This window comes from Mercurialis annua, linkage group LG8 (genome assembly GCF_937616625.2).
Source record: "Mercurialis annua linkage group LG8, ddMerAnnu1.2, whole genome shotgun sequence".
Classification (NCBI taxonomy): Eukaryota; Viridiplantae; Streptophyta; class Magnoliopsida; order Malpighiales; family Euphorbiaceae; genus Mercurialis; species Mercurialis annua.
Genome location: NC_065577.1, coordinates 6,456,086 through 6,579,740, shown reverse-complemented (window position 1 = coordinate 6,579,740; position 123,655 = coordinate 6,456,086). Strand labels below are relative to the sequence as shown.

The following is a 123,655-nucleotide window of genomic DNA, read 5'->3' as shown; positions in this document are numbered from 1 at the left end:
ATAAAAGAAATAAATGCATAGTTAAAACATGAAAAAAAGAGCTAATTGAAAGAGATTATGAAAATAAATGAAATCACATATAAATTTATCATTTAGTTGAGGAGTAAGGCACTAATTTAATATGCATATCAAGGATAAGAACTCAATTAATTGACCTTTAGATTGAAATGATAAAAATTATGGACTACTAAATACTGCTTCTAAATTACTAAGTATCGCCCTCAATTCACATTTAAACACGAATACACTTATATTAATTTTTTTTCATCAAAAATACACTTATATTATTTTTAAGTATATACATTAATTTTTTATCAAAACAATACACTTATATTATTTTTAAATACAAATATATTAATTTTTTTATTGAAAAATACACTTATAAATTACAAATTATAAGCTATTTTGTTTAATTTTTAAAAAATTGTTCAATTTCATAAAATTTAATTTCAAACTTTTTTTTAATTTCAAAACACAATCATTTAATTTTTTTTAAAACGTTTGATTTCAAAATATTTTTTTTAATTTCAAAAAAAAATCAGTTAGTATCAAAAGTGTTTTTTGTTTAATTTCAAAATAAAATTCAAAAAATATTTTTTTTTGAAAAATTATGGGACTTCCTCAGAAACCCCCCCCCCCTTTCCTCAAAAAGCGTCTCCCCCTTGGAGAGACGTTTTTCGAGAAAGTCTTTTAATTTATTTTTTAGTTTTTTTATTAAAAGGATCAGGAGGTTAAGAAGAGGACAATAGTAGGGGTGAGCATTAAACGGTCAAAACCGAATAACCCAACCGAACCGAAACAAATTAATCAAACCGAAATATAATTTGAAAATATGGTTCGGTTACGGTCCGAATTTTTAAAATTTTGACTATTCGGTTCGGTTTACGGTTTTTACAAAAAAATAACCGTAATAACCGAACCGACCGTATTTAAAAATTACGCTGTTTTAAACTTTCATATACTCACATTTATATGTTAAACTTGTCTAATTTTATAGTTTTATAATAAAAAACGATAAATATAGATTTAATTTAAAGCACATGTACTCTTTAGGTTAAATTTTTCCATTTTTTTTATTTATTTTTTAAAAAACTATTTTTTTTTCTTTCTAAAAACCATACAAAAAATATTACGGATTTCGACCGAACCGAACCGAACCGAACATATTTTGGTTTGGTTAATACGGTTTTGATATAATTTGGTTAATACGGTTCGGTGACCGAAATTTTTAAAAAACCGAACGGTTTTGAATTTTTGGGCACGACCGTTGCTCACCCCTAGACAATAGCCAAAAATTTAGGAACAATATCTAATAACACCCTAAAAACGTTAATTCATGAAATTGAAGGGTCTAATTACTTAAAAACACCCCATGTTAAAATTTCTTTTCGTTTATACCCCGATATAGGAAAATTTGCAATTGTACCCTATTTCGGGTTTTTTTTCCACCTCTACCCAAACTAAAGGTACAATTGACGATTTAAATAATTTAAGGATAAAAACATTAATAACAACTAAATAGAAGGATTTTACCATAAATAAAAAAATATATGGTAAAATCCTTTTATTTAATTGTTATTAATGTTTTTATCTTCAATTATTTAAATCGTCAATTGTACCCTTATTTGGGGAGAGGTGAAAACGAAAAACTCAAAATAGGGTATAATTAAAAAAATTATAAATCGGGGTATACATAAAAAAAAGAGTTCAACGTGGGGTTGTTTTAAGTAATTAGGCCAAAATTGAATTATACTAAAATTTAATTATACCAAATCAAAGTCTTTGTCCAAAATCTGAATGTCTAACCCACTCTATGAACGTTAACCTTATTGAAATTTTTGAGTGGGTTTAGTAATAAGATTTGTTTATTTACGGGCATTACTTGTTATAAGATTTGTTTATTTATAGACATTACTTGTTATAGGATTTGTTTATTTATAGACATTACTTGTTATAGGATTTGTTTATTTATAGGCATTATTTGTAATAGGATTTGTTTATTTATTGGCATTACTGTTAATTTTAGTAATAGGATTTTAAATTGAGATCACTTGATTTTAAATGGAAAATTAAGGAATTAAAAAAGGTGGGGCCATTATAGACATTACTTGTTTTTCTTTTTTTTAACAAATAGGCATATTTATTTATCTTTAAAAATAAACATTACTCAATTGCAACTGCAGAAAAAAATATAAATATTATTATTCTATAAAAATTTAAAATTTTAGATTGATAAAACAAAAATATTAAAATGAGTAAAAATTATATTATTAAACTAATTTATTTTAAAAGTTTAATGTGAGCGAGTACACTTTCCACGTTATATAGGTATTTCCATACTTGTTTGTATTAATAATATTGAAATGTTTTCATTTAATTATCAAATGTCACAATCAATTTAAATATAAATCTAAACAAGAAAAACAAAACAAAGTTATTTAAATGAGCAAAATTCTTTCATTTAGATTTTTTGATATTGCTACCTATTTAGGATTTGAAATTGAGTTTTTCAGAAAATTAACTAAAATTAACCTGTTTTTGTGATAGGTGGTTTTAGACGGTGTTTGATAAATTGAAGATCAAATGTTGAAAATTTAAACACTGAATTTTAATAGCTGAATTTGTTAATTATTGAAAATTTTAATTGTTGATGTCATAATCCATTTGATAACTTTTATTACTTAAAAAAATTGAGTTTCTCATATAATACAAAAATAAATTATTTTATAATATATTTATTAAAATATATATTAATTCTATGGTTATTATATCTTATATTTAAATATAAGTGTAAGGATATAAAGCCAAATAATTTTATTATAGGATGTAAAGATAATAAAAAGACATTCTATTGATTTTTATAATAAAATAAATGTCTAGAAGTCATTTTCTTCAAAAGTAATAATCAATTTTTTAGTAAAAAATTTAAGTCAAATGTTTTGATTTATTATTTTAAGTGGTATTAACTTATTTGATTAAGTTAAAATTAAATTAAATTAAATTATGTTACCAAACATTATTTAATGAAAATAAATGCTGAAAAAATTAATTTTAAATTATTAAATTGGTTATCAAACACCACTCAATTTCATTTTAGTTACATTCAATGGCGAGATAGGAGTAGGGGAATGTATCAGTTCGGTCGGTTCAAATGGGATCGAGCAAAATCGACCAACCGAAATGTGAAAAATTTCCATACTGAACTGGACTTTTAGTTTGAAAAAAAATGAATCATGCCAAATTTAAAAGTTCGATTTGGTACGATTCAGTTTGTTAAAACCATTTTTTTTAGTTTTTTAATTTTTTATACTAAAATTAATTCATTATATAATTAAGGTCTAATAAATTTCCACATATTTATTGTATAAAATTTATTAATTTATATATCAACAAAAACTAAGAAATAAAGACCAAAAAATATATATTTAAATATATTTTTTTTTAAATCATAATTTTTTTATATTGCACTTCGATATTTTGATTTTTTAATTTTCAAAATTTCTAAACCGAACCAAAACCAAACACCAAACTTTTTTTAAATAGAAATCAAATCAACATGTTTCATCAAATAACTGAACCAAATAACGAATTTCGGTTCAATTTTTTAATTTGATTTGGTTCTTGCACATCCATTGATAGGAGGGACATGAGAGGCTTTGGCCTTCCAACTTCTACAAATTATCTAAATAACATAAAACTATAATGCGTATTGATTATTGCGTCTAAACTCTTTTAACTTTCAAATATTTTTCGAATGTAATACTGCAATTTAGCCTTTTTTAATATGGCAATTCTGACTCCGTTGCTGGCTACACTAATTGAATAATAATTGGTATTTATATGCTCCAAAAATTCAGTCTCACATAAATAAAAAGTTTACTGCAGAAATCTCCCGAGCCTACTTATGCAACTAATTTCGGGAACTTATTGTATTTGGGTGGCAAATAACTGGAAAATGGGTGGTTGTGAGCTGATATATTAAGATGTAAATATATGACTCATTTAAATTTTATATTCTTACCATTCAATTTTAATCCACTCATTTATTAACTTTTCTAGATTATGCAATTTCTAATTTACTAGTATTAAAAGAATTCATTTATTTTTATTCAATGAAAATAATGTATAAAATGAATATTAAATAATTTTGTTCGTCGTTCGGACAATATGGAAGCGTAGAACCTCGCAAAAGCTGTCAAAGAATCCTTGGCGTATTTTCTTAGTTCTTAATTTCCTTGTGCTGTTAGTGTGTGTCTGTAATTTATATATGTTTTACATTCTATCTTAAATAATATATATCTTCAGTTAAAAAAACTATTCAATTATTTATGATCCATTCATAAAAAAAAATTATGATCCATGTACTAATAAGTTACAAGGATTTTGACTTGTTTAATATTTATTTAATAAATAGTTGACTTTTAGTTTATATAAGTGATAAATCACGGAAGCACCGAGTTCCGAAATATCTGAGAAACATAGGGAAAACAGAGGTCAAAAGGAACACCGGTGGGTAACACCAATCGTTTGCTCCGACACTCAAGTCAGTTTGGTTAGGGAAAGAAGAAGGAAAGAAAGAAAAAGCCGATATGCGGGCTATGAGTTGTGCCTCGATCATCTTTTGGTATATCTCAGATAGTTTCTGTCAGGAAACTAGCTATTTGTTATATTTCGGTAAACATGTCTGGGATATGTAGGTTTCTCGTTTGACTTAGCGACATTACATGTCTATGAGGTTGCTTCGTCCTTATGGTGTGTTACCATTATATTATCAATATGGATATTCATGGATAAATAGATACATAGAATATCAAATGAAGTATGATATATAAAACACAATTCTCTTAACATGGAAATATAACGAATTATGGTTGATATCAATGGGAATGGCTCCCCTCAAGTCCATAATCCCCTCCATTTTCCTCAAGTCTATTTAGATGGATGACACATAAGTAAAATAATAAAAACAATATCAAACTAAATTAAAATTTGCTTATATGTCATTAATGGACTTGAGGAAAATGGAGGGATTATGAACTTGAGGGGAGCCACTCCCGATATTAAGTATGTCAGCATCATACGGAACAATCCATTGAGTTTTAGTTATGTAAGTTAAAAAAATCAAAAAGAAAATAGTAATTTTTTGAAACACATGGAGAAAATAATATTCCGGACCTAAACATATACTAGTAATAGTAATTATCTCTTATTATTAATAATATAATTTGTAAAAGAGTTAGGCGGGATAAATGGTTTCACGAGTCAACCTGTAATACAACCTATTTATCTCATGTCATAAACGGATTGACACATTTACGTCACGAACCCGCTAAGTTTCAACATGGATTCGCCAATTTACGTATTAGGCGAATCTTGTTATAATGTCATGATCCATTTTGGCACCCCTAGCGGCAGGATAGCGTTGTACGACAGTTAGAATTGAATGGGTGGATTTTATGGTTTATGGGTTGGGTTTGATTTTAAATTTTAGAGTTTTTAAAGATGGCATGGCTAATGACGTGGACGGTGAATGTGTAAATTTTATTTTATTTTATTTATTTTTAGACGCCACATCGGTAATATTTAACAATGTAAACGACTTTTTAACAATGAAAAGTTTACTAGCCTTCAAATCAAAATTCAAGAATTCTACTAATCGAAACAAAATTTAGACATCTTATAATAAAAATAATATCATCAAAGACCGTGGTTAGTCCAGGCGGAGGTGCGACAGGTGTTACTCAAAGCAAACTTCTTAACGGTGGAATGAGCTTTTTGCAATTGAGTAATGCTATTTAACTTAACAAATTTAACTCACCATATTGTACCATTTCGTGGCAACAAACGAGTGGATCAATTTAAAATGTCAAAAATGCACTAGCATAGCTTATTTAATAGGATTAACTACTAAATTATACAAAAAAAGGGTTAATTCCTAAAAAAATCACGAACTTTACACGAAATTTCATTTTAATCATGACCTTTAAAAGTCGCCATTTAAAGGCACGAACTTTCATTTTGTTTCAAATCTATCATTTCAGTGTATTTTTGTTGACTAAATTATTCAATAAACCATTAATGAAAAACTCAAATTATAAATCGACATTAAATCTTATTATATTTTAGTTAGAGTATATATGATTAGGAATTTTTGGTTCGATAAAATATACCGGATTTTACTTTGGCGATAGATTTGAAACAAAATGAAAGTTCGTGCCTTTAAATGACAACTTTTAAAGTTCATGATTAAAATGAAACTTCGTGTAAAGTTCGTGATTTTTTTAGAAATTAACCCTACAAAAAACCTCAATTAATTTTAAAAAATGCATTATGAAACCAACAATTTCATATCAAAAAAAAGGTATCAGTAATACATATGCAATATAAAACAGAAAGCAAACAAAAAAAATAATGAATGAAACTTTTTAGATGCCGAAAAAAAAAAATTAAAAGCTATTTGTATCACTTTTCCTAATTAATAATAAAAAAGTTAGGATAAATATTTTCTTTTTAAAAAAATAATAGTATAATTTTCTACCTTGGTAAAAAAGTTAAAAAATTACTTTACTCTTTTAATATATTTTTTTAACTATAAGACCTATCAAAGGAAACGTTGTAGAGGTTGAAGTTATCAAGGGTGTTCTCAAGTCTTATGAGGAGACATCTGGGCAGATAATTAACCTCCATAAATCAAATATTATGCAAATGTTAGTTCTGATGTGGCGTCTAGGTTATGTAATCCGCTTAGGGTGAATCTTGTTACAAACCAAGACAATTACTTTGGTTTACCCTCTTTGATTGGTAGAAAGAAGAAGGTTAGCTTTGTTAAGGAAAGAGTTTGCAGAAGCTTCAGATGTGGAGGAGTAAAGGTATCTCTAAAGCTGGTAAGAGGATTTTGGTGAAGTTTGTCGTACAAGCAGTCCCTATTTTTGTCATGAATATTTTCTTGATCCCCCTTGATTTTTGTGAGGAGCTTGAAAGAATGTTGAACTTCTTCTGGTGGGGTACGAAGAAGGATAGTAGTAAGGTTATAAAGTGGATTCGATGGGACAAGCAATGTGTTACTATAAACTATGGAGGGGTGAGTTTTAAGAAATTGAGAGAGTTTAATTTGGCCATGTTAGAAAAGCAAGTTTGGAGGTTTATGAACAATCCCGAAGCTTTAGTCTCGCGTGTTTTCAAAGCTCGGTATTTTCCTAAAACGTCATTTCTTGAAGCGAAGATTGGGAAAAATCCTAGTTATGTGTGGCGTAGTCTTGTTAAAGAAGGGCTGCAGGAGGCGGATTGGAGATGGGACTCAAACTTATATCTGGAGGGATGCATGGCTACCAGATTCTCGCACTGGAATGCTAATAACTCTGGTTGCTAGTGGTCTGGAAAATTCAGTGGTTAACCAACTTATGATCCCAGGTACGAGAGAATGAGATATTGGGCTTCTGAGTGATATGTTCTCTGAAGACGATAGGGACTTAATCCACAAAGTTCCTTTGTCTGCAACGGAGGTGGATGATATGTGGTGCTGGCAAGGGGATAAACGAGGACATTACACCGTTAAAAGTGCATATAGAGTATCTAGAGGTGAGGAATATGAGGATAGCTCCAAGTAGTGGAAGACCATCTGGAAGTTGAAATTACCAGCAAAGGCTCAAAGTTTCTTATGGAGAGCGTGTCACAATATAGTACCTACGACAGAGAGGTTGATACTAAGTTTGTCCATGTTGATGCAATGTGCAAAGTCTTTAATTCAGCTACTGAATCTCTTATGCACATAATATTTTGGTGTCCTTTAGCTCAGAGCTGCTGGAATCGGGTAAGTTTATCAATTCCTACCCTTGTTAATGAGTCTTTTATAGATTGGTTGAACTTGTGTGTTGAGAAGTTATCTAATGAAGATTGTATGTTGACCTCTGTTGTGTGCTGGGTTTTTTTTTGATATAACAGAAACTCTGTAGTTTAAACTAATAAGAGTTGGGCAACTATTGAGCTTGTGAATGCCGCTGGAGCTTATTTTGCTAGTTGGAGGTTAGCAAAAACCCCTGCCTATTACCCCACTGAGTTTGATTTTGTTGTTAATATGGGGGATGTAGTTTGCTGTGAACCTGAGAATGGTTGGTTAAAATTAAATGTGGATGCAGCTACTTTAGCGACATCAAAAGGTGTGTTTTCGGTTGGGTGATGCGTGGATCAGCTGGCCAGACTTACGCAGCTTGTTCTAAAGCTGTGAATGGAGGTTTTGCTGCTCGAGAGGCTGAAGCAATAGCTGTCAGGGAAGCTCTCAGTTGGATTAGAAGGTTTGGGAAGATTCAAGTTATAGTAGAAACTAACTACCTTGAGGTTTTCTATGCCTTGGTTAATAATCGGAAGTATGCCTCAAGCATTGAATTTGTGTTTGATGATACTATTTGTTGCTCAAAGTACTTTCAGTAAGTACATTTTCGATTTGTTAGACGATCTGCGAACGGTACAACTCACTCTCTAGCGAGGGCTGCTCGTTCTTTTTCAGGTTTTGTAGTCTAGACCTTACCATTTCCAGATTTCCTTTGTAATGCTCTTTTTGAATGATTAATAAAGATGTGTTTGATCTTCAAAAAAAAATATTATAATTATATTTTTTTTTTATTATTTTACTCTAAGCATCAACCACCTGTCAGTTCTCTCTCTCTCTCTCTCTCTCTCTCTCCCTCTCCATTTTTTTCTTCATTTTTTCTCTATTTTTGTTCTCTTCTTCTTCGTCGATCCTTCATCGCTCCGCCGTTCTTTCATATTTAATTTTAGCAATTTTTTCCTTAACTCGTGTACTACGGTTTATTTTAACTTTTAGATTTAAATAAATCTTTCTTGAATATTTTCAGTTTCATATCTAAAAATCTTCATAAAAATTATTTTATGATTACAAAAATGATTTTCTGCCGAAAATAGCGTCTAATTATCACATTAATAGAACTCCATTATCATATCATAAAACTGTAAAGAAAAACAACCTTTTTATAAAAAAACAATGCTTGATTATCACATCAGTATCATAACATCATACGATTATGATAATAGTATGATAAAGTAATGATAATAATATGATATAGTAATAATAATAGCATGATAATGTTATGATAATAGTACGATAAAGTTATGATAAAGTATATTTTGATGCCGAGATGATAATGTTATGATACCTACATAATAACAAAGTAGAATCATAACTGATGGATATGGGATAACGATACCGGAAGTAACCAAAAACTAGATTAAATCCTATAAAGATATGGGTGGTTCAACTATATCAGAAGTATATGAGACAGAACATAGTCCTACTCAAACAAGGATAGACGCCTCTTACCAGATGTAGTGTACGAGACGCACAGTACTAGACACTCCATATCAAACGTATCAGATCATATCAGATTCCATGAATTTAGGGATAACACAAGGATGTAGAGTTCGAATAAAATACTCACCCAAGTGATTGATCCAACGACAACAAAAAAAATACCTATATAAAGAAGAGCCTTATTTGAGTATAAACCTATTTCATTCTTTTCATATAAAATCATCATTATTCGTATACCGAAATTTGACTTATGTATCAGAGTGTATTCGGATCAAACAAGTCCGAATTATTCTGAAGGTCAAAGAGACTGGATCCAGCATCACCGTGACCATCAATAATCATTTCAAAATTAAAAGTACAAACATAAACATGAAAAAACATGAATTTTTTAAAACCTTTTCATTTTTAGATAAAAAATGCAAATATTTTCATTTTTTTTAGATAAATACGGAAACAGCCCTTTAATAATATTTGCTCGATTCATTTTTATGACATTTTTTTAAATCATTTAAAATATGCAAAGCATATTCCAATCCAAACAATTTAATTTTTCATAATTAGAGATGTCCATGTCCACACAATTTTCTTTTAAATAAAATTAAAATTGAGCTGCTTGCCGACTCAGCTCCACCAATAACCAGGTCATCTCATCTGAGATATGTTACCATAGCCACACAGACCACATCACCATCAACAGCTAGGGATTTACATTCGATTCAAACTGAACCAAATCAAACCAACTTTTTGTCTTTTCAAATTCGAACTAAATTGATTTATAAGAATAACCAAACTGAACCAATTCACTTCAGTTGGTTTTCGGTTCGATTTGCACAATTCGGAAACTTTATCACGAAAACGAACCAAACCGTAAAAATGAACTTTTATATAATTTCAAACCGAACTGAAACTAGTTAGTTCGGTTTAGTTAATAGATTCCAATTCCGTTTGCATAATCTGAGATATGTTACCATAGCCACACAGACCACATCACTATCAACAGCTCGGGATTTAATTCGATTCAAACTGAACCAAATCAAACCAACTTTTTGTTTTTTCAAATTCGAACTAAATTGATTTATAAGAATAACCAAACTGAACCAATTCACTTCAGTTGGTTTTCGGTTCGATTTGTACAATTCGGAAACTTTATCACGAAAACGAAACAAACCGTAAAAATGAACTTTTATATAATTTCAAACCGAACTGAAACTAGTTAGTTCGGTTTAGTTAATAGATTCCAATTCCGTTTGCATACCCCTAGTAACAGCCACATCTCAACCATAACAGAAAATAACGAACCACGAGTAGCAAATAGAGTTATGGTTTGGCTTGACATGGTTAGAACCATGTAATACACCTCATTCATCTTAGTATCACAAATCAAAAACAATTTTGTATTTGAATTTCACTGAAAAACCATTGTGTTTCCTTTAACAAATAATAATAATAAAAATCATTGTTAAACAAATTTTGCTGATCTACAACAATGAAGAGAGAACATAAGGGCAAGGAAAAGGATCACAAAATCACAAAACTTTAAACAAAAAACAAAGAGAAAAAATATAGGAGTTTAGAGTTCAAAATCATGACATAATGATACACATAAAAATTAAAATACAAAAACTGAACCTGCTGCATTGGGTGCTAGTTGACATAAGTTGATGTACCAGTTGAGCAGCCCAAGTATTTGAAGAAGTAAGCATTGCCTAAGAAAAGTAATCATCAAAAACCGCATAGATCTACAGCCCGAGTTTTGAAAGAAGCTGACGCCATCTTGGAGTCTCTTCATCAAAGATGTAGGTTAAAGGAGAAACTAGAACCCCACTGCCTCCAATCTGCATCAACAGCCAGCCATGTACATTAACTAATTTACTAGAGGCTGCACACAAACTAAATAAAATAGTAAGCATTTTCAGAAGGAGCTTAAACTCAATCCTTTGTATTGGTCAGAACTGAAATATGAAATTCTTATTGAGAATATGAGAGAATGATGAAAATAAAGAATTTTCAGCAAAACAAGAAATGTGCAAATAAATAAATAATAATAATTTCAGTCTCCACTTACTATACTACAAAGTCCTACTAATAACCTATTATCTACCTGAGCCCCAAAATAGAAATATTTTTTTGTAACAGCCATTAAAACTTCTGCAATTAATGGATAACTTACTGCTCTCAACTGCTGTACAGACTTGTACAATGCCTTTTTCGGGACACATATGACTATGGCATAGTAATCTGGTGTAACCTTTCCATCACGTTTACTAAAAACTGGACTTACAGTAGGGCCCTGCATGTGACCAGAGAAAAAAAAACATATTAGAACCTGAAATTAAAATTACCTAGGGAAATGTCTAGCAGTAAAATTGTCACGACTCTTGGCCAGACTAACAGGTCCATGACCACGGGAACCACAGATATCTTATTAACTTGAAGTTAGAAGGTGAACATTAATCGAAGATAATAGTTTTTGTGCTGCACTGCTTGTAAAATGTTCCATGTCATGGTCATTGCATACGAGAATTAAGTTAGCTTTTATCTTCACTCTCACCTGCAAGCCAGACAACGATGGCTGGCTTAGAACACGCTCAGCCACTTCTTCTGCACTACTTCCTCGCATATTTGCAGTCACCTGACATTAAAATCTTATCACCACAGATACAGGAAAGCAAAGTATAGATAGGAGGGAGCATGAAATTAAAAATACAGTACACACCGTGAACTGACCAACTGCCCTTAAATGTGCCTCCAACCTTTCAAGAATTTCATGTACCGTGTCCAACGCACCTTTCCGCTGCATCAAGGATTTCTTGCTTGCAATAAGAACAGCCTGAAGAATAGCGCAAGATAAGATTAACCATTTTGCATTACTTGAAGATGAAAGATCACAATGCATGCTTGATGAAGTGGTCTTTGCAGTTTGGTAGCTTACCTGGCTCTCAAGTACAACCCCACCTTTGATTTCTTTAAGATTGTTTTCTCGCAAAGTTGTTCCACTACTCACAAGGTCCAAAATAGCATCAGCTATTCCCATCTAATAAAAAATATTTCCAAATATATTAGAGAGCAAAAATATTATAGTAGCTGAAAGTATGAAACTCATCCTACAGCTACTAAGCTTATCTCTCCTGCTGTACTTCTTTGTTTCTGACCTGACATCTTTGAAAACAATGGTCATGCCCGATACTTCATGAGCTATATTTAAGTTATTTGTATTTAAGGGACAAAAACTTGTAATAATGCCCATAGCCAAAACAACTTGATTATAAAAGCTTTGACTTAAATGATGTCATAATGTCACAGTATTAGATTTATGCTATGCATGTTGTGCTTTTGGTCAACGGAATTCCAGTCAGACAGAAAATAGATCGCAAAAAATCAGAATTTAAGCCATCATACTGTCTGACACGTCATTTAGAATCTGAATGGAATAAATAGAATGGGATTGAAAAACCAGATGCTATAGCCTGTAAAATAAACAATACTAGTTTTAAATTTTTGCGGCCTTTCATCATATGCTGAATTATTATTCTGTGTTGAAGTGGGAAATCCCACATTGTTTGTGTGTGTGAATGGACTTGTGTTTATATATTAGTTGGGCAACTCCACTTAACACCAATTGGTTTTAAAATGGAATCTAACATGGTATCAGAGCCTTATTCACACAATTTGAATTTGGCCCGGCCCACGTAAGATTTGCGTGAGGGGGATTTTGTTGCTTGGCCCGGACACGCTATGCGTGAGGGGAAGTGTTGAAGTGGAAAATCCCACATTGTTTGTGTGTGTGAATGGACTTGTGTTTATATATTAGTTGGACAACTCCACTTAACACCAATTTGTTTTAAAATGGAATCTAACATTCTGCAATACTGATGAGCCCCAAAACCAGCTATACGATTCATGTCAAATAAAATTATATCTGTTCAGTCCTACAGTAGAGAGTTGTGTCTCACCGCAGGAGCAGCTTCCAATGCCCCATCAGCAGTTGAAAATATCACGTGCTCCAAACCATTTTCTTTCATAAATTTAGGACCCAGCTGTGCACAAAAGTAAGAAATATTAATGCGAAATTGTGCAAAGAAAAGCTAGCAAAAGAGAACATAAGAAAATTGAAAAATTAGGAATAAATTCAACACATATCATACATAAGTGAAGCCTGTCGCAACTCGTAGGGGCCTTTCAGCAGTCCATTGAGGCATTTGTGCTAGCTCCCTCAGTGAATTTACATTTTCAAAGATGCCATATTTAGGAATCTGAAATATAAGATCAATGTGTCAAAATTATTACCAGTTAGTCATATGCCAATCAGGCTTTTAGCTAACTACAAGTGCAAAATGGAAAAGGGCTTACTGCAATTGATAAATGGCAATCTCCATACTCAAGAGCATCATGAACAAAGATGAGATCTTCATCCCCCTGACGTAAAGTTAAATCAAACAATATCCAATATGAACACTCCGCATTTGCGCCAAGCATAGAAACATGATCAGGAAAAAAAATGCAAAAGAGAGTAACATACTGAGATATAGAAGAATAATGGAATCACATTGCATACAAAGACAAGGACCACAAGGTTAATTAGCATAACCTTGTGGCAGAAAAACTTTACCCTCAAATATTAACCATCAGCAAATCAAACTTCTCATCAAATAAATCAGAGGAAAACTGTGAAATTTAAGTCCAGCAACTGAAAAAGCTCCAAATAAAAATACTGAGGCACATGCCCCGCATTTAAAAAGAAAACTAACCACTAATTCTAATTTTCTAATTATTTTGAGGATACCCAGTTCATATTGCCCACTGCAGTATCCTAAAGCAGGCATACACATTTTGTAAGAATTACTCACATGCCTTTTCTATTATATTTAATCAACATCACCAGTGGCTATACTGAAAATATCCTACATGTGGTTGGGGATTCACTGAAAGGAAGGCCTTATGAAAACAAAAACAATAGTTTAGCTATCTACAATTTAATTGGAGAAAACTAATCAAATACAGCCAGACTCCATGACCAGTCAAAAAGTAGGCACACAACTAATGCCTTTCAAATCATTATCAAGTTTGAAATTAACATATCGAAAAGGATAGGCATCAACCAAAAGCATAAAGTATAGAATGCTGATGCATTGAAAGATGAAATGATTATAAAGAATATATAATTGGCTCTTCGTCTAGAGTATTATTATCCTGGCTAGGCATGTATCATGAGAATCATTAAACCTCCAACAGAAAAATAAATGAGTAATAGTGCTTCTTACCTGCCCATATTCACTAACTGTATCCAACCCCACAATTCCAAGGTCCAAATCGCCTGATAACAATTTCCGTACAATGTCTTTGGGTCGCTGGAACCATACTTCTAAGTTGGAGAGCTGTAGAACAATTAATTCTGGTGAAAAGTAAATATGTATTTATGGATGAATTACAATATAGCATAAACTGAAAATTTAATATTTATGTTAATTAATGTTATATGACCATACATGTACAACAAAATCAAAGACAAATATGACACCTGCATCTGGGAACATCGAAATTAAATTTAATAGAACAGTTCCATTTTGTAACAATTTTGTTACTACTCTGAAAACTAGAAGAAAAAGTTACCAAGAACATATTACCAGGGCTGAAGCATGTTTACTTAAAGCTTCATAGCTAAAAAGCAATCCAATTTAACCATCAGTCATTAAGACAAACTTTGATAATTCACTTCCTCAGTTGTTTCTCAAAAAACAAATGCACTAAACTTTACATGATCTAACAACAAAACAATACTAGAAATGGTAGAATTGGAAGGAAACAGAAGAGCAATATATTCCTCAATACTTTATTTTTCAACTTTATGAACATTGAACAAGTCTTCACCAAAACTAGTCTATTGCTACTTATTTAATTTAAAAGACTGGATAAAAAAACATAAGAATCACAATCAAATAAGGTTAAACCATGGAAAACTTTCTTTTTAATTCCGAACTCAAAAATGCATTCTCCCACCAATAATCTAGTTCACTCACAAGTGCATTTAAAGTCTAAAACACACACCAAATGTTCCAAAATCTCAGAATTCAGTAAAGATTCAGAAATATAAGCACAGCATAGCCTCTACCTATTACTCATATCAATAAATTTCGACAATTATCGCATAATTTTACCTGCGGAATTTCTGCCACATATTGCCTTGGATTAACTTGCTTGACAGACAATTGACAATCCTGAACAGCCAATCAGACAACATAATTATGAATTAAAAACTTCTCCATTTAATAAACAATTCACTCAGTTTGACCTAACAATTAACAATAAAAATAATAAAAGGCGCAAACATTTAAATTTTAAATTTATTTAACCTTGAGGAGATCAAGAGTATCAGAAGCCATGCGACCTTTACTAGGCAAGCCGAGACGAATCTCATTCCTCTCCGAAACTTTACTATCAATCGTTCCATTAACGACCGACACGTGCGATTGCTGCGACAAACAGCACGTGATTGACTGGTTCTGATACTGTTTAAGAGGTTGAATTGCAGGTTTTAGCGTGATTATGCGAAATGAGGGAGAGGTGGGGAATAGTGAAGAAGATGAGGAAGTGAAGGGAGAAGGGCATTGTTGGAATTTTGGCTGTTGTAGAATGGAAATTGACATGATTGGCTGTTTTAAGTTTTAGTTTGGAAAATTGGAAAGATACGCCGCCGTGAGTGGAAGTGGAGAGTGGGAGACGCACTTGAGAAAGAAGAAGAAGATAGTGGTGAAGTGGTGCCGTTTTGATTCTGTTTTTATTGTAAGGGGTTGTGTCTATGAGTACATTCTAGGACCTTGATCTTGGTCGTTCATTTTTATATTTTTTAGACCATCACCACTTTAAAAAAAATAGCCGATTTTTTAATTTTAATTAAAGTCATTTTCTCAAATTAAAAACGGAAAATATCCAAATATATTTTTTATATTATTTAAATTTATCTTTTTATATTGAAAATTCAAATATAAATGTCATTTAAAAAATGTCTCACTTCAATTTAATAGCTATCATTGAAATTAAAAATTAAAAAACTGACTAAAATTGACGAATTTAAAATTTGAACCATAGAAAAAACAAGTCAAAAAAATAAAATATTTTCCAATTATTAAACGATATTTTTGGCCATCATTTGGGAAAATTTAGAATTCCATTTCTAAAATTAAAGGTACTTAACGATAGTTAATAAATTAAAATAAATAGCGTGAGATAGTATAAATTTTAAATTTATTCTATAATTTTAACATTAATTAAGATAAATGAAGTTTAATTCGAATGATCAGACGTTTTAATATATTTTTCAGAGATAATGGATTTGAATCCGACATCTACAGTATAGATTATTTTTAGCTCTAACACTTAATCCCGCTATCCCCGTAAACCAATCTCAATTAAAAAAATCAACTAATTTATAATACAAATTTTATATTTTAATTTAAAACACTATTAATTGATTCCATAAAAATTCAAATGAGTATTTAAAAAGTAAAAAAAAATCAATTAAAACTGAATATTATGGGCTGGGCTAAGATCCACTTAGCCCAACTTCCTTTACTACCGTCGTCTTCTTGTCCCCTAACCTTAAAACCCTGAAACACTAAAACCTCCATTATCCTCCCGCTTGCAGCCTTCTTCCACTTAGGAAGTTGCCACCTGCTTTTTTTATTTTTTTGAAAAAGATCCAATCTTTCCCATTAACAGAAATTAAAAGAAGTCTCAGCTCAGATGGGTTCAATTAAAAACAAAAATAAAAACGACAGTAAAAAGAAAGTGAACAGTCTAGAGAATCTTCCCAAGAAAGAAGAAGAATTGGAAATCGATTCTGACGAATTTGACTCTGACTACGAGGTAAAAAGTTTCCCGACTTGAGTAAAATTTCGCTTATCTTATGTGAACTTCACCTGTTTTTCGATTCCGAACAAATGCAATTACTAGTAAAATTTAATGAATTGCATATGCACAGCTAAAAAAATTGATGATGTTTACTGCAGTTTAGTGTGTTATTATGTCTTTTTTTAGCATTTTTCATAAGATAAGTGTTGATAATTCTTGCCTGTCACAAGCATTGGTTAATTTTTTTTATATGAATACCTATTGCAGGGCTCTATTGACACAGACATAAGTGAAAGTATTGAAGGTTTAGAATCTGGTGAGAGTGAAGGCTCAGGAAATGATAACAGTGAAGGCTCGGAAGGGTCGGCTTCTGATAGAAGCGAAGGTTCTGAATCTGATGAAAGTGAAGGTGAGGAAGCGGCTGAAGAGAGCGATTCTTCTGAGGATGAGGTATATTGTCTCTCTCTCTCTCTCACTGTTTTTGTTTCTTTTTTTGGTTTGAAGAAAGTTTTAAGTCTTTTTTCCCCTCTAATAATGAACAATTTATGGAATTTCTGCAATTCTGTCGATGATTGCTGTTTTACTAGGTGGCGCCTCGAAATACAATAGGTGATGTTCCTCTGAAGTGGTATGAGGATGAGAAACATATAGGATATGACATTTCTGGAAAGAAGATAACCAAAAAAGAAAGGCAAGATAAACTGGAGTCGTTTCTTGAAAGTGCTGATGACTCGGCAAATTGGTGAGTTCTCAACTTGTACTGAATATCTTGTGTTGTGCTCAACATAATGATCTTATTCACCTCTTGACTTTAAGCTTGAACTAATTTAGGGATTTATATTATCCTCTCCCTCTAGTATAGAGCCTCTCCCCTCCCAATTTTGATATTTGTACTTGCTCTGTTTATTGTCTCTTCTTGCTGTTTGACTTGATCAAATTTTGCTAGCTACTGCAAACGGAATGCGTACATTTGAAATCTGTATTGTTCAATGATAGATTTCAACCTTTTATGGGGCTTCTACTTTTATTTTCTTTTTGTTAATATGTGGTACAAGATTTATGACGAGTACAACATATTAATATCAACCATTTCTTCTTTCATGTAAAAGTGTTGCTTTACTCATTATTTTTCTTTTATAATTGATTTCATTTAGGCGCAAGATTTATGATGAATACAACGATGAGATGGTAGAGTTAACACGAGGAGAAATCAAAATGATCCGTAAATTGGTCAAAGGAAAGGCTCCGCATGTTGACTTTGATCCATATCCGGTTTGTAGTTCTCATACATTCTCCTTTTACTACTTTTATTTGCTTTTTCAGTTCTGATATCGTACTATGTTGATAAAGTGTATTATTTTTTTGTTTAAAAGTTTGCATTCTTTGTGTGTATAGACTTATAGCGATTGGTTTGAATGGGACTCTAAGCATCCAATTTCAAATGCTCCAGAACCCAAGAGGCGGTTTACTCCCTCAAAATGGGAAGCTAAAATGGTGAGTCGTTTCTTGTCATTAGACAGGTTTCTTATTCCTTATTGAGGCTGCCATTGTTTCTGAACAAGTATTTCTTCTGACTCGTGCTTGGAGTCTGTTGATGTAAATTTTAATGTTGTACTTTGCATGGTTATCTTTGTTTTCAATTTTTATATGTAGGTTGTCAAGTATGTGAGGGCAATTCGCAAAGGTTTAATAAAGTTTGACAAGCCAAAAGAAGAACCACGTTTCCGCCTGTTGTGGGGGGATGATTCTGGCACAGCAGAAAAGACTAGCCATTTGTCTTACATTCCTGCACCAAAGCCAAAATTGCCAGGTGAAGATTCAGCCCCATCTTCTGATTCATTTTTTCACAATTTTCTATATCGTGAATCTTAAAGGAAGTATGTTCCAGGCCATGAGGAGTCATATAATCCTTCTCTAGAATACATACCGACACAAGAAGAGATTAACTCTTATCAACTGATGGATGAGGAAGATCGACCTAAATTTATACCTGAACGGTGATTTATAATCTCTGGTCATTGTTTTGTTCTGTTTCTCATTTTATTGGTGAATATTGCATCTTTAAACAATTTAATATGATTAGGTTTACATCGTTAAGAAGCATCCCGACATATGAGAATGCTGTGAATGAATGTTTTGAGCGTTGTTTGGATCTATACTTGTGCCCTAGAGTGCGTAAGAATCGGGTAAGTTTTTAACACCCATTGGAGACCCTTTTTTATTGATTTACTCTTAATGAGTCTATTGCTATTTTGGTGACTAAACTGATCCGTTGTGATTAACTTCTTAGAAAGTTAATAATGTATTTCCTTTTGATATTTCAGATCAATATTGATCCCGAGTCTTTGAAACCTAAGCTACCGAGTAGAAAAGACCTTAAGCCTTATCCATTTGCTTGCTACATTGAATATAAAGGTCATATGGGTGCAGTTATGTCAGTTTCTATTGAAGCTTCAGGACAATGGATGGCATCAGGTTTGGATGCTCTTTTTAAAAAAAAAAAATTATGATTAAAAATTCATTTCTTGGACTCGGTTCTCACGGTCTAATATTTTCTGTAAAGGTTCAACTGATGGAACTGTGCGTGTTTGGGAGGTTGAGACTGGTAGATGTCTTAAAATCTGGGAGCTTGGTGAGACAGTCCAGTGTGTAACATGGAATCCTATGCATGAACTTCCTGTTTTGGGAGTCGCTGTGTAAGATGGTGCAGTTTTTGCTAGTTCAATGTTTTCTCTGTGTGTGACATTCTCTAATATGTGCTTCCCATGTTATCCATGCAAATGGATGAAAAACAATGCAGGGGACAAGATGTAGTTCTTTTAAATACTGGATTGGGGAATGATGAAGTGCAGAAAAAAGTGAAGGAACTTCTTCATGTTGGCACACCTATAGCTCCTGATGATTCTGGTCAGTAGTAAACGCTAGTTTCAGTGGGTGGTGGAGATGTATTTATCTTTCTATATGCTGACAACATATTCTATATGCATAGGTAAGGCACTCTCTGATTTGAGTTGGCTTCAAGATGCAAAGCATGGAGGAATAAGGATACGGCATATTAAGGTAATTTTTTTTTTCTAACTCATTTTCATTTCAATTTCCTACTTATGGTATAGGATCTCTTCTGAAAGCAATTTTCAAAACTTTTAATCACTTGCTATCTTGCAGACTGTATCTTCAGTAGAATGGCATCGCAAGGGAGACTATTTCTGTACTTTGATGCCAGCTGATATCCTTCTTTTACTGAGTAGTACTTCGTTTTGAAAAATGTTAACATGCATGATACGATTGATGTTGCTAATTCTTTTTGTGAATCTTTTTTCCTGTTTGTTTTTGTCTCTATTATTTTTTTTGATAATTGTTTTTGTCTCTATTATTATTTTGGCGTTTGTGATTTATTGCTTTATTGGTTAGAAAGATTAGCTCCATGATTGCAAAATGGCTGCTGTTTTATATGGTACTTCAGTGGCTTTTTTTGTGTGCGCCTTGTAGATGTCCGTTTTTCTACTAATCAGGGGATTCCCTTTAATCCTTTCATAGTTAAGTTTTTCCTGCAAGATCCCCAGATAAGTATGAGTAAAAAATGCTACTTAGATAGCCCCTCGGCAGGACATGAGACTAAAAATTACTGTTTTTCCTTGAAGATCACAATGTGCACAGAAGGGAAATTATGTTACATGGCCTTACTTAGTGATGCCTTTTAAATCAATGATATCTTGTTAGAATAGGCACGCAATAATCATGTTACTGTGTGTATATTTTAAAATGTCCATAACCTATACATGATATGTGCTTATAGAGACAGTTTTGCAATCCAAAGTGTTAAGGGTGCTTTACTTAATTCAACAGTTATCTCAAATTTAATTATGAAAGACATGTCTTTTGCATATATGCTTGTATGAACTTTATTTTTCCCATATGTATATCTATAGTGTTTCCTTCACTTGTTAATTACGCGAATCAAAAGCAGTTCTTATACACCAACTCTCTAAGAAGCTCACACAAAAGCTTCCATTTAAGTTGCATGGACTTCCAGTGGCGTCAGTTTTTCATCCTACACGTTCAGTTATCTTTGTTGCAACAAAGAAGAATATTCGTGTTTTTGATTTATTGAAGCAGAAGTTTATTAAGAAGCTTGAGACTGGACTTCGTGAAGTTTCCTCCATTGCAGTTCACCCTGCTGGTTTGTCTCCCCTTACCTTATATTGAATTTTACAGCTGCTATATCTATTCCTTGTTTTCCGTTTGACATTTATTTGAGGCTGGCCTTCTATGCAGGTGATAACATAATTGTGGGAAGCAGGGATGGGAAATTATGTTGGTTTGATATGGACCTTTCATCTAAGCCATATAAAGTTCTCAAGTATGTCAGATAATTCTTTTAGCATGCATGGAAGCGTGAATTATATTAAACCAGTACTTTTGCCCTGAATGAACTTTCTGTCAATATCTTTTGAACCAGTACCAAGTAACCTATACCTTTGATTTGAGGAAACAACTTGCAATTGTGCAAAATCTATCAAATAGAATGACTTGTTCACCTAATGGAATTAGGATAAGCATTTTATGAGGGATAATTACAAGCTTTGGAACAGTGAAATGTATAAATTCAAAAATTGTATGCATGTGTGCTCATTTTTAGTCTGCCATTCATTTGTTTTGTCATCTGATATAATTTTTTGTCTTTAAACGGTGCTAGGTATTTATTGTTTCCATAATGTGATTCTGTAATTTCTCAGGTGTCATCCGAAGGATATAACAAATGTTGCATTCCATCGCACATACCCGCTATTTGCATCAAGCTCTGATGATTGCACTGCATATGTTTTTCATGGCATGGTTTACTCTGATCTTAATCAGAACCCTCTTATTGTTCCATTGGAAATTCTTCACGGACATTCAAGTTCAAATGGCAGAGGTGAGTCTTCTGTAAGCTATGTGATAATGTACATGCACCAATATAAATTTCAAAATAATGTTGAATTTGAGGTAACACTCTGGTTTCTCATGGGAGTCGATCATCTCTGGGGAAGCTGCTAATCTTCTTTATTCTCCTCTTATTTTGGGGAAAAAGATTGAAGGCTTTGAAAAATAAATTTAGCTTTTGACAAACGGCATGAGATGAGTTGATTCCTATTGATCGACCCATGTTCCAGCAATTTCACATATTATCCATCTATATGTTGCACTGAAATGAAAATCATTGAAATGTCAGACACAGCATCTATTACGAAAATAGGTTATAACTTATAACTATTAAGTTTTGGAGTTTTAGAAGTGTTTTCGGAAATGGAAACAAAACTCCAAAACCTAGGACTCGATGAAAAGAAAATACTATAAACAGATATGTATGGACTGGACAAACTTTCGTCAGTCACATACCTCTGTGTTTTCATGTTGTTATTCTCAGGCAAAGGATCCTGTTTGGCTAATATTGTATTGAACCATTACCCAACAATGCTCTCTTATGCATATATTGTTCTGGGGTGGGTTTTTTTAGCAGTGTCTGGGTTAGCTTTATGTTATCTGTTGGTACCTAGCAAACTGAGTAGAGTGGTGCCTATGTTAAGTTGCTGTTATTTGACCTTCATTCATGTAAGTTTGTGCTTTATGGTCTTGTATGTTTATGCTAAATTCATTCACATCTCATTTCAGGAATATTGGATTGTAAATTTCATCCCCGACAACCCTGGTTATTCACTGCTGGTGCTGATTCATTGATCAAACTTTATTGCCATTAGGTTGAACATTAAAAGAACAAAAAAGAAATTTATTCCGTATCATTGAACTGTGTTGCGCCACTTGTTGCACGAGGTTGAAGGATTCCAGCAACAATGGAAGATTGTAAGTTGTAACATAGAAACAAAGCTCAAACAATTTTGGATACTCGAGTCCTTTATACTGATTGTGTTGCTAAGAGTTAAATTTTGACAGGCCTCGAGATGATTCTTTTACAATGTTTATCTATTTATTTACAATTATTTTATTGTCTTTTATTTTACCCGTTGTGAATCTTGTGATGCATCTTGCTGCAGGATTATTCATATCTTTTCTTACCATGGTCTAAACCATTTTCTATGTTTCAAATCTTATTTTATGTTCTCAGTACTGATTGTTCAGCTAAAAGCTGGAAAGTTTTCATGCAATGAAAAAGCATTTACCAGCCTAATTGATAAAATTTAATTTTTTTCTACACATTATTTAATATTAATTTACTTCTTACTCAATTAATTTTAATAAAAACATTTTTTCTGAAATAATATTAACTAAAAAAAATAAAAGATCAATTAGAGAGAAAAGTTTTGATGAAAAAGAGAGAATAGTAATACAATAAATATTTCTCATGAAATAATGTTACATCAAAATTTTAGCACAGAAGCAATAATGCAGAATTTAGCTATACATTCCACTAATATTTCCTCTAAACTGAATTATCATCATTCATCAATTGCATTGAAGCTAAACTCATCTGTACATACTGTATAAAATACAACTTATAAGGACTAGGCGAGTCTCTTCACTGTCATTCTCATTATTCAAGGATGTAACTAGGTAAATTAAACAAGTGGCAAGGAAGTTACAGAAGTTGGACTGCAGCGATGTCTGGAATTTTCTCTCGTAATTTTTGCGTGAGAGCTACTCGAACAGTCATAACCCCTGCTGCTGGACCTGTGATTCTAATTTTCACAATTGGCTCTTCGATTGCCACTAGTTCAAGAGATCCACCAGCTGCCCCGACAAGATATGGCCTAATTTCTTCAAGAACCTGACATGAGTAAAAAAAATGTAGACTAAACTTAGTGGAGGAGCATAATAGCTACAATTCAGACAGTTTTTACTTTGATATTTTTTGCTCATGTAAAGCAAACCGTTGCACTTTTTACCCTATTTAAAAAAACAAAATCATCACTGATCATTGTAGTATCGAGGTTCAGATTCAGACTGAACGCTAACAAGTAAAACACTTAGGTACATCTCTCATTAATACACCCCTTTGTGTATTCTAATTTCACCAGTTTCAAAAAAATTAAACCAAAGGGAAACTGTTACGAGTATATTCGTTCAACAATATCATGTTGTCTCATGAGATGATGAATAAAGAAGACAGTAGAAATAAATCAAATACGAAGAGTTAGTATCTGAGTATAAATCATTTTCAAAACTGCCAAGCCTGCAGCTGCAATTTTCAGAAGCTGACACAGAGAAACCTAAAGAATACCTGGTAGGCGAATCAACTATATAGAGAGAAAATTGAAGGATTAAAAGAAACAAGGCACTCTAGACACGCCATGGAGAACCACTAGATAAAACAGGAACCAAATATGGAACCCCTCTCTAGAAAGAACATCCTCTAAAACTGATTGAAAATTCTTCAAGAAGATAAAGATCAATTTTCTACGAAAATAAAAACACATTACTAGAACCAAAACTTAAGTTTCATTGTAGTGTTGTTATAGAATGACAGGAAGCCCATTTGGTCACCGTGTTAAAAAAAAATACCATTTTTCGTTTTTTCTACATAAAACTAACCTTAGTGCTTCTACTCCAATATGTCCTCTATGTATTGTTTGCTTCAAATAGACATGACACTGGACAAACACTATCCTTCCAAATAGCAGGAACTTAAAACAACATATGGCATGCGTATCTTATATTTATATGCTGAAGACATTAAACTCTTATACAAGCCAGCAATGTGCTTACCTTTTCTATATTTTCTTCATTCAGCTCAAGCCCAGTTTCTTTATCAGTAACCGGCTCCACCGCAACTATTTCAGGGATCTTCTCCATCAAACGACGCTCAATACCCATCTTCATCGTCATAACTGAACTCGGACAAGACCCACATGCTCCTTGCAGCTTCAACCGCACAACATTTCCATCAATCTCATGCAATACCACATTCCCTCCATCTGCTATAAGATATGGTCTAACTTCATCCAACACAGTCTCAACGTTCTCCGCAGTTAACGGCAATTCAAGTGCCGAATCGGGTGTAGCAACAGCCTTCACAACTGCACACATACAACACGATAATCTATGTTATCAATGAATAACGTAAATTTTAACCACAAAAACTGAAAAGATAGATTCTTTTTTAAATTTGGCCATTTGGGTAGTCTAATAAAAGAGGAAAAATTATATAACACAATTATTGCCCCCATGTTATTCGTGCAATTAGCCATGTGAAATATTTCAATTATAAAAAAAATAAATACTAATCATTAAAAAAATTTCTTGAATTGCTGTAAATATGACACGGCGGCTCTAAGCTAACGAAATAAAAAAGAAATACACAAACCTAGCCTCCTCCGTGTAAATCCGGGCGGCTGAATCCTAACAGAACGGCAAGGGATACGCCGCAAGTGACGGCCGCCGCGCGGATTGAGAGAGATTCTGGAGCTAAAGGAGCTGGAAGAAGGAGCAGAAGAATCTAGGGATTGGTGGTGGAGCTTACTAGAGCAATAGTAAGCTGGATTAATCACAACAGAAGCAGATTGCATCTCTTTTCTGATTTGTTTATTAGACCAAAAAATCAAAAGAGAGAACGAGACAGAGATCGAGTTGATTAATGAATCAATTAAACTAAAATTAGGTTAATTGAATTTTATAGCAGATGAATTTGTCGTAGAGGTGGGCGCCGTCTTAATTTATCGGATTTTAGTTTTGTTCTTCTAATGGATGCTGTATTGTGGTGGATGGATACTTGGTAACAGAAGAGGGAAGGGAAATTTGTTGACGCACGTGGATTGTTGTTGTGGATGGTAATAATATAAATAAATAAAATCAATTAAAACTGAAAATTAATAAATACATTTGAAAATCGAAAAAATATGAATTACGATAAAAGAATGAACAAAGCATCAACTTTTTTTAATAGAGAGATATACAAGATGAATATTATTATACTTACAACATTTGATATACACTATTGGTTATAAATAAGTGCAAATTTGTATATGCCATTCACGCCATCCACGCCATTTTTACGTTGAATGTTCGTCTTATAAAACTTGCCATCTTGGTAAAACAATGACGCAACTGCCGCTTTTAATACTTGTAGCCTTCTCCGAACACACCTTTTCATAAATCTTTATAATTTTTAATAAACTTTTACCTTCATGCCTTCATAGGGGTTGAACCCAAAACCTTTTAGTCTTGTACCTCACTTCTACCCAGTTGAGTTAGGAGGTTATTGATAAGAAAAGATCAATTCACATAAACTTTCTTTAAAAAGTGCATATTTTTCTCCTTTTGATGGCGTGGCATCCTCTGAAGATTCTCCCGGTGTAAAATCTGCTTTCATAGGCCGTTTTTCGCTATGAGGAGGAAATCGAAGAAGACAACCACCGTTTAGAGCAAGAAAATCTATGATTTGAAGTTACAACTGATTGATGAGGTTCTGGAGAAGGAAGATAGAAAAGAGGAGATTGCATAAGAAGCTTATGAATCGATTTTAGAGTTGAATAAACTAATAAATATGGCGATTGGAAGAAGCAGATAGTAGTAGATTAATTGTATCAACTAATGATTCCCAAAGGGTAATAGATGAAACATAGAAGATGATGAGTCCAAATGTCAAGCCTGACATGAAGGAAATTGAATCTAGGGTTCATCTAGAAGAAAGGGGTGAAAGAAAAATCGATAAAAAGGGTATTCCAAAAGTAGGTAGTGAGAACAAAGACTGCATGTTGTTTTTTGCAAGTAATAAAACGATTAAGAATTAAGCAAAATTTCGGTATCAACCACCATCGATAAGCAATGGGAGTTTAACTCATCTGAAGTTAGTGGAGAAAAGGAGAAAATAAAAATATGCTTTGATATGTACAGCCATGACTTGAACCAAGATTCTTTAAATTTCAGGGTTTTGTAATGAATAGATGGAGTATATGTGGGCTGAAGGAAGTCATTCAGATTGACCAGAAAATGTTCTTATTATGGTTTCAGAGTGATGAGAGGAAGATGAAGGCCATGTATGATGGTCCCATTTTCTTCGAAATAAGACTTACGATCTTGAAGGAATGACTAAAGAGAACGAGATTCGAGGTGGATGAGTTTATTAAAATTCCTAAGTGTGTCTAGTTTTCTAGCCTTCCATGGAAATTCTAAACAACTTTAATGCTGGAAAAGATGAATATTTTATGTGGAAGATTTATATATACGGATCAATACACCAATAATTTATCAAGACTGTCATATGATAGGATTCTAGTGAAAATGAAGGTGTTTAGAGAATTCACACAATAAATTACTTTAAAAGATGAAAAAGGAGTACCATCAACTATCTATATCTATATCTATATATTATATAATTTAGAGGACCAACGAAACTCTCTCATTGATTCTCACCAAATAGAGCATTCTTATTAGTTCTCACCATTTTTAAACTACTTATTTTAATTTTGTTTTAATCTATTTTGTAGTTTCCAACTTTATTAAAATACTTATTTTTTTTTTACTGTTTTTAAAAAGTCTTCATATCTTTAATATTTAAACTTATTTTAATTCTTGCACATTATCTTCTTTATTCTAGCTATGATTACTACATTTGCAGTATTCAACTTTATTAAAAAACTTTTTTTATTTTTATTGTTTTTAAAGAGTCTTCAACAAACTACTTATCTTTAATATTTAAACTTATTTAATTTTACTCATTATCTTCTTTATTCTAGCTAGGATTACTACGATTGCAGTATTTGTATTTATTCAAAACATCTAACTTTATCAATATACAAACTCTCTTTCGGTTTGTGCTTTATATAATTTCAAACTTTTTCAATTTGCTTACTACTAATTTCCCTAAGCAAGTAAATGGTTGGAATTAGGTTAATTATTTGTTTTTAACAGCACGAAGAAATTGCACATTATCTTCTTTATTCTAGCTATGATTACTACATTTGCAGTATTCAACTTTATTAAAATACTTTTTTTATTTTTATTGTTTTTAAAAAGTCTTCAACAAACTACTTATCTTTAATATTTAAATTTATTTAATTTTACTCATTATCTTCTTTATTCTAGCTAGGATTACTACGATTGCAGTATTTGTATTTATTCAAAACATCTAACTTTATCAATATACAAACTCTCTTTCGGTTTGTGCTTTATATAATTTCAAACTTTTTCAATTTGCTTACTACTAATTTCCCTAAGCAAGTAAATGGTTGGAATTAGGTTGATTATTTGTTTTTAACAGCACGAAGAAACTGTTTATTCTAAGAGTTCAACGACCTTCTATTATGGCATGGGGAAACTCTTAATTTTGAGAGTTCGGCGAAGCAAATGAATCGTTAATTGTGTGAAAATTCTAACTCAAAACATCACTGAATTTATTATAGTAAGATTATTATTTGATTATTCATTTACATTTTATTGATAATATTTTGGTATTTGTATAAATATTCGGTGCAAATTTTATTATCAAATCTATAAAGTTCATGGTGATTTTTTTTCTTCATTTTTGCTTTTTTGCAGTACAGAGACAATGGATTAACAACATGCTCTTGGTATTTGTAACCTTCTTTATTTGATTTTGTAATATTTAAAAATTTATATCATTATTATTTTAATTAAACTGACCACTATTATGGTATCAATTGATTTGTTGTTATTTAATACTACTATTTTGAGTTGTCTAGATTTTGCTTATTTAAATTCAATAGACTCAGAGGATTTAAACCGATAAATTGATCTATGAGTTTTAATCTTTATTTGTTTTAATATATAATATTAGTTTTGAGACACACTTAACTATCAGAATAATAATTTTGTTTGTCCTTTTATTAGGTAAACTGCAAATACAGTATATCAAAATTGTGGAAAACTCTAGCATTATATTTTTAACATGTCATTAGAATTATATGCTACAATTCCATATTTAAAAGCACATAGTTTATAATTAAAATTAAGCTTGGTTATGAGTTATAGAGTCTGTTAAAAAAGATCAATTATAGAGAAGACAAACATGTTTAAAAAGTATCAAGAATACTATTTCTCCCTTTTAATATGTCATTCATCTTTTTTACGAACATTTAAATTCTATCTTACAATTTAAAATTCAAAAAGCTTACCTTTTATAATGAATATTGAATTTTGTTATCAATTATAGAGAAGGCAGATAATTCACGGTTCATAACAAGAAGAAATTGCAATAAATTACTAAGAAATACAAAAGGTAATATCCAAACATTCAAAAAATATTTTTCTGTAGAAGGGAATAATAAAAATATATATTATAATCTCTTAAACTTATAAAAATAAGAGTTATTTGAACTATTCTAAGTTAGAAATTAAGTTCAAGAGATTATATTATATATTTTTGTCAGTTTTATGGATTATATAAAACTTTATTTATTTGTACCAAAGTATATCTACAATACTGTTATTACTACTATTCAGCAAATTATAATCAATATCATCTATAACATTTAAATTTAAAATAACCTATAAAATAATAAAATATTTTGTTTAGATAAAATAACTATAAAATAATAAAATATTTTGTTTATATAAAATAACTATAAAATATTTTTTATATAATTATAAAAATATAATAATATTATATTTATTGAGCGCAATTGTAGAATATTCAACTAATCTATATCTATATTAATTATTTAATTGAATGGAATAACGGAACCCTCTCATTGATTCCAAAAAAAAGCATTTTTATAAGTTTCTACTTTCACAGAACTACCTATTTAACAAAATTAAAATAATTCATATAATTTTAGGATAATTGTTAACTTCAGAAGTAGTATTAAAGACTATATATGATTAGTATTTTTATTAACGTGAAACCACTCAATATTATTAGCTATATGTATTTTAGAAAAATTAATAATCTGAAGTTGGTTAATTTTGTTTGAGTGTCCTTATACTTTCACTTATTATCGGTTCTGTAAAAAAAATGATGAAATTGTAATAACAGAATACCTAGAGTACTAATAATTCAATTTATCATATACTTCGTGTATGGTTACTCAATATTCTGAAAAACATACTATGTAAAAAGAAAGCAAGTAATCAATACAATTTGAAATTATGTATAATATAAATATAATTACGATTTAGTTTTTACTTTTAAAATAAATATTAGTATTTATTAATTATCTAATTAAAAATGAGAGATAATTATTATTATTCCTGTGAAATTCCGTCTGAAATACTGCTTCTTGCATAAATTTAAAAAAAAATGACTATTTCCTTTTTTGTATTTGAGTTTTTTTTTAAACTAAAATCCCCCTTCATAAGGGAGATGTCGTTTGTTAAAATTCATGAAGAGGGTAGTATTTTGAACGAAACCTTATTGGAGTAAAAGTAATTAATCCTAAAATTAATTGCCATTTTTAATGATCTATATTATTTATAATATGAAAACTCCAAATAAGATCTAATATATTATTTTTAAAATTTTAACAAAATAAATCTATAACAAAAAAATGTTTTAAAAATAATATTAAATTGATTCGCGCAATTGCGCGGGTCATACGACTAGTATCTACTATATATATATAAAGCAGGACATTTTTTCCAAATGATTGACACTTGGCACTCCCACATTCACTCTCATATTTTCTCTTTTAAATTTTTATAACATTTTTTTAATTGGTATGGTGAAATTAATGAAAATACATTAATTGGTTCTTAATCTAATTTGGTAACATTCCCTTTTAAATTGCTATGGTAAAATTAATGCATTGATTGCCTGGTAATATTTTCTTTTAAAACTCTTATAACGTTAAATCATTACCTTTCTTTCCATTTTATATTAACTTATGTTGATTTATTAATTTTATTCCTAAATTGCTAACCTAATATAAAAATGAATAATTGTTGACATTTTTAAGATTTGTTTACATTTTCTAAACTAATTCATTAAAAATCAAGTATATACTTTTTCAAAAAATCAGTTGACACATATAGTTAAGGTCTAATGCCTTAAAAACCCCGACCTTTTAGCCCCTTTTCAATTCTACTCTGACGTTAAAAATTTGTCAATTTTACCCTATTTTGCATTTTTGTGTTTCAATTGTACCCTGAAATATTAAATTAACGTCTTTTTCATTTGCAAAAAATTTAAAAACATTCTCCATGTCTAGCATATATGAATTGTATGTTTTTAAAATTTATTTAAATTTAGTTAAATTAATTAAGAATTTAAACTAATATTAATTTATTATGGTTTTTAGTTAGTTTTTAAAAGTAAAGGACTTATTTGTACTTTTTTGAATAAAAAAGAATTTAATTTCATCTTTAGACTTAGTTAATTGAATGATTTCATCATTTAAGTAAAAAAATTAATAAAAATTAAAAAATTGGGGTACAATTGAAAACGAAAAATTTAAAAGTGGGTAAAATTGACAACGTCAGGATGAAATTGAAAAAAAAGTCTAAAGGTGAGGGGTTTTTGAGTGATTAAGCCTACAGTTAATGCTAATAGTATGCTTTATAATCAGGGCTTTAAAAATGAATGAAAAAAAAAACGTAAATGGAAGGTTTACTTATTCACTCTCCATTTTTTTTCTTTAATTCTTATAAACTTAAAAAAACAACTTCCATTTACACATATCCAAAGCTAATCTACTATATATATGGAAGGTCTTATAATTTTTTTGTTCTTCCAAATTAATTAATAGTATTAGAAAATATCATGACTTAAAAAAAGAATGAAAAAAAAAACATAAATGGAAGGTTTAAATTTTTTTAGTCTCCTAATTTATTTTTAGTATATTTTATAATCATGGCTTAAAAAAATAGTCTACATAATAAAAAAATCGGTAACTCTTACCAACATTTGATGATTTTTTTTGTTTTAATTATAAACTTTTAAAAAACACCAATTGACACATATCCAATTAATACTAATAGTATGTTTTGTAACCATGGCTTAGAAAATGAATGGGAAAAAAACGTAAATATGTTTTATAATCATAGCTTAAAAAATGGTCTACATAATAAATTTTTTGGTAACTCATACCAACATTTAATAAAAAATTTATTTTTAAATATTTCAGTTTCTTATCAAAATCCATAACATGAAATTTCCTTATTTAAATAACTTTCATTAAACATACCAATGAAAAAGAAGGTTATATGCTATTCATTTCAACCATCCAACAAAAATTAATAAATATTTTAAATTAATTACAATGACTAATTGTTTATATGGTAATCTTCAAAAATTCAAACCGTTTCCTTTTCGTTAGAATTGGTAATAAATTATATTGAAAACTTAAAGAAAAAATTACTATGTCATTAATGTTAAAATTCTTTTGCTTTTCCTATATTAATCACTATTATATATATTCACATCTTTATTTTTCTTCACTACTTCTTAGGTGAGTTTTAAGTTTTAACATTTCAATTCTTTACTATAAAATATTAGATTATTATAAACATCATGTTTTAAATTTTGCAGGTTCAATTTTTGATGAAATAAAAAGGTATTTATCTTGAATATTTCCATTTTCGTTAATCTATATGGATTTATAGAAATATTGTTTTAGATGTAGAATTTAAAAGTTTTTAAAGAGTTTGATATCCTAAAATTCAATAAGTTTTCGTGCGAAATTGTTTGAGATTTGTATACTGTTATTTAGTGATTGTAATTGCATCGTAATATATGTTAGTTTATTGATATTTGAAAACTATCATTATGTGTCAATATTGATTCAGGTGGTCCTCCTCCTAGAAGTGGAAAAATCACTTAAACCTCCAATCCGATTAAAACAATTGGATATATTATAGTGAAATCTTCTTAGAAAAGTGAAGAAGTTTGGCTCTAATCATTGGTATTTTTTAAAATTTTATCAATTTTTAATGAAACAAATAAGATATCTTAGATTATCATTGTTTTATTTCATTGAATCTATAAAATTTTGTTTGCTAATTAATGAAATTATGTTTGAAAAAGAAGGAAAATTAAAATCTTTGTAAAGAAGTCTAATGAAATATTAATGAAGAAAAAAATATAAATTATCATTGTTTTAATAGATATTGGCGAAACGATTATAAATAACTTTTTTTAATAAAAATCGTGCAACGCACGGGACTAAAACTAGTATATATATAAAGCAGGATGTTTTTTTTCCATAATTTGACAAATTGACACTTGGCATATGTTTCCATTCGTTTAAAAGAATACTAATTCAATTCTTTTGATATTTTTAATTTGCAATTAACTCTCACACTTTCTAACATCTAATGATTTAATAACATTAATTCTCATTAATCTATAATTATAACTGAAAATTAAATATTTACAAAAAAAATCTTCTTAATCTTTTCATTTATGATCTACTGCCTAAGTAATTCCTTAAACTTTTCATTTATGTCACACATTACAAATAATTTCGTCATTTTATTCATTTTAATTAATTTTTTAATTTAATATTTAACATTACCTTATTAGCTTAACCAAAAAATTGATTATATAATTTGGCAATTGCTATTATTTTCGATTAATTCTTTTTGACTCTTCTCCTACCATTTTCTTTCATGCACTTGGCAATCTCACCAAATAACTCCTTCTTAATTATCTCATTGTAAATGCAATATTTATGATACTCTTTGTATTGTTTTCTTCCGTTACTTTTCATTATTTTTCTTCTATATACATATAGTCTTTTATATTCATTAACAAATTCAAAAAATTTATTGGTCAATTCATTAGATTTGCATGAAAATTTCTCTGCTTTTCACTATTTTTCATAAAAGAAAGAGACATTCTTTAACCATATTTCATAATATATTTTGTTTTCTGGTGGCTAACTATTTTTTATTATTTGTATGATCTTTTTATCGTTAATGTTCAACAGCTTCAATGAAGACAATGGTTATTGCTGCGAGTTTTTTTATATGAACACCTCCATTTTACAAGGTAAACAAGCCATTTTATTTTTATCGTCAAAGATATATAAATGGTTGTAACCTAGTTATGTAGATAATTATTCATTCTTACGCATCTTCAATGCCTATATGAATCAAAATTGTAGTTATGTAACATATTTATCATAGGTAATCAAATGATGAATTCGTTTTTAATTCGTTTTTAACATATTTCCACACTTAACACACAGTGCTTCGTACGATTCGGAATTCGTTTCCGATCGATTCCGACGTGCTCGATCTTGATTCCGACATGCCCCTATCTCATTTTAACACAATTTCAACTCTAAATCCATCAAAAACGATAATAGAAACGCGATTATAATTCGTTTAATTCGTTAAAACGAATTGACCCTTATTTATTAATTCTCGAAACAAAAACGTCAAGCTCACCTCGATTTGAAGCTTAACGATGATAGAAAATCGAATTCTGAACAAATCGATATAAAAAACTCTCGATTTGGACGAGAAACGGCGAAACGGTGACGGATCGTAATCGATCGTCGAAACCTTTCTTCGTCTCTCTGTTTCATCTCTTTCTCTCTGGAATGATCTGATTCCTTTCTTTCTTTTACATATATGTTGGCTAATTAGCCATTTTGATCCCTCATTTCTTTAACTTAAACTATTTCTCTTTTAAACTTTAATAATTAATCAAATGGTTAAATCATCCTTTTAACTCGATTACTTACGTATTATTTATAATTATATAAATAATACTAAGCCAAAATTATTATTTTTCATCAATAATCTTTTAATTCTATTCTCGAGACTTAATTGGCTAATTTGCACTTTAGTCCTTGAACTTTCTAAAAATTACAATTTAGCCCAAAACGCATCCGCGTCCAAATTTTAAAAGGTCTCCGATTGACCCGAAACTTTTACCACAGATATTATAAAACATTTCGCGGACCTTGGCGAAATAATTTCCATTTTGGAATTTACGTGGCTAAATTACCACTTTAGTCCCTGAATTCTAATTTGGGACTTTTCTTGATATTTTTCCTTTTTAATTTAATTTCCAACATTAGAATTGAAATATGATATTAAATTCCATATAATTACTTTCCCAAGTCCGACCTACTTGATTTTATTTATTAAATTTCTCGGAAATTCTTCCGATATCGCCACCCCGGCCACTAAAAACTAGACACGTGGTCAAATCAGATAATTAAATATTTTGGGGTATTACAAAAAAGCCACTAAAAATTGCCGATGTTGTTTTTGATAAGAAAGGAAAGGTGGTGCCCTCAATTAACACGTTTTAAAAGTCGAGTTATTTTTGAAAACGTGTAACGGTGGTAATTTTATATGAATTACCCCTTTTGTAAAAATGAATTGAGTTATGGTGTATTTGCAATATTTTTATGGTATTTTTACGTGATAATATATTTATGGTGTATCTATATTTGTCTGGTGTATTTGCAGTTTTTTATGGTACACACTATAAAAAAACACTATAACAACACTATATATACATTACATATACACTTTAGATACACTATTAAAACACTATAGTTATACTAAAAAAATATATACTATAAAAACACCACAGTTACACTAAAAAATACGATTAATAAAACACTAGAAAAAATCTCCATGAAATAATTTAAAAAAAAATAGCATAAATCAGTAAAAAGTAAAAAAATATATATTAAAAATTGAAAAAGTGTATTTTTGATAAAAAAAAGGTACAATCTGTAAATATGTTTGAAAACAATGTGAAGCTGAAGATAAAATATAAAATACTGTATTTTTTTTTTATCTTTTTTATATTTACATTTAAATCTTTTTTAAAAAATCAACTTTAGCTTAATTGTAATAACTATATTTTAATTTTTAACAAATAGATTTATTTAAGAAGAAAATTCCTTTGTTTTTCCTCTTCCTTTCATTAGTGGCCTGATTTTTCCTTCTTTTTTTAAATAGAAAGACACCTTATAAATATTAGGCTACTATTTTTCTTAAAAAATTGAATAACAAGCTAAAGTTGAAATGTTTAAAGTTGACATTTCTGAAATTTTTTGACCATAAATAAAAAATTTCCAAGGAATTGAATACTTTGAGTAATTAAGCTATAATTAAAACTAAATTCAATTTCTAACTTTCGGGTGAAATTTATATTTTAGATAATTTGTCTACAAAATATATGATTGATTAATTGCTTAACAAAAATGAAAAAAATTCAACCCAAGTTCTCTCAATGCAATCTGCAGAACTATAATAGAAAAACAAAGAAAAAATTAAAAACTATTTTGGATAGTTACTAAATACGTACAAAGACGTAAACAAACATAAATACGCATGATACAAGCACAAACAATTTAATTAACAGCATGAAACAAACATAAACTGATCATAGAAACTTCTTACTGTAATTCAAAATAAATTTCCTAATTAAAACACATGGATCAATTTTTTCACAGTTATTAAACTATATTATTTAAAAAAAAATGATATTCAATTTGTTACATTTAAAAAATCCAACGTTTATTTTTCAATAAATAAAAGATTATCTAATCATTTTAGGTCACCTTTACTTACTCAGCCCACTTGTGACGGTATCTTTTGACCGATGGATTGCACATAGATAAAATATGACCCGAATTGATAAGAATACCGCAATATTAAAATATAGCAAATTGAATATCATAATCGCTCAATAAAAATAACATAGTTTGAGAACTGCAAATATTTTTATCCCTAAAACACACCATATGAAGATGTAAAGAGAGGACTGTTCAAAGTTTTCTCAGATGACCTTTTTTTCCTGAAGAACAGCAGATCTCCAACAAGAGGAACAATAGGTTTCATCTTCTTCATCTTCTTCTCTTTTTTACCATTAAAATACCCTTTTTCTTCACCAAAACTTAGTATACGAGCCAAACTCGGTGACCTTTCAACTCTTATCATCATCTCTCTTTTCTTTTCCTCCTCAAATAATAAATTTTCTTTCTTTTCCATGTCGAAACTCACTTTTCTTCTCAGTTCGGCCGCCTTTTTCGCTGCGGTTGCTGCCTCAGCCTCAGCTAACTTAGCCATGTTCTTATGAAGCTCGGCGTTTAAAGAAGCAACCGCAATCTCGGTTTCCGACTCTCTCTCTTTCAGTAGCTTCAGCTCCATTTTTGTTTCTATAAGCTCAGTTTCGAGTTTCTTTAAGGAATCGAAGAACATATCGGTGTTAGTATTGTTACGTTCATGGTGATGATCATGATCGTATTCTTTATGAGTAGGGTTTATAGGAGTTATTGGAGAAGCTGGTGATGAAAACATCCATGAATTATTATTCTGAGAAGGAGTAGTAGGAGAGAAATGAGGCTTTGGAGAGTAAATATCTCCGATGGGAATCCGCTCGCCGAAAATGGCGACGGCTTCTTTTACGGAGCGAAAAGGGCGGGACGTGTCGACTAAGGAGCTATAGTCATTGCTAGGGTTTGGAGAAGGAGAAGGATTAGTTAGGGTTTCCATGGGAAATGAAACAAAGAAATAGAAGAGAAGTGAATATATGTATTTGAGAATGAGTTTAGGTTTGAGTTTGGTTTAGGGTTTTCTTTGCTTTTACTCTAAAAGATTATGAAAGAATGAGTGATCCGAAAATATGTATATTAGAGACAAAAGAAGGCCGTTGTTTCAAGGTTAAGATTAGAGTTCCGAAATGGACGTAGATTAGGACTAGTAAACCACCAATGGTTCGGTTCAAATCCAAACCGAATTGATTTTACAATAAAGAATCTTTCTTCCAAATTTAATCGAATTGAAGCTTTATTGATTTTTCGGTTTAATTTGTGCTAAATTGAAGTTATTTTTTTTCTTATCAAAATCTATCCGATTAATGAAAAGTACTTTTTTAATAATTTAATACCAAACTAAACCAATTTATCGGTTTTAATTAATCAATATTGATTTGGGTTTGCAAAAACCTACTCTAATGGGATGGTGAGGCAGTACGTTAAGATCAATTTTATACATTTTATTTTGTCTCATTTGAACACCTAGAGGAGAACACATACTGAAGTGTCATTCAATTCAAAAATTTGGTTTATAATATAATGAGAAAAGTAATTTAATTAGTATTAAGATACGAATGTGTCATATTCATAACTTTTAAGTACTATCAACACCATATTTTGTTGCCACGTTATTATGATAATTTGTTTGTTTTCTTAGAGAGAAGAGTGAGTGAAAAACAATCTTTCATAGTGATTAAAACAACAAAGCTTAAGCTAAAAGTTTCATGCACAAATTAAAAGATTTTAAACTATATTTGGTTTATGGAATAGAACAAGTATAAAATGTAATAGCCATTCTTAAAAGTGAAGAACAATTTTTGTTTTACCTTTTCAGAAGAGTATTTATTCAATAAAACTATAAAATAATTCCATTAAATTGTTAATAAACCAAAATAAAAAATAACTATTTTATACAAAATATTTATTCTATAATTCAGACTTATTCCGTTAACCAAATGTAGATTTAATTTATCATTCAATTTAGTGATAAATGTGGCCATATATATAAACATTGAAAAGAAAGAATATATATATATATATATATATATATATATATATATATATATATATATATATATATATATATATATATATATATATATATATATATATATATATATATATATATATATATATATATATATATATATATATATATAAATTCTGCCGGCCAAATTGTTGGCAAATTCTCAGCTACACTTTTCGGAATATTTAGGAACGTGGTTGGCATTATGGGAAGCCATGAATTGGCTTCTGGTTGGTCTCGAGTGATTTTTGAAGGAGACGCATTATAAATTTTCGCAGGCTATCAATTCAAGAAAAATCATTTCCGCTCAGTTTTGGGGAATTTGTTAGGATATTTGGCGTCTCAGCTCCAATTTTCGAAAGTCCCCAATTGGATATATTTCAAGGAATTATAACAAACAAGCTCACTTTCTTGCACAACAAGAGAAAAGGATGGTTTTACGTTATTTAATGGCTTCTATTTGTAATTCCTGAACTATGTACTTCTTCTTTATCTTTAATCTATCTACCTTCAGATAAAAAAACAAAGGCATTTACTCCTAAAATTATCTTAAGCATGTCCTCATAAGATAAATAAATTTGGTAAAATCAACAAAACATGGATCAAATTGTTTATTATTTTAAACTTCAAGGGTTAGTTTCCAATTTATTCATCCCCTAATTTTAACGCTGCCGTTTAAGTCCAGCTATTTTTTTTTTTTGAGGGAAAGTCCAGCTATTTAAACGCTACTATCGTCCCCATCACTCTGGCCGCTCGTTAGAGCCAAAAGAAATGGCACCAAAGAAGAAGCAAAACAGCAACAAAAAACCGAATACAAAACCCCAATCGTCATCGTCGTCCGGTCCTCGCCTGCAAATTTCAGCGGAGAATGAGAATCGGCTGCGGCGGCTTTTAATTAACTCGAACCGGTCGATCACTCAACCGCCGCCTCCGGTTCAAGAGAATAATCTCTCGAAAGCTCAAAAGGCTAAGAGACTTAAAAATGTGTATGAGAAGCTTTCATGTGAAGGTTTCTCTAATGATCAAATTGAACTCGCTCTTACTTCGCTTAAGGTTTTAACTGTCTAATTTTTAAATTAATTATTACAGCTTGAGCATCAGTTTTTAGTTAGTTTTTTTTGAGGTATTTTTGGTGATTTTTTTTATTTGTGAGCAGGATAATGCGACATTTGAATCTGCTTTGGATTGGTTATGCTTGAATTTACCTGGAATTGAGCTTCCTTTGAAGTTTTCTAGTGGAACTTCTCTTTACTCAACAAATGAAGGTATCATTATTGGTATTATTATTTTTAAATTAATTAAATTCTACCTGTTTATCGTGTAATTACTTGCGCAACGATAAAGCGGTATTCAGTGTTACTGTTGTTGTTATTGTTATTATTACGGAATCGCTGTTGCTGATTTTTTTATAGCTGTTGGTATTGCTATCATTGTGTTGTTGTTGTTGTTACTACTATGATTTGTTATTTTTTACTGGGGATGTGGTTATTAGGTTCTGTTAGTGTTATATCAACTGCGCGGGAAGATTGGACTGCTTCAGATAATGCTACTAGGACTGAGGATGTGGAACCAGTTTCTGTTAGAATCAAGGGGCGGTGGGATGATGAAGATACTCTAAATTCGCGCCAACCATCACAGGCAGATTGGATCAGGCAATATATGGAGCAACAGGATGAGGTACTGTTGTACTGGGTGCTTCTATATTAACTTACAAGTTTCATCCTTTCTTTGTTTTATTTCTTGATCAAATGACACAAGTAGCTTTGATTTGAGGTTTATTTGATTTATAAAGTACTCGTTCAACTTTAAATTTATAAAGTAATCATGTTCTTTTCTTTTCTTTTTTTGCCTTTTCTTTTAATGCAAAAGATAATAGCAAGTATAATCTGCTGATTTCATTTATTGTTATACTGTTAATATTATCTTCCAGGAGACAATATTTCCACAGTGTCAATGTCTTTATTATTCTCAAGAAGCTGGGTTTCTTTTCCCATTAGTTTTACCCACCTCCACATGTAATATCTTCATTGTAAGATTTTGTTTATATGAAAGGATGCATGATATAGTCCTTCCTTGTACTGGAATTTTGTTCATGCCTCACTAAAATTTCTTCTTTATGCTAAAAATAAAAAGTAAGGCCATGATTGAATTTGTAATCAGATGCTCCATAGGGAAATAAAGAATTGAGACAGAAATAAGAGAGTGAACGTTAACCTTTTTCCTTGAAACATGTCTTGAAAGAAAATTTCTCAAGAGATATTTTGATTACTGAATTGATGAATGTAGTGGGTCTGCCTAAGTCAGAAGGTTTGGGTCCAAGAAAAGTGGTTTATATTTGGTTCACATGATTTTTTTTTAATAGAAATTTGTGTATTTGAATTTAAACCAAGTGAATAAAATGTATTTATGTTCTTTCTGTAAGATTTACAGGATGTGTCTCAAACCTGGGAAGATTATGCACCTGATGGGAGTTTTGTTAACAAGGTAATTTCAATTCATTCCCCAATCCACATCCTTTTGGGTCATAGAGGGACATGTTTACTGATAATTGGAAGCTTAGTTTGCTTGCCTTGTGGTTCTCATCTATTTCTATTAATAGGATCCTGTTCCACGGTCTTATGACATTATTGTTAAAGAATACTGTGCAGCACGACTGGAAGCTACACAAGCTAAAGAAAAAAAAGATAGGAAAAGTCAGGAGCAAGCTGGTCAAGTTATTCGCAAACTTAAGCATGAATTGCCTTCTCTAGGTTACACTCAGTCTCTTTCCTGTTACATGGTCAAATCTGGTAATGATACCATTTATCTTGAGCTGTGTTGCATTTATTGAGCAGGATTATCGGAGGACATATTGGAACAAGAGTTTGTCCATGATTTTGCTTTACCTTCTGTGCCTGAAGGCATGCTTGCAAGTTCCACGCGGGATGAGAAACTTCAGGCCAAGGCATCATCTTGTGCAGAAGACAATGTGGTCTTTGTTTTACCATCAAAGGAGTTACCAGCAGATTCAAGTGAGATAGATTGTTCAAGTTCTCTTGCAATTCCAGTCGAGTGCATTCCTTCCACTGTACCTGTTCAGAATAAAACTATCTTAGAAGATGAGGCTGGAGATGTAGAGCTCGGTGATTTCTTTTTGGAGGATGCTGTGTCTAATGAAGCTTTATCTTCTGGAGTGTTGGAATTACAGAAGAAGGAAAAACTGAGAGAATTCTCCAGTGAGAAGAATTTAGAGAAATTGGATGGAATCTGGAAAAAGGTACTGGTTTCTAGAATTCAGGAGCTTGTAAGAAAACTGTTTCTGATTCTGGAGATTATTTAAAAAATTGAGGCCTATTAGAAACTTCCTATATATATATGTCTTTTAATTCTTATCCGTGGATGAAATAAATTTGTAAAAGATACTACAGGATTAAAATATTTGTAGCAATTTTGTATTTTGTTTGTTCTCAATGTCTATGATACATTCTCTTTTTTGCATGTTTCATTCTTGGTGGATTATATGTGGCTCTTAAGCTGTCATTGTTTTTGTACATGCAAGCTGAAATTACTCTGTGTCGTATTCTTTTTCCTGGATGAGCTCTAAACAATTTGTTTGATACAGGATGTATAGTATGCTACTTGTCCCTGCTTTTTTGCTTGTCCCTCCAGTGGTCAAATGATCATGCAAAAGATCCACAGAAAACATCATTTTCTTTCATATTTGACTTGAAGCCCATGGTTAATTTATACGCATAAGCTGAAATAATTCTCTTTGCTATTATTTTTTAACGAAGCATATATAATGACAGGGAGACCAACTGAAGATTCCTAAAGCTGTTCTTCACCAACTATGCCAAAAATCTGGGTGGGAAGCTCCAAAATTTAACAGACTGCATGAAAAGAGAAAAGGATTTTTTTATTCTCTTAGCATATTACGCAAAGCCAGCGGTAGGGGCAAGAGTAAAAAAGCTGGAGGACTGGTCACTCTTCAGCTTCCTGACCAAGATGAAACTTATGAAACTGTTGAGGTGATTTGGTTCTTCTTTCACTGCAAATTTTAAATTCTCAAAGTTACTCTTACCTTTGCGCTTTGCACAAGATATCTTTAAGTAGTGAGTTGCTGGATGGTAAGCAAGAAGCATTGAAGTAGAATAACTGTTATCTGTCTGTCCCTCAATTAAGAATTTATAGATGTTACTCTGCTTAGCTCTGACTTTGTTTGGGTTTCACCTTCTGGTTTACAACTAGGGTTGAAAATAATAAAAAACATATTTTTTTGTTTTGGTCTGGACCAAGGAACAAATAAATTCCTATTTTGTTTGTGTGTTTGGGTCAACAACATCATTAGCCACTGACCCTGACTTGTACATCCCTCGTCTATATTTAAACACCTCTCCTCAGTATTTTTCTGTATGATTCAGTATTTCCTCCAATGCTATTTTAGGTGTTACTTTCTTTTTCTTTATTCCTAGAGCATACCACATCTTCAGCCTTATGCCTTTAACCGCACAAAATTCCCTATGATATAAGGGCTTTCTGTCTCATTAAATTTCTTTCTTGAATATGGAAACAGGGATGTTTAAGGGTGTAGAACATGCTAATTTTGCATCAGGTATAATTGAATTTTTGACTATACCTGTCAATTTTCTATACTGATGTGCATATCTTGCATAAGTATAGCATGGACATGCTACCTATCTCACTACTAGGCTTGAAGGGGTGATAGATAGATGTTTGAGGGTTTAGTTCGTGTTTGACTTTAATTGGTTTGGACCCTTGAATTTCCGATTTGCGATCAACATACTTCCCTTTCTCCAAAACCTGGTTGTATTATTTTTGTACTCGTATTTAAGAATCCTCAGCTTCTGTACGATTCACAATTTTGTCCTGCTGCTGCTACTGTTTATTTTTCATTTCTTTTCCCAGAGGAAATGTTGTCTATAAATTATTTGATGTGCATTTTGCACTTTACAAATTCATGTTTCCTTTATTTAATTTTTAATTCTATTTATTAATATGATTGGATGGATGCAAATGTACTTCAACTTCAGGATGCTCAGAATAGAGTTGCATCATTTGCTCTTCATCAGCTTTTTCCGGATTTACCGGTACACTTGATAGTTACCAGCCCGTACGCATCTCTTATTTTGGGGTGGAAAGAAGGTACTTTTTAATTTTAGGGTGCGTTGCTGAATAAAATAGAGAAAATGTAGAATAAACAAAAGAAGAAGACTTTCTATTGTTAAGTTGCCTCTTTATAATGGAATGCCACTATCTATTTATATACAAGGACTTTAGCTAAGTGAGTGATATGCTGGAACATTCTAGAGTATGAACATTCTAAAATATGAATATTCTAGAATGCTTGAATATTAGACCACAAAAACTATCACTTCTAAATCTAGAAGTTTCTAGAAACTCCTAATCCGGAAATTTCTAGAAACTTAGTAACGATCTCATTTATAGTTTGACATGTGTGGAGACATGTGTGGATCAGCGTAATTCAGTTATTTGTCGAAGAAATGCTTACTTATTTCGAAATTCTGTCATATTTATATAGATCTTCATGTTGACGTTATTAAGTCGAATTGTTTATTATAGATCCTCATTTTGACGTTATTAAGCTTTAAATGTTTTTGTATTAGCTGACAGTATTAAAATTTATAAATGCTCTCAGAGGAATTATCAAGCAAAGTTGAAAACAGTATAGAGGATCGGAGGGCTGGTTTTGTGGATCGATTACTGAATGCAGATGAATTGGATACCAGTGTTGGTTCTATTAATAGGCCCTCAGAAACAATACAAATCTCGCACATTGAAGAAAGGGATAGTTTGAGTAATGCTGGTGCTGATTTAGCAACACAAAGTATGCACTCTTTCTTGTTGGCGCTTTCTGAAGCATATGTTATGCTTAACTTTCTTATGAAATTCACTTATATTAAAGAAATAAACAAATTTCTCATGTTCCTTTGCTTATTAGTGAGTAGACTTAATAATTTTTGTATTCCATTTCTTGCCCATTTATACATCTGAGTGGAAAAAATTGTGCAGCCTGCAAAAGAACATAAAGATTGAGATGGTTTGTGTGAAAATTATTTGGCAGATTGAGTATTATTATAGTATGTAGAAGTAGTGAATAGATGGTCCTAGCTAGCACCATATAGCTGTGATGTCAAGCCTCTTTATTTGTATTTTTTGATCTTGGTTGATAGAGTTCTCTAATTTTTGACCATTTTGTAGGAGAGAACCGTGTTGTAGATGTGGAAAGCTCTTATTTGAGACAGGAGCAAGAGAAGAAAAAGAAAATGCAGAAATACAAGGTTGGTGTATTTTATTCTTAAATGTTGGGCAATACTCAATGGGGCGTATATTTGGTTGTAGAAGAGGTTAATTTGTTTTTGATGTAAAAAAATTCCCACTTCTCTCCAGAATAAGAAAAGTGAATTGCAAAACGTGTAGTAGGGTGTTAGATATGTAATGTGCTTCTAATTTAAGTAGACCATTCTGCTCTTCACTTTTCACTTTTATGGAATTTTGTATATTTTAGTTTACTATCAGTCAAAATGATAGTTTTGTGATCTCTCTAAAGAGTAAACTTTAGAGGGAGCCCTCCAGCATTGCCAACTTTGGATGAAGGGGAAACTTTCAAAAAGTTGAATCTTCATTCTTATGGTTGCAAGCCCAAGAACCCAACCCCCTCTCTGTTTTGGTTAGCAGGAGCAGTATAATCATGACTTCAACTTTTGGTGGCAAGGGCAATGAAAATCCGGGCTTGCGTGGTTGAGTACTAGAAGTGTGGGTACTTCAGTAAACTGTCTGGTGCTGGACTATAGTGTTTTACTAGATTCTCAATATAACATAACTTGCTGTCGTCTTCCTGTTACGATAAGACATTTTCTATACAAAAGCTTTTAGAAGCTTTAAGAACTGCCTTAAAGAAATAATTAAAGGGCCAACTTTTATACCCAAATGCTTTCCATTTAAGGTGCACGTAGTCATGTCGGATTAAAGTTATACGAAACTCATGGGTGGTGCTAGTACAGTTCATTTTCTTTTTGTTTGAAGTAATAGTTTGTGTAACTGAGACTCCTCGATGACTTGACTTTGTCTCCATTTGCTTTCTCTTTTGCCTTTCCTAAAGAGAATTTAGCAGTTGTTTTTTTTACCCTGCTTATCTTTTGCTATTATGCATTTTGCAGGACATGTTGAAAAATAGAGCTGCTCTTCCTATTGCTGGATTACAGAATGAGATATTGCAAATGCTAAAGGAAAATAATTTTCTCGTAATTTGTGGGGAAACAGGTTCTGGGAAGACTACACAGGTCTATATGTCTCCTCCCCACCATGTCAACTTCTAGTTTCTTTTCTTAGTCATACATCAGTGATTGTAACACTTCCTTAGCTACTGGTGTTTACTCATGCTAAACTCTAATTTTTCTAACTGGCGTCTTTTCATAGGTTCCGCAATATATATTGGATGACATGATCGAATCAGGATGTGGTGGACAGTGTAACATTATATGCACGCAGCCGAGGAGAATAGCGGTTGGTGTATAATTGTGTGGATGAATCGATGACTGTTTGTCTATATCATATTCAAGCTGTTGCATACAAATTTAATCTCCAGATAAGATATCCATGTATAAGAAAAATAAAATATGAAGCAATCATGCCACAAAGTACAAGAGCTAGATGTAGGCAAAATCTGTGCTATGGGTTGAAATACACTTGCTACAGTCAATACAAACAAATAGTCAAAGTCGATTGCATAAACCTCATTGAGTCATTCTACTTCCACCTGTTTATTATCTTACAGCACCTTCAAGAAAGTCGTGTGATCTCTGCTATGATGATTAAGGATTTATGAGAATATTTTAGGAAGCTTTATATTTGTTGCCTAACTCTGTGCTCCAACACCCTTCTTTTACATAAGTCTATGAAGAACATCCCAGCTGACTTGGTTATGACCTTTATCAAAACCCAGACTAGGGATTGATGATGGTAAATTTGGATAAACTCAAATTGACTTTCATGTGGCTATGAAGACATCACATATGCTGTGCTGTTGTATATTGTTGTCTCAATGGGCTTGAAGGAAAGCAGGAGTCTCTTCGTTGCACGTCTTTTCCTAATTACTTAAAATCTTTTGTTGCTGAAAATGCGAAAATAATGTATTAAGCTTATGCAAGTTGTTATCATTTGCTCATTATATAATTCTTTTTAAAGTTTGTGTGCTGGTAGAATAATAAAGACGAAGGAAGCTGATCTTTTCAAGTTGTAACTGTATTTTGTTGATTTCTGCATCTCTACAGGCTATTTCTGTGGCTGAAAGAGTTGCTGATGAGCGATGTGAACCTTCACCTGGTTCAAGTGGCTCTTTGGTTGGTTATCAAGTTCGTCTTGATAGTGCAAGGTCTAGTCTGCTTCTTTCTTTAGTGTTTGCCCTTCTCATTGCCTTTTAACTATGTTTTGGGACTGGGAGCACATAAACTGCATTTTATGTTTCACATTTTGATCATATTACTGCATTTCAATCCCTCATCTCCCCAGACGCATTTGAACATTTATGTTCTGAGATATCATAATTGCAATTAAAGGCATGGTTGTTTAATCCGTTAATTTATTAGTGTTGATCAGAAATGCTTTCAATCCTTTTTCAGATTATTGAAACTAATAAGATGTTTGATATATGCCCCCCCCCCCCCCCTCCCCCCTTTGGAATCTGTTCTTTTTGCACTCTGGTTTAATTTTAATGTTAAAGTAAGACTGAGCCATGCCTTCATAGTTCCTCATAAGTCTAACACAAATGAAAATGAATTATCTTAAACACCAAGCTTCCCAAGTGGAACACTTTTGTACATAGTGTACTCCACTTTTCAGGCTTGACAATAAATTTCACCAACTATGCTGGCTTCTAAAATCTCTAAAGTCATTCTACGGGCTTGCAAGTGTCGTGCTGAAAAACCAACATAGCTTCAAGTATAAATTGTCTGCTCAAATTAGTTTAACAATTGAACACAGAAATCATGTTATGAGCTGGCAGGCAATAAAACACTACTATATGCCAAGATATTTAAAATATTTGACAGAATAAAAGAAATCAAAAACAAGATGCATTGAGAAAGAGTAGGTATAGATGTCAGGGTACCTGGCTGCAGGGAAACTTAACCATTCCATGCCGTCGTAATGCACTTTATTGGTTTCTTTTATTACATATTGTGGAACTTAACTATTTCTAAAGCATTTCTGAATGGATCTCACATTATTTACTTGGATTTTATTTTTGTAGGAATGAGAAAACAAAACTACTATTTTGTACAACAGGGATTCTTTTGAGGAAGCTGGCGGTAAGCCAAACTTATTGAGTGTTCTTAAATCTTCTGTAGTAATGTGGTCTCATTAAAATTAGACACCAGCTTTGTTGCTTATTGTTACTTGTAGTTTATGTCTTTCTTTTACTTGTAGTTTAGGGAATAAAAATGGAATTGTGGGACCATGTCATGTTCTTTACTCATTTCCTTTCGCTCTTATTTCCCTTTCTTTCCGCACTAAGCCTCGAAATCAACATCTTATTTGCGTGTGGATCTGATCTTTTAGTTAGTACATAAAGATTTTCATAATGTGAAGCTTACAATGAGTTGTGTCGTGCTTTCTTGAATTATTAGAAGCCCGTCTTGTTTCCAAAGTGCAGTATAACTTGCTGTTCTTGCTTTAGTCAGTCTTCTTTTTTCAGTTTAATTGATTCTCTTAACATAAAAGAAAGAGCATATAACTTCCTATCCCTATATGCTTGACCTTAGCTTGTTTTTTTTGCTTACATCCTCTAACAGAGGCTTTTTGTGATGTGTTATTTATGCAATATTGTGGTTTTAGTTGTTTAGTTTAAGTAATATTCTAGAATGGAAAATCTTTGGCATCAAATATTGCTCAAAACCAATTTATATTGGTTTGTCCCATTGAACTGAAGATATCTTCTCGCATTGGTAAATTCTCATTTGATCCTAAAAAGGTTTCGACTTTCGATAATTCTTAGGAATTTAAAGTTGCCATGTAGAAATTACTTTTGTTGTTTGTCCAATGCAATATTCAGCTGAATGTCATTTCTACTATCTGCAGGGAGATAAAAACTTGACTGGCATAACCCATGTCATAGTTGATGAGGTGCACGAGCGGTCCCTTTTGGTAAGTAAAATTCACTATAGCCTGCAGAATTTTATTTTCTTGACCCAGGCTCTTCTTTTTGTTTTTGTTTTTCCTTTTTGATTGTTTGTAGCTTGCAAGCTACCTGTTTTTTAGTAACAAATGCTTCCTTCCTAATGCTCATTGGATAAATGTATTAGCATTGCTTAGAGTCACAGGTTATAGCATTTTAAGTGCATGTTTTACTGGATTGCAGCACTTTAAATGAATTTAGTTAGTTGTTTTGCACTTATGTTCCTGAAAATGGAGCACATTTGTGAAGTTTATGCGGATATAATTATAATCCTAAACACATATTGATAACTTAGAGAGCTTTGATTAGAAATCTATTCCCTCGTGGAGGAGAATTCCTAATATATATATCAAGAGGACAAGCTGATCTTCAGCCCTTAAATTAGCTAAATGATCATTTACTGGTCTGTCCAAAGATTATCTACAGCTAGAATATCCTAATTTATGGAAGGAATAACTTATAAGAGATTTACAAATATAAAGGATATCTGTCAGCCTGTCAACTGTACAAGGCATAATATCTGCTGGTTTTTTAAGGCCCGCCAAATCCTTTGACACATATATGTATACTAGTTATGTTTTATCCGTGATTTATAGCATTTTATGTTGAACAACTGTATCTGAGACTATTTCCTTGATATAGGTTTCCTTTTCATCTGTTCCCCTAGGGTAATTTGTGGCATGCTAATTCTGGAAATATTGCCAAAAAAAAAAAGATCGATCCCATGGTTTTATGCTGATAGAAGCTCTCATTATTCAGCTACATTTTACATCTGAAGAAAAAAAAACGCAGCACTGCCATATAGATATAGGCAATGCTTTATTATTCCCTCCATGTGGGCCTCATAACTTAAAGATAATCTACTCTTTATCATTATCCTTCTCAATTTCCCTCCTCTCACGCGATAGTAGATGCATGGGCTTGGGACAGGTTAATTGTTTTTCACTTGTGCATTGTATATTTTGGCAAATTGCTAGTGCTATCTAGCTCTTACTCGTGCATGTCTATACACATAATGTGGTTGATGGGTTAATAATGTTGAACAGAACTTTAGTTCATTTCTGTTACATGTAATCTACCTGGATCTGTCATTTCCATAAAAGGAAATAAAGATTGAATTAAACAACTTTCTTTTTCCCTGTAACAGGGTGATTTTTTACTCATTGTTTTGAAGAACCTGATAGAGAAGCAAGCTGATCATGGCACACCGAAGCTGAAAGTTATTCTTATGTATGGTCATTTTCAGTTTTTGTTCCAGCAGGAAGTATTTCTCTGTTTTACCTATATATGTGCCTCTTGTTTCTTATTAAATTTCCATTCAGGTCTGCAACTGTTAATTCAACTTTATTTTCAAGTTACTTTGGACACTGCCCTGTTCTTACTGCGCAAGGCCGAACTCATCCTGTGACAACTTATTTTCTTGAGGATATATATGAAAGTATTGATTATCATTTGGCTTCAGATTCTCCAGCTGCTTTTAGTAACCAAACTTCCACAATTAATAAGGTGCTTTTAAGTTTGGACGCACATAATTTAAATTTATTTTTATTGTTAAAATAATACTGTTGTTGGAATTACCCAATAACTTGAGCTACTGGGTGAATTCGCTATTTGACATGATATGAGAGTTTCTTTGATCGAAAGGTCAACCTCCATTTGATTAATTAAAATATTTGAGCACAAGGTGGTGGGCCTATGTGTTTGTTTGTTCACACTTCAAATCCAATGGGCATTTGCGTGCGGGCCTTGTTACCCAACAACTTGAGCTATTTGGTGAATTGGCTATCTGATAGTTATGAAGTTCTTGTTGCTCGGTTGTTCTGCTTAATTTTAACCAATAGTTATTTGTGATGTCTAGTATCCTAACTCTTTTATTTTAATTTTAAGCGTTTAATAGTTTGATTATTAGGTCCAAGCTTCCTGGCCCACTCCCTAGTCTATTCTTGTCTTTCCATGATTTTATCTATACATCTTTTGTTACTTCTTTTAACGGACGAAAGCAGTAGAGGAGATGGCATATGCGTTGGTTAATCAAGTACATTCTCACATGACTTTGGTAGATAGAATCAATCCACCTTTTATAGCTGTAAAAACATTTATTTGTGGCAGGGAATTCCAATTTTAAATCACTAATTTTACCCTTAAGCATATATGTAACTGTGGTTATATCTCACTAGTCAATTTGCTGAATGTGTATGCCGTATGTATTATTCTTTTAGCAGTCATTTTATGGGTTTTTATCATATATAAATTACTAGCTAAAAAGTAATCTCCGTATGGATGTAAAGTTATAGCTGGAACTTGAACTGGTCAGAAAATATGGTATGATACATGAAAACTCAATGGCCAAGTGTGCGACCAAGCCTAAAATAAGAAAAAAATTTATTTATTTCTGGTTGAGGCTTACTTGTGACATAAAAGAAGTCTTTAACCATTGCTGATTTACATTTGCAGAGTGTTTCATTGAGATGATGTTTGTCGTCATAACATTTTTTTTTTATATTTTTATGGAACCTGTTCAGCCTGTTTATTTCTCGGAAGTAATTTCTATGATTTGGGTTAATAATTTTCCAAAACGCTAACCAATTAGTGGTATTAGCAGAGTGGTTCAGTGAACAACCGTAGAGGAAAGAAGAATCTTGTCTTATCTGGATGGGGTGATGATTCTCTACTTTCAGAAGACACTGTTAACCCGGATTACGATTCAAGCAGTTATCAATCCTACTGTGAGCAAACACATAAGAATTTGGTCAGTGTTGCAGATGTGTTAGTGGCATAATGCTATTTCTTTTTACTGTCATGATTCTATGGTTAACAATTAGTCAATCTTCTATCCAGAAAAGGTTAAATGAATATATCATTGATTATGATCTGCTAGAAGACTTAATATGCCACATTGATGAAACATACGGTGAAGGTTCAATACTTGTTTTTTTGCCTGTAAGTCTAATTTAATAGTTCTCTTATCTCAATAAATCATTAATGTATATTGTTTTGTAAAAGCATTATATCATTTAAAACTCTGATGCCCATTACAGGGTGTATCAGAAATTCACATGCTGCTTGACAGGTTAGTAGCTTCTTATCGATTTGGGGGACCATCATCAGATTGGATTCTCCCTTTGCATTCGTCTATAGCTTCAGCGGATCAGAAAAAGGCGTTTTTACGTCCTCCTGGGAATATACGTAAGGTAACTTTTTCATATCAAATAAAATTAACCTCTTAACACTTCGAAGTTTTATTTGAAGAATGACTATTTTGAGGGGTTCTTCTTTATGCGCTTATTTTTTTTTTCTATAATGTTGTCTTCCTTTGTAAAATTGCTTCCCTGAAATTTATGACATGTGCATTGCGTACGTTTCTGGATATCATGGACATTAATTTTAATTTTATAATTTATTTGTGCGATTGGTTTTTAACAAGAGTTTTTTTAAAAATATATTAAGTAATAGTATAATTAAAATTGGATTTCTCTCAGAATTTGGACAAACTTTAGGACAGTCAAGAAAAAACGACATGAATACTATCAATAATGAACAACTCAAAAGAAGGATGGTGGATGGTTGTTAGAGATGATAAAGTTATTATTAGAGGCTCGCCTTATAGCTTGAATTGTTGGATGGATTGATTATTTGACATGGTATCCGAGTCTTTATCAGCTAAAAGTCTAGAGTTCGATTCTTGGCAACCCTCATTTAATTAATTAGATATTTGAACACAAGCTAAGGCGGGCTTGTTCACGCTTCAAATCTGATGGCCATTTACGTGCGGGGCTATGTTAGAAAATGATAAATAACCTTTGGATGAATTAGTTATTTGACAGGTCCAATCCCTTTCAATCTGTTATGGCTGGGGGAGCGTTACCTGAGTCTTTAGCACTAGCTCCTTGATGTGGAATGGTCAAGTAAACAAATTTATCATGGAAGTTTGACCAAGTGACTGAGAATCCTTGCCTTGCAAAGCCATGAAAGAAATGTGCACCTTTGGAAGAGGGCTGAAGGGTAGAGCTGCCAATTCCCAACACGACCCCTATATGATATGAAGTTAATTGAATTAGGATTGACCTTATGCGAGTTCGGATCATAAACAAGTCAACCCGTTTCTAACATAGTTAAATACCGGGTAAACAAGCCTAACCCATTTGAGACATATTTAAACCTATTTATTAATTGTATTAATTAATTAAGTTATTATATGTGACCAAATATATTCATATAAGGCATATAATTTGTTGATTGTTGTTTTTTGTATTGAGATTTATGGTTGTTTTGGAGGTTTGTTGTTTGACTATACTCATTTAATTAAAAAATGTGTTAATTAGGTTAAACAAATTATTACTAAAATGTGTTAAACATATTAAACATGCAATTTATTATGACCTATTAGTAAACGGATTAGACAGTTCGACATGTGTTAACCCGTTTAATAAACGTGTTGTGTTTGGGTTTGATATTTTGACACGATTAGTTAAATGGGCGTGTTTGGATTGGGAAAATTTGCTTATATTTAAATGGATACACGAGATGTTTATGACATGGTGATACGAATTGCCAGCCCTAGTGAGGGGATGGGTTGTACCTTCCCATAACACCATTAGTTGGAATTTTGGAGCACAAAATAAGGAACAAGTCTCTATGCCTTCTGCGAATGGTGCTGCATTTCATTGTGCAATCTTGAATTTTGTTCTCATATTTGGGTTCGTATAATTAGCAAACGATCCAAAATTTTAAACTGGCTGTCAGGTGATGTTTCAAGTTTCAACTATGTTTTATTATCTCTAACACACTCCGGCATGTGAACGCCTATTGCAATTAAAGCGTGAACAAGTACAGAGTCCACCTCAACTGGTGCTTCAGTATTTAATTAACCAGATGGGGGCTGGTAAGAAATCAAATTTTGACCTTTTGGTCATAGAGGCTCCGATACTATGTCATATAGACAATCAACCCAAAACTGTAAACTGTTTGGCGAGGCTCCAATTATGATTTTATAATCAGGTTTTAAATATTCATAGAGTTTTATTGTTGAAATGTGGGTCCCTTTCTTGACTCACTTAGCTCTTATGTTGCTGCCAAATGGCTGCCTTTTATTGGTGCTTACAGCTTATCTGTTCTGTTGGAGCTAATTAAAGTTACTGGATAGCTAAGATCTAAAATGTAATTATTCCTTGTTTCATCCAGGCATACTAGAAACTTCTTGTAGTGATTTGTACTTGTGTTGGTAAATTAGAAGCGTATATCACAAGATACTTGGGCATAACAGATTTAGCCTTTCAATTATCAATTTCCATGATACATTTGTCACAATTTAAGATTTTTCATAATTGCTCTGCTTCTTGGTCTGTTGCGAGCATGTTCCTCCCAAATAGGAATGAGTACTATAATTAATTATGGGGGTTGGATGAAAATAAAACCAAGTGGTTATGCTATTGTACTTCTAAATTATGACTTTAATATTAATCGATATTTAAGGTTCATTAATTGTCTTGTTAGGAGATGAAGAATTTTAAATTTTTCCAGCGTTAACTTCTGGATTATTGGGTATCCTCTAACAAATGTCATGAGAAATGCCTAATATCATTATAAAGCTTTACTGAATTAATTGTGCATGTAGAGTTTAATTTTATTGACTTCCGTGGGTGTCTGCACTTACAAACGCAAAAATAACTAAAAGTATATTTTCTTAAACTAAGAAGCTCCAAACCATCAGCCAAATGTCCCTAACCTTCTTAAGTTGATTTTGTCCTTTTTAGCTGCCCACAGTTTTTTTTGTTATCTTCTTGCTCTGACAGACTTCACTAAGATTCTTTAATTGCCCCTTTTTTGGTTTTTCACTTTCATTCTTTTTGGTGCAGGTTATTATAGCAACAAACATTGCAGAGACGAGTATAACAATTGATGATGTAGTTTATGTGATTGATTGTGGAAAGCATAAGGAGAACCGGTATAATCCTCAAAAGGTATTTCCAACTCTCTCTCTCGCTTCTATCAAATGATAGTTTATGCTTGCATACCCGTTTTACATTCACAATAATGAGAACATGGTCATTTTATGACGGCAGTTCATTTATTTTACATTATTTGTACTAAGGCCTACTATGAGAGATTCTATACATCTAGTACAATTTATTATAGGTTACAATAAGATGATTAAAATGTATCTACTATCGATCTGTAAAGGTGCACTTTAGGGTGAAAACATTATCATCTTAGCTTCACTAAATTACTTTCTATCCCGTAGCTTGATATTGAGAACATGATCTTTTGGTGGCCATGCATTTATTTTAAGCCCAATGGTATTAAAAAGCCAAACCTTTGACTTTTTGGAAATCTATCCTAACCTTTCAAAAGTTGTAAATCTATCCAAATTTGGCTAATTCGTTGGAACCTATCCAGGTTTTCTAAATCGATTTTCAAAATTGATTCATTCGAACTATGTTGTATTCCAATTGATAATTCTTTTTCTTTTCAGTTTTCAAAAAACCCCACACATTCAATTGCTATTGTAGGCATAATTAAATCAAATTTGAAAAATTGGATAGATTTACTACGAATTTGTCAAATTTGGATAGATTTAAAACTTTTGAAATGTATGGATATATTTCCAAAAAGTTGAAAAAGTTAGGCTTTTTGACACCATTAGCCTTTAGTTTATGTTGCTTCTAGGGCTAATACAAGAGTTGTTATATATCTAGTGGCTTAGGACTTGCTAGTGTCATTTTGTTTCTGCTATTGTCAGATATAAAAAAGAAAAATGAAACCATCATGCTGTAGAGATTTAAATCCTTAGGTCCTCTGCATTTACCTTACTAAGCAGTGTAGCATTTTGTTATGCGATCATGGCTTTTGGATGGCTGCATTCAGCAGGATATTTTACAACATGAGTTACTCAAATGGAGATGAAGTAGTCCAGACATTAATTTCTCTAGCTTCCACCTGGCCCTTTGCTAAATTTCGCTGCTGTCAATTCATCAAAGTCTTGAAACCAAATACCAAACCATTATTTACCATTTGCTGGTGGGTTCTTAACTGTTTCATTCATCTCTTTAGAAATTAACAAGTATGGTTGAAGATTGGATATCTCAAGCAAATGCTAGGCAACGCCGTGGAAGAGCTGGGCGTGTTAAACCTGGAATTTGTTTTTGTTTGTACACACGTCACAGATTTGAGAAACTCATGCGGCCATATCAGGTAGTTTATCTGCTTACCAATGTTGATTGTCTATGCATTCTTCATTTAAATGTAATCAGTCTTCTTAATTTCTTTGCATTAACTTTTGACGCAATCCTACCTCTGATTTTCACAATGCTAAGGTCCCTGAGATGCTTCGTATGCCGTTAGTGGAACTGTGTTTGCAAATTAAGATACTTTCTCTTGGTCATATAAAGCCATTTTTATCAAAGGTAACTAATGCTCTGAGCCTCTAGATTAAAAACGGTTTAATGCATAAGAGTTTTAACTGTTTATTTTATCATTTATTTCCAGGCTTTGGAACCTCCTAAGGATGAGGCCATGACCTCTGCGATTTCGTTGCTATTTGAGGTAGCATTTCTGCATGCAAAATTGTTGTTGTTTGTTACGATGCTGCTCTCTTTTACATATTGTGGCTTGTGTTGCATGTATAATTATGCAATTGGGCTGTTTGTCCTACAAACTATTACTTAAACATTGATACCTTGCACCTCCTATATGTTTCGTCTAGTTTGCACAGTAAACTAATACCCTGTTGTTGGCTGATTTTAGGTTGGAGCTGTGGAGGGGGATGAAGAGTTGACGCCTCTTGGACATCATTTAGCAAAACTTCCTGTTGATTTATTGATCGGAAAGGTTCGTATAGAAAAGTTATTTTGTCTGATTACTTTAACATATTATATTGATGGCTACTTGAAAGCCATCTTATTTTTTGTGCTTATGCTTACCTAGAATTATAAAGTTGTTTAAGATATTATTTATAATAGTCAAATTGTTAGGACATACTTCAAGAAATGTAAATGAGCTGGAGAAGAGAGCTTGCCTTGTTAATCCAAATAATTCCCTTCGGCCGCCTTCTAGTTTAGATGGGTATCAATCTCTTGAATAGCTCTTGGATGTTTTCTTGTAAATACTTTTACTTTATCTTACTCATTCTGTCACACACCAATCTTATTTGAGAACTAGGAAGTGACCTGAATTCCATTTTGGTTTTGCAAATTATGAACTCCTAGGCTTTAGTTTTTTACTTCGAGTTTTGTTCTCAATCAAATTGAAAAAATTGAGAATTCTACGTTCTTAGGGCTATATACTTGTAGTCGTAGCTAGTAGCTGGAGTCAATTAAGCTTGAGGTGGCAACTAAGGGTAAAAAAAATTTGTTCAACCAAAAAACTAAGCAAAGCAAATTAGATTAGTTTGGTTAGATTATTTAAACAATTTCGATGTTATCGGTTTGCATATTTGTTTCTTCTTTTATCACAAATTATGGTTTAACCAAATGAACCAAATAGATTATTAATTTTTTCAAAATAATTAAACACTTCTGGTTAGTTAACCGAACCAAGCAAATTAGCTGATTAATTTGGTGGGTTCAGTATTTAGATTTTCTGGAATTCGATTTCGATAGTTTGGTTCTGTTTTATTTACTTACCCAGAAACCGGTTTTGTTATGTTGGTATGATTCTGTTAATTTTGAACCAAAACGGTCAAATGCTCCCCTCAAGTGGCAACATGCATGATGTGCCAAGTATCAAAATCAAATAAGATCACAAATATCAGCTAATTGTTATACACTTGTAACAAAGCAAACAGATATGGTATGCAATAATTGATGCAACTGATTGGAGTTATTCAAACTAATTTTGAATCCTTAAAAATACATACTCATGTTTTCTATTGCAATTTGAGTAGGTAATCATAGAATACATGATAGATAGATATGAAAATGCATAATAAATTATGTGAGAATGCATATGTCACATTTTCTGGTTGTAATTTGTCTTTGACCGAGGACACAGTTTTTAGGAGGGAAAGTTTGGTGGTGAGTGAGTTTTTTTTAGGCATGGGAGGGTCTATGTTAAGCTTTAGAACTTTTGGCTGGAAGATAATTCTTGGAGTTAAACTTTGTGTGAATTTGATCTATGTATTTGGTTAGAGTCTAAATGGATTCTTAAGCACCAGTCCATCTTTTCAATATTATATGATGTGGTGGGATCTTGGCTTCCTCATCTTTATTTAGTAGTTCATTGCCTGTTTAATTTCGGATAACAGTTTAACTGAGAAAAAATACATAAGCTTTCTGAACTGAACTTTTATAAAATATTCTATTATTTCCATTGTCAAGCACTGATAACTCCTAAAAATACATAAGCTTTGCTGAACTTTTATAAAATATTATATTATTGCCAATGTCAGGTGCTGGTGACTCAATGGGATTTCTATGAAATTACATCCAATTGGTTAACAGAAATGTTGGGCATGACATTCAACCTAAGGTAGACTGGGAAACAAGGGCAGCAGCAGGTTCAACCTGAAATTGAGATTTAGCTAGTTGATATTGCCATTCTTTTCAGATATTAACTAAAGCAATCAGATCCAGTTCAAGTTTTTCACGTGTTTCTAATAATACACACTTTGTGTATATTTATCTACCGGTTTAATTGCATGTCGTGTCCTCAGTTGTTCCGCTGTGTTCGTATGAAAATTATGAGGAGGAGTACGTACACCCTCCTCCTCAATCGGAGGCAGATCAGGAGGAGTATGTACAGCCTCTTCCCCAATCGGAGGCAGAGAAGGAGGAGCATGTATAGCCTCCGGAGCCAGATCAGGAGGAGCATCTACAGCCTCCGGAGTCAGACCAGGAGGAACATCTACAGCCTCCGGAGCCAGACCAGCAGGAACATCTACAGCCTCCGGAGCCAGACCAGGAGGAACATCTACAGCCTCCGGAGCCAGACCAGGAGGAACATCTACAGCCTCCGGAGCCAGAACAGGAGGAATATTTACCGTCTCCGGAGCCAGAGCAGGAGGAACATCTACAGCCTCCGTAGCCAGAGCAGGAGGAGCATGTACAACCTCAGGAATTGGAGCTGGCTGCTCATTGACACGTTGTCTTTTTCTTCTCCGTGAATACACAATCGGATGCAGAGCAGATACATCCTCCGTAATCGAAGCTGGCCCGTCGGAACATCGCAACTCAGGTGACAGATTGGGATGACTTGAAGAAGCCCCGCTATGATGATGACTTGAAGAAGCCACTGATGTAAAGTCCAAGCCAGAACCTACAAGCAAGTAGCAATACCAATTTCAGAAACTTAAAAATGATATGTAACAAAAGAACCCAAGTTTCAGAGAACTCACCGGGGATGCTTAAATAGACACCATCCCTATCATTGTCATACATTTCTATAAAGTGATTGCTTGAGGTAGCATTCACTACAAGCAAACAACAATACCAATTTCAGAAAATTAAAAATGATAATACCAAAAGGTACTCAAGTGTTAGGAACTCACTTGGGCTGCTTGTCTGGACACCATCACTGCCATCAGCTGGAGTGGGAGCAGAAGTGGACACTGCCATAGCAGCACGCAGTGGTGTTGGTGGAAGTACAAATTCAGAACCTACGAGCAAGCAACACGACAATATCATAAACTGAAAAATGACAAGTAGAAAAGACCAAGTTTGGGTGAGAACTCACCCTTACTTTTATCACGCACACAGTATTGGTACCTGGACTCTCATGCCGGCGTATATTTTTTGTACTTTTTGCTCCAATCTTTTTCGTTGTTTCCAGTTCGTTGTTTTTCCTTCAACTTTAAGATTCGACTAATAGCACGACAATCCACTTTACCAATCCCTAATTGATCAGGGATGGGATCAGGCCGGTTATACGCAATATGATTGATGCAGAACACAATTGTTTGAGAAAAGAACATTTTTGAACGAACATTCCCCTCTAGGCGTGCATATGGCCTCAATTTAATCTACAAAAATTAAAGGCATAACTAAATATCAAACGATATTAACAATTATTTTTACATAATACAACTTTAAAAAGTTAAATTTATACCTCTATATCAGAAGCAGCCAACATCGAACCAAAATCCGCATCCTTGTTACTTTTTTTGGATGGTAGTTTAAGTTTTTCTGACCACTCTATTGCAAGAGGGATTCTTCTAGGGAGATCTTCTAGGGATAATCTTGAATTGGATTTTCCCAAAGTCATAAATGCTCCAAATGAAGGAATGTGCTCTAAAATAAACGTCTAGACCAACAAAGAAAAAAAGAAGACTGTTAAAGAATAATACTTTTCCTATGTTAGTTCAAAATCAGAAGTTATCTAAGAAGCAAGAAATAGCTGCACAATCTTCAGCAGAAGCTGAGTATGTGGCAGTTGCTTCTGCTACTAATCAGTCAATATGGCTTAGAAAGATTTTGAAAGATGTAAATTTTGATTAAGGAGGAGCTACTGTCATCATGTGTGATAGTAAATCTGCAATTGCAATGGCCAAAAATCCAATGCAACATGGAAGAACAAAGCACATTAATATAAAATATCATGTTGTCAGACAACCAGAGAAGAATGGCGACTCACCTGAACTAGCCACATTGCTCCATAACTAGACTTCTTATTTTTGTGTACGAAATCTCGGACTCCACTCTTGACCTGTGCCAAAACCCCAGCTCCCTAAGCATACTCGTCGATTCGGTCAATATCTTTAAGAAACTCCAGATATACAAGTGATACGATATTAGACGATGCGGCAGGAAACAAGACGCTTCCTATGATGTAAAGCAAATAGGCCCTAACATAGAAGTCCAATTCTGGGCTATCGTCCACAATATTCTTTGAAACAACCATAAAATCATTCTTTAGCTGAGCAAATGATATGGAGCCCGGCTTGTCGGGCGTCTCGGTATTGACTTGATTCCATCCCAAAAGCTTTTGGCAAACATCGCCATAATCGAGTGATTGCTTAGGCAACAACGGCTTTCCATCAACTGGAAGTCTTGTGAACATGTACACGTCCTTTATTGAAATCCCCAATGTACGTTGTTCGTCAATTACAAAGATATCACGCTCTATGTCGTAAAGCTTGCAATTGACGAACAACGTATTTTGGGGATTTCATTAAATGCAAGCTCCTCAAAGTACGTTGATGAACCTACAAGCAAGTAGCAATATCAATTCTATGTCGTAGAGCTTGCAATTGATGAACATGTACACGTGCAATACCAATTCTATGTCGTAGAGCTTGCAATTGATGAACATGTACACGTCCTTTAATGAAATCCCCAAAGTACGTTGTTCGTCAATTGCAAGCTCTACGACATAGAGCGTGATATCTTTGTAATTGACGAACAACGTACTTTGGGGATTTCAATAAAGAACGTGTACATGTTCACAAGACTTCCAGTTGATGGAAAGCCGTTGTTGCCTAAGCAATCACTCGATTATGGCGATGTTTGCCAAAAGCTTTTGGGATGGAATCAAGTCAATACCGAGACGCCCGACAAGCCGGGCTCCATATCATTTGCTCAACTAAAGAATGATTTTATGGTTGTTTCAGAGAATATTGCGGACGATAGCCCAGAATTGGACTTCTATGTTAGGGCCTATTTGCTTTGCATCATAGGAAGCGTCTTGTTTCCTGCCGCATCGTCTAATATCGTATCACTTGTATATCTGGAGTTTCTTAAAGATATTGACCGAATCGACGAGTATGCTTGGGGAGCTGGGGTTTTGGCATAGGTCAAGAGTGGAGTCCGAGATTTCGTAGACAAAAATAAGAAATCTAGTTATGGAGCAATGTGGCTAGTTTAGGTGAGTCGCCATTCTTCTCTGGTTGTCTGACAGCATAATATTTTATATTAATGTGCTTTGTTCTTCCATGTTGCATTGGATTTTTGGCCATTGCAATTGCAGATTTACTATCACACATGATGACAGTAGCTCCTCCTTAATCAAAATTTACATCTTTCAAAATCTTTCTAAGCCATATTGACTGATTAGTAGCAGAAGCAACTGCCACATACTCAGCTTCTGCTGAAGATTGTGCAGCTATTTCTTGCTTCTTAGATAACTTCTGATTTTGAACTAACATAGAAAAAGTATTATTCTTTAACAGTCTTCTTTTTTTCTTTGTTGGTCTAGATGTTTATTTTAGAGCACATTCCTTCATTTGGAGCATTTATGACTTTGGGAAAATCCAATTCAAGATTATCCCTAGAAGATCTCCCTAGAAGAATCCCTCTTGCAATAGAGTGGTCAGAAAAACTTAAACTACCATCCAAAAAAAGTAACAAGGATGCGGATTTTGGTGCGATGTTGGCTGCTTCTGATATAGAGGTATAAATTTAACTTTTTAAAGTTGTATTATGTAAAAATAATTGTTAATATCGTTTGATATTTAGTTATGCCTTTAATTTTTGTAGATTAAATTGAGGCCATATGCACGCCTATAGGGGAATGTTCGTTCAAGAATGTTCTTTTCTCAAACAATTGTGTTCTGCATCAATCATATTGCGTATAACCGGCCTGATCTCATCCCTGATCAATTAGAGATTGGTAAAGTGGATTGTCGTGCTATTAGTCGAATCTTAAAGTTGAAGGAAAAACAACAAACTGGAAACAACGAAAAAGATTGGAGCAAAAAGTACAAAAAATATACGCCGGCATGAGAGTCTAGGTACCAATACTGTGTGCGTGATAAAAGTAAGGGTGAGTTCTCACCCAAACTTGGTCTTTTCTACTTGTCATTTTTCAGTTTATGATATTGTCGTGTTGCTTGCTCGTAGGTTCTGAATTTGTACTTCCACCAACACCACCGCGTGCTGCTATGGCAGTGTCCACTTCTGCTCCCACTCAAGCTGATGGCAGTGATGGTGTCCAGACAAGCAGCCCAAGTGAGTTCCTAACACTTGAGTACCTTTTGGTATTATCATTTTTAATTTTCTGAAATTGGTATTGTTGTTTGCTTGTAGTGAATGCTACCTCAAGCAATCACTTTATAGAAATGTATGACAATGATAGGGATGGTGTCTATTTAAGCATCCCCGGTGAGTTCTCTGAAACTTGGGTTCTTTTGTTACATATCATTTTTAAGTTTCTGAAATTGGTATTGCTACTTGCTTGTAGGTTCTGGCTTGGACTTTACATCAGTGGCTTCTTCAAGTCATCATCATAGCGGGGCTTCTTCAAGTCATCCCAATCTGTCACCTGAGTTGCGATGTTCCGACGGGCCAACTTCGATTACGGAGGATGTATCTGCTCTGCATCCGATTGTGTATTCACGGAGAAGAAAAAGACGTGTCAATGAGCAGCCAGCTCCAATTCCTGAGGTTGTACATGCTCCTCCTGCTCTGGCTACGGAGGCTGTAGATGTTCCTCCTGCTCTGGCTCCGGAGACGATAAATATTCGTCCTGGTCTGGCTCTGGAGGCTGTAGATGTTCCTCCTGGTCTGGCTCTGGAGGCTGTAGATGTTCCTCCTGGTCTGGCTCCGGAGGCTGTAGATGTTCCTTCTGGTCTGGCTCCGGAGACTGTAGATGTTCCTGCTGGTCTGGCTCCGGAAGCTGTAGATGTTCCTGCTGGTCTGGCTCCGGAGACTGTAGATGCTCCTCCTGGTCTGGCTCCGGAGGCTGTACATGCTCCTCCTGGTCTGCCTCCAATTAGGGAAGAGGCTATACATGCTCCTCCTGATCTGCCTCTGATTGAGGAGGAGGGTGTACGTACTCCTCCTTCTTATAATTTTCATACGAACACAGCGGGACAACTGAGGACGCGACGTGCAATTAAACCGGTAGATAAATATACACAAAGTGTGTATTATTAGAAAAACTTGAACTGGATCTGATTGCTTTTGTTAATATCTGAAAAGAATGGCAATATCAACTAGCTGAATCTCAATTTCAGGTTCTACCTGCTGCTGCCCTTGTTTCCCGGTCTATATGCTTGATGGAACTGGGATGAAGTTATTCGAGCAATTTGTTCTTTAAGCTTATTCAGTCTAGCATTTAAATGTTGAATAAGTGGCTGTAGACCCCATGCTTGATTGAGGAAGAATTTTAAGTTAATAGCATCAAAAACTCATTAACATCATTGCATTTTTTTTAAGTAGATCCTTTAACTAATTTGCTCTAAATGCAGATGATGCTGTATGGTGCAATATTTGGTTGCTTGTCACCTATTCTTTCAATATCTGCGATTCTTAGCTACAAATCACCTTTTGTGTACCCAAAAGATGAGGTACAATACATTACTAACTTTTACCCTGATTTTGCACTTTTGGAGAAATAAATAATTTCTCTATAAGCCAACTCTCTCCCTCTTTTCTCCTTTTGCATCATTACCAGAAGCAAAAAGTTGAAAGAGCAAAGCTTGCACTGTTGACTGATAAGGTAGATGGCTCTGGTGAGTTGAATGACGGTTACAAGCAATCTGACCACATCATAATGATGGTTGCGTACAAGAAATGGGAAAACATTTTGAATGAGGTCAGTAAGACTTTGCTTCAACTTTTAGCTAGTGAACTTTTTACATATTAGATATGAAGTTTGAATGTTTATGAAATGGAAGTTGTAGCCCAGAGTCATTAATGATGCGCTGGCTTTAGAACATCTTGCAAGCCATTTAACTTTTATGTTATATACTTATTTATTTCTGTTGAAATGGATACATAGTACTTAGTCAACTCTTTAAAGTTTAATATACCTTGTAGATTGAAAAATTACTAAATAAAATTATTAAATTTTAAAAGCTCAGGTAATGAATTTTAAATACATCATATATTGAAATTTAAAGTTAATAAATTACTAAAGGACAAAATTCTACTTCTTTAAAGTTTCTAAATAAATAACAAGTTTATTTGACCTATCATTCGTCTTGAAATTTACAAAGAAATTTAGTAAAGATTAATTATTGAATAATAGAGATAAACTATTAACATGGAGATGGTTTATTAATATAATTGTTATCTAATTGAATATTAAATATAAGAGGATCAACTGTATTTATAATGTCTTCACTACAATTGCCACTTACATGGAGCTTTAAAATGACACTTTTAATTAATCTTCCTAGGTACATGCCATAAGTAGTTCAAATCACTATGTTAAGCAATTTAAATAAAAAACTTTCTTATAATACATATCTGAAGGAAATAAATAGCTATACGTACTCTCATGCTCTCGTACTTAGAAAAATACTTCTTCATTGAGGATTCTTACACTGTTAGAGGTCATCTTAAGACATCAATGCATTTTGAGTGTAAACGTATATGATGCCAATCCAACTTGTATTGTTGCTTAATATTTGGAAGTTCATACCTGCAGAAGGGAGTTAAAGCTGCACAACAATTTTGCAGTTCTCATTTTCTGAGCCATTCAGTACTGTACATGATAAGGTTTCTTTCTTTTGTTCTCTGTCCTTTGTTGTTCAGTTATTGTTTCCTTTTTCCCCCTTAGTTTAGAAAATGGTTTTCTTTACTAAATGTGACAATTTCAGAGACATGAGGATACAATTTGGAACCCTGCTAGCAGACATAGGGTTTATTAATCTTCCAAAAAATTATCAGGTATTCTTCTTTTGCAACTTTGTTGTTCACGCTTTTCATCATTACCTGATTTGTAAGAAGGCCAACACCCTTTCCTTCTCTTCTCCCTGGATAGTTTAGTTGAACAATTCAATTATTTCTGTTACATTGTATTTCAGTTCTAACAAGTCTTTATTAACATTTTCATCCTCTTCCCGTTTCTGAAGCTAGTCTATGTGCGTAAATATATCTTACACCTTCTGATTTCTAATTTGTTAACAACAATGTGGTTTCTCATTCCAGATTTTAGGAAGAAACAAAGAGAATCTCGATGTTTGGTTGTCTGACAAATCGCAGCCTTTTAATATGTATTCACATCATTATTCAATTGTAAAGGTAATCCTAGCTTTGCTGTATTCCGTTACATTAATTAAAAGGAGTTGTTCGGCTTTGATTATGATTACATGGAATATTGAGACCTTACTAGATTCATCTTTTCCCATTTAATTGATGTTTTGGAAGTCTTTGTTTTTTACTCCTTTTGTCCTATAATGACTGCCTACAATTGGGACAAAAAAATTCAAATAGTGCCTATGAATTTGGACGGAGGGAGTAATTCTTAGATGAAATTCTATAAAGAAGCATAGCATTTGTCCTGGAGTAGAATAGATTTTAAGAAATTCTTGCAGGCCATCTTATGTGCAGGTTTATACCCCAATGTGGCTGCTAGTCAACACGGCATCACTGCAACAGCTATCAACAACCTCAAACAGTCTGCTATATCTGCAAAAGGTCATCCAGTCTGGTATGATGGAAGAAGGGAGGTTCATATACACCCTTCTTCAATCAACAGTAGTGTAAAAGCATTTCAGCACCCATTCCTCGTCTTCCTAGAAAAGGTTCTCAAGTTTTCTGTCCTGGAACTTTATTGAGTGGATTAATAAGAAACGTCTTTCTAACATCATAATATTGCATTGCCTAAATTTCAGTTGGTTAGTTTCCAATATTTGTCTTCTGTTAAAGTCTTTCACATATCATTCTTTAGCACATTTGGCTGGATGAGCCAAGTGCCGGCCATTAATGGAAGACATTTTTTTAGAGACATGGTCATTTCTCTGAGAATTTGACCCACCTGAAGGCAACTATATATAGTCATTCATGTAGGACAGCTAGAATAATATTCACCAACATGTGGATAATTTAGCTTTCCCACATTAGATATTTCTACTTTACTTTTTTCATGATGCATCCTGTGTTGTGCCATATGTTGATATTCTTTCTCATCAAGAAAACCCTTTAGTTTTGTCCCCTTGAGAGTGAGGTGTGGGTAACATGGTAATTTCGGCGTACTGCCGGACTTCTAGTTTGATAATTTTCAGCTTGTGTAGAATATTGTCAATGATTCTCTTGCCAATTTAGATAAAGCTCTGAAGAAGTGAAAAAGTTATAGCCGGTTGCATTATTTAAAAAGAAAACTAGAATCCTAGTAAGTTCATTAATTCTGTGTGTTAGGGTCATGTAGGGGGAATCCCATTCTGATGAAACCTAACAAGTGTCAGCAATTTTTAAGTGCTTTCCGCAATTACAACTTCTGGCTTACAAACAATCATATATTTTGTACTTCCAGGTTGAGACCAACAAAGTATATCTGCGGGATACTACTATTGTATCTCCCTACTCAATATTGATGTTTGGTGGATTCATTAACATTCAACATCAGGTATCTTATGTCTTTTCTTACCAAGAATGCATATGCATTTTATTGTTTTGTCTCTTGGTATGCGATTACTGACTGGCTATTTTTTACGCAATCTCCTGGAAAATTACATGCATCAGAAATTGTAGTGTTTGTAATTACATATATTTGGTATGTTTCTCTTGGAAGATTGCATTGTTTGGTAATTTACTACTTTCCTCAGTTTAGGTGTCTGGTTGGAAATGGTTTGTGTATCAGGCAACTTTTTTCTGAGCGTTGAATTACTTAGCAGTTCGAGTATGCCCAAAATAGATAAATTGTGATGCTAAAATGTATGTGAATTCTACTACACAAAGAAAGGCTACTTTTTTGTTTGGTCTGCATTTTTTTTTAATGCGTGTTTTTTCATGGTTACATTGAACAAGTTCATTTGAGTGAGAGATAAATGGTGCTTTGTCTCATCTGATTTTCGTTCTTTTATAATTGCAGACAGGACTGGTCACCATGGATGGATGGTTAAAGCTAACAGCTCCAGCGCAATATGCTGTCTTGTTTAAGGAGTTCCGATCAGCTCTCCATTCTATACTGAAGGAACTTGTTCAGAAGCCAAAGGTATTTTCCAAATATTTTGTGTGAGATAAAGTCATCAAATGCAAGCATCTTGTAACTTTTGGGGTAGATAATATGCAATTAGCCCACCTTATTTAGAAAAGCATTTGTGGTTTATCTTCATGGATCCCTCATAAGAATTTTCCTACTCTGACTGTGAATTGGCTTTTCTTTCCGATCAACTTTTTCTTTTCTCCCTAGAGATTAGAATGGTTTTTGATACTATTGGAGATAATAATAAAATCATAGTTGAAGTCTCACTTAACAGCTAGAGTTTTTGGATAGATTGGTTATTTTACATGTTATGGAGCCTCCATGATTAGAGTTTGATCTTTGACAATTCCCTTGGAGAAATCAAATCTATGAGCACAATATAAGATGGGCATGTGCTCTTGTGCACGTTTCAACCTCAATAATGGATTATGCCATGCATTTGCAGTCATGATAGCAAGGTTTTGGAATATTTGTTACTTTTGTGGTTAGTGGCTTGTGTTTTTTAGCTGCTGAAACTTTTTAAGCTGCCACTAAGAAGTGCCATGCACTGCCTAGTTATCCTATATCATCTGATTAGTTTTCTTCTATCAGCTTCAATTTTCTTCTTATTTGTCTGTCAAGTTTGTTAAATTCTTTTACCCTTTTCCGCTCTGTATTGACCTCATCTTGACACATGGACGCTTGTAATAATTCACGTATTTCAATCCTTTACAGAACACAACAATCGTTGATAATGAGGTCATCAAATCTATGATCCAGTTGTTGTTAGATGAAGACAGACCTTCAAAATGATTTACAGAGCGACAAACACTGAGGGAGGCAATGGTTTATCTTGTCTATTTGATGCTTCACCCTATATGTATCAAGCTAGCTACCATGGAGGATTCAAATGTTGGTTCCAGAATTCGTCTAGGCAGAATGTGAGAGCTTAATCTTATCTTTCATGCCCAATCATGTTCTAATCTAATGCATCGGTAAGTAAACTTTAGAGGTCAATGTAATCATTAGGCCTGGTATAATGGATTCAATGCGATATGAATAATTGATATTGTTTCACATATATATAGAAATTCTTAAATAAGTATATTTTATACGAAATTATTGTGTGAACTAAGTTTTCCGAAATCTCCGGTGTAATGACATTTGATTTTTTTTAACTGACTAGTGTGGCTTTACGTGTTTCACACGTGGCTCGTAGTGAGGCTCGTCAAGTTATCAAATAAAATTCAAAATAATAGTTAATTTGAAATAGTTTATCTTATTAAAAACTTTAGATGACTATTTTAATTGTTTTAAAAAAATTAAGTGGTGCTCAAATTTTATAATTATTGATAATTTTAATAGAAAATATAAAGTTAAAATTAAAATAGTAGTTTATTGAAATAATTTATCTTATTTAGAATTCTATATAATTAAATAGTAATGATTAAATAGTCAAAGTAGTGTATTTTAATTAGTACTCTATACAATTATTTCAACATAGTAGTTTATTTTGTTTAGTACTCTAATTTATCTTGACATAGTAGTTTATTTTAGCTAGTACTCTAATTTTAATGATTATCTTAATAGTTTTTAATTAATAATTAATTTTTATAAGTGAAAACGACATTAACATAAATGTGTCTTCCCCCTCCCAATCCGTGCTTTTATATATAGCATAAATGTACTCATTTCTTCTCAGTAGCACTTAAGAGAGAGACTGTATGTTTGGGCATAGTTTTACATACATCGAGAAGTCGATATTAGTAGGGATGTGCATTATTCGGGAATAATTTTATTAACTGAATGGATCAAGCCGACAATAGAGCAGTTTGGATGGATTGTCTTTCTTTTATGATGACAAAATCGGTGGTGGTGGATGTTGTGACGATGGTAATTATAGTGGGGAGTCAAATTCATGAAATAGAAATGGCTGAATATATAGTTTGACCCCTGAATTTGTACCCTTTTACCCATCTAACCTCTAAACTTAACGTCTCACCTATCGAACCTCTGAACTTGTTAAATAATCCGATTTGACCCCTGAACTTGATAAAAACGTAAACATTGAACCCCTCCGTACACAATTTCTTCTAGAATGTTTCAAGTGACAGGTGGCACGGAGGGGTTCAATATTTACGTATTTATCAAGTTTAGGGGTTAAATCGGATTATTTAACAAGTTCAGAGGTTCGATAGGTGAGACGTTAAGTTTAGAGGTTAGATGGGTAAAAGGGTACAAGTTCAGGGGTCAAACTATGTATTAAGCCAAATAGAAATCTAGAAATGAAATAACCGACGTTTATTTTTTGAGAGGAATGTTTATTTTATAAAATCATGGAATAGCAATTCCATCGGGTTGCTATTTTATAAACTTTAAGTAAGAAGAACTATAATGCCGCATTAACCAAAAATAGCCTAATATATAGTAGAAGAGGAAGGGTTATTCTTGGGTCATGAAAGAAAACAACACTAACTAATTAACAAATTAAGGAAAGAATAATGAACAAAAGTGAACTAATACATTCCTTAAATTCTATTTTGAATGGATTACATATATATTTCTTTAGCAATTTTCAAAATCTAAGCCCTTCATTTTTATTTTGAGAAAGTAATAAAAATATTTGAAAATAACCTTTATATTTCATGTGATATTTTTTCTAAAAGATTTTTAGTCGTATCATTTTTAAAAAAAAAAAAAAAATCATCCCCCACTTTTTTCGTTGATGTCAACGTGCGTCAGTAGGCCAATTACACGCGTTAGGTCTGCTGACGTGTGAATAAATGCACCAGCAGAGCTAGTGCATATGTTATACCGACCCGTACGTTCATTTTACATTTTTTACAAAATACCACAAATAATTTAAGAAAAAAAGGATCAAATACACCTCTAACGTTTAAAAAAGTGTAGCAAGGACTCTAATATTTTAGTAACATATCACGTTATCCTTTCACAAACACCGTCTTTATTGCCGTCTCTTTTTTCCATCCCAATACAGTCACCCTCATTTCCACTAACATGATCAGCGAGGACCTCATCCTTCTGCCCAACACATTCACCCTCATTTCCACCAACATGATCAATAAACCTATCATCTAGTCTAACAGTTCCTTGTACATATAAAGGCATGAGATATTTGCAAAAACAAGCTCATTTGCATCCATACTAGCATAAATAATGATGTCAGACTTTCAGGGCGCTCTATGTATGTGATTTGGTATTGTTCTAATGGAATCATCATTTTCAACTATCATCAAGCCATTAATTAAATTCCTCCCAGATTGTAAAAAAAAATTAACTACACTAGGGTACTCTAATTCAGAATATACTTTGCTCTTATAGCATTAACACTTAGGTAGTCTGGATCAAAATTAAATTTCATGTTTACTTCACCACCCATATAATCTAAATAAGGTTCAGCAACCCAGGTTCCACCGTAGTTAAAATACACATAAATTCCTTCACCCGTTTCTGCCAAAAATATGGTTCAAAATAAACAAGTATAAGAACACCAACCAAGTATAATGGCTCAACAATCAAGTATATAATATTTCTATATAATAATACATGCCAGGTCCACTGACATGACAGACCAATTTAGTGCACATGTTCAAGAATAAAGAAACATTATCATGTCTGGATCACAAACAACAATCAAGTATAACTATATAAAGCAAACAATTTTATAATCTAAAGTATTATCATGTCTGGACCACAAACAATAACCAAGTATAAAGCATTGAACTTAAATTAAACGGTTTTTCTCAAAAAATAATAATAATATTTAACATGGAGCAAACATCTACAGCATTCTTAGACCACTTTTCAAGAATCCATCGACTAAAAGAGCAAAAGAAGTACAAAGAAAAAAGAAAAACTAATTGATTACGAAACGCTTGAGACTCGAAGTGAATGGAGCCTTCAAATTTTGATGTTTAGATTCTTCGATTTAGGGTTTTGATTCGACTGTGAAGGTTGTGTCAATTCTTTATCTCCTTTGAATGCAATGGAGAAGAACATTTCGATTTAGCAATTTAAGGATTCTATTAGATTTGGAATTTAGGGAGTTTATTAGATTTGGATGAGTCAGTATTTGGGTGGCCAACAAAAATAATCCATGTCAGCAGGCCAGCATACACGCTGGCAAAAGAGACGACGACGGAAACGTGTGTTAGTGTGAAGGGGTAACGTGATACGTTTTTAAAACGTTAGCTTCAGTTTTAAAAATCGGATCGGAGATCGAACCGGCTTCACAAGGTGTTCATGGTTCGACCGGTTCAACCGAGTAAGCTCGAATTTTATTAATTTATAATAACTAAAAATAATTTAATTCAAAAAATATATAATTTATAAATAAAAAATATGATAAAATATTCATAGTAAATAATTTTTTAAAATTTCATTATTCAAAATATAATAATAAATGGTAATATATAAGAATATGTAGAATAATTACTTTGTATGATAAAATACGATTTTTTTTTCAATTTAATTAATAAAAGTTACAAATTTAGAAATTATATAATTAAATTTTATAAAATATGATAGTATATTTAAAATAAAATAACTACTAAAGTTTTTTTTGTATGAAATGTAATTTTAATTGATTAATGTTTGGGATTATTTGTCAAATACACCATTTTAAAAAGTATTTACCACTTTTTACTCCATCTTTCCATAATATTCCAATCTACACTAATAACAAATATACTTATAAAAATACCCTACTATATATACAAGCCTTATTCATTTTAGATTAAAATTATACATAGTCACACTCTCTTCTCTCTTTCTTTCTTTCAAAATTTTCTCTTTTTTCTTCTATTTTTCTATTCATCACTTCCGGTCACTTTTTGTTCATCTTTTCTATTCACTTTTCCGTTCATCTACTTTCAGTTGATTCTTCGTCTCTTCCGGTCGTTTTTCCGTTCATCTCTTCTGTTTGCGATATAGATTTCTCGACATCGTTTTTAGATTTTTTTTTGTAATTTTTAGGTTTTTGTGATGATTTAAATATTTTGTAAATAAATTATTGTAGATCTATTACTTTTTTTATAAAATTCTTCTATTATTCATATAATTATTTTATCTTATTTTTATTCTTAGATTTCTTCTTTTATATTGATGCTACTGATTTGTAAACAATGAATGATTTATGGTGTATTTGCAGTGTTTTTATGGTGTATTTACATTATAGTATATTTCTGGTGTATTAATCGTGTAATTCTGGTGATTTTCTGGTGTATTTATAATATTTTTTATGGTGCACGCTATAAAAATACTACAAAAACACAAAAGATACACTAATGATACACTATAAAAACACCATAGTTACACTAAAAAAACACAACAAATACACTTATAAAAAAAGATAAAAAAAAACACAGACCATAAAAAGAGTAAAAAAGTGAAAAAAGGTTTTTTGAAATTAAGATATTTTTGATTAATAGAAACTATACGACTTGTAAATATTTTTAAAACAATGTAAAGAAGTAAATAAAATACAAAAATAGTGTAATGTAGGAAATTTTCTCACTTATAATTAAAAGATAAAATTTTAAAAACAAGCATAATAATAATTATATATTTGGACGATTTTAATATTAATTTTATTTTGAGATTTAGAATTTTATTATTTTAAAAAGATTATTCAAAAGGAAAAAAGTAAAAAAATATTATTATCAATTGAAATATATCGTTAAAGTTTATTTTGTTATAAAAATGTAGAAGTATTTAATTTGTTAAAATCTCTTGAAATTATTTTTGAAAGACCTAATTACTTAAAAAAATCCCACTTTATAACATTTTTTCGTTTATACCCTCACCTAGGAAAAAGTTTATTTGTACCCTTTTTTTAATTTTTCATTTTCATCTCTACCCTAAAATTTAAATTTTTGACAATTAAATTAATTAAAGGATAGAAAACATTATAAATGATTAATAATATTAATGTTTAATTATAATATAAGCTAAATATAAAGGATCATTTTGAATATTTTTCCAAATAAAAAGAGGTCAAATTAGCTTTTTAGGGTAAAGACGAAAATGAAAAATCAAAAAAAGGGTACAAATGAACTTTTTCTTAAGTCAGGGTATAAACGAAAAAATATTACAAGGTTGGTTTTTGTTAAATAATTAGGCCTTTTTGAAATTATCCCTAAAACATTTTCCCGTATCCATAACACAAATCAATTATTCTGCTATATCATTTAATTTCCCTCTCTTCTTTGTTCTTCAAAAAATTTACTCTCTTTGTTTTCAGCAAAATGGCTTTCGCTCCTGCACCATCCTTTAAAGATCCTCCTTTACCCACTTCCATCACACCGCCACCTTCTTTTAATCCACCCGCCACCGCCGTTGCCTTCTCTCCGGTCAAACCCGAGTTGTCCACTCCATCTACCTCCACTGCCACCGCCGCCACTCCCCGTCCTCCACCAACCACACCCTCCTCCGATCCCGACGTTGTCCATATCCCTAGTTACTCCAGTAAGTTCCCTTTAATAAATTTACAGTCCCTAGCTCCCCATTACTTCACATTTTAATTTTTATTTGATAAATGCACATCCTTTTAATCAATTCATTTTTTTAATTGCTATTTTTGCCTCTAATTACCTAATTTTTATTTTTATTGTGTAAATTTTACTTTAGTTGATTTGAATTCTGTTTTTGGCTGTAAAATTTACTGTCTTTAATTATGTATTTTCAATTTAGTATGTAAATTTATGGTCTTTAATTATGAGAATTTTGTTTTTTATTATGTAATTCTGATATTGAGTTGGTAAATTTAATGTCTTTTAATTATTTATGCTTTGCAGGGTGGTTTTCTTGGAATGATATTCATGAATGTGAGGTTCGAAATGTACCCGAATTCTTTGATTCACGGTCTCCTGCGAAAAACCCTAGGGTTTATAAGTACTATAGGAACTCGATTATCAAGTATTTTAGGAGAAATAACCCTTCTGGAAAGATTACTTTCACGGAAGTTAGGAGGACGCTTGTGGGTGATGCGGGTTCCATTCGAAGGGTTTTTGATTTCTTGGAAGCTTGGGGTTTGATTAATTATTCTCCTAATGCTTTGAATAAGCCATTGAAATGGGAAGATAAAGATGCCAAATCAAGCGGTGGTGGTGGTGACAGTAAAGGTGCTTCTGCTGATAATACTCCTCCGAAAAGAGATACCACTAAGAGATTGTGTAACGGTTGCCAGTCTGTTTGCACCATCGCTTGCTTTGTTTGCGATAAGGTTTTTCTCTTTCCCTGTGCTGCTATTTTACGATTTTAAATTTTACTCATGACTGACTATTGGACTTGTGAATTGTGGTATTGAGGGGTCACGTGTAATTGAGAAACTTGTAATAAAGGTCCATTTCAATCTTCCAACGGATAAAAGATCGAAAGAGTTCAAGTTCGTGGCTTTGAAGAAAAAAACATCAACTTGTCAATTTAGGGTGTAATGGACCCCAAATTCACAAGTTGAGGGGTTTATTTTTCTAAAGTCACGAACTTGGGCTCTTTTGAGCTTCTGTACCAATTAGAGTGTCAAAATGAACCTCCGTTGGAAAAACTTGTTAAAAGAGTTTCTTTCATAAAATGAGATTCTAGATTGTAGTTCTCCAATTGGCTTAGAAGTTCTACAAAATTTAGGAATTTATCATTGATATATATGCAAATTATGATTTTTTGGGCAGTGGAGCTGAACTTTTGTACCCGATGCTGAATTGTTTCATGGAGTAATTATTCAAATAGGTGAAAAAAGCTTTACAAAATTCAAGATGTTATTGTTGACATTATCGACTTTTGTTTCTTATGCAGTATGACCTGACCCTTTGTGCTCGGTGCTATGTGCGTGGCAATTATCGCGTTGGTGTAAGTTCCACAGATTTCAGGCGGGTTGAGATTAGTGAAGAAATTAGGTCAGAGTGGACAGAGAAAGAGACATTACAACTTCTGGAGGCCATTACACATTTTGGTGATGATTGGAGGAAGGTTGCGCTACATGTTCCTGGTAGAAGTGATAAGGATTGCGTCACTCAGTTTCTCAAGCTTCCATTCGGGGAACAGTTTTCCGGTTATACAGACTTGGGAGAACTGAATCACAATTATGAACGAACAAAAGATTCTAATGATACTATAGATGCTTCAGAAAATAACGACCCCTCATCTGCAAGCAAACGGATGCGTCTTACACCTCTTGCGGATGCGAGCAACCCGATAATGAGCCAGGTATTATTTTCTGGTCATTTTTAGGTCGACAAAAAGAGAACAACCTTATCAGATCTGCCACTTTAATTTTGCCTTGAGTAACTGATTGAGTGACCTTTTTAGTATCTGTATCTCCATCCTTAATGATAATTTCGACTTGAGCCATCAACAGAGAATTATGAATACTTTTTATTTATGTTTAGTTTTTCGATATCCATCTAATTGATTGTTGTGTCTACATAACTTGAAAATTGTTCTATTACTATTAGAGTAATTTTAGTTTAGCTTTCTAACCTGGTTCTGGGAGTGAACCTATAAAGTTTGAGATTGTCATGTGATACTGTATCAACTAAAAGTCAAGTGGGCTTAATCCTATTGTTATATGATGAAGAAATTGTATACATGAATTTTATCTGTGCGTGCTTACAAAGCTACTGACGCTACATGCAACTTTATTTCAATTTTATGCTCTTTTAAGTTTAAGAGTTAATCATAAGCTGATGTTTTGATTGATAATTTTCTCAGGCTGCTTTTCTATCAGCTCTGGCGGGTGCGGAGGTTGCAGAAGCTGCCGCGCAAGCAGCCATAACGGCTTTGAATGAAGCAAGTAAGAGCAATCCTGAATCTTTTTCCAGGAATAGAAGAGAACAAGGTATTGCACTGATCTTGCTAACATATCGAACCATACTGATATAATACCTAATTGTGCAATCTGTAGGGAGTGTTTGGGATAGAGGTTTATATTTTATAAGATAAACTAGAAAAATAATTAATTCTGTTGTTTGAGAAAAACAGGTAAACTAATACTTTTTCAAAAAGCAGGTTTGCAAAAAGCAATTAAAAAAGTGGTTTTTCTACCCCTAGCATGGCGTGTAGTGAGTTTATTTAAAATTTGTGCTTAAAAAACAAGAGCAAGTAGATTAAGATTTTAATTTGAGGCAAAGAATAGCTCTAAAGGCCAGAGTACTGAAATTTAAGCATTTAGGACGATCTTAAACTAATGATCTCTTTGATCGAAGGGATGATTTCTAACAAATCTTTATTTGATCGACACAAGGGCTTTAATGATCTGTTATTGAAATTTTATATGGAATTTTCAGCTTATAATAATAGCAATTTGTTCGATGCAGTTGCCAATGCTCGATTGAATGGAAATGTGAACCAAAACGGAATTGAGAGAACTTCCACGACGCCTGAGAAGGAGGATGTAGATGCAGAGAGAGCCATTTCAAAGATGGTAGAAGTGCAGGTGCGTAAAATTTATAGCGTTTGAGCTTCTAAACTATCATTAATTATTAAATATTGCACTTTTATTATATTTAATATTTGTTTTGCAGATGAAAGAGATGCAGGACAAAATTGTGCACTTTGAAGAGTTGGATTTGCAAATGGAAAAAGAGTGGCAACAGTTGGAGCTCATGAAAAATCTGCTGTTTGTTGATCAGCTCACTCTTCTGTTTAATAAAAAATCAACTCCTCAACCTGAGGAACGTGTTGAGGACAATCCAAGAACAAATTTAAATTCTATCACTTGATTTTTTTTTAATGAAATCCTCAATTTATATAAAATAAGTTGTCTTGTAATTCTTACATGGCGGTCGTGTTTTATGTTTTCTGTAATTTTATTTTATTATATATTAATAGTTTATAGTTCAATGATGTAGAAATTTTAAAATTATACAAATATGATTTTTTTTTATTTTTAACTTCTAAATTTGACTTTGTTTTATCTATCCTATTTATAACACGTTATTAAATATATTTATTTAAAATTTTATTAGTTTTATTTTATTTGTTTTGACACAAATATAACCATATTTTATGTACAAAGTATATTGAAAACCTACCTGTATAAAATTTTATCATACTTAATATATGAAATATTTAGTTAAGCTAAATTTAAATTACATGTTAAGTTAATCAGCTTCAAACCAAATACACATATATTTGAAAATATTTAAAATTAGCATGATATAATAAAAATTAGGCTAATAATCACCCATGGCCCCTCAACTTTAGGGGTACGGGCGCTAAACCCCCTGAAGTTTAAAAACGGGCGCTAAACCCCCTAAACTTTGTGTCGGCGCTCACTAAACCCCTTTTGGACGAAATATGACCAAAATACCCCCGGCGCCGTTTTTTCAGTCAACTGACATTTTAAAAAAAAAATTCTGACACTGTCATATCATCTGACACGTCAGAATTATACCTTAAAAATTTCAAACACCTAAAATACCCTCAATTTAATTTAGAAAAAGACAAAATAAATAAATCAACCCAATCTAAATTAAAAGATGAACCCAACACCCGATCGGACCATTCCCACCCGACCGGACCACACCCACCCGACCACCCGACCACCCCCGGAAAATTTTCCGGTCATCTTCTCTATTGAAGATGACCGGAAAATTTTTCCGGCCATCTTCCGAATCTGTTCCTCAAGAACAGATCCGTCGCGGATCTGTTCTTGAGGAACAGACCCGCCGATCTGTTCCTCAAGAACAGACCCGCATCGGGTCTGTTCTTGAGGAACAGATCCGCCGATCTGTTCCTCAAGAACAGATCCGGCGCCGGATCTGTTCTTGAGGAACAGATCCGCCGATCTGTTCCTCTTGAGGAACAGATCTGCAGATCTGTTCCTCAAGAGGAACAGATCTGCAGATCCGTTTATTTTGGTGACCGGAAAATTTTCCGGTCATCATTCACTCGGAGAAGATGACCGGAAAATTTTCCGGTGGTGGTCGGGCGGCGGCGATGGTTAAATCAGTGATGGGTTGGTTTTGAATGGGTGGTTGGGTTTTTTTTATTTTATCAGATATTATATTTAGGGGTGTTTTGGGCATTTTTATTTTTTTTTGTCTTTTGATGACGTGTCAACTGACACTTGGTGCTGTCAATTTTTTTTTTTCTGTTTTAAAAGACAGCCGCCAAACAAAAGACGGCGCCGGGGGTATTTTCGTCCAAAAGGGGTTTAGTGAGCGCCGACACAAAGTTTAGGGGGTTTAGCGCCCGTTTTTAAACTTCAGGGGGTTTAGCGCCCGTACCTCTAAAGTTGAGGTGCCATGGGTGATTATTAGCCTAAAAATTAAAATATGTAATTATTGATAAGTAAATTTGTTTACCAAATTTAACATTAAAGCATTTATATACGAATCCTAGTTGTCAGTAGATAAATTTATTGTCAAATTTAAACATAAATCATTCATAAAAAAAAAAACATAAATGGCATTTGCATAAAATGGGTTCAATATAGTAATCATGCAAGTGAAAATACATTTTTCTCTCAAATTTTAACAGAACAAAAACAATCAGATAAAAATACATAAATTAATAACAAACCTTAAAATTTAGGCTTAATTCCTTAAAAAAACCCCACCTTACACTTTTTCTTCGTTTATACCATGACCTTGTAAAAACATCATTTGTACCTAATTTTGGGTTTTTATGTTTCATTTCTACCCAAAAGCATTAAATTGTACTTTTTTCATTTGGAAAAGAGTTTAAAACATACTTTTTTCTATTTTAAAATATACAAATAAATCCTTAAACTTAAAAAATAATCAAATACATCCAAATAATTAATTTATTTTTTTAATTTGATGAAATAATAAAAAATTAAAAAAATTATTATTATTTTTAATTTTTTTGTCGGAAATATTTTTAAAAAAGTTAAAAAAATTAAAAAAAAAATCGAAATATTTTTTAAAAAAACTAAAAGAAATTATTATTATTTTTAATTTTTTTGTCGGAAATATTTTTAAAAAAGTTGAAAAAATTAAAAAAAATTCGAAATATTTTTTAAAAAAACTAAAAAAAATTATTATTATTTTTAATTTTTTGAAAAAAATGGTATTTTTGTACTATTAATAACATTAATATCTAATTCGTATATAAGTTAAAAATGAAAGATTGTTTTAAACTTTTTTTCAAATGAAAAGAGTACAATTTAATGCTTTTGGGTAGAGATGAAACATAAAAACTCAAAATTGGGTACAAATGGTATTTTTACAAGGTAAGGGTATAAACGAAAAAAAATGCAAGGTGGGGTTTTTTTAAGAAATTAAGCCTAAAATTTAATATCTTAAAATGAACAAAGGATCACTTTACCCCCCGAACTTGGCGCAAAGTATTAAAAACGTCCAAATTAGCAAAACAGGATCACTTTTACCCTGAACTTGTTAAATTTGGTACAAAAAGCCCCCTCCCCACTCTCACCTCAGAGAGTGAGATACACTCTCCGGTTTTAATAGTGGTTTTGTTTTATAGGGTGGTTTTTTAGTGGTAAAAAGGTTTAAAATAGTCCTAATATTTATTTCACAATATAAATTAATACCTAATAAATTAAAAAAATACAATTTAATCCTTTTAATTTTAAAATTTTATATAACAAATTGACCCCTAAATTTTATATATATGACCAATTAACTCCCAAATTAATTTTTTAACAAAAATATTAAAACTTTAACAAAAAAAAATTTAATTTTTTTAATTTTTTTTTAATCATACACAGACCCATGGGTCTTGATGAACAGACCCATGGGTCTATTTTTTGTTCATCAAACTGATGAACAAAAATGTTCATCAGTTTGATGAACAAATCTGTTCATCAAAAGATGAACAGAGTCTGTTCATCTTTTGATGAACAGAGTCTGTTCATCAAGCTCAGGCGAGGAGGAGTCCTCGCCTGAGCTTGTTCATGGACACAAACGGGTTCGCCTGAGGCGAACCCAGATGCAAACGCATCTGGGTTCGCCCCCAGAACCGGCGAGGAGGAGAAATCAGAAAATTAATTTTTTTTTGTTTTGAAAAAGTTCGAAAAAGTCCCTGAATTAATTAAGAGTTTAATTTTGGTTAATTAGGTTTAATTTTGGTTAATTAGAATTTAATTAGAATAAATTATTAATTTATAAAACTCACTCTCCAATTAAGGTGCCACATCAGCGTAACGTAAGGGGTTTTTTGAGCCGGTTTTGACAAGTTCGGGGTAAAAGTGATCCGGTTTTGCTAATTTGGACATTTTTGATACTTTGCGCCAAGTTCGGGGGGTAAAGTGATCCTTTGTTCATCTTAAAATTATTAAATCATTCTTATCATATCTTTGAATCACATTTGTTGACAGTAAAATAATGCTTGAAATTACTTCTATCAACATGGCTAGCAATAATCAGATACAAACATTTAGATTAGATATTCATGATGTTCAACAAAAACATGTAATTAAACATTACATTACAACACAATTTAACTGATCTAACACTTAGATTACAACTTAATTAATAGACTGATTAACTTTTCAGAACAAGCAATTATTCAAGTGCGACGTAAATGTCTTCTTTCGCGGAAAAATGCCAATTGCGCCTACATAAATTTTTCCGCTGCCTCAGCGGAAATCTTTCGAAGTAAAAAAGAGTCGAACCTCTCGATTTCAACACCACAATTTGCTCTCAGGAAGTCCACAGCAAGTTGTGAAACTTTCTCCTTTGCATCATCATAGTTTGTATCGGTACGAACAATGCAGACTTCGTTGACCATCTGTTTCGAAACCGGATGCTCGTAGCTGAAGTAAACATGGCCGTAAAACCAACCCTTCATCGACTTGTCGAATTCGTATGTCTGAGCTGGTAATTTCAATCGTTGCAGAACACTAGTCAGCATGTCTTGGTGAGGAGTCCTAATAGTAGTCATCTGTGAACAAAAATTCCAGTCAATTTTACTAGCAGTCTGCTCGAAATTCGGCTCGATAAAATTGAAAATATTGTAACAATTAATTATGCTATGATAAATTAAATATTATTTTGAACAAACTATATAATACTTTCAAATCTAATGATATTTAAAGTTTTATCTTATATGAATAAAAAGTGTACTTAAAAAAAGAACAAACCTCAGAGACAAGGAGTAAGTGAAAAGGCGTATCTTGGCAGTATGCTGTGTTTATATTTATAGCAACTCTTGCCAGGGGCAGATTGGTCTTTTCAGTGCTATAACGTAAACACTAAGGCTCCAGCAAAACAGCCCACGTGGTATGATTTGATGTAGGACAATGGTTTTAATGTACCCTTAATATTTATAGCAGGGCATAAGTTAGTCCCTCGTAAATTTTTTATTTCAAATAAACGCTAAATGTTATAAAGTTGGTTCACTTGTGCCCCAGGGGCTAGAGTGTTGCACTGTTATATTTTTTATTTGAGATATGATTAGTGGGAGTTAGTGGGGTTAATTATATTAGTGCACATCATTTTTTAAGAACAATTGACTGGCTGTTAAAGGGAGAGTTAAACCCCTGTCCTCTAAAAATGCACAGTAAAAATAGGTTTTTTTTGCGGATAATTATACAACACAAGTATTGTAGCGTTATGTTATTCATACAATAAATAAATAGTGCGTTAGCATGTAGAATATTAATAATAAAAAAATAATTAATTTTTTTTTATCACAAATATTTATTAGCTTATGGTAACACTGATATGGCGAAACGATTACACGGATAAACACTCTTCTTTTACTGTAGCTTCTACTTTCTCAGCTTGTTTTGCTAATAGTTTTTTTAGACTAAGCTTTTGAGTTGTATTTTTCAGAGCATATTATTTAGAGGCCGTTGAGGTATACTATAATTAACAGTTTTATACCATTTGTATCAAAAGTTTATTTAATGGTCCGTCAGTTTTAGTTTCGTTAACTGAGAGATCCTTTTGTTAATTTGAGGAACCAAATCGTTTAACGGATTGAAACTCGGGTACCAAATCGCTTAAAAGTGAGGTACCAAATTATATAATAAAATTAAAAGTGAGGGACCAAATCATTCACAAAAGTAAAAGTGGGGTACCAAATTATTTGAAAATAAGTGCCGAAATTAACGGAGGGACCTAATAATTAACATAATTAAAACTGAGAGATCATTAAGTAAATTTTTAAAATTGGAGGTAACAAACTGTTAATTATATGTTAATTATGATATATTTATGAGACTTTAGTATAATTTGCTCTATTTTTTTATATTCAGTTAAGTTAATAAAGTCTTTTTTGTTTTCCAGAGAAAAAAATCATAATCATCGAGATTGACAATAGTTAACAGAGTTTTTAAATTTATTGACAGCATTATACACGAGGGTATAAGTGAATTAATTTCAATTAACATATGAGGTGATTATTGGAGACCAAAACTTTAAATTTATGAGAGGCCAGCTTGTATCCCTTTATAAATATTAGGGGTACTTTTGAACTATTTTCCTTTGATGTAACATGAGCTACAGTAGCTCCTACCTGGCCCCTACTTCCTAACCTGACCCCTACTTCCTGACATGTACAAATACAAAACTTGTTGAAGAAGATTTAACCGAACAAAAGACTATTTCGCCCCTTAAATTTGACACACAATTTTAAATACAACTTATTACGATGCAAATTGACAAAACACCCCTAACATATTTAGTATGAATCATTTCAAAGCATGTTCGAATATTAGCACACATCAAAATGATAACAATAAGGACAAACTGTCTTTTTCCCCTACTTATCTGTAGTCTCTAACCAGTGTCATTTTTCTAAAAATAATAATATTATATTATCGAGCTTATTCAAAGTTTTTGTTTTTTTAAACCAAATGAAACCTTCTTCATTCAATAATTGATTATTCAAAGTTAAATAATTGATTATTTATTTTTATTTTTTATTTTTTTTAACAAAGGCTAAAACTTTCATTGATGAAAATGAAAATTACATAGATGAATGGTTCTTCAACAAATTAAAAGAACTATTCTAAAATAATGATGAGAGCTGTTAATACAGTCATCGATTAGGGCTTTTTCAACCATCAAAAGGTTACCCAATACATACATGGTTCAAATTGAAAATACGATCTTGAAACGCTTGATTCTTAAAACTTCAAACTTTCCAAATCCCATCTTCAATATAAATCCATTAGTGATCTTCCAATTTTTAGATCTACAAAAACATAGATCTAAATCTTGAACGGATCAAAGAGGAGTTAAAGACTTTATTCAATCAAAATAACATTCAAATAAACACCTTAGAAAAAAATTTATTGCAACAAAAAAAGTAGATCAGCGATTAATAATACTATGGGCGGAGAGAAAATGATTTTCCGGTTAACCGGAAAAATCATCATCTCCCACCAGCATAAAATTATCATTTTTTTTTTAATTTTTTTTAACATTTTACAACCTATTATCATTTTATTCATGATCCGTTATCACTATAAACGTCAAAAAAATGAATTTTTTTCTTGCATATACCCCAAAAGTACAACTATTTTTTTCCCTAGAAAATAGTCGTTAGCATTACAATTAATACTGGATCACGTTCGTGTCGTGTCGATCCATTTTATTGATACAATTATAGTAAAAACAAACGCGATAATTTTAACTACTCGTATGAAATTTATAAATTTTAGCACAACACAATTCAAAGAAGATAATAAAATTAATTTACAATTTAATACTCATTATTTGTGGTCGTATTTAATTAACTACTTAATTATTAAATAATTATCGATGTATATTACACATAATTTAAAATATATTAATCCTTTATTTTCTATAATAAAAATATTAAAATTAGTATAAGAATATTATATAAATAATTTGACGAGATAATAATATAAGTTATATTGTATTAATTTAAATAAATTAATATAATATTTATTTAATTATTTAATTGTGTTATTTGAACAAATAAATATTATTTTAATATATATCAAATTTTAAACAATATAAAATTTTACACTTAAATAATACTATATGTAAAATCCTAACCAATAAGAATATATATAAATTTGTTAATTAACAAAAAAAATTATTAGTATAATTAATAAAAATATAAAAGATATTAAGAGAGATAAATAATAAAAAAAATAAAAAAATAAATATTTTTGAGAAAATATTGATAATTCCCATTAAAATGAATTAAGTAAAAACTCTGTTAGGTGAAAATCAATCAAATTGATGAACAAGATTAGATACCTCTCCTTAGAGATGCCTTAATTCATATGTGAAGGATATAAAACTCTCTAGTTCTCAAATATTTATTATTTTTATATTTTCACATATATTAAAAAAATAATAAATATATCTAAATTTATAAATATTTTACTAAGTTATCTTTTTAAATTTATTATTTTTTAAATTTATTAATATTAATTATCATGACTCTTTATTTATATTTTTATATTCTTTTAATAAATTAATAAAAAAAATATATAAAAAAAATAAATACTTGTTAAATGCTTTAAAATGACAAGTATTATAAAACAGAAAAAAAAATTCTCTAACGCAACAACTATTTCAAAACAAAAGGAGTACCAATTTATGTAAACCAAGTTTTATAAAATAATGTCACTGATAATCAATTTATGTAAACCAAGTTTTATAAAATAATGCCACTGATAATCTGATTCCTCACTCAAATTTAATCATTAGTTCATCTAAACTCAGATTAAACTCCATAACACTCTTTGAACCAAACATTAAAATTAGATTATCCAACAACATGTAGTTAAACATAGTGCTACAACGCAATTCATACGATCAACAGTTATGATTACAACATAATTATAACTTAAACACCCATTAAAACACAGACTAAAGACACATCCAATCCTCTAACACATAATATTTATTATAATGATAAAAACACACATAATTAAGATACTGATCAGCTTCTCAAGCAATTACTGAATTACGCCATGCAGCCTTGCTTCCTTCTCGAGAATTGCCATCTTCGCTTCCTCCCGCTCACATTTCTTCTTAAGGATCTTAGTCTTCGTTTCGATATGGTCGAGATAGGCGGTAAGTTCAGCTATAGCACCGGTAAGCCTCGGAATTTGAGTAGAGCTGTAATCCAAGATTTCAAAGCCATAAGTTTCCTTCAGAAACTCTATAGCCATCTCAGAAACCTTCTCCTTCGCGTCATTCATGTCGGCCGTGTCGGTACGGGCGACGCAAGATTCAGAGACCATCGTCTTTGATGCAGGATGCTCGTAGCTGAAGCAGACACGGCAGGCCATCTCCGACTCGTCAAATTCGTATGTTTGAGACGGCAGTTTCAACTGTTCCAGGAAGGAGCTCAGCATGGCTTCGTAAGGGATCTTTATAACGATACTCATCTGTACAACAACGAATAAAACATCATGTTAAAAATCTAGTGAGATTCAACTGGAATTCATAAGCAATAGCAAGCAAAAATATAAACCCTAAAATCTGAAAATGTTTAAGAACAAACCTTTTTAGAGAAGGATTAAGTGTAAAGGTGGATGGTGAAAGTAAACTGTGTTTTAATTTATAGAACTCTTGCTAGGGATAGATCAGTCTTTTGACTGTTATGAAGTATGGACACTAAGACCTCGACAAGGCAGCCCACGTGGTATGATTTGATGTAGGAAAAATGGATTAAATGTAGGAATAACCCATTTTCAGACCCTAAACTATATTTATTTTATCTGACCCTTAAAATAATTTTTTTATCACTATTTAATCTTTCAACTAAGCAAAAATACATTATCAAATCCCTATATAATAAAAATAACATTATTTTGTTATTTTTGAAAATACAAATTATTATTCTAAACGGCATCGTTTTTATCAGTCAGAGACTAGAAGATAATTTTTAACTAAATTGAAAGATCAGATAAAAATAAAAAATAATTTAAAAACCAGATAAACAAAATATATTTAATTTGAGAATCTGAAAATGGATTTTTTTTAAAATAAATCCTTCATATTTATAATGGGGAACAAATTAGAACTTCTTTAATTTTTTTATCAAATAAAGTACATATGAATGTTTGGCAAGATAAATCTTAATGCCTCACTTATATAACATTCTAAGTCTAATTTTTATAATATTACGAAAAAAAAATACTAACATTTTCCTTTTTATGTTTTGTATATAGTCTAGTTTCGAAGGCCGGTCATTTCATCATATTTTTACGCTAGCAAAAATTTAGAATTTTATAAATACTGTGTTTAAAAGGTTGGGATTTAATACGCCAAGATACATATTATTACACTTTTTAATAGCATGATATGCCGTGTCTTACAAAATCAAATTTTTAATTGAAGTGGGTGGAATTTTACTTATCCGAAATTTTTATCATTTGTTTTTTTACTTGAATCAATTTATAAATAAAACAATTGTTAAACTTGAATTGTTTAAAATATATTATCAAATGTTTTTTTATATATAAATCTTTTTTTTCTGATCAATTTGCATATTATAAAAACATTTAATTAAAGTGGAAAGAGATTTTTATTATAATTTTAGAAGACTAAAATGAAAGAAATTATGACAACAGCAAAATTATAGATAAAATTCTCAACACTTTGCAGGTTGAGGGTGGCCGAGCGGGCTGGCCACGAGCCACCCCTAAGCTCCACTCCACCACTACCTCTTGCCAGCAATGTCGATGACGGAGTTGAAAGGATGGCGGTGATCCGGCGGAGGATTGACAGTGATGGAATGAAGACTAAAGAGAATATATACTACATAAGCGGTATATTGATGCTCTGAGTTTTGTTGGATTATTGCCAATTTCTTTATTTTGTACTAAAATGATATTTTTGAAAAATTTATATCAATTTGGTACTATTGTTTCTATATTTTTTTATTTAAATTATTTTTGAAAAATTTAACAATTTTTTATGACGTAACAACTGGAGTAAAAATGTTGTTTTTTGACGTGGAGTTTGCTCCGGTTGCCACATTATGAAAAATGGCCAGAATTTGTAATAGAAATTATAATACTAAAAAAAATACAAATTATCAAGATAGTCCCATTCCGATACAAGGAACAAAAATTTAGTACCGTTTCAAATAATAACCCGAATTTTGTAGAAAATGTTACTGGCCCCTTACTAGATGACGATGTGTGGGTGGGGGAAATGCACACAGATGTAAATGAAGACTAGAAAGCTGGTTACGAAATTACATTTCAATAATATATCAATAATTCTATTAAACTGAAAGAGGATTTATGCATAAAAATGTGGTGAATTAAGATTAAATATACCCTTAAGTGAGCATTTCACAATCCCCGTTGACAAGAGTTAACAGAGTTTCTTTAGTTTGTTGACAGCATTACATTCAGGGGTATAAGTGAATCGACTTCAAGATATTAGATGCTCATTGGAGATTGAAAATCTAAATTTTATGAGGAACCAACTTGTATCCTTTTGTAAATATTAGGGGTATGTTTAAACTATTTTATTTTGATGTAACATGAGCTACAGTAAGTCCTACTTCCTCACTTGACCCCTACTTCCTGACCTATACAACACAAAACTTGTTGAAGAAGATTTAACCGAACAAATTACCACTTCACCCCTTAAATTTGACACACAAATTTAAATGACTTAGTGATAATAAAAAACTTAGTTAAACTTAAAAATTATAGTAATTAATATAAATGATTTAATAAAAATTTATATAAATCAAGATAAATTTATTTATTTCTTAAACCATGTGAATAGCCAAATATGATAAAAATTTATTTATTCATTTAAAGAAGGAATATAATATTATGTTAAAAAGCTGCTGTAAATTCAACTGAGAACCAAACAAAAATAGAAACCCTAAAATCTGAAAAAGAACAAACCTTAGACAAAACGGATTAAGTGCAAAGGTAGATGTTGACAGTACTCTGTGTTTAATTTATATAGCAACTCTTTGCGTGTTTTGCTAGTAGATTTTTAGACTAAGCTTTTGAGTTGTATTTTTTTCATTTTCAGTTAAGTTAATAAAGCTCTGTTTTGGTTTCCAAAAAATAAATTCACAATCGATATTGACAATAGTTAACAGAGTTTTTTAAAGGCTTAATACATCATTTGACCCCTAAACTATACACTTTTATTCTCTGAGACTCTTAAACTAATTTGATATTCTATTGGACCTCTTAACTTTATTTTTTGTTCTATTTAACCCGTCAATTGTAATTTTTTTGCCGATCTGACCTTTTTCATCCAACGTGGCAAAAACGCGTGTTTTCAAACGCGTTGAAGCGCGTGAAGAATAATTAAAATGCATAACTTGTTCTATTGAACCCCCGAACTACACTATTTTATTCTATTTGACCCCTGAACTTATTTTATTTTCCTATTGCACCTTCAAACTTTTAATTTTTACCCATTAACCTTCTCAAAAATACAATTATTTAACTTTTATCCATTTAATCTTCTAGAAAAATAAAAAAATATTGAAATTTAGTCAAATAATTACATAATATAACTTCTTGTACATGTATATATTTGTTTACATTTCAATAATGATAAAAGAAGTTTTGTCTTTTTAACGATATTATAAAATATATAAATTTACTATACTGTGATAATATTAAAAAAAAGACTGATTTTTTTAAAAAATTATAATTTTTAGTATATTTCACGAATTTCCAATTATAAAAATTTTAATACACCAGCTTTTAATTTTTTGCAATTTCAAACTTTTCAAATCAATTCTGAATTTTTAAAATTTGTGTTAAAATTGGAAAACACGCTAAATTTCATGACTTTTAAAGCCTTAAATGATTTTTTCAAATAATATGTAAAGTACATCATTTTTTATTTTAGATTAAAAAAAAATATTTAGACTTAATATATTTTTTGACCTCTAACCTTACCTTTTTATTTCCTATGACCTCTAAACTATTTTAGTGTTCTATTGGACCTCTTAACTACTTTTTTATTCTATTTAACCCCATGTCAGCAAAGCCATGTCAGCAATTTTATCCACGTCATCGCGCGTGGTGTGCACATTCCGTATGAGGGGTTAAATAGAACAAAAAAAAGAGTTAAGAGGTCCAAAAGAATACGAAATTAGTTTAGAGGTCGCAGAGAATAAAATGGTATAGTTTAGGGGTCAAATGATGTATTAAGCCTTTTTTAAATTTATTGACCGCATTTCACTCATAGGGTATAAGTGAATCAACTTTAAAATATTAGGTGTTTATTGGAAACCAAAAATTTAGATTTATGAGGGGCCAACTAATATCCCTTTATAAATATTAGGGATATGTTTAAACTATTTTCCTTTGATGTAACATGAGCTGCTGTAACTCCAATTTTCTGACCTGACCCCTACTTCCTCACCTGACCCTCCTATTTCCTGACATATACACTAAACGACTTGTTGAAGAAGATTTAACCCAACAAAGGAACACTTCGCCCCTTAAATTTGACACACAATTTTAAATATTACTTATTTTGATTCAAATTAACAAAACACCCCAAACATGTCTAATATGAATCGTTGTCGTTTTATGCATTAAAAATCTCTAAAATCGACAACGTTCAAAAGAAGGCCATCACCCTGTGACACGATCCTTATCAACTGGTCCTAACAAAAACGCATCTATAATCCATCCCCTATATTCAGTTGAAGATTCGATTTATAAGTCACCCAAACAACATCTTTTTTAACACATCCTGTATAAATGCCTTTCCATAAGTGCGAGAGAAGTTAAAGTTATGCGAGAGAAGTTAAAGTTAACCGAATCATATCGTACCAGAAATTCATGCCCCAGCTACAAAAAAAACCACCTTAAACGAAAGAGAATCTTTATCGGTTGATCTTTAATTAATATAGATAAAATGATTTGCGAATCAAACCCGTATTAGCACAAAATGCATATTTCATATCCAATCATTACAAAAATACACTTTTCCGGATCTTACTAATATAACTTCCTTAAATTTGATTTAATAATAGTATGCTTAACTCAAAAAAGAGTTTGAATTGATAAAGATTGTAATAATTTAACCTTTTTAGATTAAAAAATCATTCAAATCAAAGAGGTAAAAGAAGGCCTAATGTCTTAAAAAACTCCGACCTTTTAGCCCCTTTTTAATCATACCTGACGTTGAAAATTTGTCAATTTTACCCTATTTTGCGTTTTTGTGTTTCAATTGTACCTTGAAAAATTAAATTAACGTCTTTTGCGTTTGGAAATTTATTTAAAACATTCTCCATGTCTCGCATATATTGATTGTATATTTTTAAAATTTATTTAAATTTAGTTAAATTGATTAAAAATTTAAATTAGTGTTAATTTGATTATGATTTTTAGTTAGTTTTTAAAAATAAAAATAAAAAAATTAACAAAAATTAAAATATTGGGGTACAATTGAAAACGGAAAATTCAAAAGTGAGTAAAATTGACAAATTTTCAACGTCGGGATGGAATTGAAAAAAAATTGAAAGGTGAAAGATTTTTGAGTGATTAGACCGGTAAAAGAATGATATCATATCTTTAAAATTTTAAATCATACTTGCTGAATGAAATAATATTGATGGAAAATAACAAGTTCAGTCTGTTCAACAAAAACATGTAATTAAACATTAGGCTATAACACATTAATTCAAACGATCAACAGTTAGATTACAACTTAACTAACTTCACATACCCACTTAAGACACTAACAAAGACACATCTAATCCTCTAAGCAGACATCAGACATAATATATATACATAACATATCTATATATTTAGGTTTTATACACATAAGATACTAAGTAACTTCTCAAGGGATCGAGGACAAGCAGTTATTCAAAGCATGCGTTCCATAATCTTTATAGCGCGGGCAAGCCGCTTACATTCCTTCTTGATGGCTTTGTTCTTCCTAGAGAGAACATCAAGAACATTGTTCATCTTTCGGATTTCGATAGAGCTATAATCTATGATTTCCATACCATAATTTGCTCTCAGAAACTCTATAGCGAGTCCAGAAACTCTCTCCTTTGCATCCTCAAAGTCGGTAGTGTCAACACGCGCAACGCAAACTTCATTGACCATCGTCTTTGAAATCGGATGCTCGTAACTAAAGTAAACATGGCAGACCTTCGTCGTCACGTCAAATTCATATTTTTGAGACGGTAATTTAAGCTGTTGCAGAATAGTACTCAGGATAGCTTCGGACGGAATTTTTATAGCAGTAGTCATCTGCACAACATTTCCGTCGAAAAAACATTTCACCCCAGTTATTAATTTACTCGCGGTAAAACAAAACTAACTCCAGCATACATGAACACAACGTACATTTATCAAGGTGAAACCCTAAATCAAATTCAAGAACCCGCGATTGTTTATAACTAAAGTTGAATAATTAAGATCAATTTAAAATGAAAATTGAAAGCCAAGAGTACTAAAGAATGAACATTTAATTAAAAATACCTGGGTGAGCCAAGATTGAAATGCAGAGTAGCAAAATAATACAGTACTTGATGTCCTGCAGAAGGCATAAAAATAATAAAAACATTAAACATATGAAAATTATGCTATAATTAATAATTGTGCCTTAATAAACTAAGTAAAATTCCAATTTAATAAATTTACATCACATACTAAACTACTGTAATTAATTGAACTGAAAATTAAAATTAGCTTTAATTTCAAACACTGGAACAGTCCAACAAGTTGCATGCATAAACAATATATTTCTTTTAAATAGCATAAACAGTATTTGAAGTGATCATAAAAATTCAAAGAAAGAGCTAAAAGATATTAAGGAAAAGGCAAGTAATTAGATTATATATGGTTATTCATAAAAAAAAAGATTATATAAGCTTATTTACATCAATTAATTAAGAACACAAACCAACAAAAATAGAAACCAAAAAACCATAAAAACAAAAGCTTAAAGAAGGAAGAAAGAACAAACCGAAAACAGAAAGAACAAGGCAACAAGTGATATTGTGAATTGTGTTTTATTTATAGCAACTTTATACAGGGGTAAGTCGGTCTTTTACAGGTATATATATGGACACTAGGAGTTCAGATAGATAGCCATGTGGCATTGAAGTAATGCATGTATAGTTTATAAAATAAATTTTTTTATCTATTATTTTAACATTAATAAAAATATTTTCTCATTAAATTATTAAAATTTTAATTAATATTTAATAAAAAATTAAATTAAATTAAAATATTTATATAATTAAATATGAAATTGTAATAAAAATATAAAAAATTGATTAAGTAAAATAAAAATTTATGTGAATAGTGTAAACTTATATATAAGTATTTATTATTCATAAACTTTGTTTTAGATTTTATTTTAATCTATAAAACTTCGCTTTAGATTGACAAATAAATATGGGTTGAATGGAAAAGTGTGTCTTAAATTTCAAAGTAGATACAAAACCATCTCCAATCCATAGTTATTTTTGAGTATTTTTTTTAACTACAACCCGTATCTACTTTCCACCTCATTTCTTTGTTTATGAATAGCTCATTTTTAGTATGCACTATTCGTACAAACTCATTTTTTGATTAATTGAATATTTATTTTTTAATTATAATTTATATAGCTAACTTTACAAATATTTATTTTGATCCAAGTTTTTATTAAATATTAATTAAATTTTTAATTTAATCCAAATTATTTTTATTGATAAAAATAAAATAAATAAATTAAATTATTTAAAGTAAATATATAATATTTAAACAACATATTTTTTTTATTAAATATAAATCATGTTATATTAAACATAAAAATTACATTACATTAAACAAGAATATAAATGCACACCTTGCACCTCGTAATGACTTGATTGATCATTTATGGAAAAAATATACTAATGTGGCGGCATAAAGAAGATTGTTTCAATTGTAATTTTATTATTAATATTTGAATGTAATGTGTTATTTTATTATTAATATTTAAATGTAATGTATTACTTTAATTTTAATATTATTATTTCAATTTTAATTATTGTTTGGTTTATTTTTTATAATGAAGATTAAATAGTATTTATAAAAAAATAATATTTAATTTAATATTATTTAAACATTATTAAATAAATTAATAGATGAGGATGTATGTATTTAAAATATAAATATAAATGTGAAATGATAAATGGTTAAACATAGTAATATTGAATATAAAAAAGAATATATAGAGAATATTCTGTTGCTGTGAAAATGGGGTACTATGTTTGAGTAAAAACACTGTAAAAAACTCAAAAGTGTGTAAATTGAAATTGAAAATGAATTTTGAATTGGTGATGCCTAAGTGGCCTGAGTTAAAACACATTAACATATATAAACCCATTCACGGAATAAATATTGAACAGAGTACATCAATAATACTCATTTTATGGATTGAGCCTCCTCTCCTCAACAAAACCAAACAAGAAGAACCCCGGTCACGTGCCAAAATCCAAACGAAGCAAACATAAAAAAAGAATTAAACGGAAAATTCGAACCTTGATGAACTAGAGGGGTTGTGGCGCTGCCACCACATCAATGTGTCACTACAGCCGCCCTAACTGGCACAGCCGCCAATCCAATTGACGCCATGATTTAGCACTTCTAGATCTTCGATTCTAGTCTCGAACTTTGTTTTTGTGTTTTCGGATTCATCCAAACTTGAAATCACTCCCCGTTTGAACTGGTGGTTATATGATTAATTGTAGAATATTTTTATGTAACTTTTCTGGAGCTTTTCTAGTCAGCACGCTGCTGCCACGTCAGTAATGGACCCATGTTGCCACATCACCAATGACATCATAAGCCCCGATGCCAAAACTTCAGCACAACAACGTTTTTGGTATTTCCTGTTTTGTTAGGACTCTGAATTAATTTTTATTTGGAACAACAAACTCATGGAAACCAGAGAAACAATTTTCATGAATGTTTTGACCAAATTTTGAATGTATGTCTAAATTTAATATTAACAAGATTAATCAGATAATCACATTAATTTAGTTTAAAACTAATCAAATACATAGAAATTCTAAAACTGCCATGAAATATATATAATTAGTAGTTGTATAAGTATTGAAGACAGTAAATAATAATAAAATCAATCACACTTTTACATTTAGTTTAGACTTTGTGCATATAATAATTGGAATAAATTCCACTTTTGCTTGTTATATGTTAGAAAACTCTAAACTTAGATATTTATTTAGGAGTATTTTCTTTTTGCTCACAATGTTAGTTTAAATCGAGTCATATGTCAGTCATGAATGGAAGACATGTTTATATTTGTTTCTGCACTTATTTTCAATCATTTTTTTTATCTTCCAACACTTATTTTGAAATGTCCTACTTGATAAGATTGTCATTGGCTATATAACGTGAATTAATCTGTTTGGTATATGCTTTTAAAATCGATAAAATTAATAAACTTTTTGGGTTGGTTCCATATTAAGAGGAACCGTAAATCTGACGGTTTCAAAGCAAAACCACTGATTTTGAAACCCTTACCATCTCTACTATTTTTAAGGAAAAATTTGTAGTCGAAAAATCTGAAAATGCACCTGAACATCTCAATTAGGTTGATACCATTTTAGCGTATGCATCATTTTTTTTGGCTACCGGGTCATAAAATATATAAAAAAACAAAATTCGATTACAAACCAACAAGGATAAACCCAATAAAGAGAAATAAAGCTTAAAACGCTTAAGCTAAAACTCAAGAAACCAAATAAGTCCAATGAAAAAAAATGTCAATTAAAAAGAGAACTTAGCCTAAGAAATAGAATTTCCTACGACGAGGATTATTTTGCAAAAAGAAATTTGGTAAGCAATCCACTCATCAGACCACACTACTATAAAACTGCATTTTAGCAACGGATTTTTCCGTCACTAAAGGCTGAAATCCGTTGGTAAATTAAGTTTTCCGTTGGTAAAAGGCTAAAATCCGTCGTTAAATCAAAAAATTTATGTCAGTAATTCTCTGTTTTCTAGTAGTGTCAGGAGCAAGGAAATGATGCACGACCTGAATAAGTGAAAATGACATTTGCAACCATATCTCAGAGTACATAGCATGGTGCTAATACAAGCAGAAGATTAAGCTGGCAAGCAATGTTAGATTTTGGATTGTAATAATATGCATACGTACTTATAGATACATATAAACATGTAGACGTACATGTATTATAGTTAATAATCATATACATATTGTTGTCATAAAGTTTAGAGGACCCAATTGAGATGTTATAATCTAATTTAGGGTCAAAGTCATCTAAAATAAAGTGCGGGGATTAATTTATATGTGTAGAATTCCTGAGGTGTAAATTACTAATTAATAATGCGCTTATTAGTAATTTACACGATTAGTTATTTACGAAAAGGTGTGGTCCCTAATTGATGTGTCTATTGGGTTTGTTTAAATAGGTTTCTCATTTGCCATTTAAACATATGCAAAAACTATAACACAATCAATTAGAAGATCAATCCCCCTACTCTTATTCTTCTTCAAGATTTCAATCATGGATTCAGGTATGTTCCGCATTTAGTTTTCTCAAACAATCTTCTAAACAAGAACTTAAAGTACTTAACTTATTAAGTTTATCTAACAATTGGTATCGGAGCCAATCTTGTTTAGAATTGTTTGTGTTCTTGATTAGTGATTATATATATATGCATTTTATTGATAATTTATATTTATATAATCATTATATGAATTCATGATTTTATAAATGATCCAACAATTTGATTTTCATTTAATTGATAAAATTATGAAAATTAAATTAAATTGAATTTTTGTTTAAATTCATTAACATTAAGATTTATTGTTGTGAATTTGGTACGTTTTTACATGATTTGGTTCAAATTATATTTACCGTACATTTGTGACTTTAATTCAATTAAAGTTTTTTAAGATCTTCTGAGTCATTTGGGTAACTTGCATTGTTAAGATTTTTCGGATAAAATTTAAAAATTCGGATAGAAGTTGTATATTTGCACTGCTTGCCCTATGCGAAAAGTTGTGTCCATCCTATGCAAACCGATATGAGGTTTATGGTTATAAAATAAAATAGTTATAAAATAAAATAAAAAACAAATTGCCTACACAATATGCACCCCTTGACAAGGGAAGCGTGTATGTGACACGCGCAATATGACCAAGAAGGGATATATATCAGGGGACACACGCATTCATTTATTAAGATTTTAATTTTATGGATAAAGGTTTATTTGGTCCTTAAGTTTTATTATATTATTCGGAGTAACAACGCATTATAGTTTGCAGCACTGTTTTATCGTTAAAAGTTCAGTTTGATGCTTTGACTTCTGTTATGTTATTATACTGCCCTTTAATTTTTTTTTTTAACTAAATCCGAAATAATTACAGTTTAGTCCAAATTAATTTTTTTAATTCAGACTCATCCTTTATCCATGGTATATTTATATATTACTATATTAGTAATATTATGGACTATAGTATCATATTTTAAGAATTTGGTGATTAATTACAATAACTTTAAATTATTTATAAACTTAATTTTTCACTTGAATTTATTTCAATAGTATAGTCACCAAAGTGATTTCCGCTGTTCAATTATTTTCTATTGTGAATTATTAAGTGGTAGTATATGTATTTTTCATGTGAATAATATATTTTTCCAAAGAAAAATTATTATTTTGCAGAAATTTACATATACATGTAGTTATGAGTAAAATAGCTATTAGGTGTCCGTTGTGAATATTTAATCGGTCCAAAGGAAGACTAAATATTTGACTGGATATTACTATTTTTTACTGGATTACTACACCAAGAAAATCAACTATGAATTTATTCTCTATCCAAAGATTAGAATTGGTGTCACAATGATTATCTTGAAATGGGTTGTTATTATTATTGATATATTTAATCACTATTTGTTATTACTTTTTTTTTATGTGTGAGCTCATTATTTTGTTTATACATTGTTCTCTTTACAGCTGATTTTGTTAATGCTTCTTCGCTTACTGCCACAATTAATAGCATTCCGATGCTTAGTGGTAGCAATTTTAAAACTTAAAAAAATAAGTGACTATGGTATTGGGATGCATGGATTTAGACCTCGCATTGAGAGAGCCATGTCCTACACCTCTTATGGATCTAAGTTCTTCTGATGAACTGAAGAAATTTGAGAGGTGGGATCGCTCTAACCGCGTAAGTCTAATGATTATGAAAATTACCATCCCAGAGACTTTTCTGGACACCATGTCTGAAGAAATTGATGCTAAAAAGTTTCTTGATACCCTTGAAGAGCGTTTTGCTAAAAGCGATAAGGCAGATACAAGTGCATCTTTAAGAAAGCTTGTATCTATGAGGTATAAGGGTAACGGAAGCATAAGAGAGTATATCTTGGAAATGTTTCATCTTTCAGGAAAATTAAAGACACTAAAAATCGAGATTTCAGAAGATTTGCTCGTTCATTTAGTGTTGATATCACTTTCTCCCCAATTTGGACAGTTTGAGGTGAGCTATAATTGTCAAAAGGATAAATGGACATTTAATGAGCTCATCTCTCACTTGGTGCAAGAGGAAGAGAGGATAAAACAATATAAGACTGAAAGTGCTCATTTTGTATCAACCTCCTCTAGTCGTGGCAAAAAGAGAAAAGGAAAAGAGACTGCGGTGTCTGGACCACAAAAGAAGCAAAAGGGACCGTCCGTTGGACATCAAGAAAATAAATGCTTCTTTTGTAAAGACCCTTCTCATATGAAGAAAGATTGTGCTAAATACCACACTTGGCGTGTGAAGAAAGGTACGTCTTTCGCTCTTGTTTGTACTGAGGTTAATTTGGTTTCAGTACCAAGATATACTTGGTGGTTGGATTCTGGTGCTACAACTCACATAAGTATATCTATGCAGGGTTGCCTGAACTACTGAAGTCCTAGTGATGATGAGAAATACATCTATATGGGCACTGGAAATCCGGTTGAAGTTTTAGGCATAAGGACTTTTCGGTTGTTGTTAAGTACTGGTTTTTATTTAGAATTAAATAACACATTTATTATACCGTCATTTAGACATAATTTAATTCCAGTTACTGTTTTGGACAAAGAAGGATTTTTTTGTTCATCTGGAAATGGAATGTGTAATGTTTATTTTAATTCTATGCTTGTTGGAACTAGTACTCTATCTAATCACGACAACCTTTATTTACTTGATACGATAAATTCGTATAATGAGTCCCATAATGTTGAAACCAAAGGCACTAAACGCAAATTCTCAAATGAGAACTCTTTCATATTATGGCATAAGCGTTTAGGTCATATTTCTAAAAAGAGAATTGATAGGCTTGTGTCAGAAGGAATTCTTGAAAAACTTGATGAATCAAATAATAAATTGTGTTGAGTGTATCAAAGGTAAAATTACAAACAAGAAAAGAATAGGAGCTGAGAGAGTTAAACATGTCTTAGAACTGATACATACGGATATTTGTGGGCCATTTCCTACAGCTTCATGGAATGGTCAACAATACTTTGTCACATTCATTGATGACTACTCTCGATATGGTTACCTATACTTAATTCATGAGAAGTCACAGGCTCTGGACGTTTTTAAGTCTTTCAAGGCTGAAGTTGAAAATCAACTTGGTAAGACTATTAAGGCCATTAGATCTGATCGTGGTGGCGAATACTATGGTAGGAATGATGGATCAGGTGAACAACGTCCAGGTCCATTTGCTCGTTTCCTCGATGAGTGCGGGATTGTCCCTCAATACACCATGCCAGGTAGTCCAAACATGAATGGTGTAGCAGAGAGACGGAATAGAACCCTTAAGGATATGGTAAGAAGTATGATTTCTCGTACAACCTTACCTCACTCATTATGGGGAGATGCAATAAAGACCACAACTTACATCCTTAATAGAGTTCCTACAAAAGCTACAAACAAAACCCCATATGAGTTATGGACATGTAAGAAACCAGTCTTAAAGCATTTACGTGTTTGGGGTTGTCCAGCAGAAGCAAGGCCTTATAGGCCAAATGAAAAGAAGTTGGATGCAAGAACTGTTAGTAGTTATTTTGTAGGATACTCTGAGAGATCGCGGGGATTTAAGTTCTACGATCCCAAAACAAGAACATTTTTTGAGACGGGGAATGCCCGGTTCTTTGAGGATGTTGAATTTGGAGGGGAAAATAAGACTAATGCATTTGAATTTGAAGAGTATTCGATTAATATTCTTTTTCCTACGGTTGTTGCTGATAATGATCAAGTTTTAATACCTAACATTATTCAACAACAACATCAAGTTCAAATACATGACAATACGGAATATCCTCTTCATGAAGAGCAACCTGAACATCAACAGGTTGTTCATGAGGATCGTGAGAATCAAATTCAACAATCTCAAATTCATGAAGAACCGGTGCCTTTAAGAAGATCCATTAGAGAAAGGAGAAGTGCAATTTCGGATGATTATCTTGTATTTCTCTCAGAGAATGAAGAACCTTTTGACTTAGTGGGAGATGATCTACTCACCTTCCATGAAGCAATTAAAAGTTCTAATTCTCTAAAATGGATATATGCTATGAGTGAGGAAATACAATCTATGAAAGACAATGACGTTTGGGATCTTGTTCTATTGCCTGAAGGTGTGAAACCAATTGGTTGCAAATGGATTTTTAAAACCAAAAGAGATTCACAAGGAAAAATAGAGAGATATAAGGCTCGTCTTGTCGCTAAAGGATTTACTCAAAAAGAGGGCATTGATTATAAAGAGACTTTCTCTCCGGTTTCATCGAAAGACTCTTTTATGATAATCATGGCACTTGTGGCACATTTTGATCTTGAGCTTTATCAAATGGATGTAAAAACAGCTTTTCTCAATGGAGACATTGAGGAAACAATTTACATGAAGCAACCAGAAGGGTTAGCTACTACAGAGCAAACTAACCAATTAGTTTGTAAACTAAAGAAATCCATTTATGGGCTCAAGCAAGCTTCTCGTCAATGGTACTTAAAATTTCATAAGGTTGTTCTATCATTTGGTTTTGAAGTGAACCTTTTTGAAGATTGTGTGTACCATAAGTTCAGTGGGAGTAGATTTATTTTTTTGGTGTTATATGTGGATGACATTTTGCTTGCAAGTAGTGATATAGAACTTCTTCGTGAAACCAAAAAATTTCTTTCGAAGCATTTTGAAATGAAAGATCTTGGCGAGGCTTCTTTTGTATTGGGGATCCAAATTCACCGTGACCGTTCACGAGGAATTTTAGGATTATCACAAAAGAGATATATTGAAAAAGTTCTACAACGTTTTGGCATGCAAAACTGCAGACCACATGATACCCCTGTATCCAAAGGAGATAAGTTCAGTCTCAAACAGTGTCCGAGAAATGAATTAGAGTCCAAGTTTATGGAAGGTATTCCTTATGCATCAGCGGTAGGGAGTTTGATGTACGCGCATGTCTGTACTCGTCCTGATCTCGCGTTCATTGTTGGAATGCTTGGTAGATACCAAAGCAATCCGGGAAGAGAACATTGGGTTGCAGCCAAAAGAGTTTTCAGATATTTACAAAATACTAAGGATTATATGCTCACGTATGCGAAATCGGATAAACTTGAGATCATTGGGTTTTCTGATTCTGATTTTGCTGGATGCCAAGATAGTCGGAAATCAACATCTGGTTATGTATTTTCATTAGCCGGTGGAGCTATTTCTTGGAAAAGTGCCAAGCAGAAACTTGTTACATCTTCAACTATGGAAGCTGAATTTGTTGCTTGTTACGAAGCATCCAATCATGCTATATGGCTGCGTAACTTCATTACAGGACAGCGAGTGGTCAACGGTGTCGAAAGACCACTCAAGCTGCATTGTGACAATAGAGCAACAGTCCTGTATTCAAATAACAACAGGAGTTCTTCTAAATCTAAACATATAGACATTAAGTTTCTTGTTGTGAAGGAAAGAGTTCAGAGTGGTTATATTGATATTCAGTTTATAGGAAAAAACTCCATGCTTGCGGATACGCTCACTAAAGCATTAGCCCCTACAGCTTTTCATGAGCATATTGCACGTATGGGTGTTGTCACATTTGATAGTATTTGATTTTGTGGGAGTTTGTTTTGTATTTTATGATTTATACAGTATTTGATGTCATGACATTATTTAGTCTTCATAATAAACTATTTGATTTTATAGTTTCTATAGTTCACTCTGAATTTTGATCTCATTTGGTTAAGGTAGGACCAATTGAAAATAGATATATGTATTGTATCATATATAATTTCCATGCTACACATCCACACTTGATCAATGTCATTTAGTTAAGTTGATACACGAGATTATTGTGGGTTTAGTTGCAATCAAGACAACGACTGCCTCTTTGGTCCTTGTGTTAATAAAACTAATGGACGTAATTGGTTTAGATGACATATTTGTTTATTATTGTGCACATTATATTATTATAACGATGTGTATATGATTGAGGGATTCTATAGTATGAATACATATTTATGCAATCCAAGTGGGAGATTGTTAGATTTTGGATTGTAATAATATGCATACGTACTTATAGATACATATAAACATGTAGACGTACATGTATTATAATTAATAATCATATACATATTGTTGTTATAAAGTTTAAAGGACCCAATTGAGATGTTATAATCTAATTTAGGGTCAAAGTCATCTAAAATAAAGTGCGGAGATTAATTTATATGTGTAGAATTCCTGAGGTGTAAATTACTAATTAATAATAGGCTTATTAGTAATTTACACGATTAGTTATTTACGAAAGGGTATGGTCCCTAATTGATGTGTCTATTGAGTTTGTTTAAATAGGCTTCCCATTTGCCATTTAGACATATGCAAAAACTATAACACAATTAATTAAAAGATCAATCCCCCTTCTTCTTCAAAATTTCAATCATGAATTCAGGTATGTTCCGCATTTAGCTTTCTCAAACAATCTTCTAAACTAGAATTTAAAGTACTTAACTTATTAGGTTTATCTAACAAGCAATAATTAAACCAAACATTTAGATTAGATATTCATCATGTTCAACAAAAACATGTAATTAAACATTAAGCTACAACACAACTGATCTAACAGTTGGACAAAAGACCGTTACTACTCATTCATACTACACCTCAACTTAACTTAATGAAACACACAATAAAAGACACTACAATGACAAACAGTAGATAATAGTCTATATAATATATGCAGAAACACAAACAAAAAACACAACTTCACAAGGCCTTTGTGCTTCCGACGGAGCTCCTCGTAAGCGGCATCGATCTCATCCCCAGTCTTCGGGTTAATTTTTCGGAGTTCGATAGAGCCAAAATCCTCGATTTCAAAGTTACATTTTTCTTTCAGCAACTCTATAGCAAGTTGAGAAACTTTCTCCTTCGCATCATCAATGTTAGTGTCGGTACGAGCAATGCAGACTTCATTGACCATCGTCTTTGAAATCGGATGCTCGTAGCCAAAGTAAACATGGCAGTAAAATCGACCCTTCTTCGACTCGTCAAATTCGTATGTTTGGGATGGCAATTTCAGCTGTTGCCGAATAGTACTCAGCATAGCTTCGTAAGGGATGTTTACAACACTAGTCATCTGTACAACATTTCTGACGACAACAAATTACATATCAAGTGACGATAACGAAATTATATATATCTGAGTTAATTATTTGTTTTCATGTGTTCAAATATAACATATATAAAGCCATTCAGTACTGATCAATATTAAGCAGCCTACATCAATAATATGACATAATACATTGCACACTTACAGAAATAGATTACAGAAATATAAAATGAAAAATTGAAAGCTTGGAGTAAAGAATGAACAATAAATTAAAAATACCTGGTGGAATAAGGGTTTCGTAGTTGGTAGTCTACTACCCTGCACAAGGGATAAAAATGGTGAAAAATTTAAACATATGAGAACATTATAATAAAAAGTTATGTTATAATAAATTAATAAAACTATACCAAATTAGTACTATATATACATGCAAATCTAATGATATTTAAAAATTTGGAGTTATAATTTCTATCATCAGTCAAAATCTTATAAGTTCTAAGAAAACTTATAAAATCTATTATGTAACTAAAGAAAAGCTTAAAGAAGACAGAAAGAACAAACCCTAGAAGAAGAAGAACAAGTGCAGTGGTGAACATAGGTGGTGTTTTTATTTTATTTATAGCAACTTTGGATATGGGTAAATCGGTCTTTTTACTGTTATTAAGCATGGATATAACTCATACTATAAGAGTCCAGCAAGACAGCCAGATGATGTGACTTGATGTATCATGACTTAAATGACCCCCATCTAAACCCTAACCCTAAATCTGGTTGCATCATTTATATCTAAGCTATTTCCTACTTCCTGACATAAAGATTATATAAATCTCGTTGAAAAGATTTTACTTCGACATTTCATCTCTTACTTTGAACACACAATCTCAATTAAGTCATTTTCAATGCAAACTTACAAACAAATACAATAATTTGTTCAAAATGATCAATCATATATAAAATAGGGGCGAGCAAAATGTCCACGTAGCAAAGTAAAGGAACTAACTAATGACTTCGATCAGTTAACTTGATAATAAATTTGGATTCGGCCAATTTAGTTTAAAAAGTTTAAAATTGTGACTATAATTTTTTGGTTCGATTTGATATTTAGATTATCCAGTTAACCAAATAAACCAAATAAACCGACAATTTGTTATTTTTAGTAGTCATTTAAATATTTCTTGTTTTTTTGTCGGTTTTATCCAAACCAGTCAAATTACCGACTTATTGGGGCTAGTTTGGTTTTGAATCTTTTTTATTTTATTTCGGTCGATTCAATTACAATTAATATTTAGTGTTTGGTAGGTTTAATATTTAGCATTTGAACGATTTGATTTTTTCGGTTTTTAAGTTAACTGAATTGACTGAACGTTCGCCCCTAATTTCAAAACATGTGTTCTAATAATGAAGCATGTATAGTTCACATTAGAAAATAACATTTTAAGTTATACAATTAAGGCCAAATGTTGTAAAATGGCCAAACCTTTCACAAAAGTTTCACAAAAGTCATGACCTTTCAATTTTGTCGATTTTGGCCAAAAATTGATTATTTGGTTTCACAAAAGTCCTGACCTTTCAATTTTGTCGATTTTGGCCAAAAATGAATTATTTGGTTTCACAAAAGTCCTGACCTTTCAATATTTGGCATGCCATATAGGCGTCACATAGGCTCCACATAGGCAAATTGATATCAAATTGAGAGTTGGCCACAATTGAAACCAAATAATTTGTTTTTGGCCAAAATCGACAAAATTGAAAGGTCAGGACTTTTGTGAAACTTTTATAAAAGGTTTGACTTTTTTACAATATTTGGCCTACAATTAAAATCGAAACATGATTGTTTATTCCTTTTCTAATTTTTACAATAAAGTTCCAGTATCATAGAAAAAAATTACAGTCTCATATTTATAAAAGAATAGTCAATAAGCTATTCAAATTCAATTAAAAATCTAAACATTCGTATATCTTCATTCCAAAAATGGGAGACTAATTATTGTTACAGTACAAATAATTATTGGACGAAAAAAATTTAAAAAAATAAAAATTCAACCTAGTTATAATTTAAATTTTAAAAAATGGATCCAAAATCAAACAACCACCACTTAAATCCTCTTAAAACTATATAAAAAAAATTCATTTAAGCTTTGGCATTGTTGCTTGTGGATTGAAAAATTATGGGATACTATAAGCAAAAATATACTCCCTCCATCACAATAAAATTGTCAACTTTGAAAAAAAAATTTATCTCAAAATTCTTGTATTCAAAAAGTAACTAACTTTTACACTCAAATTTTCTATATTACCCCTATTTAAAGTTCACTAATAAGTAAATTGAAAGTAAATTGCATGTGCCTATATTAAATAAGGGTATGACAAAAATAGTAAGAATTTTTTTATAAACCCATAAATAATAATTGTTTTTCTTAGACTGTGTGATAAAGATAAAGTGGACAACTGATAACTCGTGAAACGGCGGCAACGTTCTGATCCGACGACGGCTCCGCAGCTATACCTGAAAGGCACAGCACAACCGTGAGAAGGGCGCCGGAATGGGATTCCGGCGGACCACTCCGACGGTCTAATCAGTAACAATTTAGTGAGAGAAAGAATAAGAAGTGAAAGGTAGTTAAGAGTTGAGAGAAAAAGAGAATTAACCTTCTTACCTACTTTTTTTTAACTTTTTATACTATGTGTTTTGTTCCTCTTTGTCTGAGCCGACAGACCTGATTTCATTCTCTTTGTCTGTACAGATATTGTCTGGGATGTCAGGGTACGTTCTGACAGTGTTGTCGCTATACGATGAAAGGCCGACTCGGGTAAACCGAGGTGGTGTTTCTGTGTGCTGCTCGGTGCGACCGAGATGGTTTCGGAGGTTATAGTATTTCATTATGCTCTATTCGATGCGACCGAGATTGTTTCTGGGATTATGATGTTTCCTTATGTTCTGTTCGGTGTGACCGAGTTGGTGTTTGTCTGTGTCTTGCTCGGTTGGTTGGTTGGTTGGTTGTTTTTATGGTGTATTTTACCCGGTTTATGTCGTGTTTTAAAGGTTGTCTATTTGTGTTGTTATCAACAACTATATTAAGATAGAGAGAGTATAAAGAAAAAATAAAAAAATAAATTTTCATTATTAAGATTGGTTTTTATTAATATTAAAGATAAGTTGTCAGTTCAAAAGGGAGAAGATTCACGTTCATTTTAAGCGTGTTTGTTAAAAATCTGCAAGTTTAATTTTATAAGATTTTTTAAGATTTTGGAAGTCTTGGTTTTAAAATCTGCAAGTTTATTTATTTCACCTGACAGACATATTCCTTCTAAGCAGACTGCCTAAACCTGCCACTAATTAGGCATAATCATTCGCTCTCACAAATTGAGGCGCCAATAAGTCAACGAATGCACCGTTTATCTTGGCTAGTTGCCATGCATTTAATAGAAATTTCAAAAAATAAAGATCGATTCCTAAAATTTGAGTCCAACTCGTAGTCAAATTCGAGTTGCTCGAGTTTAATCTTAAACCGAGCTGCCAAATAAAAAAAAACTGAGGCTCGAAAATCGAATTGAGGAGAGAGTAGATCTGGCAACTTTAGACACGACAAGATTAAATGGTACGACACGATACGAAGTTAAACGGGTTTGAGTTTGATATAAATGGGTTTGGGTAATTTTGTGTTTAAATGGGTTATACACGCCTAACCCGTTTAAACACGTTTAAACCTGGTTAACTAGTTTTAATTAAATATTATTTATTTTTATAATTTGAATGTTATTAAATTTTTAATTTTAATTAAATTTATTATATTACATACAATAAAATTAGTATTTATTTCAAAATATAGAATCAATTTTGTTAGTATTATATTAAATAAACTAAAAAAATAGTTAAATAATTAAACGGGTTTAAACGTGTCACTTTAAACGGGTTGATCTATTAACACGTTTAGATAAACGTGTTTATACGTGTCGTGTAATATCCGTGTCGTGTTTGGGTTTTGTATATCAAATCCGATTAATAATCGTGTCGTGTTCGTGTTTAGGCTAATCGTGTTCGTGTCTAAACGGGTTTGACCCGTTTATGACCCGCAGACATGAATTGCCAGGTCTAGGAGGGAGCCTAGAGCCGGTTCGAACTGTAAAACGAATCAAAACGGACCTATAGCCAAAACCATTTCAAACCGGTTAAATTCAGAATTGAATTAAAACTAGCCCAGAACCAAAAGGCAAACCAAATAATTATAGGCCGGTTCCAGTTTTTAGCAAATCGAAATAATAAAGCAAATTAATTCTGCTGCAAGTAACAGCTGGTTCAAGCTCTACTACTGCAGTTACAAATGTTGAGTGTGATCAAGCTCATTAAAAGTACTTCCTCCGTCCCAATAGAGTTGTCCACTTTACTTTTATCACACAGTTTAAAAAAAGTAATTAGTGTTTATAGATTTTATAAAAAAAAATTTACTTTTCTTGTTATACCCCTATTTAATATAGAGCCCAATTGCAATTTACCATCAATTTACTCATTAGTGGAATTTAAATAGGGGTAATATAATGAGTGTAAAAGTTGGTTATTTTTTGAGAGTGCAAAAGAATTTTGGAATAAAAGAATTTTTTAAAGTGGACAACTGTATTAGAACGGAGAGAGTAACATTTATACTTTGCTTATTTAATTGTAAACAAACCATGTTACGTTTTATAAGATTTGTAAACCATTCAAATCAAAGTAGTAAAAGAATGAGATAACATCTTGGAATAAAACAACACATATATTCCACAATAGATAATATATATATATATATATATATATAAAAGTTCTACATATAAAAGAAAAATACATAAGATACTAATTAACTACTTAAGTGATCGACTCCAGCAATTATTCAAATGCCGCGTAAAATTTTCATTTCTTTCGAAAGAAGTTTAGTAATGGTCTTCAAACCGCGGTAACGGGCAGTGAATCGATTTGCACATTCATTAATCCTCCGAATGTCGACAGAGCTAGAATCTTCAACTTTAAAACCACATTTTTTTTTCAGAATCTCTACAGCTAGTTGAGAAACTTTCTCCTTTGCATCAATATCAGTCTCGGAACGTGCAGTGCAAGTTTCATTGATCAACTTCTTTGAAATACGATGTTCGTAGCTAAAATAAACATGGCAGTAAAACCAATCCTTTTTCGACTCATCAAGTTCGTATACTTGAGACGGTAATTTAAGCTGTTGCAAAATAGTACTCAGCATAGCTTCGTAAGGATTCGCTACAGCACTAGTCATCTGTGAAAAAGATGACAATTCCCACGAGCTGTAAATAACCATAAACCGGTTGCGAAAACAAATCTAAATTTCAGTTCGGATTTGTGCTGTGTAGAAATGTAACATATATAAGCATCTAACGATTAATATTAAAGAGAATGCATAAATAATAAGACATTGCACATTGAACACTCATAGCAAAAAAAGGATTTAATTGAAAGGGCAATAGATAAGATAAATTAAAAATAAAAATACCTGGAGGAATAAGTGTGAGCTAAGTTAAAATACAGAGAAGCAAAATAGTTCACTTGCTGCCCTGCACAAGAGATTAAAATTAGATTATTCAATCACTGATTTTTACATGCATAAACAATACAGACTTGTTCTAAGATGCATTAAATAATATTCTAAAGTTGATCATCTAAAATATTTGACAAATATCATAAGCAAAAATAAACAAAAACAGAAACCCAAAAACCAAAAAAAGAAGCTTAAAAAGAAGGCTGAAGGAACAAACCGAAGAGAAGAAAAAAAAGTGAAGTGGTGAATGTAAGTGATGTTTCTATTTATAGCAACTTCAGATATGGGCAGGTCAGTCTTTTCTATTTTTCAGCAGCATTTAAGAATTCAGCAGCATCGGTCGGTTCAGTCATCAAACCAAATCAAATTCAATCGAACTTAGTTAACCGTAATTAAACTTTTCTATTTTTCCATAACGTAAAATGTAACCATGAGGTCCATGAGTATAATCGAGCCATAACCAAAGTAGAATTATCATTCGTTTCGGTTTGTTATTTCGGCTAACTGAATAACCGCATGATATTAAAAAGTAGAATAGTAAAAATAGAAACAGTGAATTAATTTTAATATTAATTTGTAATTATATACAAATTTAGGTGGTAAATTGATTATTTAAATTTTTAAGATTATAACAATACTTTAATTGTTTTAAAAAAATTAGAAAAATAACATTTGTTTAGATATAATTCAATTGATTCAGTCGGTTCGTTTAGTTTGAAAATTTCATAACAAAATCAAACTAGATTAACCAAAAAATTCAAAATTTATAACTGATATGATGTAATCGAAATTTTAAACTAAATTAATTCGGTTTGTTTCAATTGGTTAATTTAGTTAATGTAACATGACTTAGATAACTCTTACTTAAACCCTAAATCCTACACCTTATACCTATTTGCATTATATCCCTACTTCCTGACATAAACATATATACAAACTTATTGAAGACTCCTCTCGTAGAATAAACTTGTTAAAGACGATTTTACTTTGATTAAAAGATCATTTCACTCCTTAACTTTAACATTCAATCTCAATTAAGTCATTTTTAGTGCAAATTGGCAAAATTATTCATAACTTGTTCCAAATTAATCATTCATACAACACTTGATCACTCAAAAATAGCTCATTTTTTTGATTTTTTCTGTTTATGGCCACGTTTTTTGAAAATATTCAATTTTAATCCATTTTTAAATCATTTTTAATTGTAGCTAATTGGCTAAATTGGAGCAGAAAAACGGTCAAATAAACATCTCATATTACTTCATTTTTAAACTTTATTATGATAGAATTGCCCTTTTCAATATTATATATTTCAAATAAATTATTAAATTTATATGACCTATTTACTTAAAAAAACCCGACCTTGTAATATTTTTTGATTTACACCATGACTTAGGAAAAAGTTCATTTGTACCTTTTTTTTATTTTTTTGTTTCCGTCTCTATCCTAAATAATTAAATTGAACTATTTTCATTTAGAAAAAAGTTTAAATTAGTCCTTCAATGTTTAACCAATATTCTAATTAGATTTTAATGCTATTAATATTATAAAAATACCTACGTCTAAAAAAATTAAACTTTAGTATAATTATTTAATCTATACTAAATATCAATACTTTTTTATATACAAAACCGTAAAAACATGCAGTATTTTTTCAATTTCTTTTTCCCGATTTCTCTCCGAAGGATAAGCCCGAGCTGCTCCTCCTTCCGAAGGAGGAGCTGCAGGTCGCCGCTCCTCCTTCTGAAGGAGGAGCGATTTCTGCTCCTCCTTTATGAAGAAGGAGCATGGATTCTTCCTTTCCAGGAGGACGGAAAAAAATTATAAAAAAGAATTCGTAGCGGTTCCTAAATCGGATTAGTACGGTGGAGGGTCGGGAATATTTTTTATTTATGTAGTTTTTTAATAATGTTTTTAAAAATATTAACTTTTAGGATTTATTTAAACATTTTTAAAGTTGAAGGACTTATTTATATTTTTCTAAATAGAAAAAAAGACCCTTTTATTTAATTATTTTTAATGTTTTTATCCTTATACTACTTAAATTGTCAAATCTTTGAAATTAAAGTGTAGAGACGAAAACGAAAACTCAAAAAAAGGGTACAAATGAACTTTTTTCTAGATCAGAGATAAACAAAAAAATGTTATAAGGTGGGGTTTTTTTAAAGTAATTTTTATATTTAAATTATAAAGTTCATTAAAAGTCGATTCATGTTTATATAAATACACGATAAAATTAAAAATGTATATTTAAAATCTAAAGTTGACAACGAGTTGATTAATGGGCACATAAATCTTCAATTTTTTTATTTTTTATTTTATTTTTAATATTATAGATTTCAAATAAATTATGAAATTTATATTAAAAATATAGAATTTACTAAAAAGTCAATTCATGATTATATAAACACATGATAAAATTAAAAAATATACATACATATAAACACAAGATGACACATAGTTGATTAATGGTTACATAAACTTTCAACTGTTTTTACTTTATAATTTTATTTTTAACATTATAGATTTCAAATAAATTATTTTAAGTGAATTATTTTTTTAAAATTTAAAATTAATGTGTAAAAAAATTGCTTTCAATTTATATACTGTTTATTTTTGGTTGATAATAGATTTACATTTAATTTACATACATTCGTATAAATTATTGAGGAATTTTTGGAGGTATAATTTTGGAATTTTGGAATTTTTGGAGGTATCAGGCTTCCACCCTTTATTTCGAAAGTCATTTTTGAATAATGTACTAAAACTATTTTTAATTCTAGAGCTACAATATTTGAGTATTTGGGACTTTAATATTTCAGTTATCAATCGTTTTATTTTTACTGACATAGAACTACCGTATTTATATGGTTTTTGACAGCTGTATGTTTTATATATATTATATGGAAAGTGTTCCGGTTATTGCTTATTTGCAATTGGAACATATAGTTATGGTATTATTTTTAAAAGGGTTAATGTCAAAAAAAATCACGAACTGCACACGTTTTCTCATTTTGATTACGCAGTTTAAATTTTCTCATTTTCATGCACGAATTACCATTTTTTTCCCGAATTTATGCACGGTGCTGAGGTGACACTCATTCATTGGTGTAAAATGACCTCCACCTCAGCGAATTATACCAATGGAATCGTGACACCTCAGCACCGTGCATAAATTTGAGAAAAGTGGTAGTTTGTGCATGAAAATTAGAAAATTTAAACTACGTGATTAAAATGAGAAAACGTGTAAAGTTGGTTAATTTTTATGGCATTAGCCCTTTTTAAAATAGGGCAGTTTATGTTTATGAGATAAGTTAAATGCTCAGATTTCCAGCTTTGCAATAACCGTTTTCAGTAGTATTTGTGAGAAATAAAAGAAATGATTAATTTATTTTTTTGAAAACAAATTATATATGTAATAACGATTTTGAAAGCAAAAAATATATAATGAATTTAGGTTTAATACGGATTTCAGAGGAAACACTCTTATTCCATAGCACTAGTCTCGATCAGAGATTTCGTATCGTGCACAACCACTTGAGTTTTGAAGTGTTGTCACTTCTCGTCGCTTTTTAATACATAATTAATCATAAAACAAATACACGGTATTATAGAGATTAGTTTATTTATTTATTATTTTGTTAGGGACATTTCAAGTTTGAAAAGTTTATTTAAATACCTCCCAAATTTACTAATTTTTATAGTGAAATCAATCATCCAACTGAATACAACATACCATGAGAAGATACACTAAATAGAAATGCTATTAGGAACACCCTTGCCTGTGACACCACTATTAGAAAGTGGCTTGAATAATTCATAAGGAAGAACTCCAGCCCCGGTTCTGTTTTTATTCTTCGGATCATTATTTCTATCGTCAATAATCGCATCTAGCATTTCCATCTTGTTAGTAAACTTTTCATATGCCATTTTAATAACAGGATCCGCTTCCCATGATGGCTCCAAAGTGTGCCCTATATACTCCTCGTCGAGCGAATGTGACGATAGAACATCCAATATAGCCATCACCGTAGTTGCCTGAACCCGTTTAGGCAGCGTATTTAGCAGTGATTTTTCAGGGTTGTTCAAGAAGTTTTGGTACTCTTGTTCATTATTTTCAGTTGGCATATTGGTCCTTATTATTGTCGGTCTATTCGGGAAGTAGCCAGCATATGCATACTGCCCAAAATTAACGGCTGCATGATGGCCCGAAGCCACCCAAATTATTGTAGTTAAAACTTTGATTAGGTCGTGTTGGGTATTTAGGACAGGCCACCATTTCTCATCTTTCTTGTCTTCATGTCCTTTGGTTCGAACTTCATGCCACCATTGTTGAAGTTCAGTGTCGCACTCCACCTTATGTGCTTCTGGGTAGTAGTGAGACACATAGTCATCAACCCACTGCTTGATTCCATCCCAAAGCAGTAGACCGTCGTTAGCGTATGGGTAGTCTTGAATTGTCAGGTGTAGCCCATGATCAAAAAGTGGACGCTCCACTGCCATTCCCCTATACAATTTGTCAAATTATATCATAATAAATAAGATTGCTTTAATATTTTTTTAAAACTAACAAAAATGAAAATCTTAAGTCTTTAACATTTTTTTGTTGTAAAAATACCTTTTTCATTTTTATTTTTGTAAAAATATGCTCTTTTTCAATCTACTAACAATCTATCGATAATCTAACAATGATTTACCAATAATCTACCGAAAGAGCGTATTTTTACCAAATAAAAGATAGAGTTTATTTTTGCAAATATTTAGCTGAAAATTGATGTTTTTGAAAAACAAATCCTAAAAAATTTGAATATAATAATAGCAATATTAAATTTTAAACTTTCTAACTTTTAATGGTTGAAGTAAAAAAAAGTAAGTTTGAAACTCAAAATGAATATAAAAGACAAATGAATATTGTACCAAGATGAAACATTAACACAATTAAATTAATTAAAAAAGAAGAAAAATACTTAATAACCCACTTTTTCACCCACCTTCTATGTCCGTCCTTACGTGGCAATGGTTCATTCGTCAAATCCCCTTCCAAAAGTGTATAATTCAGAAGATAAAATTTAATCGATCCACTCTTTAATTGTCACGTCAAGTAGTACAAAAAGGTGGTTAAAAAGGTGAGTTATATAACATTATTTTTTTAAAAATGTAATATAATGATTGAATATTCAAATTTCAAAAATTAATGTCATGTCGCTAAAAGATGAGATGCTTTTACGATTGGTGTTACCTTTTGATCAGATCATCAGGCAATGCCTGAGTATCGAAACGCCAAAGCTTATCGTATGCGACAGAGCTGAGCTCCATGCAGTATTTCCCAAGAGAAAAGCCTTTTTCGATAACACCGCCTGCATTAATGAGAATGTCTCGAGCACGAGCATTTATCTCCATTGTGTATCGGAAATGTGGACGTAGGAGTCTATAGATCGGGTGCATTTTACTTAGTTGTCTGTTTGTTGCTATTATATATGGCTCCACAGAGGCGTGCGTCCTTAACCTGGGACAAGAAAAGTTTAACCTATGAAGAACATATGATTCTAAATTCGATAGCACAAACGCTTTATTCCATATCGATGTTTTCGTTTCCGAAATGTGATGAAAACTTAGCATTTTGAATACAAAATTTCATTTTTAGTATAAAAAGATCTTAAAATACTATTATTTCGCCGTGTGCGTGTTGTCCGTGCTATCCAGGTCCCAAATTATAGTACTGATAAAAGTTTGTTACCAGTGAGAAACAAGTTGGTGGAATCCAGTATCATGAGCTAGAACATGTGCTTTAGCAAGCCTCCATAGCCAGCAATCGATGGATTGATTGCTCGGCGTAAACACTTGTTTCCATTGGGGCTTGTCGCCAATTGGAGGGCAGGTGAGTTCGATAGCCACCGGCTTCAATGTGCCATCATCGGCGAGGAACAGCACTGTCCTTGAACCATATAATGTGGTGTCTTCAAGCTCTCTTACTTTGGCCACATATGGTAACAACAAATCATGATAATCCAATATGAAAAGCCTCTTTTTCATCTTTGCCTACAATAGAAAGTACAAAAATAAACTAACAATTATTTCATCAAATAAAAATATACTCATATGTTTAAAGACATTTTAATAACATTGGAGATGCCAATTTATCTCATCTCTAATAATTAAGAGAAAATTAATCGATTTACGAGTGTAAGTTGATATTAGTTTATTTAATATAAATGAATTGATTTTATAGAATTGGCCTAATTACTCAAAATCCTCCAACTTTTAGATTTTTTTTCAATTGCACTCTGATATAAGAAAATTTCCAATTTTATTTAATTGTACCTGAATTGAAATTTTTGGCAATTTAATTATTCTGAGGATGAAAAATTCAAAACAATTAAATAGAAGAACAATATAATACTCTTCTCTATTGAAAACAATAATACAAATAAGCTCTTAATCTTTAAATATGTTCAAATAAGTCTTACATAATTAATTAATTTTATTAAAAAATAAATTAAATAAAAAATCGCTTCCAATCCCATCACCATCCACCGTACTCCTTCGATTTACGAATCCACAGCCGTCCACCGGAGAAAACCACCATTGTCCACTGAAAAACCACCGCCATCCGTAACATGCCTAGGTTTGTTCTTCCCTAAAGAACATACCTGATAAGAACGGACCCGACGTTGAGTCTGTTCTTCTTCGAACAACAAAATTAAACGATTTAATTTTACTTTCTTTTAGCGGCGAAGCGTATTTTTTTTGTAAAATGACGTTGTTTTGTGTAAGAGGTAATTTTTACGTTTTTTTAAATTGTTGATAAATAATGTAATTAAATAAAAAAATTATTACTATTTGTTGATTTTAACGTGGAAGAAGGCTTTTTCGTAATATTAATAATATTAGCGTCTAATTAGAATATAGGCTAAAAATGAAGAATTTTTTTAAATTTTTTTTCAAGTGAAAAGATATAAATGATTTGGGTACAATTGAAACATTAAAAGAAAAATTAGAATAAATTGAAAATTTTCTTACATTAGAATACAATTAAAATAAAGTCTAAAGCTGAGTTTTTTTTTTTGAATAATTGAAACTATAAAAATTGATTTTAATCTTATAATATATATCTAGCCCTTATGGAGCCCATAAAATATGGTTCAAACTATTTTTTAAAGCAAGCCTCTTTGTCTTATATCAATTATGATCAAACTTCTAATTTTTAATAGTTATGTCTAATTTAAAAGATTCTTTTTTATAAATATATTTAAACTTTAAATTTTATTTTTTAATCCAAATATTTGTATTCTTTATTAATATTTGCGGCCAAACTTTCATAATAACTCTTTTTAATAGTGAAACAACATTTTTAAAATTTTATGGTAATCGATAAAAAAAGCAAATATTTGAATTTAAAAAATAATTTATATAATATAGAACCGGGACAAAATGGATTGCAAACATTCATATAGCACAAATCTTCAAAAAAAAGTTTGGTAATGACTATAAAATTTCCTGAACGAGCTCCAAATATGAAATGAAACTTTTAAATCTTCCATATTCATGCTAATCCCAACTCGAATCGTGTAGGTCTCTTGTAGGAGGGTTTTTGATATTTTTGTTCCCCCCTTATAGGGAGAATTCCTTTTTTGTGCCCCAGAGCACAAAATTTCTAAATTTATGCCTGGGGCCCACGTGCCCGCAAAGGCTCATTGCGGGCAGAAATGTGGCCCGCAATGAGCCTTTGCGGGCCAGTTTTCAAAAATAATCCGCCCAAACTAATTACCCAAACCCCCATTACATAACATTTTTTTTTTAAGTTTTTGTGTAGTGTGGTGAAACAATTCACCACACTCCCCTTTAAATAGGGGATGCCGCCCGCAATGGCTCATTGCGGGCGGCATTAAATTCCCTGCCATGTGGCCGGGAATGTTGACTACTGGCCCGCAAAGGCTCATTGCGGGCCACATTTCTGCCCGCAATAAGCCTTTGCGGGCAGCGTGGGCCCCGGGCACAAATCAATAAATTTTGTGCTCTGGGACACAATAGGAATTCCCCCTTATAGGGGGGAACAAAAATATCAAAAACTCCTTGTGGGAGGCAAAATTATGACACTAAATTTTAAACAACTGCATATATGATTACGGTTTAAATCCGCAACCTTCACTTAAATTAGGAGAGTGTTTTACCAACTCACCTGGTTCTTGGAGTTACAAGTCCTCAAATTTTGTACAATATAGATGTGAATTTTATTTGTAACTTGCTCACTCGATGCACATAAGGTTTTACATATATACTATGTCATTAAATATCAACATTGCGTACCTCTTCAAATGTGCTGAAGCATTTTATTTGTTTTTGTATTATATCTTTTGTTATCATGGATTCAGCTGGTCCATATATTTTAGGATCAAGTTCACTCTTTAAAGGCCACTCCTGCACGACAAAGGATCAATTTATTTTGATGAACTAATACGTTATTCGACTATTTTAATTTTTCAAATCGAACTCGAATATTTCGGAACTGAAATGGGACGGCCGGAGAGTAAGTGCATGTCAGACCTGGCTTAATTGTCTTACCGTGAGTAACTGTATGCTTAACGGATTCATGCCAGCAAGTGTTTGACGACCAAATTCTTCATCACTGAGCCAACCAAATTTATCTTCTGCAAGATCAAATATATTTCCATGTAGTTATGAGAATAGAAACTCAACAGACATATTTATGATTTTGTTATGAGATAGAGATAGAGATAGAGATAGATATAGAAGTGGGGGTTAAATATTTTTGGTCGCTGAAAGATAGTGTTTTTACAGAATAACTACCCAATTATAAAATTACAAAATAGTTAAAAAATTATACTATTTCTACAAAACGGTTATCAAACTATAAAAATTATAAAACGGTTACTGAACTATTGCTTTTTTACAGAACGGTTACCGAACTGTTATTTTTTTACAAAAACTATATATATTTTCATTGTCCACATCATTAAGATGGTAGCCCGTTAGTAAAAAAACAATATTCGAGTAACCAGTTTATAACTTTTTATAATTCGGTAACCATTTTGTAAAAAAGCTATAGGTTGCTAACTATTTTATATCTTTTTATAATTTGGTAACCATTTAGTAAAAACACAATAGTTCGGTGATCTAAAAAAAATTTAACCCGAAAAGTGGTGTACTATTGAAAAATTCAGGAGCGGGAAAGCGTAAGATTTGATCTTGATTGTCCTTAACACGTTTGACTTGATCTTGGTCATCAAGTGAAGCGGGTGGATTTTTAGCATTGCACAATGAAATTCCTGCGGTAAACAGTGTGTCTATGGCTGTAAAGCTTGAGAATGAAATGTCTTGTACACCATTACTTAATGTGGGCGCCAGACCATAAACTACTCCATAAAGCTCCTTCAAAATTCCTTCAAACTCATCACTTCTCTTCGCAGAGAATTTCTCATCTTTCGGAACATATACGGGGCGTTCCCTAATTTCTGACAATGAACCTACCGTTCATAAAAATAAAAAATCAAACGACTCACTTTCAGCTATTTTAATCAATTTATCATAAAACAATGAATAAGCATATACCTTTTCCCGTCTCTGCGCGTCCTGTTCTACAACGCCTGGGGTATGGAAATTCGGTTCCGCCAAGAACAGGTCTTTCTAAATTAGGGTGTTTTTCGGGATCGCCAAGGTCATTGTATTTATCATAATCATATATCCTCTCAAATGGTTTTCTCTTCTCATGTCCATTTCCTCTCAAATTTTCCAACTCCTTCATTCTTAACTTCATTAATCCACGTGGGGTCTCTGATGGTAAGTAGCACTATTTATTCATGCACAACAACAATTAATTAATTAACGAAATTTAATTTAAAGTTAATCAACTATTTACTATGCATATGTTAAAATAATACAAACATATTATACGCATCTCAACAGGGGTGTTTTAAAACCCTGACTGGTGACAGAACTGGTATGGTCACCGGTTCACGAGTTGTATTATAAATGACGAAATTAAATTGTTTAGTAGTATTAAATTGTTTAAGAAGGACCTTGTTGGTGAAAAAAATTCTTTTTGTAGGAACTATATCTGTGGGATAAACCCATGATTCACATGAAATTTTAAGATGCCAATTCGGAATGCCTTGAAGAACTATATCATGGAGAAATACTTCTTCATGATGTTCATTCGCCACCAAAACTGCTCCGACAACACCAAATTCTTTCGGAACTTTGAAATTTGTCTCTAATGTCACCTCATCTGAACTATTAACAGTTCCCTTTATTATACCCTTTATTGTTTCCTTCTCCTTCCCTGTGCCTGCCAAACAATTCTACCTATTAAGTACTACCATTTCCAAAAAGTAGGAATATCATCCAAATAATAATAATCTTAATAGCGATTTTTAGTTGCTATAACGATTAGAGGACGATGTGGTGCGACAAGTCAAATACTACGAGTGTTGATCATAACTTACACAAATAGTTTAGAGCATAATGTAATTTAACTTTTTAAAAATTTATCCAAAATTATTAAAACTTATACTTTCAACCGAATTTGAATACTTTAATGCTCGACAATCGACATATATATGTAGAAAAATTATTAGGTGAATCCGGTTCACCACGTAGGATTGTGTATATGAATTTTCTTAATTAAGCTACTTACTTGGATCACAATCTGCACTAACGAGTTCCAAACCAAGAGTTACAACAAATGTATCATAAGGGTTGGAAGTCTTAAATCCTGGGAACAAACCGCGGACTTTAACTTTAACATTGAAAGTTAAACGCTGAGTCTGCGCAAGCTCGGAAGGTTTAACATCGATGGTAGTCGCACGAACAATTAATGTTTTCTCCTTTTCAGCAATATGTACTTGCTGTTTATATGTAGGAAAATAGGAATTCTTTCTCCCGTTTAGAGGTTTTGGTGGTAAAAGAATGTCAGGTTTTCTAAAATTCAAGATTTGAATTTGAGAACTTGACATTTTTCTTTTTGTTTGTGGATGAAGTTACTCGTCAATTGAGAACACATTTATAATGTGGGATGACTCCATCTCTCCAGAAAGTGGCGGAATCATAAATATTAAATGTGGTATCTTTGCTTCCGCTCTAGGGGCGTAAGTGAATCGAGCTGCTTGTGAGTTTTAAATGAACCGAGCTCAGTTTTGATTTTATGTTGTTAATTTAAACGAGCCGAACATGAATAAATGTTCGACTCGTTTACATTTACGAACAGCTAGATTAGTGGTACGTGAACGAGTTTCAATAAGAGTTCATAAATAAGCTCGTTTAGAAACTCGATTAGGTGTCTCACACTGACTCATATTTAAATTAATTTATATAAATATTTTATATAATTTCAAAATTACATAGATTTAACAAAACTACATCGTTTTCATATGAGAAACTGACATATTTTTGTACTCACTAATTTTATATGTTTTAATTGTTAAACGAACGGGCTCTCTAGTGGGCTCGCGAATGAGCTCGTTTGATACTTACGAGCTTGTTCGTGAACTTGTTTGCGAATTTATTCGTTTAGCAGCTAAACAAACGAATACACGCTGAACATGAACACTATAAAATATAAACGAACCGAACACGAATATCCCATTCAAGCTCGTACGAATATGAACCGAACATGAACACTTCATTCGCTAAACGAGCTGAATATGAACACTCAAAAGTTCAGCTCGGCTCGGTTCATATACACCCCTACTTCAGCCACTGTCTGTAGGCATGTGGTTCTCAATGTTAGACATAATACTATTCGCGCTCTAAAAAAGAAGTGACAAGATGAGCTTTTCTTCTTTCCTCCATTTAGAGTTGATGTTTGCACTCCAGATTTTTTTGGATATTGACCATAATATCTCTTTAATTAGACTATTAATCACCCGTAGCCCCTGACTTTTAACGATCTGTGCACAAAATCCCCTGATGTTTAAAAACGGGCACAAAATCCCCTAATCTTTATGGTGGCTATCACAAAACCCATGAGGATAAAAATACCCCTGGCGCTGTCTTTTTTGGTCAACTGACATTCTTAAAAAAAAATTTGACGGCGCCACATCAGCTTACGCGTCACTAAAAAATCCTAAAAAATTAACACCTAAAATACCCCTAAAATCCAACCCAAAAAAGAAAATCTAACCCAACTCAATCTAACCTAAACCATTTGGTCAACCCATCCACCACCGACCTAACCACCGTCGCCTCCCGAACACCGACGGAAAATTTTCCGGTCATCTCCAAGTTAAAGATGACTGAAAAAATTTCCGGTCATCCAAAAAGGAACAGATCCGCCATGGATCTGTCTTAAGGAACAGACGCGGATCTGTTCTTGAAACAGATTCGCCATGGATTTGTTTCAAGAATATCTGTTTCAAGCACAGATCTAAAGCTTTTTAGATGACCAAAAAAAAAATTCGGTCACCATTCATTCGGAGAAAATGACCGGAAAAAATTTCGGTGGTGGTTGAGTCGGTTGTTTTGTTAATTGAATGGTTTAGATTAGATTGGGTTAGTTTAATTTATTTTTTCTAAATTAAATTAGGAGTATTTTGGGTGTTTGAAATTTTTAAGGTATTTTGCTGACGTGGCGCCGTCATTTTTTTTAAAGAATTACAGTTGACTGAAAAAATGGCGCCATGGGTATTTTTATCATATTTTGGGCTTAGGGGGTTTTGTGATAGCCGCCACAAATATCAGGGGGTTTTGTGCATGGACCCTCAAAAGTCAAGGGTCAAGGGTCATGGGTGATTAATAGCCCTTTAATTACATTCATTTTATTTTGGTTTAGTACATAGGTTGACCCCTGAATTTGTATCATTTTATCCATCTAACCCCTAAATTTAACTTCTCACCTATTGAACTTCTAAAATTATTAAATAATCATATTTGACCTCTAAACTTGATAAATAAGTAAACATTGACTCCGTCCGTTTCAAGCGTCAGGAGTTCAACGTTTACTTATTTATCAGGTTCAGGGGTCAGATAGAATTATTTAACAAGTTCATAGGTTAGATTAAGTTTAGGGGTTATATACTAGTTCCATAAAAATTATAATGATAATGTAACTTATTATTATTTTAAAATAGATTTTATACCAGTTTCATAAAAATTATGAACATGTAAAAGTTTAGAAGTTTAATATTATAACTTATAAATGATTCTATCTTTAATGTTGAAAGGTCTTCAATCTATTTTCGGTAATTGATTCACGACAAATTGAATTTAATATATGATTCATCGATAAATTTTAATTCATTCAATTCAAAAATGAAAAGAGTATTATTTATTAAATTTTATAAAATTAATTCATCAAAACTTTTTCTATGAAATTAAAACAATATAGAAACTGGGAAAAAAAATAGCAATATAAAAAAAAATAGCTACCGTCAACAATAAATTTAAACCATTGACATCATCCCAAAAACAAGATCAAATGACTAAAAAGGTCCAAACCTTTTATGAAAGTTTCACAAAAGTTCAAACCTTTCAATTTTTATCCAATTTGTCCTAAACCGGAGGATTTCGTTTTAATTATTTCTAACTACGTAATTTTTCTTATGTGGGGCTGATGTGTGGCATGCCACATCAGCACCACGTAGGCGTCACATCAGCAAAATTACGTAATTAGACATAAGTAAAACGAAATCCTGCGTTTCAGGATAAATTGGATAAAATTAAAAAATTTGGACTTTCAATAAAACTATTAGTTAATAGTTCAAAGTTATTTTATAAAAAATAAAAATCAGTTATAAAGTTAGAAGTATGTCATTTACTATAACATTTCATATTAAAGTTAGAATTTAAAACATATGTTATATTTACCATATACTATTTTCTATATGCTAAAAATAGTGTAAAATATAAGCATATATTTACATTTAAAAAAAATTAAGTTATTTGAAAATTTAGAAGTGAACTAAAAGTCCATCTTACTTAAATGAGGCATAGAGTAAGGTATTAATTGCGAAGAATTGAACAATATTAAAGAATTGAACAATATTAAAGAATTGACATAGTTATTTATTGGATGAAAATGACTGCAATAGTGTGGATGCAAACGATTCTTGCTCACTCGTTTACTTTACCTCCCTCCCCTAGTTCGCGAACAAAGGATCAATTCACCCCCTCAACTTGGCACGAAATATCAAATAAGTCAATTTGTACGATTTTAGTATAATTTAACCCGCAACTTAGCAAAACCAGATCATTTCAACCCGCAACTTAGCAAAACCGGCTCAAATTCACCCTTCTGATAAAAAAGGAGAGTGGATTACCTAATTAAAAAAATTAATTCTAATAAATTTTAATTTAATACTAATTAAACATAATTAAAATTCTAATTAAATCTATTTATACTAATCAAACACCTAAAACTAATCAACCGGAAACCGCCGCCACCGTTGAAATCGCTCCACCGTCGACACTCCGTCCACCATCGAACAGTGGGTCCACCACCGGCCCGCTGTTCTCAGACGAGAACAGACCGGCTGTTCTCGTCTGAGAACAGCAGGTCTCTGTTCTCAGACGAGAACAGCCCGGCTGTTCTCGTTTGAGAACAGCGGGTGTAGCGGGTCTGTTCTCAGAGGAGAACAGACCGGCTGTTCTCGTTTGAGAACAGACAGATCTGTTCTCAGACGAACAGATCTGTCTGTTCTCAAACGGGAACAAAAGGAAGAAAAGGAGGTCGCCCGGTGGTTGCTTGAAGATGGTGGGGCTCCGGTGGTTTCTCGAAGATGGCGCGGTGCCGGTGGTTGTTTGAAGATGGTGGAATCCGGTAGAAGAAGAAGAAGGAAAAAAAAAGAAAATGGAAGATTTGGTGAAAGGGATGGGGAAGGAGAGAAGAAGAAGAAGGGAAAAAGGAAATTTTGGTACCTAAGTTTTTATTTGGAAAATAAATTAATCTTTGAAGTTTTAAAATAATAGGCTTAAAATTAAAATTTTAATATCATTAAGCATTAAACCAGATATTATAAATAATATTGAGTACTATTCTAAACCTTTTGTTCTTTAAAACCGGAGAGTGTGTTACACTCTCTTAGAGAGGGTGCAATTTGTACGGTTTTGCAAAG

The 123,655-nt window shown here is 31.8% G+C and overlaps 13 protein-coding genes across 16 annotated transcripts; 4 read left to right on the top strand and 9 right to left on the bottom strand.

Annotated features, from left to right (window-relative positions):
- Positions 1-10,825: 10,825 nt before the first annotated feature.
- On the bottom strand, positions 10,826-16,091 carry LOC126662358 (ATP phosphoribosyltransferase 2, chloroplastic-like). Its single transcript, XM_050356320.2, has 11 exons — positions 15,676-16,091; positions 15,481-15,540; positions 14,587-14,700; positions 13,676-13,741; positions 13,471-13,578; positions 13,279-13,362; positions 12,258-12,359; positions 12,042-12,155; positions 11,877-11,957; positions 11,496-11,615; positions 10,826-11,160 (listed from the first exon to the last, which is right to left on the bottom strand). Exons 1-11 carry the CDS (start codon positions 15,967-15,969, stop codon positions 11,065-11,067), a joined length of 1,239 nt encoding a protein of 412 aa, XP_050212277.1. The 5' UTR covers positions 15,970-16,091; the 3' UTR covers positions 10,826-11,064.
- An 854-nt stretch (positions 16,092-16,945) lies between these two features.
- On the top strand, positions 16,946-23,171 carry LOC126660807 (ribosome biogenesis protein BOP1 homolog). The gene is made up of 17 exons (XM_050354489.2): positions 16,946-17,188; positions 17,441-17,623; positions 17,761-17,915; positions 18,328-18,445; positions 18,569-18,667; positions 18,827-18,983; positions 19,062-19,170; positions 19,257-19,359; positions 19,498-19,648; positions 19,737-19,869; positions 19,974-20,080; positions 20,163-20,233; positions 20,339-20,399; positions 21,126-21,353; positions 21,449-21,533; positions 21,910-22,088; positions 22,826-23,171. Exons 1-17 carry the CDS (start codon positions 17,066-17,068, stop codon positions 22,909-22,911), a joined length of 2,148 nt encoding a protein of 715 aa, XP_050210446.1. The 5' UTR covers positions 16,946-17,065; the 3' UTR covers positions 22,912-23,171.
- A 322-nt stretch (positions 23,172-23,493) lies between these two features.
- Positions 23,494-25,921, bottom strand: LOC126661750 (nifU-like protein 2, chloroplastic). Its single transcript, XM_050355615.2, has 3 exons — positions 25,473-25,921; positions 24,875-25,185; positions 23,494-23,936 (listed from the first exon to the last, which is right to left on the bottom strand). The coding sequence occupies exons 1-3, from the start codon at positions 25,672-25,674 to the stop codon at positions 23,748-23,750; spliced, it is 702 nt and encodes a 233-aa protein (XP_050211572.1). The 5' UTR covers positions 25,675-25,921; the 3' UTR covers positions 23,494-23,747.
- Positions 25,922-36,687: 10,766 nt separating this feature from the next.
- LOC126661331 (WEB family protein At1g75720) lies at positions 36,688-37,601 on the bottom strand. The gene has a single exon (XM_050355157.2). It carries the CDS (start codon positions 37,526-37,528, stop codon positions 36,764-36,766), a length of 765 nt encoding a protein of 254 aa, XP_050211114.1. The 5' UTR covers positions 37,529-37,601; the 3' UTR covers positions 36,688-36,763.
- Positions 37,602-39,330: 1,729 nt separating this feature from the next.
- LOC126661330 (DExH-box ATP-dependent RNA helicase DExH7, chloroplastic) lies at positions 39,331-68,687 on the top strand. 4 transcript variants are annotated; one of them, XM_050355153.2, is made up of 34 exons: positions 39,334-39,649; positions 39,753-39,861; positions 40,089-40,273; positions 41,027-41,080; positions 41,196-41,346; positions 41,431-41,852; positions 42,385-42,603; positions 43,627-43,738; positions 44,253-44,441; positions 44,816-44,895; positions 45,775-45,897; positions 46,034-46,120; positions 46,888-46,988; positions 47,865-47,922; positions 48,692-48,757; positions 49,936-50,018; positions 50,111-50,294; positions 51,391-51,537; positions 51,627-51,728; positions 51,827-51,979; positions 54,644-54,748; positions 55,839-55,979; positions 56,102-56,191; positions 56,274-56,330; positions 56,532-56,615; positions 63,907-64,005; positions 64,113-64,253; positions 65,091-65,161; positions 65,263-65,332; positions 65,594-65,686; positions 65,980-66,189; positions 66,918-67,010; positions 67,476-67,598; positions 68,304-68,687. In XM_050355153.2, the coding sequence occupies exons 1-34, from the start codon at positions 39,368-39,370 to the stop codon at positions 68,379-68,381; spliced, it is 4,362 nt and encodes a 1,453-aa protein (XP_050211110.1). In that variant the 5' UTR covers positions 39,334-39,367; the 3' UTR covers positions 68,382-68,687. The 4 variants fall into 4 exon arrangements, 3 of the variants coding, with proteins under 3 accessions (XP_050211113.1, XP_050211110.1, XP_050211111.1); XR_008789698.1 differs by lacking the exon at positions 68,304-68,687 and having other exon boundaries at positions 39,332-39,649; positions 65,996-66,189; XM_050355154.2 differs by lacking the exons at positions 63,907-64,005; positions 64,113-64,253.
- LOC126661333 (uncharacterized) lies at positions 58,946-59,421 on the bottom strand. The gene is made up of 2 exons (XM_050355159.2): positions 59,272-59,421; positions 58,946-59,193 (listed from the first exon to the last, which is right to left on the bottom strand). The coding sequence occupies exons 1-2, from the start codon at positions 59,405-59,407 to the stop codon at positions 58,991-58,993; spliced, it is 339 nt and encodes a 112-aa protein (XP_050211116.1). The 5' UTR covers positions 59,408-59,421; the 3' UTR covers positions 58,946-58,990.
- On the top strand, positions 62,235-62,991 carry LOC126661332 (uncharacterized). The gene is made up of 2 exons (XM_050355158.2): positions 62,235-62,665; positions 62,744-62,991. Exons 1-2 carry the CDS (start codon positions 62,530-62,532, stop codon positions 62,944-62,946), a joined length of 339 nt encoding a protein of 112 aa, XP_050211115.1. The 5' UTR covers positions 62,235-62,529; the 3' UTR covers positions 62,947-62,991.
- Positions 68,688-73,719: 5,032 nt separating the features above from the next.
- On the top strand, positions 73,720-77,426 carry LOC126659458 (SWI/SNF complex subunit SWI3B). The gene is made up of 6 exons (XM_050352751.2): positions 73,720-74,054; positions 74,384-74,811; positions 75,381-75,791; positions 76,296-76,422; positions 76,901-77,019; positions 77,108-77,426. The coding sequence occupies exons 1-6, from the start codon at positions 73,835-73,837 to the stop codon at positions 77,303-77,305; spliced, it is 1,503 nt and encodes a 500-aa protein (XP_050208708.1). The 5' UTR covers positions 73,720-73,834; the 3' UTR covers positions 77,306-77,426.
- A 3,499-nt stretch (positions 77,427-80,925) lies between these two features.
- Positions 80,926-83,310, bottom strand: LOC126660972 (uncharacterized). Its single transcript, XM_050354703.2, has 5 exons — positions 83,302-83,310; positions 82,986-83,066; positions 82,254-82,327; positions 81,655-81,751; positions 80,926-81,455 (listed from the first exon to the last, which is right to left on the bottom strand). Exons 1-5 carry the CDS (start codon positions 83,308-83,310, stop codon positions 81,129-81,131), a joined length of 588 nt encoding a protein of 195 aa, XP_050210660.2. The 3' UTR covers positions 80,926-81,128.
- Positions 83,311-85,241: 1,931 nt separating this feature from the next.
- On the bottom strand, positions 85,242-86,111 carry LOC126659651 (uncharacterized). The gene is made up of 2 exons (XM_050352966.2): positions 86,010-86,111; positions 85,242-85,893 (listed from the first exon to the last, which is right to left on the bottom strand). The coding sequence occupies exon 2, from the start codon at positions 85,891-85,893 to the stop codon at positions 85,459-85,461; it is 435 nt and encodes a 144-aa protein (XP_050208923.1). The 5' UTR covers positions 86,010-86,111; the 3' UTR covers positions 85,242-85,458.
- Positions 86,112-91,108: 4,997 nt separating this feature from the next.
- On the bottom strand, positions 91,109-92,476 carry LOC126661027 (uncharacterized). Its single transcript, XM_050354780.2, has 3 exons — positions 92,438-92,476; positions 91,951-92,005; positions 91,109-91,719 (listed from the first exon to the last, which is right to left on the bottom strand). Exon 3 carries the CDS (start codon positions 91,717-91,719, stop codon positions 91,327-91,329), a length of 393 nt encoding a protein of 130 aa, XP_050210737.1. The 5' UTR covers positions 91,951-92,005; positions 92,438-92,476; the 3' UTR covers positions 91,109-91,326.
- Positions 92,477-107,898: 15,422 nt separating this feature from the next.
- Positions 107,899-108,601, bottom strand: LOC126659673 (uncharacterized). Its single transcript, XM_056103920.1, has 2 exons — positions 108,543-108,601; positions 107,899-108,308 (listed from the first exon to the last, which is right to left on the bottom strand). The coding sequence occupies exon 2, from the start codon at positions 108,306-108,308 to the stop codon at positions 107,916-107,918; it is 393 nt and encodes a 130-aa protein (XP_055959895.1). The 5' UTR covers positions 108,543-108,601; the 3' UTR covers positions 107,899-107,915.
- A 3,652-nt stretch (positions 108,602-112,253) lies between these two features.
- LOC126661076 (linoleate 13S-lipoxygenase 2-1, chloroplastic-like) lies at positions 112,254-119,604 on the bottom strand. The gene is made up of 9 exons (XM_050354841.2): positions 119,242-119,604; positions 118,625-118,893; positions 118,158-118,395; positions 117,755-118,072; positions 117,150-117,235; positions 116,895-117,005; positions 114,325-114,626; positions 113,827-114,093; positions 112,254-113,094 (listed from the first exon to the last, which is right to left on the bottom strand). The coding sequence occupies exons 1-9, from the start codon at positions 119,558-119,560 to the stop codon at positions 112,338-112,340; spliced, it is 2,667 nt and encodes an 888-aa protein (XP_050210798.1). The 5' UTR covers positions 119,561-119,604; the 3' UTR covers positions 112,254-112,337.
- Positions 119,605-123,655: the final 4,051 nt, after the last annotated feature.

What these genes read in the sequence shown, in the direction of transcription:
- LOC126659651 (XM_050352966.2), bottom strand. Translation starts at nt 85,893, where the DNA reads ATGAGTATCGTTATAAAGATCCCTTACGAAGCCATGCTGAGCTCCTTC.
- LOC126660807 (XM_050354489.2), top strand. Translation starts at nt 17,066, where the DNA reads ATGGGTTCAATTAAAAACAAAAATAAAAACGACAGTAAAAAGAAAGTG. An exon ending in GCGATTCTTCTGAGGATGAG is followed by an intron (nt 17,624 to 17,760) that starts GTATATTGTCTC and finishes CTGTTTTACTAG; the next exon opens with GTGGCGCCTCGAAATACAAT. An exon ending in CTAGAGTGCGTAAGAATCGG is followed by an intron (nt 19,360 to 19,497) that starts GTAAGTTTTTAA and finishes TTGATATTTCAG; the next exon opens with ATCAATATTGATCCCGAGTC.
- LOC126661330 (XM_050355153.2), top strand. Translation starts at nt 39,368, where the DNA reads ATGGCACCAAAGAAGAAGCAAAACAGCAACAAAAAACCGAATACAAAA. An exon ending in TCTTTACTCAACAAATGAAG is followed by an intron (nt 39,862 to 40,088) that starts GTATCATTATTG and finishes TGTGGTTATTAG; the next exon opens with GTTCTGTTAGTGTTATATCA. An exon ending in TATTTTGGGGTGGAAAGAAG is followed by an intron (nt 43,739 to 44,252) that starts GTACTTTTTAAT and finishes AAATGCTCTCAG; the next exon opens with AGGAATTATCAAGCAAAGTT.
- LOC126661331 (XM_050355157.2), bottom strand. Translation starts at nt 37,528, where the DNA reads ATGGAAACCCTAACTAATCCTTCTCCTTCTCCAAACCCTAGCAATGAC.
- LOC126661332 (XM_050355158.2), top strand. Translation starts at nt 62,530, where the DNA reads ATGATATTGTCGTGTTGCTTGCTCGTAGGTTCTGAATTTGTACTTCCA. An exon ending in TGTCCAGACAAGCAGCCCAA is followed by an intron (nt 62,666 to 62,743) that starts GTGAGTTCCTAA and finishes GTTTGCTTGTAG; the next exon opens with TGAATGCTACCTCAAGCAAT.
- LOC126659458 (XM_050352751.2), top strand. Translation starts at nt 73,835, where the DNA reads ATGGCTTTCGCTCCTGCACCATCCTTTAAAGATCCTCCTTTACCCACT. An exon ending in CAGGAATAGAAGAGAACAAG is followed by an intron (nt 76,423 to 76,900) that starts GTATTGCACTGA and finishes TGTTCGATGCAG; the next exon opens with TTGCCAATGCTCGATTGAAT. An exon ending in CAAAGATGGTAGAAGTGCAG is followed by an intron (nt 77,020 to 77,107) that starts GTGCGTAAAATT and finishes TTTGTTTTGCAG; the next exon opens with ATGAAAGAGATGCAGGACAA.
- LOC126661027 (XM_050354780.2), bottom strand. Translation starts at nt 91,719, where the DNA reads ATGACTACTGCTATAAAAATTCCGTCCGAAGCTATCCTGAGTACTATT.
- LOC126660972 (XM_050354703.2), bottom strand. An exon ending in AAAGAAGAGTGTTTATCCGT is followed by an intron (nt 81,752 to 82,253) that starts GTAATCGTTTCG and finishes TTTACGTTATAG; the next exon opens with CACTGAAAAGACCAATCTGC. An exon ending in ACTTACTCCTTGTCTCTGAG is followed by an intron (nt 81,456 to 81,654) that starts GTTTGTTCTTTT and finishes TTTTGTTCACAG; the next exon opens with ATGACTACTATTAGGACTCC.
- LOC126661333 (XM_050355159.2), bottom strand. Translation starts at nt 59,407, where the DNA reads ATGATATTGTCGTGTTGCTTGCTCGTAGGTTCTGAATTTGTACTTCCA. An exon ending in TGTCCAGACAAGCAGCCCAA is followed by an intron (nt 59,194 to 59,271) that starts GTGAGTTCCTAA and finishes GTTTGCTTGTAG; the next exon opens with TGAATGCTACCTCAAGCAAT.
- LOC126661750 (XM_050355615.2), bottom strand. Translation starts at nt 25,674, where the DNA reads ATGCAATCTGCTTCTGTTGTGATTAATCCAGCTTACTATTGCTCTAGT. An exon ending in ATTTACACGGAGGAGGCTAG is followed by an intron (nt 25,186 to 25,472) that starts GTTTGTGTATTT and finishes GTATGTGTGCAG; the next exon opens with TTGTGAAGGCTGTTGCTACA. An exon ending in ATGAAGAAAATATAGAAAAG is followed by an intron (nt 23,937 to 24,874) that starts GTAAGCACATTG and finishes TACTCATGTCAG; the next exon opens with GTTCTTGAAGAAATTAGGCC.
- LOC126659673 (XM_056103920.1), bottom strand. Translation starts at nt 108,308, where the DNA reads ATGACTAGTGCTGTAGCGAATCCTTACGAAGCTATGCTGAGTACTATT.
- LOC126662358 (XM_050356320.2), bottom strand. Translation starts at nt 15,969, where the DNA reads ATGTCAATTTCCATTCTACAACAGCCAAAATTCCAACAATGCCCTTCT. An exon ending in CATTGGAAGCTGCTCCTGCG is followed by an intron (nt 12,360 to 13,278) that starts GTGAGACACAAC and finishes ATTTTTTATTAG; the next exon opens with ATGGGAATAGCTGATGCTAT. An exon ending in CTGTACAGCAGTTGAGAGCA is followed by an intron (nt 11,161 to 11,495) that starts GTAAGTTATCCA and finishes CTGTTGATGCAG; the next exon opens with ATTGGAGGCAGTGGGGTTCT.
- LOC126661076 (XM_050354841.2), bottom strand. Translation starts at nt 119,560, where the DNA reads ATGTCAAGTTCTCAAATTCAAATCTTGAATTTTAGAAAACCTGACATT. An exon ending in CGCTCCTGAATTTTTCAATA is followed by an intron (nt 117,236 to 117,754) that starts GTACACCACTTT and finishes TTGATCTTGCAG; the next exon opens with AAGATAAATTTGGTTGGCTC. An exon ending in TAAGCATACAGTTACTCACG is followed by an intron (nt 117,006 to 117,149) that starts GTAAGACAATTA and finishes TTTGTCGTGCAG; the next exon opens with GAGTGGCCTTTAAAGAGTGA.